Source organism: Stenella coeruleoalba (assembly GCF_951394435.1).
Source record: "Stenella coeruleoalba genome assembly, chromosome: 1".
Lineage (NCBI taxonomy): Eukaryota > Metazoa > Chordata > Mammalia > Artiodactyla > Delphinidae > Stenella > Stenella coeruleoalba.
Window position 1 is genome coordinate 70,910,523 of NC_137169.1, and position 144,179 is coordinate 71,054,701.

The following is a 144,179-nucleotide window of genomic DNA, read 5'->3' on the forward strand; positions in this document are numbered from 1 at the left end:
GTAACTTTCTGAGTCACTGATTTCTCAAAGAGTTTTCATTCTTTCCGCACATTAGTTAGGTGATTGAGGAAGGTGTCATTCTACTGAGACACGGGAAAAAATGATGTGGAGGAATTAAATTCTGCTTTTCTTTTGGCTGAGCGTACAAAACACACAGCATGATTTAGTAGTCCTTCCCCTGTGTGTATTAACCTCTGTCTGCTGTGGGCAGTGTTGAGAAGACATTATCACCGTCATTCAAACGAGATACGTACTTTGTTTAAAATAAATTATGAAAAAAATAAATAAATAAATTATGTACTGATTTAATAAAATCAATGCTAAGAACTGGTGAAATGGTAAGGACCAAGAAATCTGGGGAAAGAGTTGCTGGTTCATTGTGATTAAGTTGTATGTTGAGATAGGAGGTAGGAAGAAATGTTATTGGAGGAACATTATGAATATAAGATGTCAGTTCAAGAGAGCTTCATCACCGTTCAGTAAGGGCATGTGCAGAGGTTGCTTAAGTGGTAGAAGGAGTGGCCAGTAGCATATGTCAAGGAGGAATAGAATCCTAGGATTGTCCTGTGATGTATATCTTCAAAAATTATAGGTGTATGTAGTTTAAGCTGTACTTATTGCCAGTTTTTATATTTACTTGTTTGCTGACTTTTTAAGGGAAAAAAGAACAAAAACTTAACATTTGAAATGATTTAAGCCAGTGAACTAATATGTAATTATGTTAAAATAGATAAAATCTATATTTTACCTCTTAATTGATAGAGAGCTATCTTTATCATATAAAAGAATGATAAAGCTAACTCTGGTTTGGTTTGTATCCATTTTCCAGTCCAATATACAAACCTTATTCTTATTCAACAAGAAGTCTATGGCTCATTTCTAGTAATTTATTTACATTCAAAGGTTCAGTAGAAATTGAAGTACAATAAAAGTTTGGCTTTCTAATACCAACAGAAAAAAAATCTGGAAATAAATTTAACCAAAAAAGTGAACAAACACTATATGAAGAAATCTGAAAAGCTACTATAGAACAGAAATAACTTGAATAGATAGAAACAATGTTCATGAACAAGAAGACACACGTCATAAAGTTGTCCGTTATCCTAAGTTCACCTATAAAAATTGTGTGATCCTATGTAAAATATCAATCCAAGTATATTTGGAAACAGATAAGCTGATGCTAAAATTCATACGAAAAAATAAACAATCAAATAGAGCCATGAAAATCTTAGTGAGAAAAGTCATGAGGGGTAAACTAGACCTTCCAGTTATTAAAACGTCTTATAAAGCTTCAGTATTTAAAACCATATAATATCGGCATGCATGCATGTACATACATACACACAAACATGCACAAACATAAACAGAATAGTTTTAAAAGTCCAGAAATTCCAAAAGCATAGGAGAATTTAGTATGTGAAGACGACATAGCAAATATGTAGAAAAGACATTAATTAGTTAATAAAAAACATTGAAAAAGTAAGATGATCATGTGGAAAAAAATAATTTGGATCCATAAACTATCCACAACATATATCAAGATAAAAAATTATCCAATAAAACACGGGTGAAGGAAATCTACAAAAATCTCAAAGAAAAGCAAATACTTTTAAATAAACAAAAGGTGGTCAGTCTCACTCATAATCTGGGAAATATAAATCAGTATCATCTAGAGATTTTTGTTTTCATGTGTATGATTGACAAAGATCTGAAAGGTGATAATACACTGCATTGATGAAAGTGTGAAGAAACTGAATCTCTCCACTTCGTTGGAAGGCAATTTGGCAAAAGCAAAAGCAAAGCAAAGCAAAGAAAAGAAAGCATACAAACATAAAAAACTTTTGAAAAAGAAATTACACTTCTAGGACTATACATATACATGTGCAAAACCACACCTACATGTAATGCCATAATAGGAGCTTTGTGTGTGTCTGTGTATGTAAAAGCAAAAGACAGAAAATAACCTAAATAGATCCACATCAACACTATAAAACATTTGTCAATATATTTTAAGACAAACAAAAAACAAGACGTAAAACAGTTCGTAAAGTATGCTACCATTTATGTTTTTAAAAGGAGGGGATGGGATATACACATTTGCATAGAATATTTTTGTATGTATACACAGGAAACTGACAAAGTTGTTTATCTCCAGGGAAGAAAACTTGGTGGCTAGGATACAGGGGTGATAGAAACTTCTCACACCTTTTGTATCTTTTAAATTAGAATATTTTGAGTGTATTAATATTCAAAGAATAAATTGAAATACAACAAACTTTAAGCATCTTAGTTTGTAAATAACAGTGGTATCCTATAAGCATGATTAGTTTCAGACACCTATTTTCTAATTAAAGGGAGAGTGGCTCAGTGGCATGTTGAAACCAGCTCCCTTTAAACAAGCAGGCTTGAAATCTAAATACAAATCAGAGAGGCAGGGTGAAAAAAACCACCCAAGAAGAGCCTAACATTCTGCACATGTAAAAATGTCAAAATGGACAACCTGAATGTACTTTCTGATAGTTTGTAAAATATCTTCCCAACTCGACATTCAGTGACATTGCATTGGTAGCTTGAAATACTGGTGGGAGTATTTACCCCAAGGAAATTTGCAAATACTACAAATCAGGGTTTAATTAGAGTTGGGGAGGAGGAGAGCCAGTGGTTAGACATTCCGCAGCACAGCACTGGCTCAAATATTCTCTTACCATGATTTTCTTTGAGACTTTCAAAGTACTTGACATTTTTTTCCTAAAACATGGGTTGACATTAAATGACAGTGAAGTTGATGAGAGGTGCACGGTAAAGGAGGATAAGCATAATGCATGTGGAGTGCTAACAATTAAAAATATATCCTCATCTTGATGCACAATCAGTGGCACCTATTGAAAGGAAGGAGAACATGGAGATGCCACTCACTGTTATCTTCCCAGTTTAAAAGTACAGAGAATTTTCTGTCTCATTTTTAGACAGTTACAGAAAAGCTGGATAAATAGAATTAAGCAGATTTGCAAGCTTATTTTGTTTCTTTGTATCATTTAGTGCATCTCATTTAATATTTGCTTGTTTTATTAATAATTGAGAACAACTTTGCAACACACAGGAATGCAGAATAACTTTTGACCCTATGGGAATTAATGTCTAGTGACAGTGGTCAAGTTATGATAATAAAAACCCTGGTCAGTTATTTTGCACTTTAACTATGTTCTGTAGATTGTTTCCTTATAGGTGTACCCCCCTTCACATGGAAGTTGCACAACAAGTTCATCTAGGTATAATAGCTTTATAAGTAGCAAACTGCTTATATATACATGTATGGCCATTATATAAATTTAACCTTTTATTAATAAATATGATGAAAGAAAACACAGAATGTTATATGCATCTTCAAAGGAAAATTACTTTGAATGCGCAAAAAAATGTAATTTTTAACATCATTCTGCGTTAAACTTTTATAAGCCCCAGTTAGGCTCCCTTCTATAGAGGATTTTCTCTAAAGTGAGTATATGTTCAAGATTTTTTTTTTTCAGGAGTGTTTGTATTTTCCCTCCTTCAAAAACAGCTCCTGCTTATGTAAATACACTCTGCTTGACATTACCTGTGTCAGTATTGCCCAAAGGGAAGTCTATTTCAGATATACAAACTCTCCATATTTGGGAAATAAAAATTAAATCAGATATTTTTGTCTATTTATTATTAAAATGCTAGCTTAAGTTTGCCCAAGGACAGAGCTAACACAGGCACACCTACTTGTATCACTGTAATGCACATATTTACTTTATTTGAAAGTGTTGTATTGACCATTTTGAGACACCTCTGGCTTCGACATTTCTCTGGCTAGCAGGTTAATGGATATATTTTGGTGGTATTAAAAATCAAAGGCCAGGCTTCCCTGGTGGCACAGTGGTTGAGAGTCCGCCTGCCGATGCAGGGAACACGGGTTCGTGCCCCGGTCCAGGAACATCCCACATGCCGCGGAGGGGCTGGGCCAGTGAGCCATGGCCGCTGAGCCTGCGCGTCCGGAGCCTGTGCTCCGCAACGGGAGAGGCCACAACAGTGAGAGGCCCGCATACCAGAAAAAAAAAAAAAAAAATCAAAAGCCAATGACCTTTTTAAATTACCTCTAGCTATAAAAATTGCAAAAGGAAAACATAAAATCAATATATGAAAATCAGAATATCTTTATTCAGTAAATTCAGATTGAGCATTTAATCTGTTGGGTACTGTTGACATCACCAAAAAATAAATAAATAAATAAAAAGTGCCTACGTGAATCTATCTCCATTTAGCAACTTCAGAAACAGTGCAGATCATTTATCAGCTGTATGAACTTGAGTATGTCATATTAGCTTCCCTAAATCTCAGTTTCCTCATCTCAAAGTGGTGTCAGTTGGATATGATAAGCAATATGTGTTGGGTGCCACAATAAGTGATCCGATGAATGCTATAGGAATTAGAAAGGGGACAAATTAAATTCTTTGGAATAGAAAACAACCCTTATTCATACTGGTAATCTAAACACCTAGTATAGTGCCTGGTATAAAGTGAGCACTCAGTCAATGTCTGTTGCAGAATTAGAGGCTCAGTAGTTTATCGTTAGCTGATATAGAAGGAAAACCTTATGAATAAAATAGAATTTTAACAACATCTTGAAGAATGGGCAGGATTTTTATTGATAAGTAGAATAGGAAAAGATATAGTAAGTGGAAAAAATAGCAGAAGCCCAACTCTGGAGAGGAAATGAGAAGAGTGTTTTAAGAGGACAATGAATAAGGTTTCCAGACCAAAACTAAGAGCACATAAAGCCAAAAGTAAAATCTAAATGTTACCAGGAAAGGTGAAAAGAGATTTATGATGAGCCTTAAAAACCAAGTGGAGGAGTGTGGACTTTATTAGGTAAGTAAATGAGCAGTGGAGGAAAGGCATGATGAAAAATGCTGTATCAGGTAGTTAACCTGGCAGTGCAGTGGGGGGATACATTCCAAGGAAGGAAGTTTGAGCTGCAGCCCCACAAGGGGAGGTCAATATGCAGCAAAGCAGCTGGTGTAGAGGTGAAAGGCAGTGGAAACAAGGGAGGAACAGATTTGGGAGAGATGCTAAATTAAGAATCCAGAGCATTTAGTGACTTTTAATATGAAGAATGAAGATGAGGGGTCAGGAGAATGGGATAAAGTTGGTGCTAATAATGGATTGTCACAAGAATAAACAGCATGTTTCAGATGGGCCTTGTGGCATTCTTCTGAGAATAATTGCATTGTTTGTTACAATGAACTGTCCAATATATATTGGGCACAATTAAGTATGCATTGAATCCTTACCTTTGTCCAGTCTGTGCTAAGTGCTATGGGAAATAGAGAGGAAGTAAGTCAATAACATAGATACCCTCAAGATACTGATTAAGATGAATATTAAGAATATTAAGAGCAATGTGTATTGAGCACACAGAATGTCCCAGGTACATTAAATAGACTGTCTTATTTAATCCTCACAACAAATTTATGAGGCCAGTACTACAGTTTGTGTCCAATTTACTTACACAGAAACTTTGGTGTTATGTTGGTTAACTAACTGACCCAGTGTAACAAGGCCAGTGAATAGATTCAGGAATAAAATCCCACCAGTCTGATCCCCAAGCCTGCAGTTTCACCACTAGACCATACAGGACTTACATATATGTAAGTCATTAATGGATGACATAAGACTAAATGTTATTGAGGAACAACACCTGTGGTATCATGAATTTTGTTTTAGAGCAGGAAGAAGAGAGATAGGGCTTACAAGAGAAGTTGTATAAGCAACTACACAGAAAGGAATGATATAATGTGCCCGGGACATCAGAGAGGTCAGCCTGACTATTGCATGAGAGTGAGTGATGAAGGGGAAAGCATTGAAGGTGTAATCTGGGCCTGATGATGGCTACAGGGCTGAACGCCTGAAACAGGGTTGTGACTCAATACATACTAGAATCAATCAGTTAATAAATATTTATTGATCACCAATCATTTTCCAGTAGGGGCAAGCCCTGGAATTCAGGATGAATGAACCCTCCTCTCCCATTTACCAGGTGTCAGCTCAGTCCTCATACCAGTACAGACCTAGAATGCAGTCTATCCAGGCAAGCACCTCATTTTTTTTTTTAATTTTTATTGGAGTACAGTCGATTTACAATGTTGTGTTAGTTTCAGTTGTACAGCAAAGTGAATCAGTTATACATATAGTCACTCTTTTTTAGATTCTTTTCCCATAGAGGCCAATACAGAGTATTGAGTAGAGTTCCCTGAAGCACCTTATTCCAGAGCAATTCAAACTGCTCTTTTCTCAGGAGGGCACCGACTCAAAACGTATCTGTGATCTTCTTCATCACACTCAGTTTCATCGTGTTCCATCTTATTACTCTGGCACAAAACCCCTAGAGGCTCTGTGTGACATGAGGAAAGTAATATTTTTAGTACACGTGATAGACTGGAGAGGAAAAAGAACAGAGTTTAGAAAGATAAGTACCTAGCACTCTATCTGATGTATACCTGTTATGCAATAAATATTTGTTGAAAGAAGAAAGAAACTTTAAAGAAGGTATCCTAATAATTCAAGTTTGAGGCAGAAAGGACTCATGTTAATAGAAAAGGGGAATTATAAATGAATCAAAAGATATGTCACAGGAAAACATCAACATAATAGATTGGATATGTGGAGAAGGAGAGAAAAAAGTCATGGCCTACACCAAGTTTTTGAAGCTGTGCATTTGACAGAGGTGACGTAACTGATAGAAATTCCAAGAATTAGAAGCTTCGTTACGCTAGGAATTACTTCTCTGGTTCTCTGCTGTACTCCAGAAACTAGCAGCATACTAAACAAATAGTAGGCAGGCAATAAATAATTAGAGCGTTGAATAACTAATATGTTCATTTTAAGAAGAAAATCAAACTCTCATATCCTGAAGCTATGGGTCTCAGCTCAGAGCAATGACATTTACCGCTAGGAATCCATGTCTTAATGAACAATTTTTATGGAAGGGATTTTGTAATATCTTTTAATAAGTTAGAGCAGGAAACACGCACGTACTAGCACAAATGCCTAGTGGTATTCTTGATTTAAGGTTAGGGCTAGAATCATGTTTACAATGGAGGACCTGGGATAGGTATTGGCTGGATTCCTGAAACCACATCCAAGATGGATTTATTTACCCAGAAGGTCAATGGACCCCTCACCTGCATGGGCCTTATTATCAATTTTTTTTTTAATTTCTTAAATTTTTATGTTTCAGACCCCACAAAACCTGGACACACCTCTGAACCACTAGCCGTACATTAGCTCCAGCTGGAACAAAAAAAATATTTGAATTTTCCTGTTGCCATTTCATCATGCCAGATAACTGAAGTTTGTATCCTAGACTTCGGGTTGAGTTAGAACTGAATTCCAGTTATGACGCTTACAAGCTCCATGGCTTTAGTCCACTATTTTCAATTTCCTCATCTATGAATGGAAATAATAATAACTACACTTCAGGATTATTAAAAGCTTAAATGTGCATTATTATCACTAATTAGTCCAGTGATTCTGGTACTCATTTTTCCCTTTTTATATTTAAAATATTATATATAACTGATATTTTGTTGTAAGTATTCAGAAGCCCATTAAATAAGGCTATCATAACTTTTCCTTTACTTTTCAAGTTATCATGTTAGAATTCCTGGAGATGCTGATTTGCAAGAGTTACATACCAAATTCAGAACATACCTTTTCTTTTTAAAAATTTCTACAATCTCAGCATCCATTGAGTATAAGTGTAAAACTGAGTACTAAAGTTTTATGAATAACGATTTTTCCTGAAGAGATTACCTTCTCACCAAATTATTCCAAGGAATTTTTTCTGGCTGAACAAAAAACCAAATTCAGAAAATAATTTAGTGGTCATCCTTATTATCTGGAAACCCCCAGAAAGCAATGAAAATCAATAAATAAAAGCATAATTTGTATTGTAACAATCACCAAGTAAAGTGTGATTAGAATTTTATTATTTTCATAATTATCTTTTTTTTTTTTTTTTTTTTTTTTTTTTTGCGGTAAGCGGGCCTCTCACTGTTGTGGCCTCTGCCGTTGCGGAGCACAGGCTCCGGACGCACAGGCTCAGCGGCCATGGCTCACGGGCCCAGCCCCTCCGCGGCATGTGGGATCTTCCCAGACCGGGCACGAGCCCGCGTCCTCTGCATCAGCCGGCGGACTCTCAACCACTGCGCCACCAGGGAAGCCCCATAATTATCTTTTAAAGAAAAGTTAACTCTTACATATTTTTGAGGGGAAAGGGGCTCTTACATATTTTTGCCCTTAAATATGTTATACTGAATTTGTTTCCCACCTTACCTACTCATTATATCACTTCAGAATTGGAAGAAATGGATTAGGCAAAATTTCCCAAATTTTTAAAGTCTGAGAAGTCCTTTTTCTAGTAGTTGTATGTATGCTTAAATATCTTTTCATTTTAAAAATTACAAAATACCAAAAGCAACTCTGAATTCCATAATGCTTTCAGATGGATTTTATCTGAATAATCTTAATAGCAGCTACATACATTGGAAGCAAAGCAATACAAATGTGTATAGAATATTTTAGTACAGAGGTTGGTGTACATTCTTCTGGGAACAACTCCATGTCCAATCCCTCCTCCCACCCTAATTTCATCCTCGGAGTCTAAGGAACACCAGCTGGGAATTATTGTTTCAGGAATTTCACAGTCAGTAGTCAGAATATTACTGCTCATTCGAGTCTTGACTCCTTCCTAGCATAAGAGAAAATCATCACGTGAATTCAGAAAAGAGGGGGTACACATGGGGCCACTTTCAGATTATGCGTGTTTCATGCAAAACCTCACCACGAAAATCTGAAGAGAATCTCCTTTTACAGACTATGGTAAACCAAAGTTCTACTTCTGGTCCTGCTGGCCATTACAATGGGCTTCATTTACCTTATCTGCCCATTAGAACTGTATTAGAAGATAATACTTTTTAGCTGCAGCACGCTTTACCATCATCAAAGCTCTTTCACATACATTATCTCATTTGATCTACACAGCAACTTTGAGCTAAGACAAATAATACTATTCCCATTTTTCAGATAAGGGAACTGAGGCTTAGAGACGAAATACTTTATCCAAATTAAACTTAATTAGTGTTTGAGGCAGATGCTTAGCAAAGTCTTTTCATTCTTGACTTAGTGAGTTTCTGACTATACCCCACTGGCCCCACTTCTGTAAATCTGAGATTCTAAGAATCATGTCCCTCCCATCTTGGAGACACTTTACATGGCTTATGCCTGAGAATCTTCAGTGTCTGGTAAGAGCAGAAAAACACAGCTATTCTTTAAAGTTTTTTCAAAGGTTACAGAAATAAATGCAAGTTATTTTTAAAAAGTCTTTATTAATTCAGATACTGGCTGAAAATTGTGATTTTTTAATTTTGATGACAAAAGCATACATTTATGAAGCTTTCCTTTTCATCTCACCCTTCTTTCTTTATCCCATTGATTGTGGGCTTGCTGGTTCTGTGCTTTTTGGCATTTCTGGATGAATCTCAGTGATTTGAGATGGCTGCTACTGAACTGTTGTTTAGCACTTTAGTCCATGTCTGCTCTAAGTGTGTACAACATAGAAAGGGTTCTTTTCTGAGGACTGAGACTGTAAGCTTCAAGAAGATTTGAAGGGTTTTGTTTTCCAAGAGCTGTCAAGTTTCTTTGAAAGAAGTGAAAGAAATCAACACAGGAATATGTGAGAGTGATTTTAAAATATTTTAAATATCTCTTTTGTTTTCCAATCTTTTTCAGATTACAGTTCTGTTGTTAACCATTCCATAATTGAAAGCCTCTATCTTTGGAATTTCGCTCTGGAATGATATGACCCTTCTTTATTGTGTGTATGTTGAGTGTGTGTGTGAGTTCCTTTCTTTTTTCTTTTCTCTTTCTTTCAGCTTTTTCTCTTTCTTTCAGCATTTTCTCTGAATGGTAAAGGTTTATCAGAGACCAAAAACTTCTTATCTTTTCAAAGAATTGAATTTATAGTAAAAATGGTTTGATCTAAAAATAAATATGAAGGGGATATGGAAATAAAAGTAACATTGGAAGAATAATGAGAGAAGAAACAGACAGGAGACCAAAATTGTACAGTAGACCATGTTTAAGTGATTTACTTGGGGTTATGTGATTTTAAAAGCAACATATAAATGCATAGCAGAATTTTGGCAGATGAAATTGTGTTGTGTTTACTTTCAGGCACTCAATGATGATAAACAGTTATTTAGTACAAGTAGTATGCCCGATGGTGCAGAGAACACTGAATTAGATACGGTTCCTGCAAAGCAGGTTTGAAATCTAAATACAAATTAGAGAGGCAGGGTATAAAACACCCTGAAAAAGCCTAACATTCTACACATGTAAAAATGTCATCGTGCGTATTCTAAGTGTACTTTCAGATATAATTTGTAAAATTTCTGAACTGCACATATATTTACCCAAATTTGATATGTGCACAGATGTAAAAATGTGGATCTCAGACATGCAATTTAAGGGTGATACATTTAGCTGCTAAATACAGGTATCCACCTGAAAATTGCTATCTTTTCTGCTCATCTCCTTTACATTTTAAATTCCTTCCAATTCCTTTTGAAATTACAAGTTTGACTAAACGTACAAACATTTTTTGTTTCTGAATAATGTGTGTCAAATATATATTTGAGTGAAATTTCCTCTAAATAATTTTTAAATTTTGTGTATCCTCTCTGTAGTTGCTGTTTGCTCATATTATGAAAACATTTTACTTTTTTTTTAATTGGCAAAACGAAAAATTGAAGAGCCGTGGAGAAAAACAAACCAAATTCTTCATATGAACAATTGTTTCACATTGATGTCTTGAAACAAGAAAGATTTCTGCTATTTATTTACCAGAGATGAGTACAGATAATTTCATTGTGCATCGATTTTCTCTAAGGAGGGAGGAAGTGTGGTCAGGTAAAACAAAGCATTGAAATGGGGAATCATCAGCCTTAACTTCTATTCTCATCTTTATCTGCAGAATTTTCTCTGACTCTTAGAAACTCACTTGATTACCGTGATCCCAGTTTTTTTCAGTTCTTCCTTTGTTTCTTGTGGTTGTTGCTTTGTTTTTTATAATGGACACAATCAGACTTATAGATAAAATTATTTGAGTTCTTTCATTAGAATATTTTAATTGGTCTGGTCTATAAACACAATATACTGATAAAACGGGAGCCAATACAATCATACACCGTTCAGGAATATAATCATTCACCATTATAGCCAAACGTTTAGTGAGAGCCTACTGTATGCCAGACACTGAGCTAGGCACTGCATAAATATATTTGGTCCTTAAATCAAAACATACTTATGAAACTGTCATTCTGTGAAAACATAAACTTCCCAGCAGGCTAATACTGTATGAATTAAGGATAATTATCCATAAAAAGATCGCTGTGCATTTTAAATAAAAAGAACTCCTTTATTTTTGAAAAATACTTGTTAAACACAAAAAATATCAAGTCTCTTGCACTGTTTTTATTCTGTTTTCAAATTACTGTTTTTAAATTTGTGGAGTATCTCCCTTGAATACATATATCTGTGCCTTAATACATATATTAATTGGAACTCACAGTAACACTATTTCTTTTATTTTTATGTCCTTCGTGTATTTTCTTTTTAACATCTTTATTGGAGTATATATAATTGCTTTACAATGGTGTGTTAGTTTCTGCTTTATAACAAAGTGAATCAGCTGTACGTACACATATATCCCCATATCCCCTCCCTCTTGCGTCTCCCTCCCACCCTCCCCATCCCACCCTTCTAGGTGGTCACAAAGCACGGAGCTGATCTCCCTGTGCTATGCAGCTGCTTCCCACTAGCCATCTATTTTACGTTTGGTAGTGTATATATGTCAGTGCTACTCTCTCACTTTGTCCCAGCTTACCCTTCCCCCTCCCCATGTCCTGAAATCCATTCTCTACGTCTGGGTCTTTATTCCTGTCCTGCCCCTAGGTTCTTCAGAACCATTTTTTTTTTTTTTTTTTTTTTTAGATTCCATATATGTGTGTTAGCATACGGTATTTGCTTTTCTCTTTCTGACTTACTTCACTCTGTATGACAGACTCTAGGTCCATCCACCTCACTACAAATACTTCAGTTTCATTTCTTTTTGTGGCTAATATTCCATTGTATATATGTGCCACGTCTTCTTTATCCATTCATCTGTCGATGGACACTTAGGTTGCTTCCATGTCCTGGCTATTGTAAATAGTGCTGCAATGAACATTTTGGTACATGACTCTTTTTGAATTATGGTTTTCTCAGGGTATATGCCCAGTAGTGGGATTGCTGGGGCATATGGTAGTTCTGTTTTTAGTTTTTTAAGGAACCTCCATACTGTTCTCCATAGTGGCTGTATCAATTTGCATCCACACCAACAGTGCAAGAGGGTTCCCTTTTCTCCACACCCTCTCCAGCATTTATTGTTTGTAGATTTTTTTTAAATTATTTATTTATTTATTTTTGGCTGAATTGGGTCTTTGTTGCTGCGTGCAGGCTTTCTCTAGTTGTGGCGAGCAGGGGCTACTCTTCGTTGCAGTGTGCAGGCTTCTCATTGCAGTGGCTTCTCTTGTTGTGGAGCACGGGCTCTAGGCGCACGGGCTCAATAGTTGTGGCTCACGGGCTCTAGAGCACAGGCTCAGTAGTTGTGGCACACGGGCTTAGTTGCTCCACGGCATGTGGGATCTTCCCCGAACAGGGCTCGAACCTGTGTCCCCTGTATTGACAGGCGGATTCCTAACCACTGCGCCACCAGGGAAGCCCTGTTTGTAGATTTTTTGATGATGGTCATTCTGACCAGTGTGTGGTGGTACCTCATTGTGGTTTTGATTTGCATTTCTCTAATGATTAGTGATGTTGAGCATCCTTTCATGTGTTTGTTGGCCATCTGTATATCTTCTTTGGAGAAATGTCTATTTAGGTCTTCTGCCCATTTTTGGATTGGGTGGTTTGTTTTTTTAATATTGAGCTACATGAGCTGTTTATATATTTTGGAGATTAATCCTTTGTCCATTGATTCGTTTGCAAATATTTTCTCCCATTCTGAGGGTTGTCTTTTTGGCTTGTTTATGGTTTCCTTTGCTGTGCAAAAGCTTTTAAGTCCCATTTGTTTATTTTTGTTTTTATTTCCATTATTCTAGGAGGTGGGTCAATAAAGACCTTGCTGTGATTTATGTCAAAGAGTGTTCTTCCTATGTTTTCCTCTAAGAGTTTTATAGTGTCCAGTCTTACATTTAGGCCTCTAATCCATTTTGAGTTTATTTTTGTGTATGGTGTTAGGGAGTGTTCTAATTTCAATCTTTTACATGTAGCTGTCCAGTTTTCCCAGCACCACTTATTGAAGAGACTGCCTTTTCTCCACTTGGGATAAACCCTGCTTGATCATGGTGTATGATCCTTTTAATATGCTGCTAGATCCTGTTTGCTATTATTTTGTTGAGGATTTTTGCATCTATGTTCATCAGTGATATTGGCCTATAGTTTTCTTTTTTTGTGACGTCTTTGTCTGGTTTTGGTATCAGGGTGATGGTGGCCTTGTAGAATGAGTTTGAGAGTGTTCCTCCCTCTGCTATACTTTGAAAGAGTTTGAGAAAGTTAGGTGTTAGCTCTTCTCTAAATGTTTGATGGAATTCACCTGTGAAGCCATCTGGTCCTGGGCTTTCATTTTTTGGAAGATTTTTAATCACAGTTTCAACTTCAGTGCTTGTGATTGGTCTATTCATATTTTCTATTTCTTCCTCGTTCAGTCTTGGAAGGTTGTACTTTTCTAAGAATTTGTCCATTTCTTCCAGGTTGTCCATTTTATTGGCATAGAGTTGCTTGTAGTAATCTCTCATGATCCTTTGTATTTCTGCAGTGTCAGTTGTTACTTCTCCTTTTTCATTTCTAATTCTATTGATTTGAGTCTTCTCCCTTTTTTTCTTGATGAGTCTGGCTAATGATTTATCAATTTTGTTTATCTTCTCCAAGAACCAGCTTTTAGTTTTATTGATCTTTGCTATCATTTCCTTCATTTTTTTTTCATTTATTTCTGACCTGATCTTTATGATTTCTTTCCTTCTGCTAACTTTGGAGTTCTTTTGTTCTTCTTTTTCTAATTGCTTTAGGTGTAAGGTTAGGTTGTTTATTTGAAATGTTTCCTGTTTCTTGAGGTAGGATTGTATTGCTATAAACTTCCCTCTTAGAACTGCTTTTGCTGTATCCCATAGGTTTTGGTCTTTGAGGAACACTATTTCTAATTAAAATTATTTTATCCCTATTAGGAATGAAGCTACTATTCATTCTATCCTCAAGTTTTTTATGCCAGTTTTATGCCAGTTCAGTCTTGGTTACAGTGAAAGATTTTTTTAAAATACATAAAATGTCATTTTCAAATTGTTGGTTTTGTATTCATGCTGCTTCTTTTTTCATTTATCATTGAAAATGTTTTTTTTAGGATTGGATATTTAACAAGAAGTTCTGAGACTTATGCTAGATTTTATTTATATTTTGCTCTTCACATCTATATTAGATAGGAATCTAACTAAGCTATCATAAAAAAAGAAATTCTGAAACACAGAGACTCAAACTAGATAAAAGTTTACTCTTTCACATAGGGTTTATATGATGGGACCATTGGTATATGGCAGCTGCACAGTGTCAGGGACACAGGTTTCCTCCGTTTAATTGCTCTCCCATCTTCAACTGTGGCTTCCATCCCCTTAACATATCTGCTCCAGCTCCAGCCATCATCTCTGCCTTCAACTAGCAGGAAAAGAGAAAAGGGTAGAGGAATGCATGCTTCTTTCTTTTGAGGGCATAATCTGAAATTTTTGCACATAATTTCTGAAATGATTCATAGTATTTGTTCAGGTACAACCATACCAGAAGACATAATGAAGTAGTGAGATGCTTGCACCTACGCATAGAATTGCTGTGAATATAATAGCCACAAATACAGCTTCATACCAGGATCCTGGTTTATGTTGAGGCAGCGTTATTTTGGGTGATGTTCTAAAATGGTATACATACAACTCTTAGTAAAATTTGGAATAAAACAACATAAAAGCTTCCCTCAATTTATATAGCTTTTGCATTTCTGAAAGAAAGTGTGTTAAAACAGTGCAAAATAAACCAAAAAAACTTTGTGTTGGATGTGAAATAGAATTAGGTTCTAGGCTTGGATAATTATAAGCAAGTTTTTCACCTACAGAAATGTCTAGCAGAATGTTTGAAAGTCATGGGATGTGGATCAATTCTTGTTGTGTGGGACTTTCCTATACTTTATGGTACATTTATCATCCCTGGCCTTGACCATGCAATTCCCTCCTCTAGTTACTGTAACAACCAAAACAGCTCCACAAATTTCCAAAATGTCCCCTAGGGACAGTACAACTCATATAGATAGCTCTAGAGCTACAAGGTATGTTGACACCTGGTCTAACTTCCAACATAACACAGATAACAATTTTAACATATAGTTTGCAATGGTGTAATGAAGGATCATCAGATTTCTAACCATTAATATCTATATCATTGCCACCCATCACCCAGTGCTGATATAATTCAAGGATTCAATGATATAATTCAAGGATTCTTTTAGGACAACATGCCACTTAACCAGTACCAGATCTTGTACTTGTTATGAGTTTAAGCTGCTATATAAAGGAACCCTAAATTGGCCAGACATTTATCTCCTTCTTATGTAAAAGATTTCCTCGGCATTCCAGGACTGATATGTACAGATTGATAATTTGGGGACCTTGGGTACATCTTTCTTTTTGCTCTGCCATTCTCAAATATATTTTCATTTCATGCATCTAACATGGCTGCTCTAGCTCTAGCTACTATATCTGTATTCCAACAGTGAAAAGGGAAAATATATTTTTTAAAGGCATAATCTTTCCCTTTAAAGGAAAATCTCAAGAGCTATACAGACAACTTCTGCTTATATCTCTTTCTCCAGAATTTAATATTTTTATTTTTGAGATTCTAAACCTACAGATTGTTGGTAACTCCAAACATCTATTAGATATTGTTCTACCAGACAAGTGGCATAGTGAAATGAACCCCAAACTAGAAATTCTAATTCTGGCTGTGCTGCTAACGAGCTGCTAGATCCCAGGCAGGTCATTTAACTTCTACGATTCTGTTTCTCCATCTGCAAAATAAGAAAAGGAGAACTTAATAGGTTATTTCAAATTTCCAAAATCCAGATTATACTATAAAGTCAATCTTATGACTAAACTCAATCCTTAAGCCTTTTTTTCCCCTAACAATTACCCAGTCTATTCAGTCTATTCGTTGTGATTGATTTTTATTTTCAGAAGTCCTTCCAGTGTTACAAAGTACATTAAGAACATAGAATTTAATGAAAAAAACTTATGTCTTTGCCATAATTCTTTTAGACAAATACATATTGAGCACTTATCACATGCTAGACACTGAATTAGACACTGGAGATTTAATGGTGAACAAGATAGGCACAATTTCTTCCCTTATACAAATAAATAGACAGAAAATATTTGTAGTTTATAGCAAGTGCTATGAAAGAAATGTATACATATCTAAACGAGAGCCTAACAGAGGTGACCAAGTTTAGATAGGGTGATCACAAAAGCCCAAACAGAGACCTTTAGGGGAGAATGAGCTGGCTATGCAAATCGTGGGGATGGGGAGAACATTCCAGACAGAGGGAACAACCTGTGCAAAGGCTGTACGATGAGGTGGGGGGGGGGGGGTGATGGGGTGGATGGAATGACCAGGGTGGCTGCAGAATAGTGAGGGACGAGGGAGAAGGAAAGTGACCCAAGAAGAGAGTGTAAAAATAAACAGGGACAAGATCATACAGATACTAATAGGCCCTGATAATGAATTTGGATGTATACCAGTTTATTTTCAGGGACAGGTTAAGACACTGAAGTGGGAGACCTCCCTGGCGGTGCAGTAGTTAAGAATCCTCCTGCCAATACAGGGGACACGGGTTCGAGCCCTGGTCCAGGAAGATCCCACATGCTGCAGAGCAACTAAGCCCGTGCGCCACAACTACTGAGCCTGTGCTTTAGAGCCCATGAGCCACAATTACTGAACCCACGTGCTACAGCTACTGAAGCCTGCATGCCTAGAGCCATGCTCTGCAAAAAGAGAAGCCACCGCAATGAGAAGCCCGTGCACTACAACGAAGAGTAGCCCCTGCTCGCCGCAAATAGAGAAAGCCCGCGTGCAGCAACGAAGACCCAATGCAGCCAAAAATAAATAAACTTTTAAAAAGACATTGAAGGGGTTCAAACGGGAATTATGTGAATCAATTGAAAGGGTTCAAGCGGGAATTATGTGAATCAATTTTCAGTTTAGTGTCATATCTGCTTTTGGTGAAAGGAAATAAAAGAGAGAGGAGAAAAAATAATCCAGGGAGAAATGATAGCAATTAAGACAGAGGGGTGGCAATAAAAGAGAGAGAGAGAGAAAAAAAAAAAAGAGAGAGAGAAAAAAATCTACAAAGTGCAGTTTAAAAGGTTTAATTAATTACACGTCATATTGCAGAACCAAGAACCAATCACATTTTGAGGTCCTACCATATGTCCCGTATGGCAGACACATGATTGTCCCTGCCCACTGGGAACTGATAATTTATTAGGGGAACAATTAACAAATAAAAAATCATATCAGTAATCTCATAGAACCTCCGCTGACACCTTATAAAAAGTCATTTTTTTGTGTTAACAGGGAAAATATGTAGAAATATAAAAATATTTTTACGGGGTTTCCCTGGTGGCGCAGTGGTTGAGAGTCTGCCTGCCGATGCAGGGGACACGGGTTCATGCCCCGGTCCGGGAAGATCCCACATGCCGCGGAGCGGCTAGGTCCGTGAGCCATGACCGCTGAGCCTGCGCGTCCGGAGCCTGTGCTCCGCAACGGGAGAGGCCACAGCAGTGAGAGGCCCGTGTACTGCAAAAAAAAAAAAAAAAAAAAAAAAAAAAAAAAAAAAATATATATATATATATATATATATATATATATATATATTTACGTTATATCATTGCTGGTGCTTATTGTATTTATAGCCTGATTTTCCTGTGCCAGTAACCAGAACGTGAGCAACGTTCAAATGGGTATTTCATTCTTTTCCACATACATACTTTTTCTGTAGGAAAATTTTACGCCAGGTCTTAGACATGGGGTAGATACCAGATTGTAGCAGTTGGTGGGAAGGTTAAAAGAACACTCAATTTAGACATTACCAGCATATCTAAGCTCTCACGCACAACTGCCAACAAAGATCCTGAACTCTGGCCTCTTCACAGATCCACTTTTTTTTTTAATTTAACTGTAGTTGATTTACAATATTGTATTAGTTTCAGATGTTTAGCTTCAGATCCTTTTCCATTATAGGTTATTATAAGATATTGAATACAGTTCCCTGTGCTTTACAGTAAATACTTTTATTTATTTTATTTATATGGTGTGTATCTGTTAATCCCATACTCCTAATTTATCCCTCCCCCTCCCCTTTCCCCTTTGGTAACCATAAGTTTGTTTTCTATGTCTGTGAGTCTGTTTTTGTTTTTGTAAATAAGTTGATTTGAATTATTTTTTTTTAGATTCCACATATAAGTGATATTATATAATATTTGTCTTTCTCTTTTTGACTTATTTCACTTAGTATGATAATCTCTATGTCCATCCATGTTGCTGTAAATGACAATATTTCATTATTTTCTATGGCTGAGTAATATTCCATTGTATGTATATACCACATCTTCTTTATTCATTCATCTGTCAATGGACACTTAAGTTGCTTCCATGTCTTGGCTATTTGTAAATTGTGCTGCTGTGAACACTGGGGTGCATGTATCTTTTTGAATTGAGTTCTTGTCTTTTCCAAATATATGCCCAGGAATGGGATTGCAGGATCATATGGTAACTCTATTTTTAATTTTTTAAGGAACTTCCATACTGTTTTCCATAGTGGCTGCACCAATTTACATTGCCACCAACAGTGTAGAAGGGTTCCCTTTTCTCCACACTCTCTTTAGCATATATTGATGATGGCATTTTGATGATGGCCATTCTGACCAGTGTGAGGTGATATCTCATTGTAGTTTTGATTTGCATTTCTCTAATAATTAGCAACATTGAACATCTTTCCACGTGCCTGTTGGCCATCTGTATGCCTTCTTTGGAGAAATGTCTGTTTAGGTCTTCTGCCTATTTTGTGATTGGGTTGTTTGTTTTTTTGATATTGAGTTGTATGAGCTGTCTGTATATTTTGGAAATTAAGCCCTTGTCAGTCACATGGTTTGCAAATACTTTCTCCCAGTTTACAGGTTGCCTTTTCATTTTGTTTATGATTTTCTTTGCTTTGCAAAAGCTTATAAGTTTGATTAGGTCCAGTTTGTTTATTTTTGCTTTTATTTATTTTGCCTTGAGAGACTGATCTAATAAAATATTACTAGGATTTATGTCCAAGAATGTTTTGCTTATGTTCTCTTCTAAGGAGTTTTATGGTTGTACTATATTTAAGCCTTTAAGCCATTCTGAATTTATTTTTGTGTATGGTGTGAGGGAGTGTTCTAACTTCATTGATTTACATGAGACTTTCCAGCTTTCCCAACACCACTTGCCTAAGAGACTGTCTTTTCTCCACTATATATTCTTGCCTCCTTTGTCGAAGATTAATTAACCAGGGGGTGTGGGTTTATTTCTGGGCTCTCTATTCTGTTCCACTGATCCACTTGTCTGTTTTTGTGTCAATACCACACGTTTTGATTACTGTAGCTTTGAAGTACTATCTAAAGTCTGGAAGGATTATGCCTCCAGATTTGTTCTTTTTCCTCAGGATTGCTTTGGCAATTCTAGGTCTTCTGTGGTTCCATATCAATTTTAGGATTATTTGTTCTAGCTCTTCACACATCCGCTTTTGTGAACACTTCTGCCTAAATAATAGACAAACTCATAGATGGCCAACATAGGCTATTTGCTTTCTAGAAATTATAAGAAACTGATTTAATTTCAAATAAGAAAATTAGACCAAATATAGCAAATTGTCTCATTTAAAATAACCAGTGCACTGTATTAGGAATATCTTTTCAAAGAAATATCTTGGAATAAACTAAGAGTAACTTGCCTCAGACTTAAAAGTCCTAGATGAAGAACTACACTTTTGCTACTTAAAGTATACTTTGAGGGGCTTCCCTAGTGGTGCAGTGGTTAAGAATCCACCTGCCAGTGCAGGGGACACGGGTTCGAGCCCTGGTCTGGGAAGATTCCACATGGCACAGAACAACGAAGCCCTCGTACCACAGCTACTGAAGCCCGTGCTCCACAACAAGAGAAGCCACTGCAATGAGAAGCCCACACACTGCAACGAAGAGTAGCCCCCACTCACTACAACTAGAGAAAGCCCACATGCAGCAACAAAGACCCAACGCAGCCAAAAATAAATAAATAAAATAAATATATACTTTGAGGCAAATTTTCAAAACATATTGACATTGGAGAACTTCTTGTGATAGCCTCATGGCATAGGGTTTGCACTCGATACCACGAGTTCAAAAACTACCTGACTTTCACATTCGTAACAATAACCCCAGTTCTTGTGGATGGTAATGTGGATGGCCCTCTGAGTTTGTCAAGAACAACTGGGATAAGGAAAATTTTAAAAAGTCAGAGGCCTAACATTTGTGGCCATTTCCATTCCCATAGTGCCTTTTGCAAGAGTAGGGAATGGTAGTTCTGATATCCTGGACACAATTTAAACTGAGTAATAACACTTTGCCTACTTAAATACCCCCTGTAGTTTCAATTAGCTGGGCATGCTTCTGAACATTCTTTTGCTGTTAGGTGAGGCATTTTACAGCCGGCATGCATTGCTTCCGTGGTGAATAAAAGGGTGCTCTCGTGAGTAAAAGAGTGTTCTCATCTAGCACCAACTTTTCAAACCTGTGCAAGAGTAAGAATATAATTTAAACATTTATAATGTACAGTGTGGTGACCATAGTTACTAACACTGTATTGAATAATTGAAAGTTACTAAGAGAGAAAATCCTAAAAGTACCCAAGAAAAAAAATCTGAAACTTTATATGGGGACAGATGTTAACTAGACTTATTGTGGTGATCATTTTGCAGGTACACAAACATCAAGTCATCATGTTATACACCTGAGATTAATATAATGTATGTCAATTATACAGCAATAATAAAATAAACAGCCCTAATTTGCAATACATTTTCTGAATAGTAGGGTCAATAACACTTGTATAACATTTCTAATCCTAGGAAAGGCATAAAATCCAAGAATACAGTGGTCTACTCTTTTGATTATCAATTCAATAAATAGAGTCATGGCATTATTGCTGTTGGGTACCTAGTTAATAACCACACGATAACACTCAAAGCTCTAAAGAAATATAAAGGATAAAGGATATTCATAATTCAGCAATGGATTATTCAAATTTTACAGTAGATATGTCAGCAAATAATACTGGTTAAAGAAATCATATTCCCCTAATCCAACATTTCTTCCATTGTTTCACAGAAAACTGGTGTCCTTGAAGATCTTAGCAGATGTCCACCAACAGCAGTTTATGTTTTCTAACAAGTTTGGGATATGCTGGGTTGAATAAAGTTAAAAACATTTTATTTTGTTTTCACAATGCCTTAATAATATGCTAATTCTTATTTTGACCTCCAAGAAAAGGATACAGTATGTGGAACTATATTTTCCTATTTCATGTGACTATAGAACCCTGGAACATGTGTTACTGTACATGGTATGTAGTTACACTGATTATCCTCTCTGCTTGCCTTAAGGGTCTCGTTCTCTCACTTCCCTCAAGTCATTTGCTCAAATGGCAACTTCTCGGTGGTGCCTACTCTCACTAACTTGTTTAAAATGCCAACCTCTACCCTTACCCGTTTGGCAATCCTGGTTCGCCTTATCTTGCCTCACCTTTTATCCATTGCATTTATCATCTACATAATTATGTAATTTATTATGTTTATATTCTGACTCCTTCCATTAGAAAGAGAGCTTCAGGAAGGCAGGAACTTTTACTTTTATTTTACTTTGCTGCATCTCCAGTTGTTAGAACAGGGCCTAGCTTATATTAGGTTCTCAGTAAATATTTGTTGAATGAAGAAAAAAAAAGGAATGTTTTTCACATGTTTTTAAAAGTCAAGATGTGTCTTGTAAACGATATGTTTCCTTTTCTCCTGTTAATGATGTATGTTACAGTCAGTTATGTCTTAGAATCTAGGAAATATTATCAGGGGACACTTGCATTCTTTTGGAACTCACTGCTGCCAGAATTAATTTAGCATGTGTTAAGAAAAAAAGAGTTTAATGTCATTTATGACTTTCCTTTCTCTAATTTTTATCACTCCCCTTCCTCCACCTGAAATTAATTTCTTGCCAAGTTGCCAAGCCCTGCCAACTCCATTTCAATAATAACTTCCTCATTAATGTCCTTGCCTCCTTTCCCACTAGGAAGGGCACATGGTAGGGGGGACGGCTGGCAATAATGCAGGGAGGAGGCCAGAACCTTATCAGAGGTGGCCTTCGATACAATTAGACTTTCTGTGAGAAGCAGTAGTGAGCCACTGTATTGGTTTAAGCAAAATTAGAATTTTAAGAAAGTTATCTCTGACAGTGATGTATCAAATGGCCCAGACATCAGTGTGATTCTCATTTCTAATTCTGCACTAACTCTTAATTTCCCTTCTTGTGATGCTCTTTCCATCGATTTCTCATCTATTCTCTCTTTGGTCACCTACTCACATCTCAGACCTACTAGTTCTCCAAGAGTCTGCATATGCAGCAAAGACACAGGCTCAATGATATCCCTGTCCCATCTCCTCTGAGATCTTTTTGGCCTCCATGCATAGACTGACCACAAGAAAAGGGTCAAAGGGAGGAAGAGGAGAAAGAGAGAAGCTTGACATATAATTCTTATTATGATCTCCAAATATTCTGATATAATGTAAATTAATCCCATTTTACAAATGAGGGAACTTCAGTTCAAAAAGATTAAGTATTTGGAAATTCCCTGGCAGTCCAGTGGTTAGAACTCGGCACTTTCACTGCCAGGAGCCCAGGTTCAATCCCTGGTTGGAGAAATAAGATCCTGCAAGCCATGCAGTGCGGCCAAAAAAAAAAAAAAAGCGAGAGAGAGAAAAGATTAAGTATTTTACTGAATTTCACATAGGAAGTGAGGTTCAAGCCTAAAGCTTCCCAAAAGGATAAGAGAATAAAACTGGCTGACTTTCACTGAACCCATTCTAGAGAGTGAGGTGTATGTTTTACACGAATTATCGCATTTAAATTCCAACAGCTTTATGAGAAGCTGCATTTCTTATCCCCATTTTACAGATCAGGAGCCTAAAGTTAGAAAGATTAAGTAATTTGTCTAAGTTCACGCTTCTCAGAAATGGTGATTCTAGGAGTAGAGCCCATTTTATCTAACTGAGAGGTCCCAACCCTCATGTTATCAATTAACTCCATTGTTTTCCACTATGCCATCTTACTTCGTGTGGCATGGACAAGGACACATTTCTGGCCCAGCCCTGACCATCACTACATGCTGGTCTATAGGCCTTGATATAGGTGAGCCCTCTATGCTCCTCTGTCAACATGCTGGCAGCAGCCATTTATCCTGCCAGTGTTTTGTGGGAAGGAGGAACCACTCTGGACAGATCAGTCCCCTGAAAATAGAAGGTCCTTTTTACCATGTCTTTTCCTGTTTCATTTTAACGATTTATATCCCCTCCACCACCACTTCTACCACCTTCCCCTACAACTGTGGGGAAGGGACAAAACTCTCAAGGTTAAGATACAAAATTACAGTTAAATTTCAACTATCTAATCAAAAAAGTCCCATATAAATTTTAAATGTTTACCTTTATTTTTCTGCTCAGGACTGTGGGTTGCATGGGGGCTTGGTAGCATTTCATTTGGAAACCCAGGGACCGGCTTCTCCCTTTTTTCTTTCATATTCATTTGTGGTTGGTTTTCTATAGTTGAGGTTTGGGGTAGAAGCATCTAAATTAGATAGCTGTTAATTTGTATCAAAGGAGTTATTACCCAAAATACTCTATGATACAAAGATTGGCACAAATAAAGGCTTAGAACAATTTAATTCCCATAGATGTGATGATATGACACAATAATAAAGAAAAATCAGAAGCATCACAAATGTATTTACACTATGCTCAGATGTGAAAGAAATGGGGTTACTTTATTTAAGAATTGGGCTTCCTTCACAATCCCATACCCACCAGGTAGTTTAGAAAACATATTTTAGTTAAATTTAAATTGTTGGTTCAATGTTATTTGGTAATTCAGTCCATCTCTTTATGTAACCCAGTTTCTGCCTAGATGAGTCAGGGAAATGCTTGTCAAGAATTCTGCCCTCTCCACCTGGATATACACACGATGAATAAGGCGTATGTAATCTTATAGGAGGTAGACTCCTTGAGTATATGACATATCTTCTAAGCTCTCCTGGTTTGGTCTGTTCCCAGAGCTGGTGACATCCTACAGTGACTTGTCCCTACCCTGGGCAATCTGATGCCCCCATTGCTAGAAACTGCCTTTGGTGATAATCATTCATGTTTACTTAACTCTGACAATGCTCTGGGGCATCATTTACACTTACTGATTGGCCCTCATCTCCACTTTTTTTTTTTTTTTTTTTTTGCGGTAGGCGGGCCTCTCACTGTTGTGTTCTCTCCCGTTTTGGAGCACAGGCTTCAGACGCGCAGCCTCAGCGGCCATGGCTCACGGGCCCAGCCGCTCCACGGCATGTGGGATCTTCCCGGACTGGGGCACGAACCCATGTCCCCTGCATCGGCAGGCGGACTCTCAACCACTGCGCCACCAGGGAAGACCTCATCTCTACTTTTGATGACAAAATGTATTCCGTGGCATGTTACTGTGACCTCAATGGGAATTTAGCCTACAGTGGGTGGCTTCATTCCCCTTAGGCAACCTCCTTTGGCAAAGTTGCTAGGCAGGTCCTTCAACTACTTTCAGTCAAATCTTTCTGGTTCATTCCGAACCAGGATGCTCCAAAACTTCTGGAAAGCTGTCATATCATACACGAGCTGAGGGAGACTCTAAGGGGCTTAAACTCAGACCTCTGTGTGCAAAACCATGTTAAGCCATTAAATTTAATTTGCTGTAACATCCTCCATGTTTAAGCAGAAGTTTCTAAGGCAATAGCTTCCAATATCCTTGTGGAGGGCAAAAGCCACTCTCCTCAGCATTTCCCCCAACCTCTCTAGAACATCTCTTCAATTCTCTTCTCCCACTGAACACCTCCCTACCCCAGGAATTAGTGTAGAGAAGAAAAACTGGAGCAGTGCTCACTTACCTTTCTACCTTCTTCTACCCAGAATCCAATAGGAGCTGAGAAGCCAGGCATGTCCTGCCTTCTTCCTAACCTGTCCCACTCTCCTCTCCTTTAAGACTCTCTAGTATTTTTTTGGCCAGCTTCTCAATATGTTAAAGAAGAAATAAAGGAATTTAGAAAATCCTTTTCTTTCCAACGACCCAAATTTCATGACTACTGTCTCAAAAGAGTCAGTTTGTGAGATCCAAAACTGATCAATGGCTTCTTTGTTCTAACCCTGGGAATGCACACCTTCTTCCCTGGGGCTATATGCTCAAGAGGTAGAAGGAAACTTGATTTGCAAGGGAACTCAATTTAAAGGAGAAGCGTAAGTACTTTCAAATGATTCAAATATGATTTCAAATATGATTTCAAATAATTCTCATTATAACTCCCACTAAGATAACAACATTAGTCTCTGACTACGTCAGATTCTGTGCACCAACATTATTTTATTTTTTTTACTTAACTCTTACAATAACTCTATTATGAAAGTCTTATTACACCTATTTTCAGAGAAGAAAACCAAGGCTCAGAATGGTTCACACAGCTGGTAAGGAGTTCTTGCTCTTATCTACTGCAGGCTAGAATAGTTTTTTTCAGTTTGACTACAACTCACAGAAGAAATACAATTTATGTCGCAATCCAGATATACACATAACAAAGCAAGAGTTTCATATAACAATATTTAATTTCCACTCATTTTCTTATATTTCATGCAATCTATTCCTTTCTTTCTTTCTTTCTTTCTTTTTAATGCTGTCACAACCTACTAAATTGACTTTACAACCTGCTAAAGGGTCATAATTGACAATTGAAAAATGCTTCTCCAGCACCTGCAGTATCAGTATTACTGAATTCTAATAGAAATTACATCAAACTATTTAGCCATTTGGAAATCAGGCTAAGGTAATTTTTTGTGTACAAGCTGTAATTGGGAGAGCTTGAGTATGAAAGACTTGAAGCAAGTAAAATAGTGAGTAAAATGTCAATTAAATACTAAGTAGCTTTAAAATTACTTAGCAAGAAGAAATCCAGATGCTGAATAAACATAGATTTGTAGTTTAAACACTTACCATTTCACAAAGTCATCTTTTAAAATTTGGCCTCTCAGAACTTACATCTAGATATTTTCACCCTCCATTTTGATCTGCGGACTTAATTATATCTCAGGATTTTAATTTTTTTCCCCAAGGATTTAGATTAAAATACAGCATTAGTTCCTTCAAAATTTTATTCCAAATCTCTAAATAGTTTCAAAAGAGAAAGGCTTTCCTGAGCTCAAAATTCTTGGGTGATAAAGGATTTGTCAGTGGACATTCTGCACTTAGAATAAGCAAGATAAACCTAGGATTGATAACGCCAATTAATCATTTTGGAATGAATGAGTGACATTTCAGGAAACAGAAGGTTCAGAAAGTGTTCAAGAATTTCAAGGTCATAATCTTTTTTCTAGATACTAGCGCCATTGAGAAGAAACTAGCACTGGGGGTTTCAGGAGAGGGTTAAAAAAAAAAAGTATAAACAAGGTTGTGGAAGGAGAAACTCATATAACCTGCAGGGGGCACTAAGGTACTTTTAGAGAAAGAATCAGATGAATGGGCATGAAAGGTACCTGTTATCCCAAATGTAAGGAGGCAAATGGGAAGAAAGTAGTAGATGTCTTCATTTATCATTCCTCATATGGTTCTGCTACTTGCTGCTTTCTTTCTCAAGTAGGCAGCCTAGACAGCAATCAGTGATTATAAAAGATAAACTACTAAATGATAGGAGAGGAAAAAAAATTCCAAAAAAGAAGCTTCTTTCTACGGATTTGATAAATGAGCCATTGCCAACTAATAACTCCAGGATTTACCACTTAGTCAGGATTAGGAAATCCAAGGAGAAATGTTCAGAGCTCATGACATATTGATTATTGGCAGAGCAGTGGTAAATTACTGAAAGGAGTCTTAGTTCTTCCTTTATACGGTAGGGTCAAAAGGAGATCACAGATGGAAGACTCAGGTCAATGCCCTATTTTGCAGGATTGCTTCTCAGGAAGGAATGAATTGCATTAAGAATGATACCTAGGGGCTTCCCTGGTGGCGCAGTGGTTGAGAGTACGCCTGCCAATGCAGGAGACGCGGGTTCGTGCCCCAGTCCGGGAAGATCCCACATGCCGCGGAGCGGCTGGGCCCGTGAGCCATGGCCGCTGAGCCTGCGTGTCCGGAGCCTGTTCTCTGCAACGGGAGAGACCACAACAGTGAGAGGCCCGCGTACCGCCAAAAAAAAAAAAAAAGAAGAAGAAGAATGATGCCCAGGAATGCCCTTACGTTTGTATAAACTTAACAGTGTGTAAAGCCCTTTTGTAAAACCCAGTTTGCTCCTCTTGATGACGTTTTTTTTTTTGTTTTTTTTTTTTTCTGGTACGCGGGCCTCTCACTGCTGTGGCCTCCCCCATTGCGGAGCTCAGGCTCCAAACGCGCAGGCTCAGCCTCTCCGCGGCATGTGGATCTTCCCAGACCGGGGTACGAACCTGTGTCTTCTGCATCGGCAGGCAGACTCTCAACCACTGCGCTACCAGGGAAGCCCCTTGATGACCATTTTATATTTGAAGGTTTATGGAGGTTAACTGGTTTGCCTAAGTCACACAGTAAATTTCAGAGAGGGGTCTTTAATTGTGTTTGGAGGGACTTATTCACAATGGGAAAATTCTGTTACCAGTCCAAGAGCTGTCAATTTATATTTTAAAGTGAAAATCAAATGGCAGATAGTCACAAAGCAAAATAAGGAAAATTTCTCATCACACGCTTTGTAGTTCCAAGAAGCTAACAGGAGTTTTCACAACATTGTCGAGCCAACACAAATGGCTAATCTTAACAGTACGCTAAATTGGCAGTCATGCTGTCTGCCCGATCAACAATATTCCATGCTGCTTGCAATTTATCTTGTTACAACTCCTCTGGGTGAAAGTATCATTTCCAACAGGTCCCTGTCAGAAAGTAAATAGAATTCTAATAATAAAAGTTAATAGAAGTAGAGCCATTCATGCCTTCCCTCCACCTGGCCCTCCCCCTTTTAAAAAGTTCATTTATTTCATATATTTCAAAGCCTGAAAGCCAAAGGGAATCTGGAGTCAAAACAGGAAGAACAGGTTTGGGTGTGAATTCCAGAGGGAAGCCTCAGGTCTCATGGTGAGACACAGTGATGTCATGAGCTCGAGAGGGGCTTTGAATTCAGACACAGGGTGGAAACCCAGCCCTGCCCCTTAGAAGTACTTAGACTTATTGAGCCTTATTTTCATATTTGTGAAATAGGGATAAAATACTGATCTTGAAAGTTGATGTAAGGATCAGAAATAATACATGTAAATGTGTGGCACAAAATAAATCCTCAGTAAATGGTAACTAGAATTTGGGGTCCCTGAGGCTTGGTGAGAAATGTGGCCCAGAGCAATGTTGAAAGCCCTGAAGACAAGTTTGCCCTCTTCCCAAGCCTGCCTGCAGCTAGGCCTGACTTCAGGTCTTATTGTGGGTCTGCATATGCAACAGGCCGAAGACTCTGTCAGAAGACATCTTTTGTCTGAGTGTCACTTTAAGTTCCTAAGGATTTATTATACTTTGATTTGTACGAATCCTCCAAGATCAAAGATGGATTCTGAATGTTAGTTGTCAAATGCACGAACAATTGTGGAAATATAAAAGCAAGCAATTCATGTTGCCTTAGGAATAGCTCATTTGCAAAATCTAATATGCTATTACATTGACATATTTCCTCATTTCGTCTATTAAATCCTCCGTGTTAGTAAAACTAGTTTGTCACAACCAAATGCTACAATTATGTACATTTACGTACACATTCTATGTGTATAGTCTGCCTATAGTGTCTAAAGAAAGCTGGGTCTGATTTGAAAAAAATCAGGAAATGAAGGTCCAAATTGAATAACAGCCTCTGCATTTCAAATATCTTTGAGTGTAGCTACATTTTTTTAAAAAAATCTTCTGAAGTTCATACCTTTCTAAAACTTTCATTCTTCTAACACATCAGTGAATTAAAAGTTCTTAGATTAGAGAGCGGGACGTTCGGCTTGCGAGCAGGAACGTCTTAGTCGTACACGGAGAAAGAACGATTTAAAAATGGGTGATGTTGAGAAGGGCAAGAAGATTTTTGTTCAGAAGTGTGCCCAGTGCCATACTGTGGAAAAGGGAGGCAAGCACAAGACTGGGCCAAATCTCCATATTCTGTTTGGACGAAAGACAGGTCAGGCAAGATTCACCTGTGTTTCAAGTTGTGTTCATTCACCTGTTAAGGCAAGGGCTGAAGATACACTGACAATGTCCACTTTGTCTTTTTGGTCTTAAATATGTCAATTTAATTAAAATTCTCCATCTAAAAAAAAGAAAAGAAAGTTCTTAAAAGAAAAATCTCAAGTTGAAAAACCTCTGAACACAGACACCTTGAATTGAAACACCCCCAGGTGAACAGTAGGGTGTAAATGGGACTGCTCATGAGATACTGTACTGGAGGGGGGATTCACTTTCCTGTTCCCTGATCTGTTGTTCTAATCTTCCATCCAGGACTTGGCCTATTTTATTTGAATTTGTCTGCATTCGGCCTGGGAAAAACGTTTATGTAAAGACCAATGTCTCTCGCTTGTGGTATAGATGAATGTGCTAGTTTAAACTCCTCTGTTCACTGTTGACTAAGACCTTGAAGAGTTCTTCAGGCTCTACCAGGCCCTAGAAGAGTCTATTGAGAGTCTCAGCCTTTTTCTTCCTGCCAAGTTCTTTTTATTGTTAGGCTGATAAACTCCTAAATTGTTGAAAAGCAGTTGTTTGAAAAGGATTTAACATTCTCTTGGGGTTTCTGGATGTGAGGGAGATGTATCTGTGCCTGGGATTCGTTGGTCCCTAGCACAGTTAGACCTGGGTGACCTCTCTTTCTAGCTCTAAAAAGGTTTCTGGAATGTGATGGAAACACTGAACTACTTTTCAGAGAAAGCCATAGCCACTCATTTTCCTTTTCCCTCTGTCTCCCCTCTCAATGTGGATATCTCTCTATAAATGTTAGTCTATAAAATTAGGATTTCAGGTAATTTGATGTGCACTAGGTAAATGCTAACCAACCAGATAAGTTAAAAAATAAGAGAAGGAAAGAGAAGGGAAGGGAAGAGAAGGAAAGGGGAGGGGAGGGAAGGGGAGAAGAGGAAAAGAAAGAAGAAACAAAGCCTAGTCACACCATGAGTTCTGACTAAGGCTAAGTCTGGTCAGATGCCTGGAAGGGTTTAAACTGTTAATTTTCATATATTGCTCAAATAAGCAAAACTAAAGGCATTTAATTTTTCTAATAACCTCAGACATGGTTTCCTTGTAATGTACTACACAATCTATATTGATTACTCTGTGGGGGAGATATACATTTAATAAACATGTATTCCAAAGTGAAGAGTAAAATCCAAGTTTAAATTATTATTTTTGAAAGCCACTTTTTCCCCAGTGTGTCAAAACAAAATGTCGACTGGGAGAAAAAAAGACTTACATTTCAATTGCTTCTTGAGAAACTAATTCATAGCAGGCATTAAGATGAACAGGGCAAAAATAGGCAGCAGAGGACCAGAGGAATAAATTCTATACTTTTTCAAACAAGATTGGGTGCATTCAGGGTGGTTTGACCGTAGATTCTATACTTTTTCAAAACAAGTTAGATGCAAGGATGTCTTCCGTGAGAGCATTTGGGGACAGAAAGAAAAAGCTTAGCTGGAAGTCATAAAGGAAAAATACATTTTTATGCTTCTGAAAAACAAACAATTTCCAGTAGTACTTTAAAATTGTTGACTTCATAAAAAGATTTAAATATTAATCCACTAAATATGTCATTTACATGCATATAATAAAGATTAGATTATAAGCTTTTAGCATTATTTACAAAGGACATTATTTACATGTAAGAGCAAATTACTTTGCCAAATTTAAGCAACCAGTTTCTGAACTGTTAGTATTCCCCAAAGCAGTCTATGCAACTATGCAAAAATTTTACACATATTTAATGTTCTTCAAAAGAGGTCTATAAGAAAGGAAATTGTAAATGTGCAAAGTAGTAAATAGGAGGGATGATTAAAAGCAAAAGCAAATTTATATTTGCAGTAGTAGAGGGTACTGTTGTTTTTGATTTGTTATATGCGTTAATCCGGCATGCTATTTCACACTTCGGGACACACGTCAATACCTTCTTTACGTCTGGCTATTACCACTCATTTAAAAATCTATTTTACATGATTCTTTCAGCCAAAAATGGACCATAATGACACAGAATACAGCATGTGCTTCATAAATTCTGTAAGAATCAATACTTTGGCTGGAAATTTGTCAGTCTCTCAAAGTTATGCACCATTAAACTTTACTGTTATTACAGTGGACCCTTCTTCAAAGTTCAGTACCTAGCTCATATTGGAGAAATGTTTTTAGAGCCAGGAAAGGTTGAGAGAAGCAAAAGCTGCTTGCAATGAGATATATACCTTCAGATGATGCTTAATTTGCAAAAATGCAAATAGAACAAAAGCTATTTTGCTTAGGTCTGGGTAGGTCGTTTATAAAATTCAGGTTATATTTATCTTAAGGTCACATAGATGATATCCAAACAAGCTTGGAAAATATGAAAAATACCCACCTACTGACCAGATTCCACCTTTCTTCTAATACTCTGACAATTATAGCAGACAGATTCAGACACTGATGACTCCTGAATTCTTCACCCATTTTACACTGCTCCCTGGATTAACTTGTAATGAGAACACCCTGATGCCTTTTGTTCTGTCCTCTGTGAGAGGCAGTTGGTGATTGTCATAATGACTTGTCTGTGTGGACACCTTTTCAGCCACACCTATAGGAATTCTAGCTGGAATCATGAACTTACCAAGGGCCTCATCAGCATCAAAAACAAATGTTGTCAGAGTTCCCTTTTTGAGCTGTCTCCTGCTGACTTCTCTAGTCTCACCAGTCAAAACCTCACTCTCCTTCTAAACACAAGGAATATGTAAAGTACCCAGAACAGACTGAGCTCTTGCTATTGGGTCCAAGACCTTGATCCTGTGGTTCCCTTTACCTGTCCTGCCCTTTCTCCTCTTAACTATTATTTTCTTTATGATCTCAGAATATTTGTCACCTTCTCTGAGAAGTCCTCGCTTATCACCTTAGTCTGAGTTCAGTACTTCTGTTTTAGTGAACACCCTTATATTGCCCTTCATTGTCTTTATATTTAGTGAAACTGCCTATTTATTGTCTGGCTTCTCTGTACAATGACAATTTCAGTAGGGACTGTGTGTTAGTTGCCATCATACCTCCTTGCCTAACCCAATGCCTGGCACATAGTAGGTGCTCAAAAAAATGGTGCTCAAAAACCATCAGTGAATCATCAACCATAAATGAATGAAATCTTCCATGTGCAAAGTAGAAGGGTAAACGCTAAAAACTCAAAGAGTTATTAATCTTAGCTCTTGTTCTTAAGGCTTACAATAAGGTAGGTAAAACAGTATAGACAGTATTTTTCCTTTTCGTTTTTTAAGAAGAAGGAAAAGAACTATAAAAAGTAAATAAATTAAAAAAATTATTTTCATCAGCTACAAGAAAGTCTTACTTTCTTTGTGATAACACCCCCAATGGATTATTTGTCAAATTAGTCATTTATAGACTACATGAAAAAGTAAAAAATAAATGACCATTTGAATGAAGGAATTATATGAAGTTATAACACCTTTCATCAGTATGGTTTCACTTATTCCTATGACTGAAACATCTCACCCACTGGTTTATTGACAATGCCTTCAGGGTCACATTGCCACATTGGAGAGTTTGAGATGCAAAGATTCCTTTATATTCATTACTTTACCCAGCCTTTCAACTCCAGTATATTTCCAAGTTTGGCCTAGGCTCTTAAAATTTATTCTTAGGGGGAAAAAAAGGACTGATTCTCACTTCCTAAATGAGTTAATATAATAAAGTGCTTATAATAGTACCTGGCACCTGATTAACTACAAATATGTGTTTGTTATTCTTATTTCATACCCCCCTGATATCTTCAAATTACCCTTTCAGAAGCACTATATCTAAGCCTAAAAGCAAGTACAGATGGAGAAGAAGAGTGATATAATGAACCTTGCAGCAAATTCTGGGACCATTCCATGCATTTAAAATTATAGTTCAGCGTTCAGCCATTTGAGTTGGCTGCTAAACAATAGGTGTTGTGCCTAGTCTGGGTAGGCGTAAGCAAGCTGGAATCTGGCTGGGGCGGGATCTTCCCAGGCTGTCATTCTGGCCGTGTGCTCTCTCTTACTTCTATAGTCTTCACCTCAAATTTTTCTATCAGCCTGCAAGAGGTATGGGGGCTTAGTCATCCTCCCACCGTATGCGGAGAGGCAACCTAGCCTGATGGACTTTGGGGTCAGAAATTCCTGCGTTTGAAACTGGCCCCACCATTAGCAGCCGTGAACCTGCTTTTTTTTGTAATTTGTGAAGTTGGAACTAATAACCAGTCATACTTTAAGATCTCTTGAGGATAAGTGCTAATTAATATCAAATTAATGGCATAGGTATGCTCTGATCTTCATGAGAGAAAAAAATTCTCTTAAGTAGATAACTGATTAATGTCAGTCGTGAAGGATATAAATACTATGAAGAATTGGTACCATGTACAATTCAATAGTGCTCTAGTGCATCACAGTCATGTGGTCTGTGCCCAGTAGGCTATGGCCCATGTTTTTTAAATATGCCTATGTCACCGTTTTTCACTTGTTTAGAATTCAACATGTATTTTTTAACTGAACAGAACTGACAAGAATAAGAGACAATCCCAAAAGAATGGCAGAAATACACTCCAAAACTTTAGTGTCTTATTACTGTTCAAATAATTTTCAACATTGCTGAGTTATCGGAGTTCATACAAAAGGATTTTGAAAGAGTCTATCAATAAAGCCCCAAAAGGTCTTGTAGAAAAGAAATGAGTTTCCTGACCTACTATGAGTGGTTAATTTTTCGTCTCTAGGAGCAATGTTTATGTCTTTTATTTGGCTCATATAGGGGCATCATGTACATCACTTCAGGTTGTGCATTTCACAGAGGCATCACATCTCGGGGCATTATTTATATCATAAACACCTTTAATATTTTGGCTTTCATATTTATTCTACCTTTGGACTTATATACAATTTTGTGTATGTATTATGACAACTTTGCAACAATGGCAGTTAAATATCTTGCTCCTAAAAGATCAGAATATTACGGTACTTTTTAGACAGAAGGAAGTCAAGTGCCATGAGGAAGACACAACTTTTTCTAATTCACACAAAGACACTTGTGTGAGGCTTGCAGCTGCCCTATCTCTACAATGCCTAACAAGGCTGAGCAAACAGTAGGATGTTAACAAACACTTGGTGAATGAACAAGTGACTAAACAAAATATTCAAAGAGTATGAGTATTGTAGAGGATTATAGCAAGAGAAGGCAGTATTGTGAATGGTCAAGAACACAGACTCTGGAGTCAAAAATACCTGAGCTCAAGTTTTAGTTCTATTGCTGTCTGTGTATCTTGGATGAGTTATTTAACCTTTCTGTGCATCATTTTCCTTATCTTTAAAATGGAAAAATAATAACATCCATTTTACAGGGCTGCTGGGAGGACCGACTTAGTACATATAAAACACTTAGTATTGTCCTCTTCAATAGAAGTCTAGAGAATCATATTCTACGGTAAGCATCCAATGGACTGCTACAGTCTCTATTTTTTAAAATATGCCTAATACACAATTTTGCACATGTTAGGAATTCAACACATATCTTTGGGTTGAACAGAGTTGATGAGAATAAGGAAACTGTGGAAATATACTCCTAAAGCTTTAGAATCTTATTATCGTTCAAATTAAGATAAGTGTTCAATAAATGCCTTGGACGTGAAGGTGACAATGGTGAAGAAGGAGAGGGAGGAGGTGCTGGCATGGACAAAGGATTGGCCAATCAGGAGTCAGAGTCTTCACAACGGCTTACAAGTCCGTAAATGAACTGCACCACCACCCCACTCCCAAGCCCATTCCCCTGCAACCCACCTCCCTTCACTCCCCTTTGCTACCTCTGCTCCAGCAACATTTACCTGCCTGATGTCCCTTGATTTTACCAGACCCACTGCAACCTTAGGGTTTTCATTGAAGTTATTTCCTATCCTTCAAATGCTTTTTCTTCAGATATTTGTTGGGATAATTTCCTTAGTTTCTTCAAGTGTTTGCTCAAATGTCACTTTCTCAGCAAGACTTACCTACCATTGCTCCCCTATATAATACCACTTGCATCACCCCTTCCCTCACCTGCCTCCACACACTGTCAATTTCCCTTACCCTGCTCTACGTTTTCTCTTATCTTTCACACATATCACCTTCTAACATATTATAGTTTATTTATTATGTTTGTTATTTACTGTGTCTCTCCCTTCACCCAAGTGCCCCTCCCCCCACAAGAAAGTAAGCCTCAAGAGAGCGGAGATTTCTGTTCATTTTTTTCACTAATATAACCCAAGGACCTGGAACAGAACCTGACCCATAATAGGTGCTAAATAAATATTGGTTGTAAGATTTCTCATTTTTTAATCCTTTTCTCGCTTGCCATTGTTTTTTTCTTTCTGTTTAAATCCAATAAAATTTTTCATTTTACATGGATATTACATTAGTTATAGGATTTCCATGAAGCAATTAACATTCTCTATCCTGGCCTAGTTCTAATATGAGCAAAGACCATCCTGAGCTTAGAAAAGCAAGATTTTGCTTTGTTTTGTTTTGTTATGTTCAGCCCAAACTTTATGCCTTTTTGGGCAAATCACAAAATACATAAGTTTGCATTTCTTATGTAAAAACACAACCGATTCAAATCTTTCTCGAAGAAGGTAAAATACTTAAACATCGTAATTTTTAAGGTACAAGAACAAGTGCATAAATGGCTTTCTAAGGAATCTAATCATCATTCACAATCACCAATATGTATTTTTAGCTGTAAAGTACAATTTAATAAATAATAAATAGAAGATGGGGAAATAAGAGTAGAAAGGGGAAACCAAATTGTACAAAAAAGAGGCCATTTAGGAGGGAAGGGCATAGATAAAATATACAGTAGTTAAAACAATTTTTGCAGCTCTTAAGTAGATAGGAAAGGTAATTCAATTAGAAACACTAGCAACTTTGTTCTGTATATAATTTCTCAAGTATGTGTATATAAATATATCTATTCCACCCACACATATTTTCATTTAAAGACTAGGAAACAATTACATCCAGACTCTGTATGTTTAATGTACTGACATGTTTAATGTACATGTTCAGTGTAACTAACAAATATTGAAAAATTAACCCTTCTTTTCTAATGCAAACTTTTATTTATATCCACTTTTAATTTTTCTTATGTCCAATCAATGTAAATACATTTTATTGATTTCCACTTAGCCCTAAATATTAAATTATACATTGTCAGCTGGGAAATATAATTTATATAGAGACTTGGTTTATTTGTTGCTATTTCCTAGTAGATATTTCTATTATTTAAGATTTTAGCAAATTTAATTCTATTTTTTTTGTAAACTCCATGAATTTTTCAGTTTTTATAAAAACATTTGATAATATTCTGTGAATAGTAGGAAATTTTTTTTATATTTACTGTCTGTCCAGTAAAGTCTTTAGAGAATTGCTTTTCCTATTTTGGGTTGATTGTTATTTAATTTCTAAATCCAAGGAGTTTCTAACTTAAATATTATAAAAGAAAAATTGTTTCATTAATAATATTTATATAATATGTCATACAAACCTGTAATTCTGGAAAGCATTTTATTTATTCATTCATTCACTCACTCATTCACTCATTCGCTCATTCAATGAATATTTCTATATTCCTTCATTACCATAGCAAAGCTTGACTTTTTGCCTTTGATTTGCAGAACTCATTGTTAGGTGGATTCCACTGTGATACGTTGTATTTAGCTGTCAATATCTATAAACATTTCTCAATATGACCTGTGAATGTTAAACTGTTTACAGTGTTTCCTGCAATTATCTCTTCATAAATGTGACAGAGGAAATGGGCTCATGTCACCCATAGGATTTGAGAGGCATCTAATGAAAATCATTGTAACTTGGCTTCTGCTTTAAGACGTTACACACCACTTATTATCATGCACTTAGATTATCTTTGTGTCTTGCAAAATATTTTAGAATGGCTTTTATTGCTCTTCCTTGACATTCTCCTTGTATTCAGCTCACTATTATTTCCATTTTTAATGGGAATTCTTTGATTACTTAGGGAATAGAATAATATCATTTGGAGTTAATTACCAGCCTCTTTTTTTTTTTTTTTTTGGAAAGCATTATCTAAAAGAGGAAGAAAGAGAGGAGATAAAGAAAAGAGAAGCTCAAAGAATGGTCAATATACAATTGACTTGTTTTGTTTGTCTTATTAGTGACGTACATGGCATAGATGGCATTATTTTATACATACTTGGGTGACTTCCAATGCAGACAAACTATAACAGAATTTTACAGCTAAAACCCCCCTTTTATTTTTTCCAATGAGGAATCTAGTACCTAAAGAGAAAATAAAATTCAAGTCTTCTAACTCTAATGCTAACATTCCCTCTATTTCATTTAATAAATCTCCGTCCTGCCTATGAGAAGCTTAATCTCAAAAAAGGAACATCACATATAAGTACCAAATTTCTTCTTCCTGTACAAGTATTTGTATATGCAAAAATATTGCAGTTACACCCAAATATGCATAGTTATAACGCAGAACACAGAGTTTAAGCTATGAGAAATAATATAGTTTTTCACCACCACCTAACCTGACCATGTATTGTCAGTAAGCAATATCAAAATAAGGGAAGCAGTCACCCACCCACTTTGTGTGTTCCCTAGGCTCCTGCTCTCCAAAGGGATGGCTTATATTAGTTCATTGATATTTACAAAATGTGACTGATTATTAATTCTTTCCATAAGAATAAGGATGTTAGAAATGTAAAACCAAAATGGGTAGATGTAGTTAATAGATTAAAATTCAAATTAAGGAATAGTTGTCATAAAAATAGCTAACACTCTCTGAGTGCCTACTAGATACTAAACATTTTTGTTTTGTTTTCATGATCTCACTTAAAAGAAAAAAAAAAAACCTATGAGGTAGATCATTTCACAGATGAATAAAGGGAGAATCAGAGACATTAAATAACTTCCTCATTGTATCAGACCTAGTAAATGGCATATCCAGACACAGCCCAGATGTTTCTAACTCCAAAGCAATGGATTTATCCACTGTACAGTTTTCATAGTTACTAATGTCAAATCCTTTTCCAGAATTAATTCTGGAATGTGAGAGGGGTATTGCATACATAAAGAGTAGGAAAAAGGAATTCTGTTAAGTCAATGTATTAGTTATATAATGCAGTGTAACAAATTACTCCCAAAACTTAGCAGTTTAAGGCAACAAATATTTTACCTCACAGTTTCTGTGGGTCAGGAATTGGGGCACAGCTTAACTGGGTCCTCTGGATCAGGTCCTCCCAGGACTGCAGTCAAGGTGACCACCAGAGCCACAGTCACCTCAAGGTTAGACTAGAAGAGGAGCCACTCCCAAGTTCACTCAGATGGCTATTGACAAGATTCAGTTCCTCGTGGGTTGTTGGACTAAAGGCCTCAGTTTCTCACCAGCTGTTGGCTGGAAACTTCCTCTGTTCCTTGCCACGTGGGCCTCTCTACAGGGCAGCCCAGAGAATGGCAGCTGGGCTTCCATCAGGATGAACAAGCAAGAGAGCAACAGAGGGTGGGCAAGACAGAAGCCAGAGGCTTTTTGTAACCTGATCTCGGAAGTGACGCACCATCTCATTGGCCATATTTCATTCATATGAAGCAAGTCACTAGGTTCATCCCATACTCCAGGGGAGGGGACTGTACATGAATACCAGGAGGAGGGGAATCACTAAGAGCCATCTTAGAGGTATCCATCACGGGCTTCCCTGGTGGCGCAGTGGTTGAGAGTCCGCCTGCCGAGGCAGGAGACACGGGTTCGTGCCCCGGTCCGGGAAGATCCCACAGGCCGCGGAGCGGCTGGGCCTGTGAGCCATGGCCGCTGAGCCTGCGCGTCCGGAGCCTGTGCTACACAACGGTAGAGGCCACAACAGTGAGAGGCCCGCGTACCGCAAAAAAAAAAAAAAAAAAAAAAGTATTCTCAGAAGATATTGAGGGCTACAAGCTCAGTTGACTCTAGTCTACGTCTGGTTTCAGCAAAACCCCTGAAGTGAATGTCCTGCAGTAGTCTCCATCCTTATCAGGCAGAGTTTAACATTAGGCAGAGTGTAGCAGGTCAACCTGCAGCATGGCCTGCGAAACAGTGCAATTCTGCCTGGGAGTCATCTAAAACAAAATTCATTACTTTTCAGAATTATATTTTCATTTAAAATATCAGAAAACTTCTGATAAAATGGTAGACCTAAGTAATACTTTTTTTTTTGTATAATATAATGGAAAGAAGGCAGCTTCTGGAATCTTCTGGCCATGTTTAAAGATACATCTCAGAGATGCCAGCTGTTTGAACACAGGCAACATCCTCACCGATCAGAACCTCAGTTTCCTGACTGTGGTTCAAGGACACAGTAACTCTCACAGGGCAGCTATGGAGATGAAATAAGATGACCTGTATTGAGAGTATTTTAACTGCAAAGTGCAACATATAATTACAAATTTTGTCAGTCCTCCCTTTAGCTACAGAACAGGATAGATTGTTAAGAACAGCTGCTTAGCATACTATTTAACTGTCTTATTGGAGGAATAAATATATTTGGATTACGGGTAATAAATGGACTGTGTTTTTATGGCATTCAGAGTACCATTAGTAGCCACACTTGCTGTTGACTTACTAAAGAAAGAGGGAACTAAAAAAAAGATCTGGCAGTTTTATTTCAAAGAGGCACTTGTGATTTCAGAACTTGCTAGCCTGTCCACACTGAAAGGCATAAGCTTTCTGTGGTGTTAAAATCATCTGGCACTGTGCACTTCCTTCAGCCGTTTTCCTTCATTCCACAAAGCTCCCAGTTAAAATGTTCCCATTGTGTGTGTCTGACTTGAGAGAAAACATTTTGCCATTTCATGTAAGAAGTACGTGGAGTTTAGGCCCCCAATGGACCAGAAGAGTACATTAGCCTTTCTTCTTTAGTGGCCCAGATTGAAATCTCATCTAATGTTTTCCCATTAGAAATGAGATGGCGAGATATTTTCTGGGAAGTGATTTAGGTATACTAAAGCAATCTATAAGGATCTATTGATTAGAAGTAGACGAGTCAAACTTGATTTGTGTCCAGTGAAGTACCTTGGAAGGTGATGTGATTGACAGGCAGTGCAGAATAGATTTGGGGCTGGAATAGTTAAGATATTGCAGTTCTTTATAAGGTACATGGGTACAGTTAATCTGTGGAAAACAAAATTTAAGAAAGAAGAATAAGGAATTAGGAGTACTGAAGTACTACATGCTCCATGGTCGTGGTAGCATATATAAATTCAAACAAAACAAAACAAAAAAAGAATTTTACATACAGAGAATTAGAGAGGAAAAGGAATTCCAGGGTGCTTCCATGAAATTTGGAAGTATTCCTATCCCCACAAATAGGTATTGGTTGTCATAAGGTTATCCTAATTAGTTTTGTTCAATCAATAGTTTTAAAATAACTTACAGCAGATAATAATGGCATTACCCATTTAAGTGGAATCAAACAAACAAAAAACCCCAAATCTGAATGGCTTGCCCATAATCTTGTAGTAATCATGGTAGAGCCTAGAAAAGGATAAAATGATGATTTAAGAATTTCACAACTGGACTAATAAAGATAAAATGTATATTAACATAATAAGTCAAACCCCAGCCACTTATGAAAATGCAGGAGTCTATTGAAAATTTTATATGTTTGTTATGCTTTTTCACTCCACAAATTTACTTGAACTCAAGTCACCATGTAAACAACATTTAAAATAATATGATATTAAGTATCTGCAGATATATTTTGCCTGAGGCAAATATTTTACTTTTTCATAAAAGTAGAAAATTATGATCTGATAGCATTTTATTTATTCTAAAAATAGTTCTTGATACTTGTTTGAAGAAATTTCAAACTATTCATGGCGTTGAAACAAAGAAGAAATTCACTTATATTAATAAATCATAAATTTGAAACAACTAAATTTAAATTAAATTTCATCTGAGCAGCTCAACTTTATTCAAAAAAGAGTTAAATAAATCTCATTTTGTCTGTATATGCAAAATACTTCAAAGGGCAGACATTCCCTAGGAAATTTAAGTTTATAGCATTTAAAAATAACCCAAAGATTGATCATTTTAGACATTATCAATGTGGGAATAAGAGTGTCAGGAGCTAAAAATTAGGGTAATTAGTTATTGTAGAATTAGTTGTCCTTTTTTAAAAATCTGGTTATATATTATCCAGTTCTGCACTGTTAATATGATAGCCACTAGCAACATGTGGCTATTTAAATGTAAACAAGTTAAAATAAGTAAAATTAAAAATTCAGTACCTCAGTTGCACTAACTACATTTCAAGTGTTCAATAGCCATATGTAGCCACATGTAGCTGTGCTATGGACAGCACGGGTATAATACATTTTCCATCATCACACAAAGTTCTACTGGACAGCATTGAATTCTACTTCCCATTCGCCATGTCGCTATGTATGGTCTATGTCACCAGTATAATCAGGAAAATATGTAGAGCACTTGATATTCTTTTCAAAATGCTGACAGTTAGATAGCACTTCTCTTCTTCTTTAAAAGTTAGTGAACACAAAATACATCATGGCCCAATGTGTTCCATTAAATTATAGAAGTTATAACAACATGAGGCTTGGAAATACTTAGAATTACATATTGGGTTCAATGAAGCCCTAAGATATGCTTATCAAGTCTCCATTTATCCTCTGTGTTTGGAAAGAAGTTAATGGAAAAGAGCATATTTGTTAAAATGCTCTTTACACTAAACAAAACAATATTATGAAAGGAAGTTCTTAATGTGTGTAAAGATTAGAATGTCATTGAAACAAAATACCTGATAGAGTGGAATGGGCTTCTCTCTGCAGGGAAAAAAGATTTTTCCTCTCCATATTCCAATATTTTGTTCTTGTGAGACTTAAACTGGACATGTTTAAGTGTGCAAAGTCGGGACTTCCCTGGTGGCGCAGTGGTTAAGAATCCACCTGCCAATGCAGGGAACACGGGTTCAAGCCCTGGTCCGGGAAGATCCCACATGCCACGGAGCAACTAAACCCGTGCACCACAACCAGTGAGCCTGCGCTCTAGAGCCCACAAACCACAACTACCGAGGCTGCGAGCTACAACTACTGAAGCCCGTGCGCCAAGAGCCTGTGCCCTGCAACAAGAGAAGCCACCGCAATGAGAAGCCCGCGCACCACAACGAAGAGCAGCCCCCGCTCACCGCAACTAGAGAAAGCCTGCACGCAGCAACGAAGACCCAACGCAGCCAAAAATAAATATCTAAATAACTAAAATTTTTTTAAGAAGTGTGCAAAGTCATCAAATCATAGTATTCTTTTGTACCTGAGAACTTGCTATCTCAAGATCTCAAAGTAATATATTGCCTTGCTGTAAAACATTAAAAGAAATTAAAAAGTCAGCCTGCCCAATTTCTTCCTAGTTTTTGTTGCTGGTTATGGTGTTAAGTGAAATACAAGCCTTCACAAAGAAAATCAAGAATTCTGAAACCTCAGGTTTAACCATTAATATGATGACTTAAATAGAAGGCAGATTTTTCTCTAAGAAAAATATAGTAGTGTATCCCACTGTTAACAAAGAAAAGTTGAAGCAATGGCTTTTCTTCCATGTCATATATTTCTAGAAACAGGGATCATTGTCTCTCAACTTTCTTGACCTTAGCCTGTTCCCTTTTGCTAAAGTCATTAAAATGATTAGAACCTCAAGGAGGGTTATAGTGTTATGATCTTTTTCTCTTTTTAACTTTCTCTGAACTGAATCAACCAGCTTTAAATCCTGCACACATCCTATTAATCCCACCTAGCTCTTCTGTCTGGATGAGTTTCTTCAACAGATTCCCCAAATATGCGTTAAAAAACATAAATCACTGGATTAAACTTGTAGAGAATGATGAAAGCTAAATTCGTGTATATACATGTGGTGGGACAAATGGACCCTTTTATTATTTAACCTGAATGAAAGCAATAAATTTGAAACAGGTTTAACTGATGATATTGGTAATCCACAACAGATTTTGTAAGTGTTTTTGAATGAACATTGGTTTTGTTCAATAATCCCTTGGATTAAAGAAGGGTTAGATAACTCAAACAATCTGCAAAGAATAGTATTATTTTGCTATTTATCTTTTACTTTTACCAAAAAAATGATGTGTATAGTTTTGGCTTTAGCAAATTAGGCCAAAAATTGCATTTGTCATTTCGTTTTTTAAAATTTGTGGCTTGTATTGTTTTACTCATGTTTTGGGCTAGCAGCCTGGTCTTTATCCTCTACTGTTTGTATGTAATATTATGCAGTAGTAACGTATTTTGTTTTCAGGTGTCTTAACAATAGCCTCTTCTCTTAATTGCTTGCTGTACTGATCTACCACATTTACTTTAGGTGTTCTAAATTATATAAACTCTAGGACATGGGATAAAAGTTTTCTGTTTTTTCTTTTTAATTCTACTATGTATCCACTTAATTGTCCAAAGAAAGGAGGTCTGAAATAATTCTTAGGTGGATACTTGGAGTTAGTTCTCATAATAATTAAAAGCAAATAGTTGTTAACCTTTACTTAGCAATTACTACATGCCAGGAAGTCTTCATTCATTATCTCATTGAATTCCTCACAACAGTTCTATGAGATTGGAGCAATTATATCCCCATTTTTGCAGATGAGAAAATTAAATAACATAGTTAAGTAATCTCCCCAAGGTCACACATCTAGCAAGTGGTAGATACAAGTTTAAACACAAGTTGTATGACATCAGATCCCATGCTCTCATACACCAGATCAATTATTTATTGTTGCATAACAAATAACCCTAAAATTAGTGGCTTAAAACAGTAAACATTTATAATCTCATAGATTCTGAGGCTCAGGAATTCAAAAGTGACTTAGCCGGGTGGTTCTAGATCCATGTCTCTTAGGAGGTTGTAGTCAGGATGTCAGCAAGAGCTGCAGTCATCTCAAGGCTTGACTGGGGCTTGAGGGTATGCTTCTAAGATGGCTCACTCACATAAGTGTTGGTGGGATGCCTCAGTTCCTCTTCAGCTGTTGACAGATGGCTCAGTTCCTTGCTACTTGGACCTCTCCAAAGAGCTGCTTGAGTGTTCTCTTGATATAGTAGCTGGTTCTTTCAAAATAAAACAGAAATCACAATGTCTTTTGTGGCCTAGACTCAGAAGTCACACTGCATAATTTCTGCAATATCCTATAGAAGTCACACTGCATAATTTCTGCTATATCCTAAGTCAACCCTATTCTGCATAGGATGGAATTACACAAGGAAGTGAATATCAGGAAATAGACCATCTTGGAGCCTGTCTATGATATCTGCTAAAGTACACTACCGCCCAAGACAAGCTCTATATTCCCAGCGTGTGTTAACTACACGTTAGTGTGTGTTAACTACTAGAGTGTGTTAACTACAAAACTTAGGCATTCCAGCTTTTCAGGTCTATACTTACAGATATTGAACAAAAGAACAGCACTGAAACTGAATACCTTCTGCTACTGATTTAGACCTTTAATGAAGAGGATATTGTTTGTACTGCATAAGAATTTCCAGAATAATACTCATATCATATTGGAACAAAATTATATGCAAAAGGGGATGCTGAATGGTTTTTTAGTAATCCATCATTTTGTCTCACCCAAATTACCATTTTGCTCTAATCCAAATTACTAAAGGTTATCTATGCTACTTCTATAAAGAGCCAGATAGTAAATATATTTTCAGCTTTGCAGGCCATACAGTCCCCGTTGCAACTGTTCAACTTTGCTGTTGGAGCATGAAAGCAGTCACAGACAATATGTGAGTGAATAGACATATCTGTCTTACAATAAAACTTTATTTACAGAAACATGTGATAGATCAGATTTGGCCCACAGGGCATAGTTTATCAACCCTTGGTCAAAACCATTCTTTGGGTGGACTTTTGAACAGTTATCACTTTGATTTAAGGTAACTAAAATTACTTTAAATATTATGTGACAGAATCACATTAAGTGGTTTTTGTCCTGGCTTATAAAATATTGTTCAATTTTGGGAAAGTTGGCAGCACTGTCAAGATAGAAAAGATGAACCTTGGTAAAAACAGAGCATAATAGATAAGACAAACAATTTACCCATCAAATCATTGCTCTAAAAATATCAAGTCATTCTAGAGTATAAACTGATTTAAGGGGGATGAAATTTTGAGAATTCTTAATTCTGTTGATATCTGTCTGATGAATATTTCATATTTTCAGCTGACCTTGAATTATCTAGACTTTATGTACTTAGGCCAGCATAGAATAGGTTCTCAATAAATATTTGTTGAATGAATTAAACATCTTACCTCTTCTGTATCACACTCTTCTCACCCCCAGGACTTCACTGCCTTTTCTTGTCTCTTCAATAAGTTTGTCAGAACATATTGTGATATATGAAGTTCACTGTTAGTTTTGCTTTTAAGAAGTCATTCTACAAAAAGTAAAGGGCATGTAAGAAATATCTACTGGAAGATAATTGAAGATATAAAGACTTAAAAACAAATTGGAAAATTATAGAATAGAATGAACATTGACTTTAAATAGAGCAGAAAACAAGAGCAATGACACATCAGACAACAGAGTAATCGATGAGGAATTTATTGGCCTCTGACAAAGGTATTAAAGACCAGTTCAATTTAGTCTTTCTTACCTTCATTTCTGTTATTTTTACTTTGAGGTCAAAAGTTGTTTTTTTGAAACCCACGTTATAATGTGGCTATATCTATATCTTAAAAAGGTATCTACTAAAGTGTTCATTCATTCATTCAAACAAATATTTATCGAGTGCTTACCATGTGCCATGCACTATGCAAGCTCTCAGAGGTACAATGAAAAACAAAGCATGGATCCTGCCCTTAATCTGCTTAGAGGCTGATGGGGAATACAAAAAAAAATAAACAGGCATGGTAAAAATGAACAGTGTCATAAGGTATAACGTTCATATCCAACTTAATAAACTGCACATTAATCAGTTGTAGTAAACTTTAATATTCTGGTCCCAAAGACAATACCTACTGTACATTTCAGCTATTTCTACTTTTCAAAACAAAAGCAACAACAGCAAAATCACAAATACTAATACTGGAATACACTGCTTTATAACTGTGTCCCAGAAAATGAAAATTATTAATAGTGTTTTAAAGGGAAAAATTTCATAGCCAAATTTTTTGTAAAATGCTAGGTTCAACATAAACAGCTTTTTTTTTTTTTCATTGCAGGACTTCTCAGTGCCTGTAATATAGTAATAAGCATTGCAACTCACCCAGAGGGCAAATATGATTTAGTGTCTTGAAATGTATTTGATGAGGGTATGCTTTTTTTAAGGAAACAGGACATGGATGTTTCTTGGAACATATTTTGGGAAACACTACCACATACAATTTTACACTTTTTAATCAAATCATATGAATTATATTATAGGAGAGCTAATGCTTTAAGTGAAATATTAAATAATTTTTCTTAGGCAACAGTATTTTTGCAAAGCTCTCCAATTTTGCGTCTTTCAAATCCAGAATTTGGTTGCTTTGCTCTTTTTAAAATAAACATTTGCTCATGGTCCCATTAAAGACTACCAGGTTTTGTTAATCCTCAGCTGATTATGCAGCAGTATTCCAGGGAGTCCAGCTAGGTAACAGAGTCATCTGTGGTCAGAGAGCAGCAAAAGGCTGAAGGGATTAAGCCAATTGATGGTAGCGCTCAATTGGGTCCCCAACTTAAGCACCCCTTTTTCTTTCCATCCCTCCAACACTTCCCTTTCCAATGACTTAGGTCTGTCTATGACCAAAGGTTTAAATTTAACCATACTTGTGACCATCACAACAACAGTATTTCAACAGTATTTTATATAATTCATGTGTGGGAATGGCAAAAGTGAAGTAGACAGCTCATCCACAGTGACGGAAGTGATAAAGAAGCTGTCGTCATCAGCACAGACTGACATTTCCTTTCCCAGTCTCTTCCTACTGGCTCATCTGGTAATGGCTCAGTCTTGCACAAAGTAGTTTTCGAAGATAAAACCCCACCATCTTAGTGCATGTGTACGGAAGGGAACTTCTTTTTAGGTAGGATTTGACTTATACAATATTCGTCTCCAAATCAGGCACCTTGTATTTGAGCTTTTCAAATGTGCCCTCTCAAATACTTATTTTAAAAAACAAAGTACTGTTTGGAGAAGACACATAGCCTTAAAGAAATTCAAACAACAATATATATTTTTTCATTGTTAGAGAAGTCTTCCATTGAATTGATGAAAATAGGAGACAAAGTTAATACAGACAATAATTATTTCTGGGGAGTCTCCCTTCATAACTGCAAGTGTTACATAATGTAAACAAGCCTTTATTCAGATTACTTTAAAAAGCAATGTAGAGCTTCCCTGGTGGCACAGTGGTTGAGAGGCCACCTGCCGATGCAGGGGACACAGGTTCGTGCCCCGGTCCGGGAAGATCCCACATGCCGCGGAGCGGCTGGGCCCGTGAGCCATGGCCGCTGAGCCTCTGCGTCCGGAGGCTGTGCTCTGCAACGGGAGAGGCCACAACAGTGAGAGGCCCGCGTACCGCAAAAAAAAAAAAAAGTGCTATCCCGGACCGGGACACAAACCCGTGTCTCCTGCATCGGCAGGCGGACCCTCAACCACTGTGCCACCAGGGAAGCCCTATAAGCACTTTTAAAAGAAAACTTATACAGGCTTAAGTACGAAAATCATCTAACATGCAGTGAATACTTGCAGAAGCGGGATGGGGGGAGGGAGAGGTATGAAAATAAAAATGAAAATGGTTTAAGCAAAAGAAGGAAGGAAAATCAGAGATTGGTGACTTACCAAAGGAAGCACCTGCTTTCTGGAAATTAAAATCATGTATTAGGCAGCTCTGACTTAATTGCCAAATGGGGTGAAGCCCAGTCTGTAATGTAAAAGGGTCCCAAATTATAATTGGGCATCATGGATTAAAATTCAATACCTGAAAATTTCCTCAGAAATGAATAGACAACCAGGACAGACTGCAGAGCCCAATACAATATGCTTCCCACAGCTGACATTGGCAGGTCACTTTATTTGGCACCAAATAAAGTTCCCAAGCGGTCTTTAAGGGCATTCAGCAGCTGAGTGCTTATTTCATACATCCCTTATTGTGCTGCCAGTAGCAGATCCAAAGAAGTAGCATGAATCAGCTCTGCGGATGGAATTTTCTCAGACCGAGTGATGGAGATGCAACTGAACTTGCTTTACCACTTTAGTGGGACCTCGGCTAGCAGCAATACCCTGAATGCTAATGACTCTCATACAGTGTCATTCAACAGGAAATTTGGGGAAAGGTTGGATAAAAATATGATCACTAGGATACTTCCAAAACAGATAGAATTTCGTGAGAAAAAAAAATATTTTAAACGAAAGTCATTATATACTTTTTTCATTACTATATAACTCAGAAAATTATGAAACAAGGATGTGGTCCCCCTTTGTGTGTACCTCCAGACACAAAGTAGAGGCTGACCCTTAAATTCCCTACATTAAAGTTAAAACCACCGTGTTATATTTAGCTCTCCTTAGTTACTTCTTTTTAAGGTACCTAGAGGAATAAAAGTCAATTCATTCTATATCTTTAGTTTTATATGTGCTAATTTCAGAGCCTATACTTAATATCAGAGTGTTTCCTTGTTTCTGTCAATTCTAGTAAAATTTTCTAATCATAAAATAATATTTTGTGTCCTCCCCCTTGCCGGCTTAAGAACTGCAGGAGCTAGAGCAATTCTACCGAGGTCATGAACCTGTCTGATGAACTACAGATGAATGTAAAATATTCTTCCAAGCTTAACAGGCTTTATTAATGTGCAGTTCCAGTACACATTTTTAATTTAAATTCAAGGAAAGGTTAAAAGGCAGTAGTTTTTATTGTTTTGGCTTTGGTTTAGGACAAATTCTGCATGTATCTACAACAGAAAGTCTTCTAATTATTTCATATAAATCACTGTTAGCAGCAGTATCTAATAGTGCTACTATCACCGAATAGTGAGGAGTCTTACATTTCCATTAGAATTAGAATGGAGGGCTAATTATTTTAGTTAAATCTAAATTTGATCTAAACGGAAAGCATATTTGGCATTCAGTATAGAAAGATGGGGCTGTTATAAAAACACTGCTTGTGGGGGCTTCTCTGGTGGCGCAGTGGTTGAGAGTCCGCCTGCCGATGCAGGAGACGCGGGTTCGTGCCCCAGTCCGGGAAGATCCCACATGCCGCGGAGCAGCTGGGCCCTTGAGCCATGGCCGCTGAGCCTACGCGTCTGGAGCCTGTGCTCCGCAACGGGAGAGGCCACAACAGTGAGAGACCCGCGTACCGGAAAAAAAAAAAAAAAAAAAAAAAAAAAAACACTGCTTGTGAAGGCAGAGACTAGAAAAATATATACAGATTTTTCAGTTTTCCATTTTTAGGAGAAGTTGGTATAGTTACAGTGGGATTATTCACATAAGTATAGTAACATAATGTGATTAATGTAAGATGTTCCATTCTCCTGTTTATGGCCCAATTGTGCAGTATAAAACGAATTAACTTGCCCAAATAAATTTGTACAAGTATCTAAATACTTCTCTAAATTGAATTTCTTTTAACTTCTTGTTATGGAAAATTCTGAATTTACACTAAAATAAACAATAGTATAAGAAACCCCCATGAACTCACTATCCAAATTCAATGATGATCAACCCATTATCTATCCTGCTTCATCTATACCTGAACCCCTAACCTCATCACACTTTTCCTCTTGGGCAGACTAAATGTAGAAGACAAATAGTGTGAAATTATACTTTTATTTTATTTTTATTAAAATAGTGTGAATTTTAATTTTATTTTTATTTATTTTTTTAAACATATTTATTGGAGTATAATTGCTTTACAATGGTGTGTTAGTTTCTGCTTTATAACAAAGTGAATCAGTTATACATATACTTATATCCCCATATACCCTCCCTCTTGCTTCTCACTCCCACCCTCCCTATCCCACCCCTCTAGGTGGTTACACAGCACCGGGCTGATCTCCCTGTGCTATGTGGCTGCTTCCCACTAGCTGTCTGGTTTACATTTGGTAGTGTATATTTGTCCATGCCACTCTCTCACTTTGTCCCAGCTTACCCTTCCACCTCCCCATATCCTCAAGTCCATTCTCTAGTAGGTCTGTGTCTTTATTCCCGTCTTGCCCCTAGGTTCTCCATGACCATTTTTTTCCCCCTTAGATTCCATATATATGTGTTAGCATACGGTATTTGTTTTTCTCCTTCTGACTTACTTCACTCTGTATGACAGTCTCTAGGTCCATCCAACCTCACTACAAATAACCCAGTTTTGTTCCTTTTTATGGCTGAGTAATATTCCATTGTATATATGTGCCAAATCTTCTTTATCCATTCATCAGTTGATGGACACTTAGGTTGCTTCCATGTCCTGGCTATTGTAAATAGAGCTGCAATGAATATTTTGGTACATGACTCTTTCTGAATTATTGTTTTCTCAGGGTATATGCCCAGTAGTGGGATTGCTGGGTGGTTGTATGGTAGTTCTATTTGTAGTTTTTTAAGGAAACTTCATACTGTTCTCCGTAGTGGCTGTATCAGTTTACATTCCCACCAACAGGGCAAGAGGGTTCCCTTTTCTCCATACCCTCTCCAGCATTTATTGTTTGTAGACTTCTGATGATGGTCATTCTGACCAGTGTGTGGTGATACCTCACTGTGGTTTTGATATGCATTTCTCTAATGATTAGTGATGTTGAGCATCCTTTCATGTGTTCATTGGCAATCTGTATATCTTCCTTGGAGAAATGTCTATTTAGGTCTTCCACCCATTTTTGGATTGGGTGGTTTTTTTTTTTTTTTTTTTAATATTGAGCTGCATAAGCTGTTTATATATTTTGGAGATTAATCCTCTGTCCATTGATTCGTTTGCAAATATTTTCTCCCATTCTGAAGGTTGTCTTTTTGTCTTGTTTATGGTTTCCTTTGCTATGCAAAAGCTTTGAAGTTTCATTAGGTCCCATTTGTTTATTTTTATTTCCATTTCTCTAGGAGGTGGGTCAAAAAGGATCTTGCTGTGATTTATCTCACAGAGTGTTCTGCCTATGTTTTCCTCTAAGAGTTTGATAGTTCTGGCCTTACATTTAGGTCTTTAATCCATTTTGAGCTTATTTTTGTGTATGGTGTTAGGGAGTGTTCTAATTTTATTCTTTCACATTTAGCTGTCCAGTTTTCTCAGCCCCACTTACTGAAGAGCCTCTCTTTTCTCCACTGTATATTCTTGCCTCCTTTATCAAAGATAAGGTGACCATATGTGCGTGGGTTTATCTCTGGGCTTTCTATCCTGTTCCATTGATCTATATTTCTATTTTTGTGCCAGTACCATACTGTCTTGATTACTGTAGCTTTGTAGTATAGTCTGAAGTCAGGGAGCCTGATTCCTGCAGCTCCATTTTTTGTTCTCAATATTGCTTTGGCTATTCGGGGTCTTTTGTGTTTCCATACAAATTGTGAATTTTTTTTGTTCTAGTTCTGTGAAAAATGCCAGTGGTAGTTTGATAGGGATTGCATTGAGTCTGTAGATTGCTTTGGGTAGTACAGTCACTTTCACAATGTTGATTCTTCCAATCTAAGAACATGGTATATCTCTCCATCTATTTGTATCATCTTTAATTTCTTTCATCAGTGTCTTATAATTTTCTGCATACAGGTCTTTTGTCTCCTTAGGTAGGTTTATTCCTAGGTATTTTATTCTTTTTGTTGCAATGGTAAATGGGAATTGTCTTAATTTCTCTTTCAGATTTTTCATCATTAGTGTACAGGAATGCAAGAGATTTCTGTGCATTAATTTTGTATCCTGCTACTTTGCCAAATTCATTGATTAGCTGTAGTAGTTTTCTGGTAGCTTCTTTAGGATTCTCTATGTATTGTATCATGTCCTGTGCAAACAGTGACAGCTTTACTTCTTCCATTCTGATTTGGATTCCTTTTATTTCTTTTTATTCTCTGACTGCTGTGGCTAAAACTTCCAAAACTATGTTGAATAATAGTGGTGAGAGTGGGCAACCTTGTCTTGTTCCTGATCTTAGTGAAAATGCTTTCAGTTTTTCACCATTGAGGACAATGTTGGCTGTGGGTTTGTCATATATGGTCTTTATTATGTTGAGGAAAGTTCCCTCTATGCCTACTTTCTGGAAAGTTTTTATCATAAATGGGTGTTGAATTTTGTCGAAAGCTTTCTCTGCATCTATTGAGATGATTATATGTGTTTTCTCCTTCAGTTGGTTAATATGGTGTATCACATTGATTGATTTGCGTATATTGAAGAATCATTTCATTCCTGGGATAAACCCCACTTGAGCATGGTGTATGATCCTTTTAATGTGCTGTTGGATTCTGTTTGCTAGTATTTTGTTGAGGATTTTTGCATCTATGTTCATCAGTGATATTGGCCTGTAGTTTTCTTTCTTTGTGACATCCTTGTCTGCTTTTGGTATCAGGGTGATGGTGGCCTCGTAGAATGAGTTTGGGAGTGTTCCTCCCTCTGCTATATTTTAGAACAGTTTGAGAAGGATAGGTGTTAACTCTTCTCTAAATGTTTGACAGAAATCGCCTGTGAAGCCACCTGGTCCTGGGCTTTTGTTTGTTGGAAGATTTTTAATCACAGTTTCAATTTCAGTGTTTGTGATTGGTCTGTTCATATTATCTTTTTCTTCCTGGTTCAGTCTCAGAAGGTTGTGCATTTCTAAGAATTTGTCCATTTCTTCCAGGTTGTCCATTTTATTGGCACAGAGTTGCTTATAGTAATATCTCATGATCCTTTGTATTTCTCCAGTGTCAGTTGTTACTTCTCCTTTTTCGTTTCTAATTCTATTGATTTGAGTCTTCTCCCTTTTTTTCTTGATGAGTCTGGCTAATGGTTTGTCAATTTTGTTTATCTTCTCAAAGAAGTAGCTTTTAGTTTTATTGATCTTTGCTATCGTTTCCTTCATTTCTTTTTCATTTATTTCTGATCTGATCTTTATGATTTCTTTCCTTCTGCTAACTTTTTTTTTTCTTCTTTCTCTAATTGCTTTAGGTGTAAGGTTAGGTTGTTTACTTGAGATGTTTCTTGTTTCTTAAGGTAGAATTTTTTGCTATAAACTTCCCTCTTAGAACTGCTTTTGCTGCATCTCATAGGTTTTGGGTCATCGTGTTTTCATTGTCATTTGCTTCTAGGTATTTTTTGATTTCTTCTTTGGTTTCCTCAGTTATCTCTTGATTATTAAGTAGTGTGTTGTTTAGCCTCCATGTGTTTGTATTTTTTACAGACCTTTTCCTGTAATTGATATCTAGTCTCACAGCATTATGGTTGGAAAAGATACTTGATACGATTTCAATTTTCTTAAATTTACCAAGGCTTGATTTGTGAACCAAGATATGATCTATCCTGGAGAATGTTCCAGGAGCACTTGAGAAGAATGTGTATTCTGTTGTTTTTGGATGGAATGTCCTATAAATATCAATTAAGTCCATCTTGTTTAATGTATCATTTAAAGCTTGTGTTCCCTTATTTATTTTCATTTTGGATGATCTGTCCATTGGTGAAAGTGGGGTGTTATAGTCCCCTACTATGATTGTGTTACTGTTGATTTCTCCTTTTATGGCTGTTAGTATTTGCCTTATGTATTGAGGTGCTCCTATGTTGGGGGCATAAATATTTACAATTGTTATATCTTCTTCTTGGATCAATCCCTTAATCATTTTGTAGTGTCCTTCTTTATCTCTTGTAATAGTATTTCTTTTAAAGTCTATTTTGTCTGATATGAGAATTGCTACTCCAGCATTCTTTTGATTTCCATTTGCATGGAATATCTTTTTCCATCCCCTCACTTTCAGTCTGTATGTGTCCCTAGGTCTGAAGTGGGTCTCTTGTAGACAGCATATATACGGGTCTTGTTTTTGTATCCATTCAGTCAGTCAATGTGTTTTGGTTGGAGTATTTAATCCATTTACATTTAAGGTAATTATCAATATGTATGTTTCCATTACCATTTTTTAAATTGTTTTGGGTTTGTTATTGTAGGTCTTTTCCTTCTCTTGTGTTTCCTGCCTAGAGAAGTTCCTTTAGCACTTGTTGTAGAGCTGGTTTGGTGGTGCTGAATTCTCTTAGCTTTTGCTTGTCTGTAAAGGCTTTAATTTCTCCATCAAAGCTGAATGAGATCCTTGTTGGGTAGAGTAATCTTGGTTGTATGTTTTTCTCCTTCATCATGTTAAATATGTCCTGCCACTCCTTCTGGCTTGCAGAGTTTCTGCTGAAAGATCAGCTTTTGACCTTATGGGGATTCCCTTTTGTGTTATTTGTTGTTTTTCCCTTGCTGCTTTTAATATTTTTTCTTGTATTTCATTTTTGGTATTTTGACTAATATGTGTCTTGGTGTGTTTCTCCTTGGATTTATCCTGTATGGGACTCTCTGTGCTTCCTGGACTTGATTAACTATTTCCTTTCCCGTATTAGGGAAGTTTTCAACTATAATCTCTTCAAATATTTTCTCAGTCCCTTTCTTTTCCTCTTCTTCTTCTGAGATCCCTATAATTTGAATGTTGGTGCGTTTAATGTTGTCCCAGATGTCTCTGAGACTGTCCTCTATTCTTTTCATTCTTTTATCTTTATTCTGCTCTGTGGTAGTTATTTCCACTATTTTATCTTCCAGGTCACTTATCCGTTCTTCTGCCTCAGTTATTCTGCTATTGATCCCTTCTAGAGAATTTTTAATTTCATTTATTGTGTTGTTCATCACTGTTTGTTTGCTCTTTATTCTTCTAGGTCCTTGTTAAATGTGTCTTGTATTTTCTCCATTCTATTTCCAAGATTGTGAATCATCTTTACTATAATTATTCTGAATTCTTTTCCAGGAAGACTGTCTATTTCCTCTTCATTTGTTAGGTCTGGTGGGTTTTTGCCTTTCTCCTTCATCTGCTGTGTGTTTCTCTGTCTTCTCATTTTGCTTAACTTACTGTGTTTGGGGTCTCCTTTTCACAGGCTGCAGGTTCGTAGTTCCTGTTGTTTTTGGTGTCTGTCCCCAGTGGCTAAGGTTGGTTCAGTGGGTTGTGTAGGCTTCCTGGTGGAGGGGACCAGTGCCTGTGTTCTGGTGGATGAGGCTGGATCTTGTCTTTCTGGAGAGAAGGTCCACGTCCGGTGGTGTGTTTTGGGGTGTCTGTGGCCCTATTATGATTTTAGGCAGCCTCTCTGCTAATGCATGGGGTTGTGTTCCTGTCTTGCTAGTTGTTTGGCATAGGGTGTCCAGCACTGTAGCTTGCTGGTCGTTGAGTGGAGCTGGGTCTTTGTGTTGAGATGGAGATCTCTGGAAGAGTTTTTTTTTTTTTTTTTTTTGCGGTATGCGGGCCCTCACTGTTGTGGCATCTCCCGTTGCAGAGCACAGGCTCCGTATGCACAGGCCCAGTGGCCATGCCTCATGGGCCCAGCCGCTCCACGGCATGTGGGATGTTCCCGGATCAGGGCACGAACCCGTGTCCCGTGCATCAGCAGGCAGACTCTCAACCACTGCGCCACCAGGGAAGCCCTCTCTGGGAGATTTTTGCCGTTTGATATTACGTGGAGCTGGGAGGTCTCTTGTGGACCAGTGTCCTGAAGTTGGCTCTCCCACCTCAGTGGCACAGCCCTGATGCCTGGCTGGAGCACCAAGAGCCTGTCATCCACACAGCTCAGAATACAAGAGAGAAAAAATATAAGGAAAGAAAGAAGAAGATAAAATTAAATTAAAGTAAATTAAAAAGTTATTAAAATTAATTATGAAACATTTTTAAGTAATAAAAAAAAGAAAGAAAGAAGAGAGCAACCAAACCAAAATCACAAATCCACCAATGATAACAAGTGCTAAAAACTATACTAAAAAACCCCCCAAAAAACGGACACACAGAACCCTAGGATATGGTAAAAGCAAAGCTATACAGACAAAATCACACACAGAAGCATACACACACACACTCACAAAAAGAGAAAAAGGGGGAAAAAATATATATATATCATTGCTCCCAAAGTCCACCTCCTCAATTTGGGATGATTCGTTGTCTATTCAGGTATTCCTCAGATGCAGGGTACATCAAGTTGATTGTGGAGCTTTAATCCGCTGCTTCTGAGGCTGCTGGGAGAGATTTCCCTTCCTCTTCTTTGTTCGCACAGCTCCCGGGGTTCAGCTTTGGATTTGGCTCCGCCTCTGTGTGTAGGTCGCCGGAGGGCGTGTGTTCTTCGCTCAGACAGGACGGGGTTAAAGGAGCAGCTGCTTCAGGGACTCCGGCTCACTCAGGCCGGGGGCGGGGAGGGTGGGGCACGGAGTGTGGGGCGGGCCTGCGGCGGCAGAGGCCGGCGTGACGTTGCACCAGCCTGAGGCGCGCCATGTGTTCTCCCGGGTAAGTTGTCCCTGGATGACAGGACTGTGGCAGTGGCGGGCTGCAGAGGCTCCCGGGAGGGGAGGTGTGGAGAGTGACCTGTGCTCGCACACAGGCTTCTTGGTGGTGGCAGCGGCAGCCTTAGCGTCTCATGCCCGTCTCTGGGGTCCGCGCTGATAGCCGCGGCTCACGCCCATCCTGCAGCTCCTTTAAGTGGCGCTCTGAATCCCACACCAGGAAATAAAGAGGCAAGAAAAAGTCTCTTGTATCTTCAGCCGCTCCAGACTTTCTCCCGGACTCCCTCCCGGCTAGCCGTGGCGCACTAACACCTTCAGGCTATGTTCGCGCCACCAACCCCAGTCCTCTCCCTGGGATCCGACCTAAGCCCGAGCCTGAGCTCCCAGCCCCTACCTGTCCCGGAGGGTGAGCAGACAAGCCTCTCAGGCTGGTGAGTGCCGGTCGGCCCCGATCCTCTTTGCGGGAATCTCTCCGCTTTGCCCCCCGCACCCCTGTGGCTGCGCTCTCCTCCATAGCTTCGAAGCTTCCCGCCTCCGCCATCCGCAGTCTCCGCCGGCGAAGGGGCTTCCTAGTGGTGGAATCCTTTCCTCCTTCACAGCTCCCTCCCACTGGTGCAGCTCCCGTCCCTATTCTTTTGTCTCTGTTTTTTCATTTTTCTTTTACCCTACCCAGGTACGTGGGGATTTTCTTGCCTTTTGGGAGGTCTGAGGTCTTTTGCCAGCATTCAGTAGGTGTTCTGTAGGAGTTATTCCACATGTAGTTGTATATCTCATGTATTTGGGGGGAGGAAGGTGATCTCCTCGTCTTACTCTTCCGCCATCTTGAAGCTCCTCCAGTATGAGATTTTTAAATTGAAAGAATTTATTTTTTTTAATTAATTTATCTATTTTTGGCTGCATTGGGTGTTAACTGTTGTGCACGGGCTTTCTCTTGTTGCAGAGCACGGGCTCTAGGCGCATGGGCTTCAGTAGCTGTGGCTCGCGGGCTCTAGAGTGCAGGCTCAGTAGTTGTGGCGCATGGGCTTAGTTGCTCCACGGCCTGTGGGATCTTCCCGGACCAGGGCTTGAACCCGTGTTCCCTGCATTAGCAGGCGGATTCTTAACCACTGCACCACCAGGGAAGTCCCGAAAGAATTTATATTTAAAACTAGTGCCTTTTCAAGGTCAAGCATTTTACTTAGGAGGCATTTTTCCCACTTTACTCAGGAAAAGAGTGGTATACTCTACCCACAACATGAAATGATGGATGTGGTGGATATTTAGTAAAATCATACTTAACACCCTAGAAAGTCAGTGATATGGGTTTTCATTTTCTACAAGTTTTCTAGGTAAGCGATACAGCCCTCTCTTTCGCCAGTGTAATCTCTAGTCTTCCAAATCTATCGTTGTTCTAAAGCTCTCAGCCTTTCTTTCTCTCTTTCTCTTATTTATTTTTGCCTGTCTGTAGATCATAGGTAATAATAGTTCCCACATTATAGCTTGTAACATTTTAATGACAGCCTCCAAGGACAGGTGTCAGTTAAATGAAACATATAATTAAAATTTGTGCTATTCTAAAATTGGGTTACTTGGCAATACGCCAATCAGAGACTAACCCCATTCAGATGACAGGCATGTAGTACTCATCCGGGTTACAGATGTACAGCAGATTCAGTTGAGGCCATTCTTTGCCGGGTGCCAAAAATATGATGGAATGCTCAGTTTGACACACCCACATTTCAAGTGTTTCTACTTGGCACCTGATGGCGCTGTACACCTTGGGACTTTGGCAACTAGAGTTTTTGTTCCTAACGATTTGGGTGAAGGCAATATATGTTCTACCAAGGAATTAATTGAGGTATATACATGTAAGTATATGTATACATATGCAATTATCATTCCTTGTAATAAGTATGATACTATAAAGTACTTTAACCTCCTCACTAAGAAATAGTGATCTCAGTCTCAGTCCCAGCCTTGGACATACACATCATCTTGTTGGATCCCATGCTTTTCCTTTCTGCCATGGTTATCATTTCCCGACAAGGAATGTCTCTTGAAGTATCCTAGCATGCAAAAGCTCCTAAGACTCACTTGGCATTTACTCAAGAGAAAGCTCTCTGACTTTTTTATTGGCCCTGTTAATTCTACTCTTGTAAGTCCAACTTTTCATTGATTTCTATATCTTCCGATTTGCAATTTCTGTTCTGCACCCCTCTACCAAGGGAGAGACACATAATCTCTGTTGAGTTGGGAAAGTCATGATGTTTTCATCTGTAGCTATTAGCGCCCTGCATAAATTCGTGCCAGGCTCTAGTTCTCTTGGCGCCACTAACCACTGAAATGCAGTGTCTTCTAGTCTTGGACTCCCAGGTCTTCAATCTGGATGTTCCACGTGGTCCTCTAATAAGGGTCTCCTTAGCCCATACAGTGTCTCCCATACAATATAACTTTATTGGCAAGTCTTCTCTATGTTCTCGCCGGGCTCCCTGGGGATACACTGGCTGAGTCTTGAGTCTCAGTGATGTCTCTGGCCTGCGTTAACTCTTAAGCCTGGGCCTCTGGGAATCATCAGTCAGACTAAGACAACTTCACTTCCCCAGCCAGTTGTCACTTGCAAGATTATCCTGTTAGGAAAATAGCCTGTTCTCTATGCTCATTCACCCAGTTTCCTGTTTCAAATCTTTCCCTTCTCACATAGTTTCAAAGCACAGGGGAAAAAAATCCAAGTTGCTACTATTCAACCAAAAACACCTTTATTTTTAAATTATGTTTAAATTATTTAGGTGTTCAATCTTTCCTGCCTCACTGTGTGTGGGTTTCTCTAACAAATGCACTATAGAAAGATTTGAATGTATGTTTTCTTTGATTTTCTTTTGAATAAATCCGGATTAAAAAAAAATCAGTAAGAAAAGGCACAAACCATTAGGAAAACATTCAGGGTAGATTAATTGCTTATCAAGTTTTCTTTCTCTCTTCAAAACATATTGAACCACTTGTTTCACATGAATTCCAAAGGCTGGCACCAGCTTTCACTTCAGGAAATAAATGACACAGGGTATTATATTTTAAGGAAGGACCATTAAAACCTTGAAATTGCACAGTGACTTAAAAAACAAGTTATTTAGCATGGATAGCTTTGTAATGGTTATACCATGGGGAAATTCATTGTTAAATGACTCTCCCACTCTAACTTCACATATAATGCTTGGCAGGAAGAGGAAGGAGAAGCAACACGAGCATCTGGGCACACAAGGTGTAATGTACATGATGTAGGATCATTAGGCGTCTACGTGCCAAGTGGATTGGAAAGAATGCACCAAATCTTCCTAGGAATCTTGTGCTCCTTGACCCACAGCTGGTGATGAGAAACCACTTTTGCCTGTGCTAACAAGGCTAGTTCACTGCTGTTGTCATAATTCCAAACTTACACATTCTATTACAGAAGTTGCTCTTATCTATATGTTAATATGTTTGCAATAAACAACAGAAAGTAGCTGTAGTAATGTTAATGAAACTATTCTAATATAAATAATTTGGGAATTATGTTAAGTGGCATTTGAATCTGATGCTTGTGTTGTCTAATTTATCACCTTTCTAACCTTTTCTTTTACACCTTCATTAGAACATCTAGGAAGGTAATGAAACCTAGCTATCAGATTAGAGGCAGAACATAGCAAGTTCTAAAATAACAAGAATGATAACATAAAGAATTCTTTTAAGCAAAATTACAAACCAACAACAACAATAAACAAAAAAGCAAACCCCACCTGTTTTTGTGATGAAAACCAAACAGCGTTTGAGTCTATAAAGAAGCAATAATTGCTTAATTAACCAAAGTGATACAGTTCATTATTTTTCTATCACACGTTTATGTAGTTTTTCCCCCTGAAGCGCACACATAATTTGGGTTTTCTAAAAATATGATTTACATATGGCACTTGAGGAGAGATGTTTTAGAAAACCATAAAGTGTTCCTCCTTGTAAAAACAATGTCCTTTCTTCTTAATGCCATAGCTGCTTTTCCCTAAGCACTCATTCCCTGCTCAAGATAGTGTAGCCACTAATGAGGAAAACACGGCAAATACCTCAGCTGAATGTTTTCTTTGTTTATCTTCAGGGAGTTCATCCTGCAATGGGAAGAATCCCTTAGGATCAATGAGTCTAAAAGTGCTCAAGTTCTGCCAAGAGGAAAGTTATAAAGCTTTGTGTACCGAAGGTTTAAATTAATCTAAAGCAACGCAAAAGGAGCTCTATCATCTCAGAGAACATCAGCCACACTGCTTCCATTGTCTTCATTTATGAAATGCATTCCATTTACATGGGTCCCATTTCCAGTTATAGGGTCGCTGGTTGGCAATAGTAGAAGATGAGCATTTAAATGACAAACTGATAGAGGCACTTGCCACTTATTAAAGGTATATGATGTTTTTCAGCCTACTTGGGGTTTTCAGAGTACTTCCAGTTACTAGCAATCAGTTTTTGAAAAGACTCTATGTCCAATAATAATGAGCACCTTCAGATGGATTTTTTTAAAAGATGACATTAATTCAGAATATACATTAAGACAATACGTTTAATGGTAAAAAATACAAACGTACCCATACATTTTGGTTTCATATATGAAATATAAATAGCATATGAACTCACCCTTGTGTCCTCAGAGAGAGCTGCAGCTTTTTTCTTTCTGAAGGGTGTTCAAAATATGATATTTTAAACATAATAGTCCATAAATAAAATATAGTGCTTGCCAAAGTTATGTTTTCACCCATTTATATGTGGCCTTTAGATGCTGTTCTGAACTCTGATTTTCTCCTAAGATACAATTTAAGAGCTTTAAAAAAATGTCTTTTAAAAAATTCCTATGAAATATAGAGGTTTTTTTTTTTGTAATTTGTGTTTCTATATGGCCAAATTGTTCTGTTGTTATAAATACTGTATGTAAAATTACCAAATTGCCTGGCATTCCATTTTTACAGGGGATACTGCATCATTAAGCATTGAAAGAATATAATATAACCATTCAAACTGCTTAAAATATTTTGTAACCATAAATTATTATCCAAAAATATTTTTCAAGTAGATAAAAAGAGTTGTCAATTCTGCATAGTGAATGCCTCATAAGGGGCTCGTTTGTGGTTGAAAACTGAATAAAAGCAGTAAATTAAGACCAGACTTAACCATAGAGAAGCTGTAATCCACTGCAGATTTCTTTGGTGAATGAAGTATTGTTATGTGGATTTATCCTCCTTGCTTGTACAGTTAACCAGTCACATCTGTGGCCAAAGTGTTGTCTGTGCTCACAGACAACGTGGGTTCACTAACCCCAAGGAGGTAAGCCCATGCTGGTTTACATTGTATTGATAAGTGCAAAGTAAACTTCACAACTGTTTCATGGGGGCTGCCTGTGAAAGGGCAGAAAGGATATTGAAACTGAACTATTGTTAAGAACGGAAATGGGTATCACAAGATGAGCGGGCACTTGAGAAACTGCAAGTGACACTAGGTGTTCAGTTTTCTAATAGGCACTATGTCAGCAGAGAGGGTTGTGATGAAGCCAAGTGAAAGGTGGGTGTGAAAAAAGGACAGGAGCATCTGGGGTTTTTGAATGCAGTCAGAGATGAGAACGGGCAGAAATATGGTATACATTAAAGGAGCATCACTCATCATAAATATTCAATTTCAAGAATTTAAATAGTTTACAGACATAGAAGCCCTTGGTAATTATTTTATCTAGCATTGTTGATTTTCTTCTGTTGTTTGTGGGCAGCCACCATAATTAATGAATAAGACCCTGGAAGTCTTGACAATGGGTCAGTTTAGTCTTAAGTCTGTGTATTTTTCTTTGTGATTACATGCCAATAAAATAGCTGATTTACCTTTGTGTAAAGTAAACTAAAGGAAGCCAAATCAGTCATATCTCTGCTATTCTTTTCTTTTAGAGTCCAATATTTCCAAAGGACATTCATTTTGGTTTCTCTGGTGAAGGCTTATGGCTGCCTCTCATCTTTACAAAATATTACCAAGTCAGAGCCGAAAAGAAAACAGTAAGTGAACATTATTTCGAAACAGTTATTTTTCATTGTTTAGGGAAAATTTCTCAGATTTCTCTGTAATTCATTCTAATATGTTCACTTTATAAGAGATGTGGGAATAGAGGAAAGAGAACACACAAGTGAAAAATGCCTTTTTATTCTGTGGAGAGTTGATATTTTACAACATTAAGAGTTCAACACTTTTCCAAAACAGTATTTTACAAATAAGGTCAAATTGGCAAGAAAAAAGTTTATTCGCAAACATGAGCAGTACCTGTATCTTATTGTTACAGTAAAACATATGTAACTATGAACATACTACCTTGCTCCAGTGCTTGAATCCTTCAGATCAAGAAATTTTTCTTGAACATTTTCAAAATTGGAATATTGCTTTTCTGTAAAAGGAAAAACATTTAACTAATGAAACCTTCATCAGATTCAGCAGCTCTCTTAAGGTGTAAATAGTTTATCTGCTCAAGAAAAGGTCATTGGGACTTGGAACATGGATCTCCTTGCACTAATAAAGAGATCCCAGAGAACATTAGCTCTTGCAGATTTGTGGAGATTTGATTTGATTCCTGAAGAATAAATTTATAATTACCATCTTCAGTTAAAGAAAACCATGACTTGATTATACCCATTACATCTTTACAAATGTGTCTGTTTCTGAGGAAAGCAGAATCTTAGAATCTCTAACATGACAGGATATATGTACATATTCCATCAATACTTCTGGAGTATCAAAAGCCTTCCTTCCAGTTAGTGAAAAGGGGTAACGTGCTAGTTGCATGTAGGTTTAATTCAAATTGCCTACAAATATTGTATAAGTGCCTGAACCTAAAGACAATGTTTTTCTAATCAAATACAGTTGTTTAAGTGATGCCCACCCCACACACACACACATACACCCCTTGGAAGCTGAGGGGAGAAAACTTCAGGAGAAACTGTCCTTAGCAGTAAATTACTCTCTGGTACTTTGGAGGTATATTTTCTAAAATGGTTGCAGATTGATCAAAATAATGATTTATTGTTATACTTTTCCATGGCTTCTGTGTACTGCGACAATTTAATAAAGTAATAGGACTTCCCCTTAAAAGAAAGAGTATTCATTAGCGTTTGTAATTCCATGTTGTGCAGCATGTTAAGTGTTGTGAAAAGGTTATGGATCTACTCACTGTAGCATCAAAAGTGTAAAGGTGACAGGTGAGATTCTCTTTGTTGCAGTTGCTGAGAAATAATCATTTAAAGGTCAGTTGCACTCAAAAAAAGAACATTTGTTTAATAAGTAACTCATTTTGGGATATGCTGCACTTTTAAAGGTTACAGAGTAGACCAATTTGCCAGTGATGTCAGCAAGAAGTACTGTTAAAGTCATTGGTCCTAGTAAAACAATCCTTCATAAAATTCGGATTGCATGCCTTCTCACATAAGCCCAGCACACATCAAAAAGTGCCCAGACCATTTATAGTGTGGTTAAGTATTCAGCTCCTCCTAAAAGCAACAGTCGAGCTTTAGGGAGGAAAATACGTTAGTATACACATGCATACCATCCCACATCTGATTCATTCTACTTTGCTTCATTCTTTCAGTTTTATTCATTTCTAAGAACATGCCCACGTGTCATAGGTTATAAGATTTCTCACTGGATCATATACCAAAACTATCTTTCTAGAAACACTTATAGGAATGAAATAACTATTGATTCAGCTATGTAAGTGAAAAACTATTTCTAACCTTTCTTATTCCAAGACCAACTTCCCTCCACTGCTTTTCCCCCCAAAAGCCAAAAAGAATTTGGTTTATCAGTCAAATGGAATATTAATCTGATATGTGAACAAAAGAGAATTGTAATATGGGCAGATTTTTTTTTAATAGAGAAAGGTTTTCTCCGAAGATCTGAATAAAGGTGGTGGTTTATTAAATATAATTTTTAGTGTGAAAATTTTGCCTTTAGGGAATTGATGCACAACAAATAAAAGTTAGTTTGTTGTTTTTATATTTAGCATTTTTGAAGCGGTGTTTTAAACTAGCAGTAATTTTCTCTAGAAGATTAGATTTTGACTTGAGATGGTTATATGAATAAAATAATTTCAAGAAAAATCCCTACAGAAAGCAATCCCTCTGCACACACTTGCTTAAGATTTACATTAACTTCTTTACATATGTTGCAAAGCTTCTCAGTTGTGACATTTTATTTGTGGTAAACAATAGTTCTTTGATTTTTATAAGGAGTTGATTTTTAACATAAGCTAAATAAATTTAATTATAGTTTAAAACAATACATTTTCATGCAAACTTCTAAGATTCTTTATTTAGATTAAAGGAGTCAGAAGGCGTATAACTCTTACCCTAGTGTAAAGTAAGAACTGTCTTTATGTACGTACGGCATTTGCAACTGGAAGAAAATGTGACGCTCTCATTTCAAGCAACTAAGCTAAGAATCAAGTTATTCTCTTAATTTGCCTTGCTTTTCATTTGAAAGAGGACAAAATCTATTTCCTGGGCAATTTTGCAGAGCAAAGATATTAATACTTTGGGATTTAATTGTATCCTGTGTTTAAATACGCTGTGGGTGAAACCCCAGACCTCTGCTTAATTGCTGTGAAAAAATAGCCTGATTTCTCTGAGATTAGGCACACGCTTATGTATACTTTGACCCAAGAGTGCCTCCTTCAGAATTAATCTTCTAAGGTAGAGGGATTTGCTTTTATATGTGCTGCAGGGCCGTTCGTGACAAACAGGGCCTAATAAACTAACTTCACCCTTCAGGCCTCGCTTTTGCTGTCAACGTTTTTCTTCATCTATTCATTTCGCACATCTCTTGTCCAGTGGCTTATTAGCAAACCCTAAACTGAGCAGGAGGAATAATTTTAATGGTGTCTTTAAATTAGGGGACTTTGAAATTTAAATACTTTAGAAATAAAACGGAAAAAAAACCACTTTGTTTTTCTAATGAAACATAAAGTGTTCTAAAATAACTCCATTTAAGTAAATACTGTAGCCCTGTGAAAAGACAAACAATTCATATTTACTTAAAATTTTGTTCTGCAGCTGCATTTTGTTGGATTTGTCTAATGTATGAAAGCACTTTTACTTTCCCATCAGCTACATCAGAACTGTTTTTGTAAGTTGTAACGGAATGTTCTGTTTTTTAAATATTTATATTAATCAAAGTTAGAGCTGTTTATATTTTTTGGCAATAGAGCTTTTCTTTAAAAATGATGCACTTCCATCTAACTAAACAAAAGTGTTGAAATGGCCTGTCATGTAAACTTCAACATAGTACAGTTGGTAACAGAAATTTTGAAGACAGGAAGAGAGGGGAGCTAGTCTCTAGGCTTCACGTTAAACATAGGTTAATAAAATGTGCAACATTGGTCATTTCCAAGATTTTCCTGAGGAAATGTCATTCATTGCCACTTATAAACTGTGGAGTTACCTGGCTGAAAGGTTTGCGTTCAAGTTTCTTGCTTTGTTTTGTTGGGGCAGTGGTAAGTCATGCCTAAAAGCTGGGTAAAAAGTGACAAACCACTAAAGCTAGGGGCTTACTACATCATTCAATTCATAAAAATCTTTTTTACATTTTTATATATTTCTAAACTATTTTTAGTAATAACAAAACTACGTTCATGTTATTTATCTACAATCTTCTATATTTGTGTGCAGAAACAGCTCAAACCAAAGCATTTTTGAAGTCAAATCTCCAGCTATTGTTATTGCTATCAGCTTTGGTTGGCTAATACAGACTCTCACAAGGGAAATGGAGTCTTCATTAAAGACATTTAAACAGCAAGCCAGGGAATTCCCTGGAGATCCAGTGGTTAGGACTCAGCACTTTCACTGCGGTGGGCCTGGGTTCAATCCCTGGTCAGGGAACTAAAATTCCATAAGCTGCACAACACGGCCAAAAGAAAAAAGAAAAAAAGAGCAAGCCAACCCTTGCTAAGATTCATCCATAGTTGACATAATTCTTTTGTAGTTTAGACAGTCCCAAATACTCTGGAAGCTTGGTAAGACACAACTTTAAGTAGATTGGTCCACTGGGGATTATTGTTTGTTGTTGTTATTTTCACTTGGTAGTTCAAATTGTATTAACTTCTGTAGAAAATAATCCTGAACAGGAAGAGTGGGACCAGAGCACTTAGTCCTTAGCATGTAAGTCATAAATGCTTTTGCTTTCAGGGAATGGTAAGCACCTATCATACAAACAGGAGGTATTATTATGCATTGCAGGCAGAAGGGCTAAAGGTCTCCTGTTTGAACTTTTGGCCCTTCCAGATTCCCTGATCCTTCATTGTTTTGTTTAACTTGATGTAAGTCTTGACCAGTAGCTGACTCTGAGAACACATTTCCTGATATCATTTTCAGAGGTGATGCGGGATTATTATGCTTGCCTTTTCATTTTGGGTTGAGAATGAAAAGTCTAACAGTGGTTCCTGGTTAATACTTCATGTATGTTCTTTTAATTACCAAGTCAGACTAATTCATTCCTTTGGCCTTTAGCATTCCAACTTTATTTTCAAACATTGGTTAAAATAAACAATGCACACTCACATACACATTCACAAACACACAAACACATTTAAAGGGGTAAACGTGCAATAGTAGAACAGGGAAGAAGTAGACTCCTTTTAATTACCTCATTCATAATATAAAGTGGTGAGGGAAGAGCAAGAAAGGTCAGGGTATAGTAAATATAAAATTTAAATTGCTAAACTAATTTACTTTTTCTGTGGTACCAGCTAAAGCCAATGAAAATAAACATGTATTCCATTATGTCACACCATTATGGATTATTATTAATATCTTGTTTCCAATTTTATGCAATTTTGGTATAATCCAAATCTATGCATTAGCCTGGGTAGGGGGTTTCGCTTCAGGTAATTGACATTATACATCCAAAGCACAGAAAGAAGAAAACATGTCTATAATCTTTACTCATTTCCAAACAGAGGGGGATAATCGGACAAGTTCTTCTATTGTATGCCCTCCCTCTTCATGCAGAGTTTCCTTTGAAGTTAGAGGGTGCTGGAGGATCTGAGGCCGAGAATGTGGCTGGAGGAAAAGAATGACTATTATCAGGTCAGATTCTCATAACCAGGCTTTATGCCACATTAACCACTGAGTTTCCTAGAATGAAGAGTCTTTTATTATCATTTTTACCTTCAGATTTATTCCAAGATCTAATACAAGTTCTAATAATATACTGGGGATTTTTTAAAGTGTATTTATTTGAAATTCTTAAGGCTATATCCACAACCCAGCCTCTCAAAAATATAAAGAAATATTTTTTTTAGAAAAACTGAAAACTTAGCATTACTTTCTGCTTATATGGATGTCTAGATGAATCAGAAACAGAGACCAATTAAACTGGCCTCCAGAGTGACTACAATGCAGAGTAGTTATGAAGGAGGTGCAAGCTGGCTACTTTTAAAGCAGTTCTCTCTCAGTTCTCCCTGGCTTACTTTCACTTTCAAGGAGAGACAGAATGTAGGCTTGCATTTAGGTCTCCTAGCTAAATTTCAGGCTTGCTATTGCCACTTGGATGTTTATTTCTTTGCCCCTATTTGTTACAAATCACAGGGAGCGTGCACTGGTGTGATGAATAGGAAGTAAAGTTATATAGACTCATGCAATGATGGAATGAAGGTGTGGACAGTCAATTGATTTAGGTGAGCAGACAGCTATCCAAAGACTGTCTTCCGTTTCCAAGTCTCCAACAAGAGGAAAAGGATTGAAGGCAGGAACTAGAATAGAACAGGCCAACATGTCAGGCTGAGAAGCTCTCTAAGAACAAGCCAAGTTCTTCACTCAATTATATATATATATATATACATGTGACAATAATTATCACATGGCCTAGCATAGTATTCTTTTTAAAAATGTGTATATATGTTTACTATATATATATATATATATATATATATATATACATTTTTTAAGAATACTATGCTAAGCCATGTGATAATTATTATGGATACAAAAACAAATCTCAGGACCCTTGAAAAATTCAAATTTGTGTGAGAGAGAAAGACATGTTAATAAACAATTACCAAAAAAAAAAAATGACAGTCATCATAACACAGGTGTAGAAGAGCACAGAGAAGGAAGTTATTAATTCTTCCTGGAGTTTGGAAAGAAGTGCTGGGTTGGTCAATAACAGTTTCACAGAAAAGTTGATAAATAAGCTGTGTCTTAAAGTATAAGCGGGTATTTACAAGCGAAATAGAGGAAGAGCAATCCCAGGCAGAAGGAATAGCGTGGATTCAAAGCAGAGCATGTCTTATTCAGGGAATAAGTCGTTGAGTCTGGCTGTAGCACATGGTGTGCAGGCTGTATGTAAGGGGAGAAGTCTTCTAGAATTCAGTTCCAAATTGCAGGCCAATAAACAAAGCCTTGTATGTTATGCTAATTAGTTGAGACTTCATCCAGGAAACAGTGGAAAGTCACCAAAATGTTTAAAGCAGGGGAGTAACATGATCAGAATTGTTTTAAAAGATAGTTGACATCAGTAGAGAAGAAGGTTTGGAGAATAACAAGAATACAATAATGGTCATCAGTTATAGTAAAGTTAAGAACCGAAAATGAATGAGAGCCTTTGCCATAGTAATAAATTGAGGAGAAATTTTAGGACTTTCTTTTTTTAATTGCAAACCTCTATCTATGCAACTTTTCATGTGCATACTATCAAGTTGGGGTCAGAGTGGTACGGGTAGATAAAAGATTTTTCCAGTATAGTTAATAGTAGAAAATTGTATCTTAAATCGTAATTCCTGGAAGCAGGGCCCAGGATTGCAATTCTTCTGAAAATGATTTATTAAGGGAATGCTCTTAGGAGAAGGAGAGCAAGAAAAGCATAGTAGGCAGAAGAAGACAGCCAAGAAGGATGTAGTCTTGGATGAAAACTAGCTTTAGCTTAGCCCGGTGCCTTGGGGAAATCTTGAACATAAATTGACCGTAGGATTAACATCTCTTATTTCCAGGGACAGAAATTTTCTGCTGAGTTGGTGCTATTCAACTGAGGGCAAATCTTTGAGAAGGGTGTAGCCATGAGCTGTTAGCAGCCAAACATTCACAGCAACCAGTGGATGGGAGAAACACAGCAGTTCACCCCTTACACTGCTCAGACCCACTTGCTTCTCACATTAAGTTTTCTCTTTCCAGACACAGCTGCTTCAGGATTCTGGTTAGTATAGTATTTTGGTATAGTATAGTGTTTTCTGGACTAATGCATAAGAGAAAGGATAGCAGAACAAACTACAGCTTCTCCTGCAGCGGTTTGTCCCTAGGCCATAACATAGTCACCGACTCTTTCCTTCAGCATCCTCCTAGATGCTCCTCCTTATGGGCTAGTACTTCGGCAGGTCTAAATAGATTGCCTGGGGTCGGGGAGGGGTAAATGAAATTAACCTCTCTAAGGTGTCTGAGCACCGGGTTACCATGCCCTAATCAGGGTGTGGTTGCTGTACTTGCCCATTACAGTTAAACAAGCCATGGTAATACCAAAATATGTCCCAAAGATCACCTGAATGGCAAACACACTGCTCCCTCCCTCTGATATGTAGCATCACTGCTGCCCCTTCATCAATAATAAGGTCAACTTCCCTGCCAATAGAATAATTTTTTGGTGTGTGCCAGCTAGTCTACTGGCACAAGGAGCCCAAAGTAATCTGGCAATAGCTTTTAAGTTTACTGAGACCCTTACTATCTCCCCTGGTGGAAGTTTCCCTTCATTGGAGCTAGGACCTCTAGACTCACAAAACCTAAAGTTACAAGGATGGATCACTGGAAGTGATGGTGAGTGGAGTCTGTCTTATGTCCACCACTTAATTCCTAAACTCATGTATTCTACCTGTTGGGGACAGAGCACCATGTATCTGTGGTTGAGAGTGAATACAGTGCCCTGAAAGATGGTACCCATCCTCACAGACTATCATCTCTAAGCTGGTGCCTTAGTTGTGTCAGTGTGTTTGGACCAGTAAACTCTATGGTCATGTGCCCACTGACATACTTCCTTTGCCATAAAGTGAGTTCCTTGGTCCAATTAACATGATGTTACTCATAGACTATATAAGTGTGATGCTCTGCAGAATGTCCAGACAGTCTCAGTCCCTTCAGACTGTATTTTGCCTGAGCTGGAGAATTAACATAACACTGAGAAAAGAACATGACCACTGTTGTTCATCCATATGAATATAAACTGCTTCTGAACCTCCTTCTCAATGGGTATTAAAAATAACACGTTTGCCAGAATAATAACCAAAACCTTGTATCCAGGTCACTTGCCTAGTGCATATATCGAATACAGCACAGCAGCCGCTATTCAAACTACAACGTGGTTAAACTGTAGTCCATTGTCATCCACGTCGATTCATCTAGTTTGTGTATCATCTAGACTGGTGAATTTACATGGGGATATGATGGAGATCGTCACCCCTGCATCCTTTAAATCTCTGAGAGTGCATCCACTCTGTGCAGTTTTTCTCAGAATGTGATCATTGATTTTGATGTACTAACTTGGCAGAGGAGACAGTTTCAAGGACTTCCACTTGGCTTTTGCTAATACGATAGCCAATCAAGAAAACAATGATAGAAGTCTACCAACTTCTAATAGGTCCAATCAATTATACATTCAAGGACTAGGTAAATGACCACTGGGTGAGCCATTTACTACATTACTACAGGACTGGGATCTCTACTCCATTTCATGTGGGCCATCACCTTTTCCAAGCAACCAAGAGCTATGCCAGTCTTATGTTAGACCTATCACCCAGGGCTTTGCTAGGGCGTTAACTTCTGTCACAACGGAGTAACCCCATATTGGTAAACAGTTCATAGAGCTTTACATTCTGCCACCTTGGTCCAGGACCCTCAGGGTCCACTCCCAGTCATACTCTTTGGACATACGTATCAGCCAGCACCTGGCACTCATTAGTATATAAACTCATCTCCTCTCTGGAAAGGCCATTACTTTCCTAGTTAGGATATGCGGAGATACAGCACAATTATCCGTCTGACTCCCATAATGGAAAGTACAGACAGATCCTGAGGATTGTCTTGTAATGAACCTGCCTCATCTGAGACTTCTTTATAGTTTTCAAGGAGGCTCTCCTTTTCAATAAGAGGGAAGGGGCTTACTAGCCACCGTTGCAAGCCAAAAGTGTTGGGGAGAAGATACAGATTTCAGGTTCTCAGCTACCCAGATATTCCTATCTATCTATATTCCTATCCTCAGGATCCTCCTCTTTTTCTTCTAGGGCCCTGACTTTGGCCTAGGAGACTTGCCTAGGCTGAGAATTTAGCCTTCTTTAAAGTTCTGCTACTTCTATGATGATGATGGGAGACGGATCTTCAAATCTGTTTGCCTTCTAGCTAAAAGAGATGAGTGTCTCTTTAAATGCTGCTAATGAGTCTTTCTGACTCCCACAGTTTGCTTTAAATGCTGAGTAATAGACCTGAGCCTGTGTGGCAGATAGGCTCTTAGAAGGCTCCCAGTAAGCCCTGCCTCCTAGCATTTATACCATTGTATCATCCACTTTCTTGAGTATGAGCCAGCCTTTTGACTCGCTTTTAACCAACAGAAGATGGCAAAAGTGATGGGATGTCATTCTGTGATTAAGCTACATAACGTTTTCACTTCATTCTTGATAGCAGAATCCCTCTCTTGCTAGTTTGGATGAATTAGTCTGCCATATTGGAGAGGCCTGTGTGGCAAGGAGCTGAGGATGGCCTGCAGCCAACTGGTCACAAGGAACTGAATCCTATTAACAATCACATGAACTTGAAAGTGGATACTTTCCCAGTCAAGCCTTTGGGTGAGACTCCAGCCCTGGATGACATCTTGATTACAGCCTTTTAAAAGACCCTATAGCAGAGGACCCAGTAAGCCATCCCTGAACTCCTGACCCATAGAAATAGGGAGATAATGTGTCTTGTTTTAAGATGCTAAATGTGTGATCATTTGTTACACAGAAGTAGTAACTAATAGAGCATCTCTTTTTCTCTCTTCAATGCATCAATGATACTTAGTAACAGTCACCCAAATCCATAGTTCTTATTGTTCCAATTTCTCCATACCTCTCAAAGCTGGAGACATTGCACTAACTATGGCATTGCCTCCTACCAATATGTCAAGCCAGTTTACCACCATGGATGAAAATTTTAGCCTAGAGTTGGCAAACATTTACTGGAGAGGACCTAAGAGTAAATATTTTAGGCTTTGCAGGTCATGCCGTGTCTGTCTCAAATACTCAGCTCTGTCTCATAATGCATAAATGAACGTGCTCCAATGAAATTTTATTTACAAAAAGCAATGAGCTGGATTTGACCCACAGGTCATCCTTTGTTGAACTCTGATCATAATGATCACGCTGCTACAGAATGCCAGGGGCTGGAAATACACCAATACCATATCTACCACCAGTGACACAGGGACCTCATTGCCATCTACCTCCAGAGTCTCATCTTAGACTCTGCTTCCTAGGACCACGTCCAGGACCATGCATCTTGGCCTGAGTTTCCTAAAAACAGAACCTAAGAAGAAGATTCTTATAAACGTGATTTATTGAGGGAATGCTCTTAGAAGAAGTAGAAGTAAGGAGACTGAAAAGGGCAAGGGAAGAAGTTAAGCAAAGATGTATGTTCAGCTGAAAACTATGAGAGCCTGTCCCAAGGGAAGCTCTGGAGCACCATAGTTCAATCCACCCTTGGAACAAGGGTGGGCTGGAAGCACAACCTTTTATTCTCCTTATGTATCAGTTAACCATTGGCTGCTGGCTGCCCTGGTGGGGGAACATTCCAAGCAAAGCATCTTCTCTTCTCAGAAGAAGAGCGCAGCTGTGAGCTGTGAGTGACCACCCCTCACAGCAGCTGGGGTAGGGGTACTTCCTTATTCCTCCCTTAGGGCAGCCCTTTTACCCCAATTAAACCTTTATTAGTAGCCTGGAAGCATTTTCATTCATTTCTAAGGGGTGGAAATGGGGTCATTAAAATACAAAGAATATTAATGATGTCTAAAAGGATGCAAAATAATTTGTTAGTTTTTGTTATGTACTTTATAGGTGTTGCTGATTATCACTTTCCTTAGCCCATTTGTCATAACTAGAACCAACATGGTCAAAGTGGATGAAACTGGATGTCAGTTTGGGAAAACATGGGGAAACATGGGCAGTACCAAGAGGAAAAACAAATAGCTCTAAGTCCTCATATCTGGTGCTCACTATTACATAGTATAATAACAATCATCACAGAGCCCGACTGCTTCAGATTCTATCCCACTCTATCCCATATTAGCTGTGTGAACTTCAGCAGGTCACCTGAAATTTTGTGTCTTAGTTTCCTATCTGTAAAATGGAGCTAATACCACCATCTACCTCATAAGGTCACTGTGGGGAAAGAAAAAGAACTAATACATAGAAGTATTTACAACAGGACTTGGTACATAACATACACTTAGTAAATGTTAGCTTTATTATTATTATTGTTGCTGTTGCATTTATCTACTGGTACATTTAAATGCACCTTTTTAAATATACACTTAATTGTATTGTGTGTTATGAATTCTATTTCCTCTTAGTCCTGCATCTCAGAATGCTAGAAACTAGAATTAGGTTAGTCTGCTTTCAAGTAAAAATGCAAGCCTCTTTCCTAGACCTCAAGGGAAATTCCGCAAAGAGCCATATTCTTGAGTACCGTCTGTAGAAAAAGAGTTGGAAGTGTACCTATGCTTATAAGCAAAGCCGTGAAAAAAATTTTTTTCTCTATCCACATCTGAGATAATTATCTTTTAGTAATAAAACTTCAAGAGCCTCCAATCTTTGGTAAGTAAAATTGTGCCTTAATTTTGTGAATGTTGTTGGCTTGGCCGACTATAAACAAGAACCTTTAGAGAGTTCAAAAATATTGTACAGGGCTCCCCTGGTGGCGCAGTGGTTGAGAGTCCGCCTGCCGATGCAGGGGACACGGGTTCGTGCCCCGGTCTAGGAAGATCGCACGTGCCACGGAGCGGCTGGGCCCGTGAGCCATGGCCGCTGAGTCTGCGCGTCCGGAACCTGTGCTCCGCAGCGGGAGAGGCCACAGCAGTGAGAGACCCGCGTACTGCAAAAAAATAATAATAATAACATTGTACATATTTCCATACATAGATTTGCAACTATGTCTATAGACACACATAAAGAATATTGTTTATTGTATATTTATGCACAGTGCTCCAGGAAATTACAAGTTTCCAACTTTTAGATTTATAAAAATACTTTTGAATTTATAATAATGCTCAGAGAATAAGAATTTGTACCTTGGACCCACATGAAATATAGCTGATCCGCATAGTCTGCTTCTTCTCTTCACCTTTATAACTCACTGCTCAATAAACAAGGAAACAGGAACCAAGCAACTAGGGAGATTTGGAAGAAAGAGCACAATTATTTTATGAGTAAAACATCTGGAAAGGGATCATGGCCTCATTATCTTTCAAAAATAGTTAATGAAACTCTTCTTTAGTTCATAGAAGAATTGTAAGTGGAAGTGCTTCATCAAACATTAACTAAGAAAATGTATGCCACTGCTTTGGATAAGTCAAGTTGTCATTCTGCTCCATAAATATTTATTCTGCAGATGGTTTTTAAACCTACCAGTTTCCTTTTTATAAGGAAAAGCTAAGTTGGTATATTTATTTTAGATTATATTATAGAAATTTTCAACAGTTGGGATTTTTTAAAACATGTATTCAATTCCTTTTACTACTTAAAATCAGTGGCTTGAATTGAACAAATCACAAAGTAGTAGGAATTTTCACACTTACCTGGTAAAAGATTTGTCTTACCTGTTATGGCTTTTCCTTGACAATGTAAAAATCTGTTTAAAAAAAAAAAAGGAAATCTTTTGAAATCCTGCTCTTCAGAGAGAAAATATTTAAAATCAATAAGGCATTGAACAACAAACAGTTTTTGAATGATAAATCGGAGAACTAAATTATTTTCAACCCAAATATGATTATGCCTTTCTGGTTTAAAAACTCATTCTAAAACAAACAAACAAACAAATAAATCAACTCATTCTTTTAATAGGACTTAAGTAGAATATAGTAAGGAACAACTGGTGTCCTGTGAACCAGCAAACACATTAAATATCAACACTGCACTGTGTCTATTTGATTCAATCACCAAACACTTTTTGAGCACCGACTAAATGCCAAGGACAGTGACAGGTGCTAAGATTGCAAAAATGAAATGGTGGCTACTGCCTTCAGGGAACTCATAGTCTAATGCAGGGGACAGCCACTTCAGCGACTATCTATAATCCAGGATGACAAGTGCTGTACTAGCAGCATCAGCTACATTGTGAGAGCAGGAAAAAAAAACAACAAAAAAGTGATTGCCCAAATGTGGTTTAAAAGTGAGAAATGTAATAAGAACTTTTTAAGAACCAAGGATCGCAAAGAGAGTCAGTCAGTATATGAATGAAGATTAGCAACAGCTTCTGTGGGGACAAATACAGAGAAAAATTCTTAACTGTAATCTCCCAGGAAAAATGGGAGTAAAAGCATTTGGATAGCCATAAGATTTCAAAAAATATCCCTTTTTTAACATCTCAAGAATATTTTGATAGGGCCTAATGACAGACTCTAATGACAGACCTCAGTCTGTGCAGTCGTACCCCTCTAACTGCTATAAGTGTGATAAATTTCACAAAAATTAGCACAAACGTATGGACACCAAGCGGGGAAAACCGCGGTGGGCTGGGGATGGTGGTGTGCTGAATTGGGTGATTGGGATTGACATTTATACACTGATGTGTATAAAATTGATGACTATAAGAACCTGCAGTATAAAAAACAAACAAAAAAATAGAAAAAAAATTCACAAAAATTGTTAACAATTACAAAAGATCATAATTTCAACATGGCAATCAACCACATGCTAAAACTAAATATGCACTGTGGTATATTCAGTTCTGGGGCAAATGCGGTCACAATTGATTAATATCTAAGAAAATTGCAGTGTGACAAAAACTGAAGTGAAGTGCTCAGCTATTCATTCAGTTAATAAAACTCGTTGAGTTGGCAATATAAAATTACATGAACCTGAGATATGAATGTATTGCTTTGGCACTTGCTTTCATATCTCTTTAGACCATTAAATATATCACCAACCACAGTTCTTTATCTGAGTTTTCATCTTCTCCCCCATTTTGCTTCCAGAATGCGTAGATTTTTACTTTTCTTTTTTTTTTTTTAGACAGTTTTCTGAGTAAGGTGGTAAAAGTATATTAAACAACAAAAACCTCTGGCTTGACAATTTTTTTTTTTTCCTGAAAAATTTCACACACATCTGCTTTTATTTAGGGGGTAAGAGACAGGTTTAATTCTCTGCCTCAATATGCAACTTGCATTTTAGATGGTGAGCAGACACTATATGTAAAACTGCTGCTATTTAAATTCTTCCTTCTGTCTGTGACCCACCTGGCTGTTTCTGGTCAGTAAGATAGTTTTGCCTTATCTTTCTGAATATTTGAATAACATGATTAATGTTTTAAAGCACTCCACAAAACAATCATTTAAATTCAGTCCCTTTCCTGTGAATTTAATATAATGAAAAGGCACCTTCCAAACAAAGAAAAGATGGACAGATATTTTTCCCTAGAAATGTAAATGACAATAGAGAAAGCCAGTTGTCTCTTTTCTAATCCTTTGTCTTTGACGTGTGTCATTTTGGGGAGAGGGTTATGTGGGTGTTGGGTGGTATTACAATAGTAGTTGAAAAGTTCTCTTCATCCTGTGGTGCTAATTCTCTACCCTTTGTCGGTAACTTCCTATCTTACATTCTAACTTTCAGATATATTTCTCCTTAGCTCACAGGTAAGAATTATATTTGCAGATATTTTGTACACATAAATTAAAGTTTGAAAAACACAATAGCGGGCTTCCCTGGTGGTGCAGTGGTTGAGAGTCCGCCTGCCGATGCAGGGGACACGGGTTCGTGCCCCGGTCTGGGAAGATCCCACATGCCGCAGAGCGGCTGGGCCTGTGAGCTATGGCCACTGAGCCTGCGCGTCCGGAGCCTGTGCTCCGCAACGGGAGAGGCCACAATAGTGAGAGGCGCACGTACCGCAAAAAAAAAAAAAAAAAATAGCAACAGCAGTAACAATAGTTAAAACCTGTGAATATATTTAGTGTTTCACAATTTTCAAAGCATTTGTACATACATTATCTCCTCTGATCCTTACAGCAGCCATGTGGAGAGGTAGGCAGGTATTATCACTTCCATTTTACACATGAGAAACTTAACTACTTTGATTGGGTTCCCCCAGAAGTTTACTCTAAGACAAGGATTCAAGTGCAAGTAATTTATTTGGGAGCTGATCCCAGGAAACACTGTCAGGGAGTGAGGAATGAGACAGGGAATGGAAGAAAGCCAATAAAAAGTGCATTTTCAAGACAGTTTCCAGTTTGGCAAGAGGAACTCAGTCCTGCTGGGGAACTCTGAAGGATGGTGTAGAACACAACTTAGTATTAGCCCAACCAAGGGGCAAAAAAAAGAGTGTTCATCTACCAACTCCCCATCCATCTTTGGTTAAAGTTGGCCTCTAGAGATAACAACTCTAGGATATTTCCACCTTGCTTTATCTGTAAACTGAGCATATTATCGGAGCCAGAATAAAAGTTCTAAGTCCCAGAGTCACAGGTGTTCACCATCGGTGGTGTTCAGGGTGCAGGGGTGAATGCTATGGGAACGTGGGTGGGGCAGGACAGCTCAGCAAGGTTAGCGATTTATCAGTCCAATGCCATACAGCTAGTCTAGGCAAGACCAGGAAGGGAACTGGGCCCCTGAGGGTTCCATAGATTGCCTGATACAGTAAAATCGATGGCATTACTTGTGCTCAAAGTATAGGTTAGGAGGGAGAGGAGAGAATGTACTAAAACACGAAAAAGTATTCTTTGAAAAGGTCTTAGCGGCAACTGAAGATTTATTCACCCTATACATATAATAAAATTATTCAAAACCTGAAGCTTTTATAGAATGCAAAGACATATCAACACATGATCCTTTATGTAGCAAACATACTAATAGCCTGCCAAGATACATTGCCAAGGTTTTCAGTCCAATTGGAGGCATTTTGGCAAGGACACCGGAACAAATTTTAGTATTTACGAGTGCCGTAATACATTTAAAGGACATGTATATTGCAGAAAATTATGATACACAAGTGGTTAAGCAAAGATTATGTGGAAAAGTCACAGCCAACGTGTATGTATCACCACTTCACAGCCTCTTCACATCAGCGTCACTCACTCATCAGTAGTAGTGGGTTTTCACAGTTGTGAAATATTTGCATACAGATGTGAAGGTATTCTTTTGGCTTACTCAATAAATGAGAATGGGGCTTTATGCACCCCTGAGTTTTCAATTAATGCTGTGGACAGAATGAATGGCTATTTATGCCAATCAGCCTTTCATGTTCATTCATGGTACACAATACCTAAGTCTTAAAGATCTCATCTAAATGCCTCCCCTCTTAGGAGGGTGCTTATGGATTCCATTGTATATATTGGGTAGCATAAGGTTCAATGATTCTATCTAATCAGCAGAGTGGACCTTCCATTTTAGCAAAGCCTGCTGAAGCCTTTGTTCCACAATGGGGTATTATCCTGCAACTCTACAATAAGTCAAATGTCTGATTGTACAAAAATCTCAGGCACCAAATGCTTGAACTTAACTTTCCCAAGTATACCCCATCCTTACCACATCCCAACACTCAAAAACTTGGGGGAAGAGATACCTACACAGGAAAATCATTTCCTATGTGTAGTAAATCCTTAGTACCCTTATCCATCTGACTGTATGAACAAGGGCCTGGCACATAGTAGGAGCCCAATAAATGCTTGCAGAATTTAATCAGAAAGCAAGTTGTAAAACTATCAGCCTTGGCCACTCTGTGTTGTAAGATTTCTGGAACATCGTATAGTTTCTGGAAGGTAGAAAGTAAAAGTTATACCCCGCATCCCGCCCCCCACCCCCAACTCCATAATCTCTTCAAACAGGGAGAGGAAAGTGTAAATGTTATCTCAGAAAGGTGTTTATAGCAGATGAGTGAAACTCCACATTTATACTTAGATTAGAAATGGACAGTTCCATTGGGTTTAGTCATTATTCAGATTAGTTAAAATCAAAACAATAACTTCTTTTCCTATACAGATTGTTTAAAAATGAACTTTCACAAATACATTATCTCTTTTTAGTCACACATCAGCCCTATGAAATGACTAAGGATTTCTGTCTCCATTTTTCAGATGAGAAAACTGAGTGATTAAGCTTAAGTGATGTCCTTAAAGTTTTATATCAGTGAAAGAAAAAACAGAATTCCATCCAGGTGACATCAGAGACTGGGATACTGATGCAAATTTATCAAATGTGATCTAGAATAATACATTTTAAAAGTTCAAACTACATTTCCCAAGTTTTGTGACTTCATATAAAACATGCAGGCATGTTTGTTTACTTCTGCAAAGCAAATTGAATGTGTAGTCCAGGCATTATTGATGTCTATTATTTTAATTCCTAAGAAGTATGAGTATCAAATGCCTTTACAAGAGAAACTGTATTAAAACAACTTGTATTTACATGCCAGTTTAGTTTACTTTTGAGTGTTTATTTTACCACTAACTTTAGGACAGTGATATAATGTGAAACTGTTTTCAAAATCTGACATGCTGGTGACTGTTCCAGAGCACAGATCAGTGTTTGTACTCCAGGGAACTCCAGTCTGGGGTGGGAATGTACCAAAACTAGAGGCTTCTCATTAAGGTTCATGGATAAACAAGCAAAGAAGTCAGACCAAATCGTCACCAGAGACCATGAGTTACAAACTAAACCCAGAAGATATTTTTAGAATTTTAACAACATTCGCCCATCATTTCTAAAAGACTCTCAGTGGTTCTAACCCATCTCTAACTTCTTATTCTTTCCAAGAGTAGCTAATTTCCTCTTGAAATCTTTCTCCTTCTCTATGGCCAGCACAAACAGAAAGGGGCAGAAAGGCCCAGCAACCCCAGGCCTCTTAGAACTAATTTAAGGCAAAGGCAGAGAGATGCCCTAGGCAAATATTCACAGGGTTCTCAAGAACTCCACCAGCAGTGGAAATCACTGCTGATTTGCAATTATATGCTATGACTACCAGAATTTAAATCTGGAAGATAATTTAGAGATTATTTAATACAGTATACTCATTGAATAGATTAGGAAACAGTCTCTCTGAATTTGAATGACCTGCCCAAGTCATTCAAAGCTAGAGATAAAAGTCAGTGCTAAAGTGAACTGTCTCATCTAGTCCCCAGGAGCCTCTGACTGAACTGTCAAAATACAGTTGTGCACCAGCGGTATTGCTGTCCTGTAGAAGAAACACTTCAGCACACACCTGACATCACAAGCAAATTAAAAGACTCATTAAGTTAATATTCTCATATTATAACAACATCTCCTATAAATTATTAAAGCCCACACAATTGCAAAGCTAGAGATAAAACATACCACTCGGAGTAGAATAAAATATTTAAACAAATACATATGTTTATTTGTTTACAAATAAATGTTTAAAAACATGAAATATAATCAAGATAGACTAGTGGTGAGCTTGGTGGACTGACTTTACAGCCCAAGATTTCTAAGTAAATCTTGATTTTCTTAGAAGCCTTGAGACAGAAGACAAGTCAGTTTGGTCTCCCTGCTTAAATAATGAGGTTAATATTTATTTCTGAAAAGGCTTAGATCTGTCATCTAACGCCTTAAATCATAACCATTCAATGCCGTGCTTAAGCATTATAGTAATGAAAAGAACAGCCAGTCTGAAACACAGAGGCTGCTGATAGATGCTAAAATAATGAGTATGCTTCCACCTTGTGCGTAAGTGATCATTGGTGAGAGAAGGGCATGACTAACAACTGCTTTTTTCCTTGGTGCAGTGTAGAGTTGAGCAGGATGATTTATAAACCTCAAAACATTGAAGACCAAAAAAAATAAATCATTAAGTAGCATGGCTTATGATTCAACTTGCTTTTTTTCTCCCCCCTAACGTGGGTAATAAATTGTGTGGGCTTTAATAATTTATAGGAGATGTTGTTATAATACGAGAATATTAACTTTAGCGAGTCTTTTAATTTGCTTATGGTGTCAATAGTGTGCTGAAGTGTTTCTTCTACGGGACAGCAATACCGCTGGTGCACAATTGTATTTTGACACTTCAGTCAGAGGCTCCTGGGGACTAGATGAGACAGTTCACTTTAGCACTGAGCTTATCAATTTGGTGCATGTCCCTCAGGAATTACATGCCACAGAAAGAATTAAGCAGAACGGTTTGAAAGCACTTAGAATCATATTAGCACATTCACATACAACCCTTTTTCCCCATGTCCTCGTGGGAAGCGTAACCTGACAAAGGCCGTTTTATTTCTGTCCAGGACAACTCCTCAGGTTTGCTAGGGGAAAAAAGAAGAAAAAAAAAAAATAGATGAAAGAGAAAATTTAAGAACTAACAGAATGCAGCACCAGGAAAGGCACCGAAATATTCCAGTTTCATCTGGGAATGTGGCCAATCTCTGCCAGTTAATAATGTCCTTCACAGATTCCCTCAGATGTGTCTCATCATTCCACAAATGTGTATGACAGTAGTGACCCTCTCATATATTAGAAATTATTTCTCACTGTCCTGTTTATGTTTCCACTCTGGAAGGAAAAAGCCGTATAACACTTTAGTGAGCATCAGAGCCATATTTATATTTAGGTTAAAAAAAAAAGAGGAAGAATGAGAGAAAAGGGAAGAGGAAACAGTTGAAGAGATGATGCTATGAGAAAAGAGAGTGCCTGGGTGACAGGACTGAAGAGGCTGAGAGCATCAGCAAGGCATTTTTCCTAAATTTTAACTTGAATGTAGAATCCACACATATAAATAAGACCTACCTTTTTTTGTGTGCTTCAAACCAATAGCTCTCAATATATAGTTTTTGAATTTTTTTAGTTAAAAAAACAGTAAATTTGAGAGATTAAAAATAAAATGACCAACACACAGAAACCAGCAGAATGAGAGAGTGCAGGAATAGTTGGTGGTAAAGTGAGGAAGGCTGATATTAGCACATGATGGTTGGAGGTTAATAAATGAGTAGAAAAATAAATAGAATCAAAGACTTAACCCTAGATCACTCTTGCTCTTTCATGTTGCAAATGACTATTCCTACTTCTTTGAATTTTCATTAAAACAATTTTCCTATTACCTGAAATATTTATGTCCTCTCTCCAAACCTCACCTAAATTTAGGCCTCTCATAACCCAAACCCAAGAAATTCTCATCAATTTCAATTGGCCATGTTCTTTAACCTCAGCACTTTGTCCTGCTTCCCTTACAGGTTCTAGCTCAAGGTTTGGTCCTTTCCAAAGACAATGTGTGTGTGATGATATGTGCATTATAATACATAATAACTTGTTTTCGAAAAACTGTGGCTACAACCTGTAATAGCACCAGGTCTATATGCGAATGCCCAGGCCAACCCACAGGATACCATACATGTCCGACATACTGAAAAAAATTTGAAACTGCATGCTTTTTCAATTGTTTGCTTGTATTTCACAATCCCATCCATTAATTAACCTCCAGCATTCTGAGTAATGCTCACATGTGGACATATGGTAATTTGTGCTAACAGAGAATGGGAAAGATGCTCAGGAAGAAAGGATAGTTGGGGAAAATATTTTATATTTATCAGTATTCGACTACTAGTCAGTAGTCTACTACTACAAGCAGTAGTTTTTATCCCCAACAGAAGAAAAGGAAAAAGCAAAAGCTATTCTATCAAAGGCAATTCCTACTCCTCCCCTTTTCTTAAATGCAGTATGACATTTCCTGAAGTCTAAATAAAGTTAGTTACTTGGTAGGGCTATGGCTCATCTTTTTAGTGGTCAGTCTTACATAGAACCCAGTATTTAAACAGAATGTGGAGGAGCTACTTTGGTTGTAATGGTGGGAAGAGAACTGAAGCTCTCTGCTCAACTTCCCATGCAGGACTATTTGTGGAGTTCAGTGAGATACAGCTTGAAAACTCCTGGTTTAGAGCATAGCACAAAGGTAAGAACAAGGTGCATCCCAACAGAATTAAATAAATAGCTAAGGTCAAAGCAAATTGTCAGAGCAACAGGTAACAGTGCCAACTGTGAGCAACCATCTCACATAGTTGAGTTTTCCCGAGTGAGTACGAAGAACTGAAAAGAATGAAGCCCAGGACTAAGGGAGTTGGGGATGGAAATTTTTGCACTAAAACTGGGACAGTCCTGGGCAAATCAAGACAGTGGATCACCCTATTGATGGGATCCTCTATAAGGGTCCAGGTGACGAGTCAAATCACATCTTTCAATGCTGAGAGAGTGGCCGCAGCAACATCTTCAGGTAGAGAACATAGCTTATTAGGAGTCAGCTGAGCCATGTGTGGTGGGCATTGGAGAGCTCCAGGTTCTTTGATAGGAGAAAGAGGGAGAAACAATGAAAAAGTACCCCTGTTATAATCCACAACACAGAGGGCAAGTACATAAACGCACACCCACATACCTTGAAGAAGACTTAAAATGTTTTCTTTTTTTTTTTTTTTTAATATTTACTTGTTTATTTATTTGGTTGCACCGGGTCTTAGTTGCGGCAGGCAGGCTGGCTCCTTAGTTGCAGCAGGTGGGATCCTTAGTCGGAGCAGGCGAACTCTTAGTTGAGGCATGCATGTGGGATCTAGATTGAACCCAGGCCCCCTGTATTGGGAGTGCGGAGTTTTAACCACTGTGCTACCAGGGAAGTCCCTAAAGTGTATTCATTTTTATCACCAATTGGTTCTTCCTTAAAGTAGATAACAAAGCACTTGCATATAACCTCATTTCAACCGCCAAGATAGGAAATTTTACAGATAAAACTGAGCCTCAGGTCTTTTCACTCCAAATTTAGTGCCCAGTGTCCTACTAACCACATAAACCTTGTGTATGATTTAGGGTCACAGATGAGGACAGCGTAGGGGCAGCAATTCCCTCAGATGCTATAATGCCTGCCATCCAAGGTCAACACAAAGAGCTCTTCCCCCAGGCTGCAAATCCTTTTGTATCAGCCTTGCCTGTGGAGATTGGGCCCTGCTTAATTACAAGGCTGAATTCTAAATGTGCTTGTTGTTTGTCAAGTCAGGAAGAGGGAAAACCATCCTGTCTGTGATTTATGTGTGCCCATTGACAAACTCTATTATTCAAGTGAGAAGAGCAGTTGGCCCCAAAACAAGACAGTTATGGCCCACAATTATAATAATTATAGTACCCAGTGGATCTCCAGGTTATCAAGAGAGCAAGGAATCTAACAGTCACCCCAAAGACACTTAAAGGAAAAGGAGTTTAAACTAAGCCCCAAGTAATAAAACAAGTTGAGACTCTTCTTCATCAAGATGAAAAGGTTTATTTCCTCACTGTGGAAGGACAGCAACATAGGGAGAGTGCGTGATGCGTGGACCATGGCCCCAGGCAGGACTTGGAGTTTCTCTAGCTACTTCTGTGAACATCAACTTTGTGAGCACGGGCATTGCACTGATTTGGGTTACCTTGGGAGAAACCTAACTTCTCAAGGGCTGATTTACATCAGTCATTTTTGTCCCTTATTTCCATTGCCAACAATCTGGTTCTATTGTCTGTGACGATTAGATTTTGCAGTCTTGAAAATAGCCATGCAAATTACCAAAATGTTTTCCATTTGAGACCTTATACATATCTGAATAACATCAGCTCTAAGCTGTTAAGTGGAATTAAATGAAATAGGCTAAATCTGATGAGTGAAATTTTGGAAATTCTGCAAGAGGCTCCCTTCTTCCAACTCCTTTATTAATGGCCAATTGTAAATGACTTTCACAAATGGAAACACCATTTGTCACTTTTTTTTTTAACAAGTTCTGTACTGTACTGTCTCAACTCCCCCCACTCAATTTAAGCATCAAGATTTATAGCTTGTCGTGAGCTCCTCTATCTATTCCTTCTTTTGTACCTCTCCACATGCTCAAGCAGCTTTATTTAGAATAAAGTGAAGATAGTTTGTACTGAAATCAAACTGAGCATTCGGAGACTTGACTTTCAAAAATTTGTATTCTCCTCTATTCCCTTGATTCTGTTCTCTCCCACATATAGTTTTGCTCCTCTCCTGTCCCAGTGTCATCCATATTCTATATGAGACTACTCCTCTTTCAAAATTCTTACCCTGTGCATCCTTGGTTTTGATTTTTGTGTTTTTTGCTATGTCGAAACCTTTCTGTATAATTATGATTGGCCAGTAAAGATTTATTTGCCACATTGCAACCAATTAGACTCAAAATTCCAAATTATTTCATTTCATTTTATCTTTCTGTAATGTGTGACCAAGTATTGGTCATCAGCAAATTGCTTTAGTGTTATTTTATTTGTTGAGAGGAGATTATAGACACCTGATGTAACATATAAAGGCCAATGAACACAGTAGACTACCAGGAAATGACCCCTACATAAGCACATGCAAAGACACACACACGTAAGCACATACACACACACAGGCTTCAATTTAGCTTATATCAATCCAAGGTCTGTTTGTTTCTGTTTCATCAATTTATTTATACCAGGAACACAAGAATTTGGCTATGAACTTGATTCTTTGCTCTCATCCTATGTCTTTATTTTCTTCCTTCCTTCCTTTCTTTTTTCTTTTTCTTTCTTTCTTTCTTTCTTTTCTTTCTTTGTATTTCCTTCTCTCTCTCTTTCTTTCTTTTTATCCCTGTCCCTCACACACATATACACTAATATAGCCGTGCAAACACACATCCAAATGAAAGTCTAAAGAAACACAACTTCAGAGGGGAAGGGGGACAGGGGGTATGTGTGTTTTTGTGTGTGTATAACCTATCTTTCATCTACTTGCTTATTCATCTGTGGCTTTCACATAAGTACTTGACCTCTACAATCGTGTGTAGAAAATTTCAGAGCAAACTCTGGTACATTTTGATGAATCAGACATCTTAGACAATGAAATGTCTCTCAATCATCTAATTTTGACTTAATAACCAAAAGCAATCCTTTCGTGAAGTGAATCATTTCTATGAACTTCCAAAACTCAAAATTACTTCAGAAACTTCATCTCTTGAATCTTTAATTTCTAATGTCCATAATTCTTAAGCTGAGCTTCTCTTTGTATTCTGGCTGAATTACTCTAGAGCCAATCCCAGGAATATATCTTTCTCTGAGTGACTATGATTGCTAATATATATGAACATGGAGTTAATATTTATGCTGATGTAGGTTTCCCTGAATGCAATTTTGCATATCAAAATGTAGGTTATATTCTAGTTAAACAAAAACTATATTAACTGGGGAATTCCCCAGCTGTCCATTTGTTAGGAATCTGGGCTTTCACTGTCAAGAGCCTGGGTTCAATCCCTGGTCAGGGAACTAAGACCCCACAAGCCACACAGCCAAAAAAAAAAAAAAAAGAAGAAAAAAAGAAAAAGAAAAGGAAACTATATTAACCAACCAATTATTAAGCATCTGTTTCCTTCCAGACAATTCATTAAACTCTAACCAATGAACAAAATGAGATACATGTGACCCCTGTCATCTTAGAGTTTATAATCTAGCGGTAAATGGGCAATTAAATACATGACCAAGGGTGATAAAGGAAGTTGCAATGAGAACACCTGATCAGGTTCTTTTAGACTAGTAGGTGGCTCAGGGAACACTTTCCAAAGTAAATGTCATCTAAACTGAAGACTGAAGGATAAATGGCAAAACTGAGATCAAAGAATTCTGAGTTGAAAGAAAGCACATGTGAAGTTCAAGGGGTAAAAAAGAGCATGCTCCCTTTGTTATTTTTTACCTTTGCAAAGGTTCATATATCCCTTTTGTTAGTCAAACAATTAACAATGTAGTTGTATGCGTTTTGGAGTGTTTATATTTTAGGAATCTCTCCCAAAATGTATTTGCCTAACTCTCTGACATGATTTGATTTTTAGTTAACTAAAGATAATAAAAGGAAAATAGTCATCTCTCTCTGGCAGTTACTGAGTTTAGAAAATTTAACTAATTCAGATGTTTTAGTTGCAGTATTATGGAAAAGAGAGACAAAATCCATTAAATGCAGTTTTCCTTTCTCTCAGTCCCTAGAGTTTATTCTCAAGGGCATTCTCAAGGCCATAAACTCATGAACCTTACTAAAGTGAAACACCTTCTTAATATTCCTCCTAGGGCCAAAGAAAGGAAGCATTGAGCATGTGTGAGCATTAGGCTGATCTTTAAAAGGTTGTAGTAAGTGGGTTTCACTGTACTGGCAACTCTCATGGGTACATTTTTTTCTGCTACACTGGGTAGCTCGTTCATATCCGATTTTCAGTGCATGATTGCTCCTAGTTATCTCTCAATATTCCTGCTCCAGGAAGGTTCAGCCATTCAGTCCACCTTCCTTCTCTAGGTGAAGGGTGAGTCAGAAGGTAGAAGTAGATGGAATATTGTTTCCCTGGTTGCTTCGGAACCCAGTTGCAGATGCTTGCCATGCATGAGGTGCACAGGAAGGGAAGGTTAGACTCTTGCCCCAGAACTAGCTTCACGGGATAACGAAAGCACTGGTATTTTCTTTGTCAGTTTCCTTACCATCCCTTATGCTTTTCTAAAGCCTTTTTCAAAGCTTGTTAATAAATGTCACAGAGAAAAAAGGGCCCCATGCTCAAATAAGTTTGGGAAATACTGGGTAAAACAAAATTAACAAGGCATTTTGGGGTGTGTGTGTGTTCCCTAAAATGCCTCTCAGAGCCTTTAATATGCTCATGTGCATTGTGGGTATGTGAGGGAGAGGTTTCTGTAGTCCTTACCAATCTTACTTAACCACTAAATATGTTTTTCTTCATAGCATCTCACAGGGCCAGTATTCCAAGAAAGAGCATAACTCTACTACTTTTTGCCATTGCCTGTTTAAGACTAAGGACTCCTCTGTTGACTTCCTCTCCATATACCTATTCTTCATTCTTCTCTCCAAATTCCCTTATTCCTGTTTCTCTGTTCTATTCCTTTTACCTTTTTTTCTTCCCCTCCCTTTATTCTCTTTTCAGAAAAATAAAATAGCTATTGAATGACTGAAATAGTGCCTCCTTGGGCCCAGGCTCTGCTCAAGGCTCTGGGAAGAGATCACCTAAGAGCCCTGTTCTTGGGAGATTTACATGGGATGGGGGGTAGGGGGATGGGTACTAAACAGGTAAACAAATAAATATGCAAGTGAATTATATCTACTAATTCTTCTAAACCAAATTTCATTTGGTATGCACAGGTCCTGGGTTGTTTTTTGTAAATAAGTTACTATAACAAGCTTTGAGATATGTGAGGGTGAGCTATTCCCTCTCCAACTCTGCTGTTAAGTTATAAATGAAAGCAAGTCTCGTACTTAATTCCACACATAAAGGCTTTACTAAATAAAATTTATTAGCAAACAGGCATACCACAGTTAATAAAACCTGTTCTGTGGCTTGATGGCATGCCACCTCTCTTTCCTGTTACATATTCCCACCAACATCTTACATGATGGTTCCCTCAAGACGGATATGACAGTATTCCAGAGTCAGGATTCTGCTGCCCTCATGGTCAGCATTAGGTAATCAGAAGTCTTCAAAACCAGTGGCTAAAGCAATCTTGAGAATGAAAAACGGAGCTGGAGGAATCAGGCTCCCTGACTTCAGACTATACTACAAAGCTACAGTAATCAAGACAGTATGGTACTGGCACAAAAATAGAAATATAGATCAATGGAACAGGATAGAAAGCCCAGAGATAAACCCACACACATATGGTCACCTTATCTTTGATAAAGGAGGCAGGAATGTACAGCAGAGAAAGGACAGCCTCTTCAATAAGTGGTGCTGGGAAAACTGGACACATACATGTAAAGGTATGAGATTAGATCACTCCCTAACACCATACACAAAAATAAGCTCAAAATAGATTAAAGACCTAAATGTAAGGCCAGAACTATCAAACTCTTAGAGGAAAACATAGGCAGAACACTCTATGACATAAATCACAGCAAGATCCTTTTTGACCCACCTCCTAGAGAAATGGAAATAAAAACAAAAATAAACAAATGGGACCTAATGAAACTTCAAAGCTTTTGCACAGCAAAGGAAACCATAAACAAGACCAAAAGACAACCCTCAGAATGGGAGAAAATATTTGCAAATGAAGCAACTGACAAAACTTACAAGCAGCTCCTGCAGCTCAATAACAAAAAAACAAATAACCCAATCCAAAAATGGGCAGAAGACCTAAATAGACATTTCTCCAAAGAAGATATGCAGACTGCCAACAAACACATGAAAGAATGCTCAACATCATTAATCATTAGGGAAATGCAACTCAAAACTACAATGAGATATCATCTCACACCAGTCAGAATGGCCATCATCAAAAAATCTAGAAATAATAAATGCTGGAGAGGGTGTAGAGAAAAGCGAACACTCTTGCACTGCTGGTGGGAATGTGAATTGGTACAGCCACTATGGAGAACAGTATGGAGGTTCCTTAAAAAACTACAAATAGAACTACCATATGACCCAGCAATCCCACTACTGGGCATATACCCTGAGAAAACCATAATTCAAAAAGAGTCATGTACCAAAATGTTCATTGCAGCTTTATTTACAATAGCCCGGAGATGGAAACAACCTAAGTGTCCATCATCGGATGAATGGATAAAGTGGCACATATTTACAATGGAATATTACTCAGCCATAAAAAGAAATGAAATTGAGCTATTTGTAATGAGGTGGATGGACCTAGAGTCTGTCATACAGAGTGAAGTAAGTCAGAAAGAGAAAGACAAATACCGTATGCTAACACATATATATGGAATTTAAGAAAAAAAAATGTCATGAAGAACCTAGGGGTAAGACAGGAATAAAGACACAGACGTACTAGAGAATGGACTTGAGGATATGGGGAGGGGGATGGGTGAGCTGTGACAAAGCGAGAGAGAGGCATGGACATATATACACTACCAAACGTAAAATAGCTAGCTAGTGGGAAGCAGCCGCATAGCACAGGGAGATCAGCTCGATGCTTTGTGACCACCTAGAGGGGTGGGATAGGGAGGGTGGGAGGGAGGGAGATGCAAGAGGGAAGAGATATGGGAACATATATATATGTATAACTGATTCACTTTGTTATAAAGCAGAAACTAACACATCATTGTAAAGCAATTATACTCCAAAAAAGATGTTAAAAAAAAAAAATCAGTGGCTAGACCTGGGAGATTTCAAGATCAAGCTTTGTATTTCGATCCTAAGAAGAAAGTGTTTTCTAGTTTTCTAAACCTTATTCATGCCAAGATTGGGGGACACAACCAAAATGTTTTTGACATATTCATCTTTAATTTTACCAGTGAGAGTCCATTTCTAGCATTAATTGTGCTAATTACTGAGGTGCTAATTTCACCGATAAAAATCCACTTTTGACACTTACAATGCTAATTAGCACAACATCTTTATCAGAGATAAAGATAGCTGAAGTAGTAGCCCCCTCTGGAGTGCGGCCTTTCTGTGCAACAGCCTCCCACCCTCCTCAGGGAGAGTGAATTCTTGATTAGAATGCTATCTGCACCTGGGGTGCAACTTCAGCTAACTTATCCTTGGATCTCAAAATCTACTCTAATACATTTTATGTAAATTACAGTGTAGTCCCTCTGAGTTCTACAAAGAAAACAAACAGGTTAGTGACTTGGAGTTTATTTGAGAAGGTCTCTAGGAGGAAGACAGGTAATATCTAAAGATATTCAAACTAATATCTGAGTGAAGAGAGCAGCTAGACTTAAGAACATGGTGGGGACTTCCCTGGTGACACAGTGGTTAAGAATCTGCCTGCCAATGCAGAGACGTGGGTTCTATCCCTGGTCCGGGAAAACCCCACATGCCATGTAGCAACTAAGCCCGTACACCACAACTACTGAGCCTGTGCTCTAGAGCCCGCGTGCCACAACTACTGAAGCCCGTGCGCCTAGTGCCTGCGTTCTGCAACAAGAGAAGCCACTGCAATGAGAAGCTGGCGCACCGCAACAAAGAGTAGACCCTGCTCGCCGCAACTAGGGAAAGCCCATGTGCAGCAACGAAGACCCAACACAGCCAAAAATAAATTTATTTATTTATTTATTTATTTTTAAAAGAGAACATGTTGGGGCAGTGCGTTCCCTGCAGAGGTAAAAAGAAGTCGCAAAGGTTCTGATGCATAAGTAAGTTTAAGTTTCAAGGAGCCAACACAAGTCCAGTGTGGCTAGTGTGGTGAGACATCGTTCAGAATGAGAGGAGATGAGGTGAGAGAGACAAGGAGAAACTCGATCGCCAAAGGCCTTACGGAGTTTGGATTTTATTCCAAATGAAATGGGAATTCATTGCAGAGCTTTAAGTAGGAGAGTGACATGGGATTTACATTTTAAAACAGATCTCTCTGCTGAGTGAGGAGAAAGGATTACAGGGGGAGAGGGGGGCAAGAGAAGAATCTGAGACCACTTAGGAGGCTATTGCAGTTTATAAAAGAGATTATAGGGGGTCTAATTTAAGGTGGATTAGGGAAGATGGAGAGAGGAAGCAGGAGAAAAATGGAAAATTTTAGGCTATATTTGGACATAGAGCCAATTGGACCTAGTGATGAATAAGAATTAAGAAGCAGACTGAGGGTAAAAGGAATCAAATCCTTAGCTTGGGGCTAGTGCAACTAGGTTGCTTGTGATACCATTTATTAACATAGGGAGGACTCAGGGGGAAATATGATCTTTGGGGGAGTGCATGGGGAAGTGGAATCAATATCATAGAATGAGATCCTCAACATGTAGATCAGGATCTACCTGTAAGGCCACAAATTTTAAACCAGTGATTTTCAAGTCAGTTTCTTCCACCAAGCCTAGCACATTATTTTAAAGTTTGTGTAAATTGCTAGAGGTGTACTAAAGTCTTCAGCAGCATTATCCTATCCATTCCTTCCAACTGTCTTACAGTAGAAAATCCTGTCCTTCTTATCTTAAGAATCAAAAAGCTTTGTGGAAAAAAAATGTAGTTCCGTTTCATATAAAGACTAGAAGCCCTACTGTACCAGTCATAGGCTACAAGATAGTTGTTGAGGAATTGAATATATCATGGCCTTCAGATTTAGAAGATATAAGAACAAATTCTGGCTATGCCCCTGGCTATGACTTTGGACAATCTGGAAGCCTCAGTTCTCTCATTTGTAAAAGTGGATACTGAATACAATATGTGAAAAAAATTTAAGCTTAGTAAAACTACTATGAGGTGTTAGCCATTCCTTTCATTACTATTAAAAAAAAACTCATTCCAAATAACACAGGCCTCATTTGTAAATGTAATAAACATGAAGCCAACTCACTGAGCCTGCTACATGCAAGGCCCTCATTTTAAAAGACTTTGGTATGTAAAAATTACCAATTTTAACAAAAATATTTTTTCCTGAGCCTCCAAGAAGTGAACCTGGATAATAAATGGCATTATCTCTTAGCTACAAATCATTTAGTCCAGTGCTATACAAAGATTCACTGCAGCAAAATCACCTGGGGAACTTTCACAAACACTTGCCCAAAACCTACAGAATCTGAATCCCTGTGAATGGGACCCAGAAATCAATATTTATCAGATACTTCCCTGGTGATGCAGCTGGCCCACAGTCTAATACTTGGGAATCTGGTTTACATAAGAAAACTGAAATGCAGAGGAATAGAGTGACTGACCCTGGATTGAGAGTTTTCTTTTCCAATCTAGATCAACATGCCTTCTTCCTTTGTATCTCATGGGCATCATCCAGGGCCTGGGTCTTGCTTATTCTTCTAAATAAGAAGACCTTGAGAGGTAACAATAGTAAAAGCCGAGTCTCTTTGATGCCAAAAATAGTACATGGATCTATACGTTCAATTTAACCACAAAAATAAAGTACTCATGAGACTACAGCTTAAAGTGAATCGGAGTGGGCTCAAGCAGAGATCAACAGGCCTAACAAAAATAAACAGAGAGCTTACATTTATGCATATACTTGGTGTCTCTTCTGTATTTGGGTGGGGCTTCATTGGCAATTGTTTGCTGTGGAATCCTATACATACTTTATGCATATATTCTGTCAGATGGGATGAGACTGGTGTCACAAAAAAACGAGGATTTGGAGACAGATCTACATAATCTTGAAAATGTTTCTCAACTCTTGAACTAAAAGTGATTTTATAAATTAAAAGTGATTTTATCCACTCTGTAATGTTTTGTGAGTAACGCATACAAAAATACATGTAAATTGCCTAGCACGTAATCAGCACTCATTAAAAATTAATTATACTTATTATTATTCAGTTGTGTGTACCATGTGAGGTACTGTCAATGCTAGGTGATGAAGACATGGTCCCTGTCCTCAAGAAATTTATATAAGTAAGGGAGATAGGGAAACACATTACTATAATAGTGTCATTTTAAAAGTATGGACTCTGGGAGCAGTTTGAATCCAGCTCTGCCACTTACTGACTGTGTACTCTTGGGCAAGTTACTTAACCTAATACGAAATTTCCTTATATATAGAACTGAGATCATTATACTTGCCTCCTAAGGTTGTTGTGATAATTATAAAGGCATTGCATGAAAACACATAGCACAGAGTCTGGAACATAATTAAGTGCTCAATAAATCTAGTTCTTATCTTTGTCAACTTGTTATGTTAGAAGTGGGTAGTGGGTGGCTGGCAGTACCAAGGAAGGCACCAAACCAAACTCTGGGGTGGGGATGGTTTCTGTGCACGGAAGCTTGTGATGGAGGCAAGGCCCGAACTGAATCTTGAAGGTCATATGGAGATAACCCAGAGGAGAGAAAGGACTGGAGCCCTGAGCAGATGGTACAGTTAGTAGTAAGGTGAGATGCAATCAGGGAGCTACGAATAATTCTGCCTGGATGCCATGAGGAGCGCAGAGCAGACAGACGTGTGAAAGGGGCTGGGAAGATGGACAAAAATAGTGAAGGAAGGGTCTTCTATATAGGGCTAAGGAGCTTAGACTGCATCCTGTAGGAAACTCAGAACCTTTTAGATTTTAAGCAGAGATGTGACTTGACCAGATTTGTAGTTTTAAAAGATAAGAATAAACAGTATAATCTAGGAATAAAACCAGCTAGGAGTGGGGAGGGGTTAGCACTTATAAATGTGAGCAATGTCTATGAACACTTTCTGAGCTAAGTGACTTTTAAAACAATTTCCATCGCTGATCTAAGATACTTTGCACAGATGTGAAAGCGCATTTTTTTCCTGACGGAATCTCATTTCTGTGCTAAATTCTTTATATCCTTTTGTTTGCCCTCATTTGTGTTTACACCACCTGCCAATTTAGTATAATCTGTGATTTTAATGTGTTTTCTCCCTCTTCTAGATCATTATTAAATGCGCTAAATAAAACCAGACCCCTCACTGCCTCTGGCACTTCCCTCCCCGAACACGTGTACCTAGTTCAATATGCTGTTTGTTACTGGCATAGCACCTCTAAACTCCTTGAAACTTACTTAGTATACTCTAGTCCATATCTGTGAACAAGATAAATAGAAAAATATTTTCTTTTGAACTAGGCAAGGCAGGGCCCCTCTAGCTTGTGCCTGTGAGCTTTGCCCATCTTGATTTAATTCCAAACAAGAGCATATATATGGAGTCCGAAAAAGATGTTACTTGATGAGGTACATGTAAATCAATGGGTTCTTTCTCAGTGTGCTCTTCAATGCAAATGTTCTAATGGTTAGACCTAATGAATCTCTTCATTCTATAGTATAGTGATGGGGGAGTGTGTGTGTGTGTGTGTGTGTGTGTGTGTGTGTGTGTGTGTGTGTGAGAGAGAGTATGGCAGGGTGATGGGCTTCTGAAGCCAGATTTCATGGCATCAAAATCTTCTCTTCTTTACAGAGAAGCCAGATCTCTCCCCAGTAGTCCAGAGATTTTCCATGTAAATCTGGGAATGCATAAATTAGTCACAGATGTTTTCTTAAGAATTCAGATTACCCCTGCCATTCCACCTCCAGTTCTACTCCTACATTCCAGTTCTTCAGGAACTCAAGCTTGGTTCCTGGGCACACTGGAATGGCATGTGTAAGAAAAGAGGAGAGGCTGTTCCCATTGCAGGAAGCAACTCTAAAAGCAGATACCAGTAAATCAAAAAACAGTAAACATAAACATAAAATCTTATCTTGGTTCTTAGGTTTTGCCTTTCCATTCATCCCTTCAACAGACATTTTTTTAGGCCCCATCTAAGTGTTTGGCTCTCTAGGGATTGTAAAAAAAAATTGAAAAATCAATATTGAAAAATAAATGGTCCCTCTTTTTTATTTATTTATTTATTTTTTGCGGTACGCGGGCCTCTCACTGCTGTGGCCTCTCCCGTTGCGGAGCACAGGCTCCGGACGCGCAGGCCCAGCGGCCATGGCTCATGGACCCAGCCGCTCCGCGGCACGTGGGATCCTCCCGGACCGGGGCACGAACCCGTGTCCTCTGCATCGGCAGGCGGACTCTCAACCACTGCGTCACCAGGGAAGCCCCGGTCCCTCTCTTTACGAAGCTAAAATCCAGTTGGAACGAATGACTAGGGGGGAGTAATCCAGAGCTTATGTTTCTTTGCACCTTAATTTTTTCCCCATATCCAAAAAGGCACCTCGGAGAGTGGTTCTATTATAAACATGCCTTCACCTGATGAAGTTGAGAGTTTCAAAGCAGACAGCTTCAGATTGCATATGCAGATCATCTCACTTCATACCCATAGCTCACACTTCCCCACTTCCGCCCAAGGTCAAGGCCTAAAACAGAGTCAGCATTATTTACTGGTGCCATGCCTGCAGAGGCCTCCCTAGAAGCGTTTGGAGCCGGGGCCTTCTACCCGCTGCAGGCGTATCCCAAACCACCAAACATGAGGAAGCCACACTGTTGACAACTTCTACAGGCTCTCTGCCAGAAACTTTTGGAACTGAGTTTTAATGAACTTTGGAAAAGAAGAATAAAGCATGATGCTCCCCTGCCCTCTCCTTTCCATCAGACAGCAAACACAGGACCCAGGGAAGCTGCCTCAATTGCCCAAAACAAGAGTCAGGTCCAGTCATCTGAGTTCATCTACTGTATTTGGAATTTTGCAAAGTCTGACTATTTCTGGTTACTGGTTACCTATTTGGGCTCAATTTCTCATTTCAGGTCCTGTCCCTTCACGTTCAGCTCTGTGAGGATAGAGTTTTCAGACAAATTATTCTTTTCTGGTTATTCACTCTGTAAGGCCAATTTGCCTCAAGTGCTCTATTTTATAACGCTACTAATTCCAAGTCTTCGGCACTGTGGGCTCTTTCACTTTCATCTGAGGCCATGTACTCAGTATCCAATTTGAGTTTTCAAAGAGGTCAGGCACTGTCTTCTGTGGGCAAGTTCATTGAACATCCGTCTATGTGACTATTAGAAAGAGCAGGCAGCACCACTCACAGACATCCTCCACTTGCGCTATCTACTGCAAATACCCCAAATTGCCAGCAGAGCAGCTTTTCTTTCTTGGCTTTTGGTAACAGTCGTAGGTTTTCACTTCCTGTTTTGCTTTTGAGTACTTGATCTCCAGCTGGGAACAACCATGGAGGACACACAAATCACACCAAGAACCTTTTCTTTTTCAAGAAAAGAAAACTTGGCTTCTTAGTTGTACAAGGAAGGTAACCGATCTCAGATGCTTTGTCAATGTTTCTTTAAGTGGCATTTTTCACTACAAGCCCCATTCCTGTAGCATAAGCTAAAAAATTCCCCATGGAGTTACCTCCACAAACAAACACACTTCAGTACGTAGCCCTTTGCCAGGGTCATTGGAACTAAAATGAACAACAAAAAAATTCTACCCACTCTTATTTCTGATGGTGACCTAATGTTACCCTTGAAATGTGGAAGGAGCAAAACCCCAGGGCATAACCTTAGTTGGTTATGGACCTTCCCCTTGGTTAGAGTCCTCTTTTATTTTCAATTGCTGAATTTTTACAGCTATGTAACAAAAAGCTTTATTGTTAAAGGCCATGTTGATTGTGTTCACTTTTAATTATAACGGGTATACCTTTGTCTTTGCAGCATAGGGAAGGGGAGAGTAAAAGAGCATTAAATAGGTATATTAAGTGTTTTATTTTTATTATCAGTGTTTTGGATTATGGCACTTGACATACAGAAATTTGACTATATTAGAGCATCCAGAAACAAAGCATAAATAGTGAAGTTTTAGTAGAAAAAAATCAGATCTTGGTCACTATATAACAGATTTGTGCATCCCTTGCCCCTGAATCCCTTGCCATCACTCCTAATACACTGTTCCCAGTCCACTCAGAGGCTACTGTCTAAACAAGATTGACTATTACAAAGGGAAGAACAGAAAGTGTCCCCTGTAATGTCACCAATTTTTTTTTTTCATTCTGAGAATCCTTCCCCAGGCACAAGTACAGTTTTAGAGGCAAAAAGGTGACCATATTTTTATGACAGTTTTTTTTTTTTTCCTTTGGTCTGAGGTTGGAGCACAAGAACAAAATAACTCTTTTTGTTCATTGTACCAAGAAATTCCCTCCTGGATCTATCAAGTGTGACTGTTCACCTAGCAAATAGCTTGGACATATCCAGACATAAACACCATATGAATAAAACATGTTGCAATTGTTGGATATAGTTATGTTTTTACAAAGACAAGGTGTTCTGCTCTACGCTATCTGCAGAAGTTCACAGTATTCATTCTCAACTGACACTTTATCTTATTAACTGAATAAAAATACTTTAATTATCTCAGTTAACTCTGTTTACTGTGACAGTATATACATCATTAATTTGGAGAATTTTTTTTAATGATTACTGTAACGTAATGGCATGTCTAAGTTGAGTTCTGAATTAGTTTTTTAAAAAGGTTGAATATTTGGTTTCCACATTTCAACTTAGACATTTATTTATATATTTTCCTTTCTGTTAACTTTAAATGAAGATCTTTAAAATGAAGACTGCGGAAAAGGATTATTAATTAGTTATATCTTGATGTTTTACTGAAAATCAAAAGTCCCACAAAATAAGCAATTCTGTCTAATCTTTTTTTTTTCTTTTTGCTGTACCATGTCTAAAGAAACAATTATCCCTAAAATAAAATTAATCTAGACCACACGGTGATGTGTAGGCTGAGATCAGCACCTTGATTTTCTTCTACAGGCTAAAGAAGCTGCCCGAGCACATCACCATTTATGAGTGGACCGCCAAAGCCCAGCACAGTTGTGGATTTTTTTTTTTTTAATGTCTGCCTTCAAACCACCTGCAGTGCCTTTAGTACCTCATTGCCCTGGGCACTGACCCAGTGGAGATTTCCCTATTCACCAAGAATCTAAAGCAATTTGCACTTATTGACACCATAGCAACTAATTGGTCTTCATGACCTGCAAACTTTCAGGAAGGTCAATTTAAACCACCTTTGTTGTGTCAGGGATCAATGTAAAATTCCTCAAATCAGATGCACTTCTGCTCTCTAATCCCACTGAAAAGTTGTCTGAAGTTTTATTAGTTGCCTCAATGAGAAAGCTTCATACTTATCCAGTCTGAGGTTTAAAGACTGATATAACACCATTTTGTGACCCCTATGAAAAGATTAAATAAAATATACCAATATATCTTATAGAAAGATCATTAAATTATATTGAATTCTTTCTATAAATTAGGTCTGGTGCTAGGTGAGGGGTGGGTGTGTGTGTGTTGTGGCTTTTTGGTTGTTGCTGTTTTTGCATTTAATCTTCACCGTACAAGATTAAACCACAGTAGCAGTGTATGAAGTAGTTAAGGAAACTGACTTTAAAGTCAGACTCTCTGGGTTCGCATCCCTGCTCCTCAGTTAACCAGGTGTATGACCTTAAGCAAGTTACATAGCTTCTCTATGCCTTAGCTTCTTTGTCTGAAAAAAAGGAGATAATAACATAGGGTTGTTTTGGAGATTTAATTAATGAATATGTATAAAATGCTTAGAACTTTACCAGGTAGATAGTACTTAACAATAAACATTAGCTGTTACTATTCTTACCCTTGTCCTGTACTCTAAGATTCAGAAGCCAAAGTCTGAAAGAGGTAGAGCCAGCTTCTGAGACTAGAAATGTTTTGCACTATGGAAGTAATTCCCAACAAGTTGTATAAGCACCATTTTGGTAGTACAGGAAATAATTGTGGGTGGTACATGGACAGTACTTAATTTTATTATAATGTATTTTCATGCAAAAGTGAAAAATGTAAAATGTATAACTACCATATGAAATACATAGTTTCATTGATATTATTGCTTAGGTTGAAGTCAAGTAAGATTCAATTAAAAGAAAAATATCATGTAAATTTTAGTACAAAAAATACACAAACATGGCCCAAAAAATTAAGTAGTTTGTACGTGAATATCTAAAGTTTGGGCACATCCTACTATAATATATTGCCTCCTTAGTCTGTGTTCCTTGGAAACAATAGTTTTCTGAATCCAAGTTAAGTACTGCTATGAAAATGAAGTACCTGTGCCCCATCTCTATTTTCTGAGTTTAACCAATTAATGAAACTAAAATTATATACCTATGATATACCCAGAAATCTGCTTTATATTAATATGAGACAAGAACTCTGTCTTTGAAGTAGAAATAATTTCATTGCAGAGAAAAATCCAAAAGATATGAAAGAGAACTCAAAAACTCACTAATCTCTGTGGAACTTTATAAGCAGATATTCAAGTATATAAGTTCAGGGTAAGAAGAAATTAGTGTGCACTGGGGTAATTGGAAAAGGTTTCATGTGAACATGGAAGCATAGCAGGGCTTAGATAGGCTTTAAAATCTGTGAACGGAAAGGGAGAAGCCTTCTACATGTTTGGAAGTACTGAGAAGTTCATCAGAATCCACAATGGAAGTTTGAAAAAATAAAAATATCAAGGTTGTACTGCAGACTTTTACATCAGATTCTCCAAAGAAGTGGGGCAGGGCGCTATGTCTTTTTACCCTATGTCCTGTAGATTTTGTTGTATACATAGATAGATGTGTCCTTTGTGGGTATCCCTGCTTTCTGAAGGCTAGAGAGCTTTCCTCTCTTTCCCCATCTAGTAGAGTAGCTGCTACCTACAAGGCCTGAAGAGGAAGGGGACACTGGACTTTAGGGTAAAGTCCATGTTTCTTGCTCTTTGTCTGACTGTTTCTTGGAGAATTCTCAGTGTGCTCTGATTTGTGTGGTAAGCAGAATCCCAAGATGGTTCTAGGTTCTCCATGCCCTGATTTGATGAACTGTCTCTGCCCTTGAGTGTGCACAGGATTCTGAAAAGCAACTAGCAAATAGAATATGTAACCTTGATGTCATGCCACTCCTACCAAAGATTCTGTTTTAGCAGACTAGAAAAAGATTTTCCTGCTAATATGGAAGAAGCTAACAGCCATGGTATAAACTCCCTATGGAAAAAGCCATGTGGCAGGGAACTGCAGGTGGTATCTAAGGTCTGAGGGTACCACACTAACAGCTAGTGAGAGGCCAGGGCCCTTAGTCTTATAGCTGCAAGGAAATGAATGTTTCCAATAACCTAAATGAGGTTGGAAGGAGATTCTTCTTTAGTTGAGCCCCCAGATGAGAACACAGCCTAGCAAACACTCAGATTACAGCCTTGTGAGACACTAAGAAGAGGACCCCAGTAAGCCATACCTGGACACTTAATCAACAGATAATCTACAGACATGGGAGATAATCGATGTCAGTGCTGTTTTAAGCCTCAAAGTTTACAATAATTTGTTATGCAGCAATAGGAAATTAATAATCTGACTTTAGCCTAAATAAATGAAGGGACAAAATTACACTGGTATCTGGATCAAAGACACAGCTTGACTCCCTCACTTCTTCCTCTGCAGCTAATTGTAATTTACTGTGCATTTACATTTTTTTGCTGGTGAGTTCCAAGAATGAGTAGTTCTACCATAAGTCAAAAGCCTCTCCCTCTTCAAGTACCACTTTAAATCTCATTCCCTTCCCAATATGCAAATGAATCTTAAAAAGTAGAGGGACACAAATTTAGATAGATAAAAATTTTTTATGATAACTTTTTATTATTATTACAGAACTAGTAACATGTTCATCACAAGAAGTAAATAATAACTGGAGAAGAGTCATCGAAAACAACAGCATGAAAAATGACCACTGTTAATACTGTCCAGCATCCCACTGATCTTTTTATATACATACATACTCAAAATATGGCACCATGTATCTTTTAGAACCAGCATTTTTTTTTTTTTTTGGCTGTTCCACGTAGCATGTGGGATCTTAGTCCCCCGACTAGGGATCGAACCTGTGGCCCTTGCAATGGAAGCATGGAATCTTAACCCCTGGACTGCCAGGGAAGTCCCAGAACCAGCGTTTTTGAATTAATATACCAAGTGTTTTTCCCAAGCGATTTAATGATATTGGATATCATTATTAGTTTTATAATGTCTCTGATATAATATCCCATTGTACATATTTGATTTAATTTATTTAATTGGTCTGGATAAAGCTAGAATTGGAAGGGATTTAAAATTTTTTCCAACAAGTTAGGCTTTGGGATACCTTAAAAGGGCATCCGTTTTGCTCTGAACCACCTCAGGGTTGTCAGACTTTAATGGGTATCACTTGGTGATCATGTTAAAATGCAGATTCTAATTCAGAATCACAATCAGGTCTGGGATGGGGCCAAAATTCTTATTTCTACCAAGCTTGTAGCTGATACTGATGCTCCTGTTCCTTGGACTACATTTTGAGAAGTAAGGGACTATATAAGAGCGAGACTGGAATCAACAGAACTAACTTGGGAATTAAAGGCCTGGCCCAGGGCAGACACAGAGGCAATGGACAATAAAGAAAGCTGATGAAAAAAAAAAAAAAAAAGAAAGCTGATGGATACTTCAAAAGAACAAACTGTAGAACCTCATGGCAGATTGAATCTAGAGCATAAGTGTGATAGAAGAATTAAAATGATCTGTTTCCTAAACACTTCCAGATTAGTGATACTATTGACAGAAATGAAGTCAATTTCCAAAGACTCCAATGAGGTTGATTTTAGCCATCTTGATTTGTTGTGAGAGTAGGTCATTGTTGTGGGTTGTTTTGTGGCCTTTAAAAAGATATGTTGAGGTTCTAACCCCAGGTACCTGTGAAAGAGATCTGTCTTATTTGGAAATAGGGTCTTTGCAGATTGATTAATCAAGTTGAGAGGACGTCATACTGGATTAGGGTGGGCCTAACTCCAGTGACTGGTATCTTTCTAAGGAGAGGGAGATTTGAAGACATGGAAATATACAGAGAGAGTAGACCATGTGATGACAGAATCAAAGATTGGAGTGACAGAGCTGCAAGCCAAGGAATGCCAAAGATTGCCAGCAGCAACCAGACTCTATTAAGCGGAAGAGAAAGATTATTTCCCAGAGACTTCAGAGTAAGGCCCTATTGACATCTTGATTTCAGACTTCTCACACAGGACCATGAGAGAATAAATGTCTGTTGTTTTAAGCACTTGATCATGCAATTTGTGATATTTGTTAGGCAGCTCTGGGAAACTAGTACAGTTATCTAATTGTTCAAGTTGTAAAAACAAATAAATGTATGAGATTGAAGAACATGCCTGCCAAACATAGAGGTGCCAATTTTAGAAATTTTAGAGTAGAGACTGTAGTTCAAGCTTAAATAGTTCAAGCTGCTAAGAAAATAAGCATATAAAGAGAAGAGTTGACAACATAGTCTTGAAAATCATTCATAGTTGAGGAAACTGAGCAGGGAATTATGGTAACCTTAAAAAGTCATTTAATGTCTCTAAGCCCCACTATCCAATTCTGTATAAAAGAAAAGAAGGTTGAATTCAACAATCTTGAGTTCTTTTGCAGCTCTATTATTTTATATCCATCATTAAGCTACTACTTTGGCTAGATGTTGGGAAGCTAAGAAGCAATAAGAAGAAAGTGCAGAGTATTTTTTGATGATAATGACGACAATAGGAATGTCTTCTGGGGAGTTCAAAACATTTTTATCTATAATATACTATTAATCCTAACACCTTCACTATGAAACAGAACAAACATTATCATCATTTAAAGGATAAAGAAATCGAGACAGGGGAGAGTTAAATGAAAAAGATTCTTCAGTGTAATATATTGCCTGAATGAGGCAGGATACTTATCAGGAGAAAAACTAATGACAATATAAAGAGCCTAGAAATACTGGTGGGAGACCCATCACATTCTTGCAGTCTCCCTCCCTTCCTTCCTCCTTTTTTCCCTCCTCCCTCTCTCTCCTCCTCCCTCCCTCTCCTCTAAATTATCTTGCCCCTATTTGTAAAAATAGATCTTGGTTACAGAATATTTGACAAAACAGAAATAATTGACATGTTGGGTGATGAGGAAAATAGGTATTTTTCTTCCTGGTTATTTCAAGTGTTTTCCTTCTTAGAGTTAATGAATAAAGAATGGCTGTGTTAGATACTCTGTCATTTCTGTAAAGCTGTCTGTTTTCTCCAGTCTTTAAGAACTGGAAGAGCTATCAATGGTATTTTATTTATGGAAAGAAACTACAGAGCTGCCAATTCTATGTCATGAAAGATGAGCCTCATTTTATTCTTTACAAAAAGCCAATTCTTAAGCTGTCTTACCCCTTCATAAGAGACATTCCCAATGTGCTTCAGCAAAGTCTTAAAATTTGGCCCTTTTTTATGTTATAGTTGCGTTCTTTGGGGTGATGTTACCTAAAAGTTGAAAAACAGCAACCAACATAAATAGTGTGTATTAAAACACAGACTTCACCAGCAACCATAACTTCCAACTGGCAGTAACCGTCTTAAGAGCAAATCGTACTTGAAAACATTGGCATGCCTTGCGTGAGTTGAACCGTGGACTATATATAGTTAAAAGTTCTTTGTTTAAAAAGGTGTCAGAGAGTAGTTTTCGTTCTTTCATTTGCCTTTGAAGAGTGCCTAGCCTGCAGCAATCTCAGCTATATTTTTTCCACTATGACACAATAACAATCCCAAGTGACATACCCCCTGAATGATTGGAAATTGGGTTAGGCTACAGGAACTCAAAAACACAGTGACTTAAACATTCTGTCACAAAGCCCCATCTGTGATGATGAGTGGCTTTCTTGTATGGTTTTCTAGTGGTATTCTCCTAGAAGTGTTCCACTCTTTGTTACCTCTTGACTGGTAAATACCAAAGACCAACTAACACCACCAAAGACCAAGGCATTGCTTTAATGACCTACTACACTTTCATATAAGCTATAAAGTAGGACAAATGTTATCATCATTTAAAACATGTAAAAACTGGGCTTCCCTGGTGGCGCAGTGGTTGAGAGTCCGCCTGCCGATGCAGGGGACACAGGTTCGTGCCCCAGTCCGGGACGATCCCACATGCCACGGAGCGGCTGGGCCCGTGAGCCATGGCCGCTGAGCCTGCGCGTCCGGAGCCTGTGCTCCGCAACGGGAGAGGCCACAACAGTGAGAGGCCCGCGTACAGCAAAAAAAAAAAAAAAAAAAAAAAATGTAAAAACTGACACATGGAAAATTTAGTTAAAAAGATTCTTCAACTGTAACAGAATGAACTGGTCAGGGGAGTGGACCTGTGAGACATTACAAGGCCTCTGGACTAGCGGGTCTCTGAAGGTTTGTTCTACTTCAGTCCTTTGACCAGTGCTTCAGAGCAAGCATTTAATAAATATTTGCCGAGGTGCAAGTGAAAGCATTCATACCTATACTTTACCAGTAGGAAGAGAAAATTGGCAGTTATACAGTTTAACGATGCCTTAAACACTCCTGAATACCAGAATGAAGGGCTTGGGCGGGTGGGTATGTGGGGAGAGCTGAGTTAAAGATGGGGGGAGAGGATAGCTCTGCTCTTTCTGCTTTGATACTTTATTCATTATAGTGATGTCAAATCAGATACACAGCCCACATCAAAGGGTTTTTGTAGCACCCTTAATAATTTTCAGTAAATGTTAGTTGTGCTTATTACTATTATTATTATAGAAATGGGCAATGGTTTCAGAAGTCATGAAAACTGAATCCATATATCCATAGCAAATGTGACTATAAAGGCACATGACCATTAACAAAAATAACATACTTGAATGTTAATCAAATGTATCTAACCAGCACAGAGCCGTCAGTGGCTTTCTCTTCTCCCATAATCTGAACTTTAGACACCCTGTAAAAGGTTCCCTATCCCAGTAATAGTTGTCTAGCATCCCATTTTAAGTATACCCAAGAGAGATAGGCTTTAATTCAGCTGGGTTTCCTAGCCATTGAGCTGGGCACAGAGGTAGACTGCACTATATTCAGATATTATGAATAATAATAATAAATTATTATTATTACTGAGAGTTTACTTTGTGCCAAGTGCCCCATTAAATACTTTATTTTCATTATCTTATATAATCTCACAACAACCTTACTGGAATGTACTTTTATTACTTCCATTTTCCATATGAGGAATCTGAGGATCAGAAAGGTTAAATAACTTTTCCTGTGATCATTGTGGAGCTGTCTCATTCTGAGTAAAAGCAGACACTGGGAAGTAATGGCATATTCTAATTATTTAGTTATAGTTTAAAAAAATATTTTTTTACTTTTTTGGCTGCGTCGGGTCTTAGTTGCGGGACGCACGGTCTTCATTGAGTCGTGCAGGATTTTTCGTTGCGGCACGGGCTCCTCTCTAGTTGTGGCGTGCGGGTTTTCTCTCTCCATTTGTGGTGCGAGGGCTCCAGAGCGCATGGGCTCTGTAGTTTGTGGCACGCGGGCTCTGTCATTGGGGTGAGCGAGCTCAGTGGTTGTGGCGCTCGGGCTTAGCTGTCCCATGGCACGTGGGATCTTAGTTCCCCAACCAGGGATTGAACCCACGTCCCCTGCATTGGAAGGTGGATTTCTTACCACTGGACCACCAAGGAAGTCCCGTAACAGCATACTTAAAACAGTAAGACAGAAACATTGAACCAGATCAGAACTATAAGATCAGCTATATCTTAGCTAAGGAACGGAGCCTTGGGAGATCCCCTGAAGCTCTAGATTTTCACAAGCTCCCAATCCTCAAACTCTAAGCTCTCAGTCTCAGTGCACCACAAGATTCCACAGTCCTGGCTCTGGCCCACAGCTGTGGTTTGATCCTGAGCAACTGGAAGCTATCCTTGGCTAGTCAGTGAGAATCACCGTCAGTAGTTTGTATCTTATTGGCTTCTTGGCAAGTCAGGCCAGTAGTTTAACAATCATGTTAGTTGCGGTGAATCACAGCATTTTGGGAGTTTTTCTTTCAATGTTGCTTTCAAGTCCTGCATCATGTTTTTTAAATAGCTTAACCTTTCAAAGTCGAATTGGACTTTTAAAACCACTACATTATGGAGGTGCAAGCCTGATGAGAAAGTTAGAGATCCAGCTGAGTAAATACTGAATAATCTCAATCATAAAATGTGACTATAAGGTAAGATATATTCTGAGGGCAATTCCAAAGTGGAGTTTTGAAGATGCTGGGAGTAAGGACATCATCACTGGCCTCTACATGTAGCCTCTCAGAGCTCTTGTTTGAACGTGTAAGTCCCAATGGGTGTATTAAACAATCAGACAATTTTCTCATGGACTTCTCTCACCAGGCTAGCTAAATGTTCCCTCCTGATGAATCTTAACTGAAATAAATGAGCATTTATTAAGTGTCTACTGAGTGATAATAAGCAAGATATTCAGTGTATTATGACTTTTTTTCTCACAACAAGTTTGAGAAGTTAGGATTACTATCCCATTTTACAGAAAGTAAGTTGCAATTCATAAGCAAGCCCTATGCCACCTTCCTTCAGTAGAATTAGTATTTAAATCCAGGTCACGCTTGGGGGAATGCTTTCCTTCCACCATTTGCAACTGCTTCAGCCCTGACCTTTCTAAGCTTCTCTCCAGAAAGAATATATTTGTAGATAATACAGTATTTCCTCACTTCTAAATCAATCAAATGGCAAACATATGTCATAACCCTTTCTCAAGAAGAAAATGAAGTTTTTTAGGCTCAAAAACTAAAGTTGTTTTACTTCACAAATATTTATAACTTGTTTTTTTTTACATCTTTATTGGAGTATAATTGTATTAGATATCTTTACTTCTCTAAGAAATAACAAGAAATAATGTGATTTATTTTAGATAAGGTTTTAAGATTGTTTAAAAGCTCTTACATTTAGAGTATAGTACCTGAATCACAGATTGTATATTATTCCCAAGTCTCATTAGAGTTTTCAAGGAGAAAGTCATCCTTTTATCTAGTAGAGTATCTGCCAATAGAATTTATAGTGCAAGAGTGACCATTAACTCCTACTTCTTTAAAGCACATTTTCTCTTAGAGACCTTGACAGTTTAGACATAGGGCAAAAGCTTCATCTACTGACTTCTAGTTGAAGAAGATGAAAAGGGTATTTTGAAAAGAAATATTAATAAAAAATAAAGGTTGAATCATATAAGCCTTCAAGGAATAAGATAATATTACCATGCATATGCCAGTTATATATTTTTCCTTGATATTAAATATTGTATCATATTAAATGCCTGAAGGTATTAACAAAAAATCCCTATACCTTATAAAATGAGATCTGACACTATCTAAGGCACTATTTTCAAACTGATGGTTACAACTCTCAAGCAGATTGTTAAATCAATTTAGTGAGTCATGAACAGCATTTTTTTTTAAAGAAATAGACTACAATAGATTGTAAAAGAAAATATTAGAATAGAATACCATGTATCAGACTGCACAGCTCTTGGTAAAGTTAAGTTTTGTATTATGAACGTAAGCTCTATATTCACTGCTGTTTCCCCATCCAATACAACAGAGAACAGTGCTTGGCACATAATAGGCAATAGACAGACACTTGTTGTTAAATGAATAAATATGTGTATGTGTGTAAGTATATATATTTTTATTAACATTTTATACTAGATCAAAATGTAAAATGTACTTCTTAATATAGGACAGGATAAAAATTTTTGAAATTTTTGTGTGTATATACACGTGTATATACATACATACATACACATGTATATACATACACATGTACGTATATATAATATTTAACAATTATACATACAAATATAACATCTTAGGTAAGATTTCCTAGGAGTAGAGTCTGAGACAGGAGTTCTTGTGCAAATTACATATTGAAAGTGCTTTAGGGAGATACCTATAAGGGAGGGAGATGAGCAGGATAAAGCAGTGCAGAGAAAGCAAGGCAAAGCTGCGATTCCAGAAGCCTAACCACCCAGCTTTCTCCAGGAAAGGCAGCTCCTATCAGATAAGGGCAACCCCCTCCAGAGAAAGGGGCAGTGACAAGCCAGATTCCTCCCAGACTAAAAGTTGATGATCGTCCATTCAAAACATACTTATTGAGCACCCACTCCATGCCAGGAACAGTGTCTGGGATTTCACCTTACCTCATAGAGATTGTAGTTTAGTAGGTCAAAGGCCAGTTGCAATTTTTAAAAACATAAAATACATATGATAGGATACTACATAATAGGTAAGAGAGCCATTTCCACCATAAATCAGATTCCTTGGATGGTCCTCAAATTTCTTTCACTTCTTAGTTTTCCTACATTTCCCTAACTCTTCACAAGGAAACCAGCTCATGCATTTAAAATGAGGTGACATAAATGTGAAGGCCTATAGTGGCCTTGATTAGCAGCCTAGAGAAATTTTCGTATATACTTTCTTACAATACATAAAATGTATTACAATTTTAAAGTTTGCAATTGTAAGAATAATTATAAGAAATGGCAAAAAATAAAATGTCAGCTATGCTATTGATGTGGAAATAAAAAGTTACATTTCTGAAGAAAAGAATTTAGCAGGATCTTCACAAAGCTAACCAAGCAAAGCAATTTCTAATCTACTGTTGGATTCTACATGTTCTCCTAATTTTAGGTGATTTTTTTAATGTCTGGATGATTAAAATAATAAGCTATACAACCTAATTTTGACTTGTGGACATACATTAATATTGAAGAACAGTGAAAAAAACTCCACTTATTCTCATTCTTGTACTATTCTCAACTCATTATTGTTTTACTCAGGAGTGCATCAAGAATTTCTACCTGGTCAATCTGCATCCAAAATATAGATTTTATTATGTTATTCACCTGCTCCAACACCATCACTATTTGTGGCTCATTTACAGTCTGAAACCAACCTACCATTCCAATCCTATCTCCTACCAGTTGTCATAAACTGGATTTAAACCCTGTCTGGTTCCCTATTCCATTAAATGACCTCTCCCAAGAGGTAAGGCCATCTGTACTTCATTTCAATGCACTCTACACCCACCCCTGCTCCCAGGCTCTGATCTAACTCTGACCCAAATCAGAAAGTATAGTGAACATAGGGGGATTTATGGTTCTCTAATTCACTTCAGGGAATTAAGGATTAATGACTTTATTTCCTGCCTAGCTCTTACCTTGCAGTCTACATTAGTGCTTCTCAAATTTCAGTGTGTGTACATATCACCCAGATCTCGTTAAAATGCAGATTCTGATTGGTAAGTAGTCATGGAGCCTGTAATTCTGCATTTCTAACAAGTTTTGGGTAATGCCAGAGCTGCCAGTCTGGGGACCACTCTTTGAAGAGCAATGTCTGGTACACTGAGTCTCAAATTTGTCTGTACCTTGGAGTCACTTTATTGGTATAGGGTAAAACCTCATCACAGAGAGTTTTTAAAAGCACCCCCACCCCCAGTTAATTCTAATGTACAAAAAGTTTGAGAAACACTAGTCTAATATATACTCTAGTTCTGTCACTATGTCCTTGATTGTTCAACATTACCTCAGATCCAGTCTCAGTAGTTTACACAATATGATTATTGTCATTCTAACTTCCTCCTTCCCAACCCCGAGCCCTGAATTAGACACTGGAGCTCTTTCCCTGAATGACTGGGAAATGTCTCTTTCCCAGTATTTCTGGGGACATGCTAAATTTTGAGAGATTTCCTTGATGCTGATTGTAGGGCCTGTTGGCCTAGATTTTTTTTTTTTTTTTACATCTTTATTAGAGTATAATTGCTTTACAATGGTGTGTTAGTTTCTGCTTTATAACAAAGTGAATCAGTTATACATATACATATGTTCCCATATCTCTTCCCTCTTGTGTCTCCCTCCCTCCCACCCTCCCTATCCCACCCCTCCAGGTGGTCACAAAGCACCGAGCTGATCTCCCTGTGCTATGCAGCTGCTTCCCACTAGCTACCTATTTTACGTTTGGTAGTGTATATATGTCCATGCCTCTCTCTCGCTTTGTCACAGCTCACCCTTCCCCCTCCCCATATCCTCAAGTCCATTCTCTAGTAGGTCTGTGTCTTTATTCCTGTCTTACCCCTAGGTTTTCATGACATTTTTTTTCTTTTCTTAAATTCCACATATATGTGTTAGCATACGGTATTTGTCTTTCTCTTTCTGACTTACTTCACTCTGAATGACAGACTCTAGGTCTATCCACCTCAGTACAAATAGCTCAATTTTGTTTCTTTTTATGGCTGAGTAATATTCCATTGTATATATGTGCCACATCTTCTTTATCCATTCATCCGATGATGGACACTTAGGTTGTTTCCATCTCCTGGCTATTGTAAATAGAGCTACAATGAACATTTTGGTACATGACTCTTTTTGAATTATGGTTTTCTTACGGTATATGCCCAGTAGTGGGATTGCTGGGTCGTATGGTAGTTCTATTTGTAGTTTTTTAAGGAACCTCCATACTGTTCTCCATAGTGGCTGTACCAATTCACATTCCCACCAGCAGTGTTCGCTTTTCTCCACACCCTCTCCAGCATTTATTGTTTCTAGATTTTTTGATGATGGCCATTCTGACTGGTGTGAGATGATATCTCATTGTAGTTTTGATTTGCATTTCTCTAATGAGGCCTAGATTTTTAAATCTAGGCTCTGAGACTGTTCCCTCTGAGATATCCTATCACAGAAGGTTTCTCCTGCCTATCAGATATTTCTTACCTGGCATTCTATCACATTCAATTTCCACATAAGAAACATTTGATGATATACATTTTAAAAAGAATGATTTGGTCATTTATTCAGTTACATTCTTACCAAGCACGTCTTATATGTCAGGTAATGTTCTAGGATCTAGGGATATAGCATTAAATAAAACAGACCAAGTAAAGCTCCTGGCCTATTGACACCTACATGCTAATAAGAGAGACAGATAATAAGCAAATAAACTAAGCTGAAGTAGTGATAAAAACTGTGAAGAAGTATAAACAGAATAAAGGGATAAACAAGAACAGAGTCTGGTATTCCACATAAGATGGTCTAAGGAGGGTCTCTTGTGTAGGAAACATTTGAGCAAGGTCAGAATGAGGCTAGAAAAGAAGCCTAACACATAGCTGGGAGGAAGGAAGCTCCAGGCAGAGGGAAGGAACAAGGGCAAAGGCTACCAGTGGACAGTTGGGAGTGTTTAAGGTAGAGAAAAGAGGCCACTGTGGGCGGGGCTGAGTGTGCAAGTGTGATGTGTTAGGGGAAGAGGAGGGTAGGTGGGCAGGGGCCTAGAGATTAAAGACAACCAGGTCAGACATAGTCAGGACGTTTATTCTAAGTGAAATGGAAGTCTCTGGAGGGATTTGAGCAGAGAATTTTAAAAGGACTGACTTGGCTATAATAGTTTCGGTTTTTTATATCCAAATCTATTTGATAATGATTGCCTAACGTTTTCAGCTGCTAACCTGCCTGTGAATATTTTAGGATCCACTGCAGAGGTATGTTTTTCAGTCCATATCCTCATCTACTCTTTCCTAAGTGTAATGGTTAGACACTGTTCTTCAACTCTGTAGTCCCAATATGCAGAGAGAAACAGAGAGCTTTTATTTGGGCTACATCTATGTAAAATCCTCATTTTCAATATGATGCGAGTGAGGGAATCTCTGCTTTAGATGGAGTGCTCAGTTACCTCACATATCCTATTTGAATGCCTAACACACGTATCAAACTTAATATAGTCAGAGCAGAACCGCTGATTTTCTCTGTCAAATCTACACCTTCCGTTTCAGTATATATCACTATCACCTTTCCAGTTATTCAGGTCAAAACTAACTTGCCATCTTAGGTTCCTACTCATCCTCACATCTAATGCATCATTAAGACTTGTTGGCTGTACCTCCCAAATGTTTCATGAACCAATCACTTTCATCACCTCCACTGCTACCCTTTTAATCCCCACCACCATTTGCAGAGGTCAGGGGAACCAAGGGTTCAGTTTTTGACATCTTAGTTTTGAGAGGTCAATCAGACCCCCAAAAGACAATGAAGCTTGTAGTGACATAAATGACTCTGGAGTTCAAGAGAAAGGTCTGGGCTACAGATACACATCTGAAAGACTAATGGGTGCCTATTTAAAGCCGTAAGACTACATGAGATCACCTAAGAAGTATGTAAAGAGAGGAAAATGTTCCAGAACTGAGCTCTGGAGCACTCCAAGAACAGAGACTAAGAGTCCCAAAGAGGTAATAGGAGCATCAAGAGAAAGTGGTCTTCTGAAAGCCAAGCCAAGAAAGTGTTTCAAAAAGAAGTGATCAGGGGCTTCCCTGGTGGCGCAGTGGTTGAGAGTCCACCTGCCAATGCAGGGGATACGGGTTTGTGTCCCGGTCTGGGAAGATCCCACATGCCGCGGAGCGGCTGGGCCCGTGAGCCATGGCCGCTGAGCCTGCGCGTCCGGAGCCTGTGCTCCGCAACGGGAGAGGCCACAACAGTGAGAGGTCCGCGTAACGCAAAAAAAAAAAAAAAAAAAGTGATCAGTTTTCTCAAATACTGCTTATAGATTAAGATGAAGACTAATAATCTACCACTAAACTTAATTGACTATGATCTCTTTATTATTATGCAATAGCCTTTTTATCCCTCTTTCTGCCTCTTGTCTTCTTGCAGGCAGTTGTCCACAAAACAAAAAAAAAAAAAGCAAACAAACAAAACCCCAAAATAACAACAACCAAAAAAAAAAAAGAAAAGAAAATCCACATAGCTATCTTTCTAAAGCTTGATCAGATCAGATCATTTTCCCACTTAAAACCCTCCAGTGGCTACTCACTGCAAATGGACTTAAAATAGGCAAAGTTACACATCATCTGGCTTCTGCCAACCTCCCTGAACTCATCTTTTCATTTTTCCCCTATTATGCTTCAACCAAGTTAGCTTTGAGTTCTATTCTATGGAAGACAGGCACTGTTGATACCCTGCCATTATCCTCCCTGCCCCTGAAGAGTTTTCAGCATACTGACATTTTCCTGTCTTTAGCATCTGGGTTTCTCTTCTTATTTGCCTGAGGATTTTCTTTAGTTCTTCAGGAATTTGCTTGACCTCCACAAGTACAACCTGAAAGTGCAGGAACATTAATACCCTGAGGATAATAGCCAGTGAGCTGTGGGAGAAGGCAGCTACATGGCCCCCTCCCAGCCCTCTGTTTAGGATGACTGTGAGGTGAGATCCAGGTGGTTTCTTTCAGCAGCTCCACCCCAGGGGAAATAAGTCCCTCTTATCTATAGCAGTTGCCCTCTCATAACACACCCTTTCTTGGTTTTTCTCTCTCCTTGTCCACTTCCTCCATTTCCTCTCTGGTGTTTCCTGAGATGACCTCCCAAATAAACTACCTGTACCTGTCCTTATCTCAGGGTCTATTGTGAAATACCCATCCTAAGAAACATGCCAAGCCATTTCCCATCCCTGGGCTTTTGTAAGTGTTCTGCCTTCAACTTAGAAAGTTCTTCGCACAACCCTTTGTATGGCATCCTTCTTAGGAGTGGGCTTCAGCCAGAATTTTCATCCTCAAAGAACCTCCCTGACCCTCTAGTTCAAGTAGCTTCCACCAGTCACTCTATCACTATTGCAGCTTCTTCAGAGCATCAATTAATGCTAAAAGTGACCTTATTTATCATTGCATGAGTTTACTGGCTGTCTCACTGCTTCCCTCCTCATGGTCAGCACTCTGACCCCCACGCACTTTCATGGGACACAGACTGTAAGAATTTCTCATGAGGCTTCCCTGGTGGCGCAGTGGTTGGGAGTCCGCCTGCCGATGCAGGGGACGCGGTTTCGTGCCCCGGTCAGGGAGGGTCCCACGTGCCGCGGAGCGGCTGGGCCCGTGAGCTATGACCGCTAAGCCTGCGCGTCCGGAGCCTGTGCTCCGCAGCAGGGGAGGCCGCGGCAGTGAGAGGCCCTCGTACCGCAAAAGATAATAATAATAATAATTTCTCATTCATGGGACACCACTTATAAGAATTCCTTAAAAGCAGAAAACCTCTCTGCCTCCTTGCTGAGCCCCTAAAGCAGTTCCCATTCTAGAGAACACAGTCAATATTTGTAGACTGGCTGACTCAGGCCCTGCCTCTCATACTGGAGTATATGTACTCCTCCCATGCCTGCTCAGTATTCTACCAGGGAGTTTGCATTTGTATACCAAATAAGCATGAAATTTGATACCTCTTACAAGAACATAAAATTGATCAGAGAACGTGTGTGTGTGTGTGTGTGTGTGTGTGTGTGTGAGAAATTATTGTCATTTACTTCTCAGTAATTAAAATTTTTATTTTTAAACAAACAGGTATCTTATGGTGTAACATGGGAGACTCTCATGGGATTTCATGATAAAATAAGTGCTCAGTGTCCCTTGCTTTAGGGGTACTTTGATGGGAAAGTCTGAAAGCCTTCCTCTAAGGGACCCATACTCTAATTGGAAAAAGGGAGGAAACTCTAATGGGAATGGACAGCTACACAAGCTGTCCCTGTTTTTTCCTTCGAAACTTTTTCCCTGTTCTCAGGAGCCTTAAAGCCATTACCCATACTTCCCCATTTTCTGGCCCAATTTTCCCCAAACTGTGTTCCCTAGAACCATTAATTTATGTTCTTTAGAGACTAAAGAATCTGTGCTCAAATAAAGTTGAAAAACATCAGATTATGCCTCCTTAGAACCTTTAATATGCAAATGTGCATTCTCTTAGACCAAAGAGAGGGACTACTTATGTAGCTCCCCCAAACTTACTTGACCTTGAAATCCTTTTGGGAGTTTTTAAAAACAGATTGGGAAGCACCGTGCAGACTCACGAGGAAGAGGGTGGTATTCCAAAACCTGAGCACATTCCAAGTCAGGCATCATGCTAAGTGCTTTTCATACGGGTTTGTATACCTATATGGTAAAGGAGTGATTGTTTCCTTTAACCTTCAAAAAAACCTTCAAGGTAGGAATTATAATTTTCAATTTCTGAAGAGAAAGTTGAGAAGTAAAATAATTTGACCCGGGTTCCACAGCTAGTAAGCTAGAAAGTAGTGGAGAAAGAATTGGAAACCAAATTGGTCTGGTTCCATGGACCCTTTCTTCTACTTAACACAGCTGGGAAAAAAAAAAACTGGAAAGAGCTTCTACTGATGTTAAAAAATAAAATTCCAGAGGTACTCCTCAAAAATAGGGGACTTGGCAAAGGGGATTGGGAATAAAGATTTAATATTTAAAAATGATTGCTTATATCATCTGGTATTTTGTATTTATTGGTTGTGAAATGTTGATTTATTTTATATCCTTCTTAGAAACAATTCTTTTTAAACAATTGCTTGGAATTTTGAAGAAAACAAAATTTTAGTTTGAATTCGTTTTATATAGTCAGTCCACACATAATTCAACATATTGACAATTGAAAATATTTTCTATGGCAGCATTTAAGAGAGGAATCACGCACATTTCTGAAGTAATTATAAAAATATTAATTTAAAATTCAACATACAGTATAACTAGTGAATATCTAGTTTGTTGGCTGAGGAAGCATAGCAATGCTCTATCTTTAGTTCAAATTTTTATAAAGTCTAAATAATTTTTTAAACCTTTACTTGCTCTCTCTCTATTTAATTCTTTATTTTACCAGAGATCTAAAATATAGGACTGCATCATTCCAGTTACAGAACATCTGGCAACCCTACTGAGAAAAATTGGAAAATGTTTTCTTTTAGCTAAACAGCAGTTTTCTGTTGGTAGAATAAGCTAGGTGACATCACTTAACCAGCCCAAAGTCCTATTTCCTAGTTTTTTACTTTTCTTCTTCCATATTTTGCACCAGGAGACTTTGAGGCAGGTACACACCCCTCTCCCAAACTTGGTATCAATAGCAGCAGGTCAATTTGATGACCAAACAAATGGTTGAGAGGTTGGTAGCATATAGTTGAGGTAAACAATACAGTTCTCTCACTCACTGAGCTTCCCTTTACATAGTGTTCCACAGTTGATTGTTTTCTGGCATCCTTTAGGGAAGCAGATAGAATGGCTGTGTTCTTCCCTTCAAAAGAAACCATCACTGAACTTTCTGAAAAATAAAGTTAACTGAGTGAAACTGTGAAGACCTGACTCTATCCTACTGAGTGATTTTAGACAAGTCATTTAACCTCTCAGGTTCTCAATTTCCTTATTTATAAAATGAGACTGTTGGGATAACTAAAAATATATCTAAGCTCCTACAAGTTCCAAAATTCTATGATCAGTTCTCCAAAGTATGCTACATCTTCTCTGTTACCCTCTCTGCATCTTATCTTCCTCTTTGCTTTTAATTTGCAAAAGTTCTGAAATAAGAGTACTGAAGAATAGTACAATAGAGTTCAGTTCAACAAGAATTTATTGTGCACTTTTATCAGTGCAGCAGCTATTGTCAAACATTTTATCATATTTATTTTTACCAGCAACCTAGGTAAGAAGTTATCATTCTATCCATAATATATTCAGATTTTCCACACATCTTTCATGGGGCAGACTGGGATAGAACCCAGATCTCCTAATCTGGAATGCATTTTCCAATTAACTACAATTGAATGTCCTTTAGTTGTATAATTAAAGAAAATTTAATACATTTTGTTTGCAAAGCCATTTTCCTTTTATCACTATCAGAGCTTCAGTTGGTATTATTATAAGTGTAAAAATCATAAAAAGCACATTTGAGAGCCATTCTCTTGGCTTATTCTCCCATACTTCCCAGTAGTTCCAACACTTCTAGTTGAAAATTTAAAAGGAAGATATAAAATAGACTCTTCTAACCAGAACCAAAGTAGGATATGAACCAGGTAAAGTCAGTCTTTCGTCCTTTTGAATCAGGTAAAGTCAACCAGTTGTCCCTGCCCTAACCCTTTATCCCACATTCATCAGAGTACTATCACCTTATTTTTGCATAGCAAGGATTTTTAGCACTGCTGCTAAAGATGCACTGGTGTCCTGAGACTAAGCTCAAAATTGTGGAAGGGGTGCTAGAGCTGAAGTCAGGAAGTCAAAGATGGCAGTCCTTTGAAACTCTACTGAGCAATATGACCTTCAGGAAATTCTTCATGCTTAAGAAGAAAGGGGTAGGGGCTTCCCTGGTGGTGCAGTGGTTAAGAATCCGCCTGCCAATGCAGGGGACAGGGGTTCGAGCCCTGGTCTGGGAAGATCCCACGTGCCGTGGAGCAACTAAGCCCGTGCTCCGCAATGAGAAGCCCGTGCACCGCAATGAAGAGTAGCCCCGGCTCACCGCTATTAAAGAAAGCCCGCGGAAGGTAAGGAAGACCCAACACAGCCAAAAATAATGAATAAATAAAATAAATTAATTTGAAAAAAAAGAAGAAAGGGGCAGCTTATGTTTAAAACATTTTACAATAGTTCTCACATTCAATAATTCACTTTTGATTTTCAGAGTATTTGTCAGTTAGGTATTAATACATGTGCAGTGCATTCTTTCTCCTTTGAAATACATTCATACATCCAATGAAAAAAATTCCAACATTACAGTTCTAAAATCTCTTTCATCTACTACCTCACAATCTCAGGCCATCACTATTATCCATTTTGAGTATGTCTTCCAGAATTTTTCGATGCACTTCCATACATATATGAAGATATATAAATACATAGTAAGGGAAAGAGGTATAATTTTTTTTAACTTCACATCACATATTAACTATCTTTCCATATGGGTATACATTGATTGTTTTCATTTTCTACAGCTTCTACCTAGTATGTCATGATATGAATGTACTCTAGCCTATGAAATTATTCTTTCTTTGCTGGGCATTTAGACAGTTTTTCCCCCTTTAATAAAGAATGATGTTTTGTACAACCTAACATGTGTTTCTTTGGTCATATGTACGATGTCCCATTGATTAGATATTGAGTTTTAATATACTGCCAACATATTTTTCCAAAGACACAGTACCAATTTATCCTTCCTACCAGCAGAGCATGAAAAAACCTCATACCTAGCTAATATTTGATGTTACCAAACAACTTAAATCAATCTAAGGGGTGAAAATGTTATGTCATCCTTGACTTCACTTATTCTTTTCTGTGCTAGGCCTTCTCATCACAGTTTCTGGTCTCTATCCCACCCAACACCCTGATGGTGGTTTGGCCAGTGTCCTTCCTTTTCAGTAAATGTTACCTTAGAAAAGAATCTGGTATCGCTTGCCTTAGTACAAAAGTAAGTCAATTAACTACTATTTTTATGGATATTTGCACTTCAAGCCTCATCTCTAACTGCAGAATAAAAGACTGCAGAGAAATTTAAAGAGTTATATAGGAGGAGAATTATGTCTCGGCCTAGGGGCCTTTCATAGCTCCAGAAATCACATTATTAAAGACTCTGGCCACGATCCACTAAGAATGACTTACAGTATTGATGTGTGGAAAATCATGATATTCTGGTTAGAAAACCCTTGTTTATGCTGACTGCTTCTCAGATCATCTCAGCATCAGAGAATTCTTCAAGTAGCAAATTGATAAACTCTTTTGAAAGATAGTGTGGTTGGCTGAGGAGGGAAGATGAGATACTAGAAATCTGCAATGAAATTCACTTGTATTACAGGCACCCCATCTAGGCATGGTTGTATATTTACAAATCAGAAATATTTTCCTCCCCGCTTATGAAAGGAGACAGATTTATCGAGCATTTAGCAGGGCCTTTCTTGGATGGATAGAACTCTTCTTTTATTTATTTATTGGTTAGTAAATATGCTTCCTCTGAGGAAGGGCTTTGGGTCTAGGAATCAGTTTGAAGAAATATCTGCGTCCAACCACTCTGGACTTCAGCTTTCTTATCTCCTAAACGAAGGTAAAATGTCATACCAGCCTCAGAGGGTGGTATGAGATTAAAATGCTGTGCTATATGTGAAAGCACTTTCATCAGTTCTAAAGTGGGGGCTGTAATTATTATTAAGTAACTAGACTAATAAAACGATATTTTTGAATACCCACACATACCTGAGACTCATACTCACAAAGATCTTCTGAGATACATTGTTATTCCCAAGAGAAAGTAGAAGCACAGAGAAGTTGAATATCACGTTCAAAGTAAACTTAGTACCAGCAGCTAAATTCAGACAAAATCTTTCTGAGTCTAAAATTCAGATTCCTTCCAGCAAGTAATCTGCTTTGATCATTTTACAGTATACCACACCCAGCAGGTACTTACTAACTGCATCTTAAGTGAATATATAAATGAAAGTTTACATTGTGTTTAAATGCAGAATTCTGAGTATCATGAGGTTTCACTTCATTTAAATATACAGGTATCTAAGCCATAATATCAATCATATCGATATCAGTCATAATGGATTACAGTTCAAGGTTCACTCCCAACAAGACAGCATCTATGCCTGGGTAACACACTGGAATCTGGACTCACAAAATGGAGAGTAGGACTGACAAAGCAACTAGGAAGTTGCTATTCCATGCCGTTTCCGCAGGTTGGTGCCAGTACACATTCTGCGGAGATGTGATAACAGCACATTTTACATCTTCATGTGTTGAAACCAATAAATCTTAGTCCTTCCAGAAGCACAGCCCTGCTTTGGGGTAAAATTGCAGCAATTGATCTTCAGCTCAGCTCTGACTTAACTTGCTGCCTTTTTTCTTTTTATGCAACCTCCCCCTATCTAGATGTGGGTCACTGGATGGCGAAATGCAAAGGAAACCTAATGTAGAGATGATAGGAGCAATCAGTAAGTTAGTATTTTGGGATTTCTGCTGCTAAATAGAGACTGAAAGGGAAAGATTTCACAGCAAATGTTTGTTATATCCTAGAGCCAGCAGTGAGATAAGAACGAAGGGGCTGTGGCTGCTAAATTAGAGCTGAACTAAAAACCACCTTTATATCAAGAATGACTAATAAGAACCTGCTGTATATAAAAAACTAAATAAAATTCAAAAAATTAAAAAAAAAGAATGACTGAATCATGCCAACTCAGGGGATGACAATCACAGACCAACAAATCTGACTCCTCCATTTTATAGATCAGGAAACTGAAATCCAGACAGGAGACACAGCTGGGATTCAAACCCAGAACTCTGGACTCAGTTCAGGGATCTCTGCCCCAGTATGCTTCTGGGGAAGAGGCATTCCTGATTTCCCTAGCTGGAAATATTTCAGGGAAGACCTTTAAAGGTACAATTTAAATAATGAATGCAAGCAGGTTCCAGAGAGAAAACAAGCTGGGCCCTCCCAGGGATTCTGACTCAGCCTACTGGACAAGTATCTGCCTGAACAACCCTTTGGACACTTGGAAACAGATTGCTGTGCTACACTGCAGGGTTTGCTCCAACCAAGTATACCAGTTCAGGCCTCAGAGCCATGCCAGCAGTGCCAAAGGCAAGCTGGGAGATGATTTTTATTGACATCAGGCAGTTATCAATTCCAACCAACATCACAAAATAAAGGAAGGGGATTTTGGAATTTTCCCACATTTTCCAGACTCTTCTTCTTTTAGAATGCTCTTCCTCTCCTCACCCAAGCACCCTCAGGCTTCCACCATTCTGGCCAAAGGCATTCTGCTTCTCACCTAATCCTATCTCTTCTAGACCCACCCTACCCTAAAGTGCACCAAAATCCCCTTCCTCCTTCTGGCTGTGCAGAAGATCTCAAATAAGATATTACTTGAGGAAAAGAATTTATAACAGGTTATCACAGAAAGCTATCACTTTGTTCCTCCTACCCCCAAAGATTTGCATTTTAAAACATCTGTTGACTTATCCTAAAGGAATCTTATTATGTCAAAACAAGTGTTTTTGAGCTGAGGACCTAGATTTCCTTTGACACTCCCTAATCACAGCACTAGCCCTGACAGTAATTTGCACTAAGGTTTAATTTCCATTCTATTCTCCCAGAACATCTTTTTTTTTACTCACCAACTGGAACTTCTTTGTTTTTAAAGAGTTCCATTAGAAAACTAACAGGGGTTTCTGATCCTGCTTGAAAAATGGGTTAATCTATCCTACTTAACCCTTTCTGTGTCTGGACTTTGTGCTAAGCACAAGTCTTATAATATTTATACCTTCCCACAACCCTTGGAGGGAGGTTTTATCATGATTTCCATTTTAGATAAAACAGGCTTAGAACACAACTTGCCTAAGGTCACGGTAAGGAGCAGACTGTGAGTCAAACCCAAATTGTTTGGATTCCAGAGCTAGCATTCCCAAACTTTGCACCATAATGAGAAAAGTACTAATTCCCAGTCAGAAGGCCCAACTCTGAGTCATAGCTCTGCAACCGAAAGGTGATGAGCACCAATTTCCTTAACCTTTCTGAAACTCCTTCCTCATGCATAAGATAGGGAGATAGTAATACTTGTCATGCCAGGCTAAAGTGAGAACTAAATGTGAAAGTGATTTATAAAATGGTACCGAATTTATATGGCTATTTCTCGCTTATATAAATATGGTGCCTATTCTTTTTTTTTTTTTTAAATCACCTCTTCCCAAGGGAATTTCATTTCTGTGTATATGTGAATTCTACAAAAGATGGAGTTGTAACATAGATGATAGTAAGCTGTCTTGTTCTTCACTCTGGCTCCCAATAAATACTTGTTAAATAAATGAATGATTGATCTTTGCTTGGAAAACAAAAGAAGAGCATGGCAGGTGAAGGAAGAGGGCTTCGTTAACTGAGAAATTGTCACTGGTATGAAGAAACATTATTGACTTTTCCACATGACTATCAAGCCATAAGTAGCTAAATAGTAATAAGAGGTACTCTGATATCCTATTAAAATGAATGAATTCTTGTGTTAGTTTTTAACAAATCAAACGAGTTTTTAAAGTTTGACTTGTAGCCCTATTCTGACCTCTGTTTAGCCCCATTTAAGCTTGCTAAAGCTACCTTAATCCTACTTGAACTTCTGTACCCTATTTCCCAGTGATTTGCAAGTCTTTAAAAACATGGCTGCATGAAGAGTGTGTTTGTTTAGTCCAGTTCCTTTCCCCGCCCCCACCTCCATTTTCTATTTTCAGCTTTCACCCTCCCCTCTTGTACCTGGCAAGTTTCCCAAGAAGTGCTTCAGTTGCAAAGAAGGAAATACTGACGGTGCATAATTTAAATGAGAGAGATGTGCCATGCCACATTTTCATTAAAATTACAGAAAAATCCAAGCTGTGTGGAGTTTAAGGGAGATCAGAATAGAGTCCAAAGTGCTATCATTACATTTTGTAGTATTTTTTTAGCTCAATAAAGCAGCTGTCCTATATTTGCAAAATAGATTGGAAATTGTTGGTAGTGGAAAAAGAAAGATGTACACTGGGTTTTCTTTCTTCATTTCAGTTTAGAGTTCTCTACTAGTTACAAGAATTAGAAGGAAAAAAGTACACAATTCCTATAATCTCTATTAGCATCTAAATATGAAACCAAGAATATGTTGAAAAGAGCTTCTAAAAGTGGATTGGGACAGAGCCTTGATAATAGATTCACAAATTCTTACCCACACATCAAATAATCTTCAGGCAGATAAGCTTAATAAAACAATGGCTCTTGTTTATAATGGTGTTTCAGTAGAAAAATTTTCTGCAAACTTACACAAAGCAACCAAATAAAGATGTGATTCTGTGGGGAAAAAAAAAGATCTGAAGCAAATATGGAGGATAAGTAATACAAAAACAGTACTAATTTTTCCCTTAATTGTAAGTTTCCACCACTCTTGAGCTCAATCATCTTTTAGAGCTGGATGTCCATTATATTTTGGCATCAGTTTGTCATATTTTGGCATCAGTCTGAATAACAGAATGCTCCTACCATCAATCAGAAGATTTTCACCTCAGTGGTTAATAACTTTCCTGTACATGTCTAATACCCATTTTCTTAAAGTATCTTAAGATGTAGGCCCAAAGATCAGAGATATCAATTAACAAAAGACTACTTTTTCTATTTGAGAATCCAACAGAAAAAAAGGCAAGACTGTTTAGCAGTCTTAGAGAAAACACATTTAGGGTCTTCCCTGGTGGTCTAGTGATAAAGAATCCACCTTCCAATGCAGGGCACAGGGGTTCGATCCCTGGTTGGGGAACTAAGATCCCACATGCCGTGGGGCAACTAAGCCCACGCACCACAACTACTGAGCCTACATGCCCCAAACTACAGAGCCTGTGTTAGACCTGCGCGGTCTCCTAGGAGTTTCGACTCGCCCAGGAAACAACAAGAGTCGGAAGTCGATGCAAAACGCAAGAGGTTTATTGAAGGCCGGTGCACCGGGGTTCCTTGGTCCTCACGCAGGAGGTCGAAGAAGGAACCCCTTTTGGGCGCGAATATGTCAGTTTTATAGGTTCCCACTTCCCCGCATGTAAATTATAGATTTGGTTGTGTTCTCCTGCTGATTGGCCCCGGCTTAGGCTCGGACCAGAGAGGGAACTTATCCCCAGCTGTCTGATTGGTCTTTGACAGACACCTATTTTGTTTATCTCCCTCCTTCTCCCCAGCTGCCTGATTGGTCTTTGACAGACACCTTTTTTACATTTTGTTATCTCCCTCCTTCTCGGAAGGGGGCCGGACATCCTGGAAATTCACCCATTGTCTAAGAAGCCCCTATTGTCTGGAGAGTTCTTAATCATTAGCTGGAACAATGTCCCTCGAGTCCCACATTCCCCCCTTTTTCTTGTGACTATTGATTCCAATCATGGAATCTCAACCTTCTGTTCGTAAACTTTGGTACTGTTGTCTTAACATTAGAACTTGTACAGTACTGATACGTTCTCTAATAAGTGCTATCAAGCGATTTAGAACACATGGTCCAAAAGTTAAAATCAACAATAAAACAATAAGAGGTCCCAACAGAGTAGAGATTAAGGTGGTAAACCAGGGGGACTTATCAAACCATGATTGAAACCATCCTTTTTCGTTCTCTCTCTCCCTTTGCCTTTTATCTAAGCGTTCCCTTAGTTTATCCATGGTTTTGGTAATGGTTCCTGAATGATCAATATAAAAGCAACATTCTTCTTTTAGAGCGGCGCATAATCCCCCTTCCTTAAGAAACAGCAAATCTAGGCTGCAACACCATTTCTGAAAGTGAGGTGAGTGATTCCTTTAGTTGAGTTATGGAACTTTCTAATGCTCGAAGGTCGATGTCTACAGCCTGTCTTAAACTTGCATAATACTGGGGTTGTTGTATGAGGGCTGTGGTTCCTGTTCCTATCCCGGCAGATATTCCTAGTCAGTCAGTAAAGGCAGTAAAACCAAAATTATAAGTCTTAGGTTCGTAGAAGCTTGAGTTTGAGCGGGTTGTCGGTTCTTTGGGCCCGCCATCCTGATGATGCCGTCGCTGGTGCAGCCTTCACATGTGAAGCATGGATCCAGGCAGCGATGCCATCCACTTTTATGGCCGTTGGGGTGGTGAGGAGGACGGTGTATGGTCCTTTCCATCGAGGTTTCAACATCTGGGTTCGATGCCGATGGACGTATACGGAGTCTCCGACTTGGAAAGGATGAGTTTCTCCCGGTGTTCCCGGTTGGTAGGCCTTGGCGAGTTGGGACCGTATTTCTTTCTGGACCAATTGGAGTCCCAGTAGCCTAGCATATAAGTCAGTGTTATTTTGACAATCAGGTTTTATTTCTTTTCCTAAAGTGAGGAGGGGAGGCGGGGCACCATATAATATTTCAAAAGGAGTAAGATGGTATCGGGAAGGTGTATTTCTAACCCGGAATAGGGCCAAAGGAAGGAGCACCGTCCAATCGGTACCGCCAGTCTCCAAGGACAATTTAGTTAGGGTCTCTTTTAGAGTCCTATTCATTCTTTCTACCTGACCTAAACTTTGGGGTCTATAGGCACAATGTAATTTCCAATCAGTCCCCAAATATCTGGCCACATCCTGACTTACCTGGGCGACGAAGGCTGGACCATTATCAGACCCTATTACCTTTGATGCTCCAAATCGAGGAAAAATTTCTTCTAAAATCTTCTTGGCTACTACAGCAGCTGTTTCTTTTTTTTTGTTGGGAAAGCCTCTATCCATCCTGAAAAAGTGTCTACAAAAACTAAAAGGTATTTATTACCGTTCCTTCCAGGACGCACTTCGGTAAAGTCCACTTCCCAGTAAGTTCCTGGGCGGTCCCCCCTGAGTCTCTTTCCAGTTTCAAGTTTCCCTTTGTGAGCATTTACCTGTTGACATGGGACGCATTCCTGCACAATTTGTTCAGCTAATTTTGTCATTCCAGGGGTTTCGTACCTGGCTTTTTGTAACAAGGCTACCATCTTTTTAGTCCCCAAATGTGTCCATCTGTGCATCTGTTTTAACATGGGTTCTGCTTGCTGAGGGGACAAAGTTCCTTTTGTTGTGGCCGGGATGATTTCTTCATCGCGGCCTGGTTTTTCAGGAACTTTATCTGACAGTCCTAAAATGACTTCTCCCGATGCTATTTCTCGGGCCACTTGGTCAGCCATATTATTTCCCCTAATTATTGGGGCATTTCCTTTTTGATGTCCAGGGCAGTGGATGATACTGACTTTAGTAGGAAGCATAAGTGCAGTCAACAAAGCCACGATTTCGTCTTTGTTTTTAATTTCTTTGCCACCTGAAGTTAGTAGCCCTCTCTGTTGGTAAATGGCACCGTGGATATGAGCGGTAGCAAACGCATATCTACTGTCTGTGTAGATGTTTACTTTTTTATTCTCTGCCATCTCTAATGCCCTCATCAGGGCAATTAATTCAGCTCGTTGGGCTGAGGTCCCTTGTGGTAGTGCCGCTGCCCATATGACTTGTTTTCCGTCTACCACGGCTGCCCCAGTTCGACGCTTACCTTCCTCCAGGAAACTGCTCCCATCCGTGAACCAGGTGAAATCAGCATCAGGGAGGGGCAGGTCCATCAGATCCGGCCTACTGCCGTGTGCTGCGGCTAGTACTTCCTGACAATCATGTATGATGGTGGAGCCTTCCAAGTCAGGATCAGGTAGCAAGGTGGCTGGATTGAGTCCTGTGGCTGGAGCAAACTTGATGCGATCTGAGTTTAGCAACAGGGTTTGGTAATGGGTCATCCTGGCATTAGTTAGCCACCTATCCGGTGGTTGACGGACTACATTTTCCAGGGCATGAGGAGCTGTTATTGTTAGATTTTGTCCTAAAGTTAGTTTGTCAGCATCTTTGACTAGAACGGCCACTGCAGCGATTATCTTTAAACAGGTGGGCCATCCTGATGCCACAGGGTCCAATTTTTTTGACAAATAAGCAACTGGGCGATTCCAGGGACCCAATTTCTGAGTCAATACTCCTTTTCCAATGCCCTTATTTTCGGCCACATATAAATGAAAAGGTTTGGTTACATCTGGCAGTCCTAGGGCTGGAGCTGAAAGTAAAGCTCGTTTGATTTGGTCAAAAGCCCGTTGTTCCTTATCGCCCCAAACGAAAGGAGTGCTGTTTTTGGTTAGGCGGTACAATGGGGCTGCCAGCTCAGCAAACCCTGGAATCCATAGTCTACAGAATCCGGCCGTCCCCCAAAATTCTCTAACCTGCCTGGCGTTTTTGGGAGCCGGAATTTGGGCCACCGTATCCTTTCTGCTCTCCGTGAGCCATCTTTGCCCCCCTTTTAATAGATACCCCAGGTAACTGACCTGTTGTTGGCATATTTGTGCTTTCTTGGCTGAGGCTCTATATCCCAGGGTTCCAAGTTCCGTTAACAGTTTTTCAGTACCCTTGATACAATCTTCTTGGGCCTCAGCAGCTAATAAAATATCATCAACGTATTGGAGTAATGTTACCTGGGGATTTGATTCTCTATATAATGCCAAATCCTGATGGAGGGCTTCATCAAAGATGGTCGGGGAGTTCTTAAACCCCTGAGGTAGCCGTGTCCATGTCAGCTGACCAGACATTCCCGATGTTGGATCTTTCCATTCGAAGGCAAAGTAGGGTTGGCTCAGGGGAGACAGTCTTAAACAGAAAAAAACATCTTTAAGGTCCAAAACAGTATACCATGTATGTTGAGGTGGAAGAGTGCTCAGGAGGTTGTAAGGGTTTGGAACTGTGGGGTGGAGGTCTGCCACCCGTTTGTTTACCTCTCGTAGATCCTGCACCGGCCGATAATCATTTGTTCCTGGTTTCTTTACCGGCAGGAGAGGGGTGTTCCATGCTGATTGACATCTTATTAAGATGCCCAAGTCTAGTAGCCTCTGTATATGGGGACAGATACCGTCTTTGGCTTCTCTACTCATGGGGTATTGACGGACCGTTATTGGGGTGGCAGTTGCCTTGAGTTCCACTAGCACCGGGGGCCGATTTTTGGCCATCCCCATTCCGGCAGTTTCTGCCCAGGCTTGAGGGAACCGAGTTACCCAATCAGTAACATTAACTCGTGAGGATGAAGGCTGCTCGTATAATTTATATTCATCTTCTAATTTCATAGTCAATATTTGAAGTAACCTTCCCTTATTATCAGTTATGGTGGGACCTTCTGGCTGAAAGTGGATTTGAGCCCCCCTACTTTGGAGAGTAAATCTCTTCCCAGCAAAGGATAGGGGCATTCCGGAATAATCAAAAATGAATGGGTTACTCCTCCAATCCCAAGATCTACTGTCCTTCGTGTGGTCCATGAATATTGTTTATTCCCAGTGGCTCCTTGTACCCATGACCTTTTAGCTGAGATAGGACCTTTTGAGTGGAGAAGGACGGAGTGCTGGGCTCCGGTATCTACCAAAAATTGAACAGGTTCCCCCTCCACTTTAAGAGTTACCCGGGGCTCGGGGAGAGGGTTCGAGCCCTGACTTTCCTAGTCTTCTTCTTCCAATGTTAAGATTTTGTTTTTGGTTGGCCTTCCTCCATTCTTTTTCTTAGGGCATTCTCTCGCCCAATGTCCTTTTTCTTTACAGTAGGCACATTGGTCCTTGTCTAATGGCCGCCTTCTGTCTGCCGTTCGCCCTTCCTGCCTATTTCTATCCCCTATATTTCTTCCTCCAACCACAGTGGCCAGTATCTTACTTAAATTCCTCTCCTGTCTCTTATCCCGTCTTATTTCACGGGCTTCCTGCTCTTTCTGCTTTCTTTCTTCCTTCTCTTCCTCTGTTTCTCTTTTGTTACATACTTTATCTGCCTCTTTTACTAACTCCTGAAGCGAAAATCCCTGCAAGCCATCTAGCCTCTGTAATTTCTTCTTAATATCAGGGGCCGCTTGATCTATGAAAGCCATTGCTATAGTAGCCCTATGTCCCTCTGAAGTTGGATCATAAGGGGTAAAGCGTCTAAAGGCTTCCATTAAACGTTCCAGGAACACAGTTGGCGATTCCTGGGGCCCCTGAGTTACTTCCCTTACCTTAGCCAAATTAGTGGGCCGTCTGGCCGCTCCATGGAGACCCGCCACCAGAGCCTGGCGATACATTTTCAGGCGCTCCCTACCTTCCGGGGCATTGAAATCCCAGTTTGGCCTGACGAGTGGGAAACCAGCATCAATCTCGTTAGGCAGCTGGGTAGGTTGCCCATTGGCGCCTAATACATTTTTTTCTGGCTTCTAAAAGAACCCGTTGCCTCTCCTCAGTCGTTAGGAGAGTCTGGAGCAGCTGCTGACAATCATCCCATGTGGGCTGGTGGGAGAAAACAAGAGATTCTATTAAAGCGGTAAGGGCCTGTGGATTTTCGGAAAAAGTTGGGTTATGCATTTTCCAATTATAAAGATCTGCAGAGGAAAAGGGCCAATATTGGAGAGGTCTATTCCCTTGGCCATCGGGGGGGCCATATTCTCTAAGAGGTAGGGCAGTGGAGTCCGGGGAGATAGCCCTCCGGCTCCTAGTGCCCACTGAGGGACCCCTTTCTTCTTCCATCATGGATGGTTCCCTTGGTGCCGAGGGCAGTGGAGCTGGGGGTCCTCTAGGTGGTAGGGGATTCGGGGCCGGAGGATTAAGGGGGTGGGGAATCCAAAAGAAGCAAATCGGACTGCGGGTCAGGATAAATCGCCTTCGGTAGATCCGGGGCGTCGGGTAGCTTCTCCGTGTTGGGGTTTTTCTTTAAGGCTAATATCTCCGACGCTGCTGATGTATGCGCGGACGTACCTGTTGAGGAAACAAAGGGCCGGACCCACGGAGGTGGGGAGAGAATTAAATCTTCCCAGACCAAGACATATGGTACTTGGTCTGGATGTCCGTGGGGATCTATATTAAATATCTTAGACTTCAGCAGCTTAATCTTGTCTAATAAAAAGGATCCTTCGGGGGGCCATCCTATCTGAAATGTTGGCCATTCAGAGGCACACAAAGTCTGCCACTTTCCTTTCTTTACCTCTACCGAAAAATTATGGGCTCTGGCCCGAACTTCGGTCCAATAGCTTAGGGTAAGGGAAAGAGGAGTCGTCATAGTTTGTCCCATTGTCGTCCGTCAGAGAAGAAGAATAGACCACAATACAGAAACAGTTAAAACTCCACGAAACACATATACGTATGGGCCACCGCGAGCTCGCTTCAAAACCGAAACTTCTTCAGATGGCAGTTACCACCAAGGGAACTGCCGAAACCGAGTGAAGGGGAGACAGAGTTTGCCTCTCCTTCCAGATGAGCCACTAGGGCGTCCCCTAGGGCTCATGGACGCCGGCTATTAGCACGTCTGCCTAGCCAGAGGTCCGATACAGATTCCATAATAAGCCGATTCTTACGGCTTTCCTCCGATAATGGCCCACAAAGAACAAGGGACAGACAGACAATCAAGCTCGAGCTTACCTGGTACCTCCAACTCCCGATGTTCTTGTGGTCCGGGGCGAGTGGAATCCCGGACGAGCCCCCAAATGTTAGACCTGCGCGGTCTCCTAGGAGTTTCGACTCGCCCAGGAAACAACAAGAGTCGGAAGTCGATGCAAAACGCAAGAGGTTTATTGAAGGCCGGTGCACCGGGGTTCCTTGGTCCTCACGCAGGAGGTCGAAGAAGGAACCCCTTTTGGGCGCGAATATGTCAGTTTTATAGGTTCCCACTTCCCCGCATGTAAATTATAGATTTGGTTGTGTTCTCCTGCTGATTGGCCCCGGCTTAGGCTCGGACCAGAGAGGGAACTTATCCCCAGCTGTCTGATTGGTCTTTGACAGACACCTATTTTGTTTATCTCCCTCCTTCTCCCCAGCTGCCTGATTGGTCTTTGACAGACACCTTTTTTACATTTTGTTATCTCCCTCCTTCTCGGAAGGGGGCCGGACATCCTGGAAATTCACCCATTGTCTAAGAAGCCCCTATTGTCTGGAGAGTTCTTAATCATTAGCTGGAACAATGTCCCTCGAGTCCCACACCTGCATGCCCCAAACTACAGAGCCCATGTGCTCTGGAGCCTGTGTGCCACAACTACAGAGCCCATGCGCTCTGGAGCCTGTGCACTACAACCAGAGAGAGAAAACCCACATGCCACAACTAGAGAGAAGCCCATGCACTGCAACAGAGATCATGTGTGCTGCAACTAAGACCCAATGCAGCCAAAAATAATAAATAAATAAAATTAAATTAAATTAAAAAAAGAAAATGCAGTTAAAGGCTAACTCATTTTATTCATTCTGCAAATAAACTACATTTGTATAGTTTCCTAGTTGAAGATATATAATTATATATCTCTGAACATAATATCCTTATAAATGTAAGTCCATCTTTAGCTTTGTTAGTAAATGGGATTCTCATTCTAACATACACCTAGAATTTCCATTCCAACAAATCACACTATATATAGTTTCTGTTTTTTCTCTTTAATGTTATATTTAATGACACAAATGAACACATCACTATAGAAAGAATAAACAATACAGAGGGCATAATTTGTTACTCAAGTGGACATCCTTAAATAGCTTAGTTTTGCCAGTTTTGAAATTTTTGTCTCTTTAATCATAGTTCCCTTCCAGCTCTTTCTCACTTTTTAAATTATTTTCATTTGTTGAATAAAGTGAATCACTTAGTCATTTGTCCTAAATAAAACCCCTCAGTTTGGATTTTATTGATTGCATTCCCTTGGTGTTATCCAGCATATTCCTTAGTTCTCTGTAATTCCTATAAAGTAGTGCTTGATCTATAGCTTCTTCAGGTTCAGTGTCATTCAATGAAAAGAAAAAGAAATATATATATATATGTTTATTCAAACTACTTCATAGGTCGTGGGGAATCCCTCATAAGACATTGTCTCTACTGCAACTTATATTTTGACTTGACAATATGTTTTGGAGGTCCCTCCCCTCCTCAGTACGTGTACGTTTAACTGAATTCTTTATTTCATAAAATGATGTATCATAATTTGTGTTATTTTCTCTTTTCTTATGGACTTTTAGGTTATTTTCACCTTTATTAACAATGCTACATTGAACATCCTTATACACAGACTTTTATGCACACATGTGAGAACTTGTAGGACAATGAAGTGTTTAGTCCTTTTCCTCCTGTGCACACTGTTAAGAAATCCCGAAAAGGGGAGATTTTCATTCATAGGAAAAGAGGCAATAGAAGGTCATTTTGTTCAGTGCAAATGCATTTAGGTTCCTTCCCAACACTGGAGAAGGAAATATCTAAGATATTTCAGTGGTCTCCAAAATAGGGTACATGCCTACCAGAGGGTACTCAAAAGTATCCATGGGGGCATAGGAAAAAACCGGAATCTCTATTTCTATTATTATTTTCTATGTACATCTTTTTTTTTTTTTTTTTTTCGGTACGTGGGCCTCTCACTGCTGTGGCCTCTCCCGTTGCGGAGCACAGGCTCCGGACGCGCAGGCTCAGCGGCCATGGCTCACGGGCCCAGCCGCTCCGCGGCGTGTGGGATCTTCCCGGACCGGAGCACAAACCCGTGTCCCCTGAATCGGCAGGCGGACTCTCAACCACTGCGCCACCAGGGAAGCCCCTATGTGCATCTTTTATACTGTACAGACATGTGTGCAATTTCTAAATAAACACATATATATATTTACTTTTATATACAAAATGAGAATGTGCTGAAAATGTCTAATCAAAAAGGATGTCCTAAGAATAAAAGTTTAGATGCTACTGTTTGTTATATGGAGCTGAGCTCCTGCAAAGCTGATTGTCTACTGTGTATCTCCACCTAAATGATGTGACATCACTTCAAACTCAATCTGTAAAGAATGCAATCATCATTTTTTTCCCTCAAAGTCCAGCTTCTCTCCCTGCTTTCTGTGTTTCTATTAATGGCATCAGCAGCGTTCTCCCAGTCACCCAGCCTCCGAAACCTTGAGTCATCTTTTGCTTGCTCCACCCTCCATCTCAGTGTCTGTAATAGCTTTTACCTCTATGTTTCCTCCTTTCCATCTCCACTGCCACCACCTTTTGGGGGCCCATTTAATGACTATTAAAATAAAAATCTAATCGGTCCACAGTTCTCTCTTTATAAGCTGGTATATCCTAAAAGCTGAAGCTTTCTAAATCACATTTCTGATCACACCACAAGCCTATTGCAACCCCACATATAATTAAAAATTGCCAACTAGGAAACATCAAAAACTACTCCAAAGTATGGTATTCAAGAACCTTCATGGGTCTGGGCTTCAAACTCTTTCTCTCCTTTTCCAGGCTAAGATTTATTCAGTTATACTCTTACTCTGTGCCTGACACTTCATGAGTGTAGCAGAGGTAGAAATTTTCCTCGACCTTCTTGAGGTTCCTGGCTGGGTCTGAATATTAACCTGACAGATGCAGAAGAAAAGCATACAGGTTTATTTAATATAAGTTTTATATGACATGGGAGCCTTCATAAAGAAATGAAGACCCGAAGAAACAGTTAGACCTGAGTATATTTATCCTAAGTTTGATGAAGAGTGAGTAGTCCTGTAAAAATGTGATAGTTTAATGAGACTAAGATAAGTGTAGTAAACTAGGGGAAGCCTAGCAAAACCTAAATGCAGGGTTCTTCTTGGTGTCCCTTTGTCTTCTGTGATAAAGATGAGCCTTTCCTCTAGGCATAGGGAGGACACCTCTCACATGAAGGTTTTCGACCTATTCAAAGGAACAGGACATGGGGGAGGGGACTCTGACCTCTCTGCTTCTGCCATTTTTTCAAGCTCCTTTAGCTTAATCCATTCAATATGCCAAGGTGTCACATTTCGGGGTAGCATGTCCTAAACCCCATCACAGGCATATTATGAGAGTTATCTCATTTAATTCTTACCATACTCTGTGAGGTGGATGGCTAAACTTCTAATAATGAGATAGATTCCAGAACAAGAATGCCTGGATTCCAATCTCCTTCTTCTTAACTGTGTGACAAGTGACTTGCTAGACAGGTTTGTTACCCTCTCTTGCCTCAACCTCCTCATATGCAAAATTGTGACAACGACTGGATCTACATCACAGGGTTGTTGGGAAGACTGTGTTAACACCTTTAAAGTGCTTAGAACCATGCTTGGCACAGAGTGAATGCTCAGTAAGAGTTACTATTCTCCTTTATTATTATTATTAGTATTTTTTTTAAGATCTTTTTTGATGTGGACCATTTTTAAAGTCTTTATTGAATTTGTTACAATATTGCTTCTGTTTTCTGTTTTGGCTTTCTGGCCTTGAGGCATGTGGGATCTTAGGTCCCTGACTAGGGATCGAACCCACACCCCCCTGCATTGGAAGGCAAAGTCTTAACCACTGGACCGCCAGAGAAGTCCCAGTAGTAGTAGTAGCATTAATAGCTCCATTTTCCAGAATAGGACGCTGAGGTTGTAGAAGTTAAGTCAGTTTCCCCTGTTCACACAACTAGTGTTTGTCAGAACAGGAACTCAGACCCGCATCTGTCTGACTCCAAAAGCCATGTCTTAGCACGGTCTTTTATTGCCTCCAGTTTCCAGTCTCACCTCCCCTACTTCCTACACATCTGTACTTGAAGCTCCAGTTAAGTCAGAATGACTCACAAGTCTCAAAGATGCTCTGTATTTTTTTTTTCTTTTCTTTTGTCTTATCGTATTTTGCCTTTCCTCCTGATACATACCCATTAAAATGCATGTCATTCCTCTCCTTCCTCTTCAGTGGTGATCTCAGCCTCTTAAAATCTTACCCATTCTGTGAAAGGCCACCTTTTTGTGATACCACCATTACTGACCCTCTCCTTTCCTCTTCCATGAAAAAAGCAACTGTGATCTCTCTCTGTATGAATGGACGTATATATTATGGTTGTCATCATATTTGTACCTTTTATTACAGATATTTGTGTACCTACAGTAGAAACTAGGTTTTTAGTTTGAAAGTCCCCCAGAGACCATCTCACCTAATGACTGTTTTCAGGGCCCCAGGGTCAAAGGAGCCGGTCTAGGACCCCCAGGGGCAGCTGGGAAAGGCTGAGTGGGTGGATCAGTTCCCTCTTTACAAACACCCACACCCGTCAAACAGAGTATCCCCTTTTTATTTGTTTCACATATTGAGGTAAATGTCTAAAACCATCCTATAATAAGTTATTGTCTTCTGTCTCCCACTATATCTCCAACATTGGGGGAGGAGGGAGTCTTATGGACTCAGGCCCTTAACAGAGTGCTTATCTCAAGGCAGATCACAGAGGGAAGACTCCCTGTGCTCAGGACTTTAACATATCTTGTCTCAATTATTTAATCTTTGGACAATCCTGGGAGGTAGGCATTCTCTCCATTTTAAAGATATGTGAATGGAGACCTACCTCACTGAAGTTAAGAAATCTGTCCAAGTTTACACAGCTAATGAGTGATAGGAGAGTTCTAACCTAGATCTCTCTGGCTCAGACTCTGGATTTGGATGGACTGAGATTCAAATCCCTCTCCATCTCTAACTAGTTCTGTGATCTTCGCAAGATATTTAATCTTTCTGAATCTCATCTTTATAATGGGCATAGCCATATCTCTAAACAGTGTTCCTAGGATTCTTTCGATTCTGTGCGCCAGATGTCTGACTTTCAACTAAAATTGGCTGCTCTTATTTTGACTACACTCTCTACGACAACATTTCCTGAGGAAACTCTAGGTATATTAACCTCTGAATCTTCTTTGGAAACAGGTACTAAAGAGCAGCATTCTGGGACATTTTGCCACATATCCTATGTGATTTTAAAATGTTCAGAGAGCCATGCTGTTTCTATCCGGGAAAGACAGAAATTCAAGACTCCAATATGAACCAGCGATATAGCAAGTTCTGTTTTATAGTACAGCATTAGGTCTCTTTGACCTGGTCTGCTAAAGGAATCACCTCATGGCTAAAATATCCTAAGAGAAGTAGCACTTCTGCTCCCTTCCCACTAAGCCCCTAAGTCTAACTCTGCATTCTCCTGCGGGAGAAGCAGAGTCAATCGTGAGAGGGGTGTGTGTGTGTGTGTGTATCCATGTACTTATTTCACTGTTATGAGGACAGGTAAGTTATTTATAAAGCATAAAAATAGAATGGCAAGTCAACAAGCCTATCTGTACCTGGAAGAATGTTCTTGATAGACTCACTGAGTTTTACAACATAGAGTATATTCATTGATGTTTAATCATGTCACTATTTAGTTGAATACATAAACATTTTGTTTTTGAATGCTGGCTTCTAATATGAAACTTGCTTTATTGAATGCCTGCTAGTTCCATTTATGAGAAGGCCGTGATAAATATTTGTTGCACCTGTCCCCAAAATAACATACCAATGATGAAAGAAGTAAACCTGAACCCAGAAGGGAACTATTCTGTAAAGGAGTTTAGTATAAAGTTTTTTTCCTGTCTAGGTTTTCTCTTTCTAAGATCTGTAGTCCATTCTTCTATGAGACCACAGTCAAAATAATTGGCTTCTTTTATCAACCTACCCAGAGTACATTCATTTAAAAAATGGGTTTACCACAAGATGTGCAACATCTATGACATTAGAACATTGCCATGTGTGGAAGCGTTCTTAATAATGATCATTTCATGATTGCCAAATGACTTGTAGATGGTCATTACATATCATCATTACCTTCTTCATTACATTTTCTTTCAGTGCATTTGACTGTTTTACAACATTCTAATCAAATGTCTCATAACTGAATCTAACAGAATGTATCAAAAATATTTCTAAATTACTTTCTTTTTCTGGCATTAATTTATGTAGTGAGCCATGAATCAATGTTTATTGGAAAAGCAGAGCTCCACATACAATAAAATGCTGTTTGTGCGTGGGAAATCACGCTTCTGCAAAGAAAACCATTATTTCAATACACAAATGTTTTCAGAATCCATCACTCCACAAAGCCTCATGTGATCACTACCGATGATTTTCAGATTGATTTTTGCCCTTTTGACAATCTATTACCAATACCACCTGGCCATACTCTCTTCCTCCCACTCAGAGATTCCAGTAATGAATTGGATATATTCTAAGAATTTGCATTTAAGCTTCCTCCCCTAAGTATGGCCATTTTAGAATTGTGGTCTAAAGGGACAGATGACAAAAGTACACTTCCTAAGTTTCCAGTTGTTTGATGGGTTCAATTCGTTTTAGCGCTCTGCAAAGTAATAATGTGCTGTCTTTTGTATATTAGATCTACCATCAGCTGCTTGTTTTCCAAACTGTTAATAAGTTGCAGTGAGTAATCTGCACTCTGTGACCCAAGAGAACTCTCTGAGCTTGGAGGTACCATCTGTGACTCTGGGGCAGTTTTCCTCTGTGTAGAGCTAATAAAACCTGCACCCTTACCCTTATTAGTGCTGTCTTCTCACCAACTGAGCTAACACCTCTGAAAGTAAATAGGTGCTTTACACAGAGCCACATCCACATTCAATTTCCAAACCAGTTCTTCCTGTGTCACAGTGGAGAGGCATCCTGTGGTGAACATTTATAGAACTTTTAGTTCTTATAAACTTCTTTTTCCAGGTTTTAGTGGAAAAGGGATCTTTGAAAATAGACAAACATAAGACTCAAAAGAAAAGAGAATCTGGCAAAGACCTAATAGAGAGTGTTAATATTCAAATAGAGAAGTTTTATTCTGTTTCTCTAAGTTTGTCATCAATATTAATAAGTTTGGTAAAAAATATTTATTGAATATCTACTTTGGGTCAGAAACTGTGAAGTTTAATGATGGATAAAACAAAATTGGGTCTTTCAAGGCACACAGTCTAGTAAAAATACAGATAAACAATAACAATTAAGTTTATAGGGGAGTTCAGAGTAAAGTTACAGGATTCTTGGGAGACTATCTGAAAATGTTAGCAAATCATCAAGGGATGAAAGTTTTCCAGTCAGAAAGATTCATTTTTCTTTTATTTTACTTAAATGTACTTTTCTTTGTACTATTTTAAACACTATGTTTAATTCTATGAGTTCTAAGACTCTTCACGCCCCTTCTTTTACCTTCTTTATTGTTACAAAGATTTTGAAAGTAAAATATTTAAACTTAAATATTTTAAGTACTTAAAGCATTTGCATAAGCCCTCCCTAGGAAATTACAACAACTAACTTTTCTGATCTGTCTTAACTCATTTTAAATTGTCTAGTTATGTCTGAATAGTCATAGGTTGATCATACATCTCAGCTTGCCTGGATAGTCCCAGTTTATACCAATTGTCTGGTATAATTAAAAATAGCATCCTGTTTTACTCAAAAAGCACCAAGTTTTCAAAATAAATTATATGGTCACTCTAGATATTCACCATACTCTGGTCCAATGGATTGAAAACAACAGGATTGTGCCTCTCTACCCATCCCCACTCCCCACTGCATATGTTCTCATCCTCTGGATATAATATTGAATACCTACCAGATAAGTATTACTTAAACGTGATGAAGTATAGGAGAAAAAAAAGAATTACAGTCTGCTTAAACATTCTTCAAGTATTGATGGCAAAAATTACCTCCATGTCATTTGGTAATCGTACACTGGTCCAATTCTTCTTAACTAATCACGGATCACTGTATTTGTTCATTTTGTTAGGTTAGGCTTGATTGATTGCAAGAGGGCATGAGCAGGTGGTGAGCATTTGGCCATTTGGTCTTGCTGTTTAAACGTTCCATTTGTGGGGTTCAGGTATTTACTGGCCATACTAATTGTTAAAAGGCAAGTTTAGAAGCATGATAATGGAAAAGAATATGATCTTTAAGAATTGGCTCTCTATTCTCATGGTACTTTCTGTATATATACTTTCTGATTTACAGATATTTTTCAAGTATGGCAAATAAATTTGATGCATAAATGTTGTTTAATCTGGTCTTGCTTTTTGAAGAGGGAAAGAAGGATGTCCAACTTTGATTTAAGTTATCATATGTTCACAAAGCTAAAAGGATCATTGATAAACTGTATACCCTGCCTTAAGCATGACTACAGATTATAAAATATCTCAGTTGCCAAAGGAGAATACTGTATCATAGGAATCTTTTTTCTTTTTACTTACCATTTTACTTTATTTGTATTTCTAAGTTGTGTATATCTAGGAAATCTTTGTATTTTCCACAGTACCCAACACAATGTCTTATAGTTAACTCAAAGAAATATTTATCGAGTGAACAAATGAAAGGATGACTGTTCTTCATATTTTAACATATATTTGTAAAATTTGTAAAATATATGACATAGTAAGGTAAACTATACCCCAGATTTATAATTAAGATATTTTCTCATGTTCTTATAGATCAAGAATATGTTAAGATCTGCATATGTATGTGCACCCCTCTCAGAAAAGCAATAAAAAAACTTCCAAGCAGAGAAACCCATAATTCCACTCTAATTTCACTATCATAATGTCGATGTGCTTTTTTCTGAAATAATCAGTGCCCTTTTTTTTGTTTTAAAACAGCAGGTAGTGATTAGAATATGCGTTCCATGCATGGTACCAAATCTTTTTGTGAATCAAATTCTTTCAGTTCTCAAGAGCTTCCCTAACCAGTCATAGATTCAAGAAATTTCTCAGTGATTGCCTTGCTTACTAGAGAGTGATTGAAAAAGAACATACACTAAGTCTCCAAATTCTGAAAAGCTTTCTGAGGGCACAAATAATTGAGACAATTTAAGAAACTATTTTAGTCTATGAATAAAGTATTATCATTTTCTTCTCTCTATACCTCTACAGTCCTAGGGTATCTATAAATGTTCTGTCTCTGCCTAAATTCATTTAATTTGTCTATTATGTTTATCTGGGTAGAATTTGAGACTGAAACTGATTTAATATGTGTGGTGTTTAGGCCATATTCATTAGTTTTCTATGTATTTATTGAGTCACCATAATGTACAAGGTACTCAGCTTGATGCTGAGAATACAATAAAAAATGAATCTGACATTGTCCCTCCCACAAGGATATCATAGTCAGAGAGGGGAGGAACATAAAGAAATAATTAAAATAAATACTCTGTGGCTCAGACAATAAGAAAGTGTTGATCAAGGCACAGTGATGACACAGAGAAGAAAGTGATTCATAATGACTGCATGGGATTGTAAGAAAAAAAAAAAAAACTTCAGAGATAGATAGGTAAACTGAATCTTTAATAATTAATAGATATCACCAAGTAAACATGGTTCATTGTTCATGAAGAGCATTCCAGGTAGAGGACATGCAAAGATGCATTGTATGAAAACCACAAGTACCTGGAAATCACAGGGGAAGTGTCTAACTGTATAAATACAATTTTCTTGAAAAATTGATTACTTATATGTTTTCTATGTATATGATAAAACATTTGATTTATTTTTGACAATTCTCTTTAAATAAATTAATATCTAATCTGAGATGCACTTCATTTCTTATTCAGCAACATTGACAATACCTTCTCATGAAGGCATTACTGGTCCCAACTTCAGTTTTAAAATGTCATTCTTCATACAGTTGTGTTTGTCATTGGAATGAGTAGGCAGAGTCAATATTGGGTCTTTTACTTGTATGGGTCTTGGTCTAGGAAATGGAGGTTGATATTCCTTTTGAGAAGTATGCTAAATAAATGTCATAATATAGATGTTATACATCATAAATCTCTGAATGAGAGACCATATCTAGAAACTCCCAGTTTAACAACAATGCAGGTAGTCCTCTACATGGAGATATTTAAGGTAACTTCCATTTCTAGGATACCATGACTGTTTCCCTTACGAACCTGCAGAGAATTTAGTTTACATCAGTAACCTCCAGGATACCCTGTGATACTCTGAGTGGTTCATTGTAACTCTCCTTATGACACATAATAAAGTCAGCTGAACTGAAAGAAAAGAATTCCTGTGAATAATGATCTCACATGTTAACTCATGTTTTTCTTTCCAGCTAGAAAATAAAGTTTCCTTCCTAAAGCTGAATGGCTGGGCTAAGTAAGGCAAGGTTGTGGAAAAAATCCTTAAACCAACAAACAAATAAGCAAGCACAACCTAGTAAAGCTACTGCCCTGCCAAAAGGTAATGTGTCCTTTTAAACCAATTTGAAATGAGGCTCTTAAGAAAAGAAAATGCCACTGCATGTCACAACATCTGCTAAAGTGCATTTATTTCCAGCAGAAACAATAGGACGACTCCATGTGGCACTGAGCTTACTGAAAAAGACCAAATTGCTATAAAAATGCGATACAACAAATAGACATTTGCAAAGGTTTGTTAACTCGAGTGAAGTGATTTCTCTGGACTCTTCACTTTTCCATGCCCTTCTGCATCTCCTCTCTCTTACAATAAATAAATAAATAAATGAATAAATGAATAAATAAATAAATCTGCCAAAATGATGAAACCTTAATATAACCTTTTCGACAAGAGATAAAAATATATTGATTGGTGACTGCTGAAGGACATAATGAAACTCTTAATGTTTGATTTCATTTCTTCTTCTCTTATTTTATTTATTTATTTATTATTTAGTCGCCCACAGGCATCTCTGTACTGACTGACCCTGCTAGCTCAACTATTAAAGAATTTCTCTCTCCAAGGAGGTCTGATGTAAACATGATAATCTGTTTGGCGGCTCCTATGATGGCCCATGAATAATACATACGATAACCCCGTTGGAGTTGAAATTCATTACTTGTGACCAAAAAGAATATTTGGAAGCTCCTGGAAAGCTTCACCATGCTTAATCCCAGAAACCTGGAATCCATTCTTGATTCAGACTAACCCACAAGGGTTGTGGCTAACTATTGGCCTTATAGTCAACCGCCCTATAATATCTTATTAAACTGGACTTAATGCTAGGGATTGGATTTGAATGCTCCTCTAATTGTGGCAGAAAGCAAGTCTCTGCTTGTAGAAAGTATATACTGAATCGTTGAAAACAAAAGAAAATGTTTACTAGGTGAGAATTGGAAAGAGAAGTCTAAAAACCAAAATGAAAGAACTAGTATTTTTGCATTTCTAGTACACCTTAAAGTAAGCATAATTTTGAGGTTATATGTGAGTGTGTGTTTTTTTGTATAATTCAGCATTCTGTAAAGAACACTGTCAAAATACAGGCACATAATTAATGTAAAATTACAAGTTAATGTCCAAGACACATCTACTTTTTAAATATTATAAATAATAAAATTTGCATCTACTACATATTTATAAGATCTATTCTATATTATTTATGCACCTCCTCTGTAAGATTTAGGTAACTTAATTTAAATATAATGTCTAACTCTCAGTAAATCATTATTGAAAAAAGTTTTGGATTTTAAAATTTTTGAAGTCGTAATTAAATCTCTTTCCAACAATTTTCAGAAAAAATTTAACATCTAAATACTTCTTATAATCTTCAGTGAGAAAATTACAGTAGTGCCTAATTCATCAACTTTACCGTAGAATGAGGTGTTCCACATAAGCAAATTTTCCTGACAATTGTGGCTTGTCCCCTCCTGTATTTTATGAAAATGAAATGAGATAAAGTACAGAAAAGTACTTTATAAACTTAAAAACACATTATAATGGATGCTATTATTTTTATTATACTATAAACTCTTATCTCTTTTAGATAATTTATTCCTAAAAATCTTTCCAAAATGTATACTCTCTCACCTCCTTAAGCGGCATGTCTGGAATATTGTTTGTTTGTTTTTGGGTTTTTTTGCGGTACGCGGGCCTCTCACTGTTGTGGCCTCTCCCGTTGTGGAGCACAGGCTCCGGACGCGCAGGCTCAGCGGCCATGGCTCACGGGCCCAGCCGCTCCGCGGCATGTGGGATCCTCCCGGACCGGGGCACGAACCCACGTCCCCTGCATCGGCAGGTGGACTCTCAACCACTGCGCCACCAGGGAAGCCCAATGGAATATAGTTTTTTTTATTTTTATAAATTTATTTATTGTATTTATTTATTTTTATTTTTGGCTGTGTTGGGTCTTTGTTGCTGCACGCGGGCTTTATCTACTTGTGGCGAGCGGGGGCTACTCTTCGTTGCCGTGTGCAGGCTTCTCATTGCAGTGACTTCTGTTGTTGTGGAGCACTGGCTCTAGGCACGCGGGCTCAACAGTTGTGGCTCGCAGGCTCTAGCACGCAGGCTCAGTAGTTGTGGCACACGGGCTTTGTTGCTCTGCGGCATGTGGGATCTTCCCGGACGAGGGCTCGAACCCGTGTACCCTGCATTGGCAGGCGGATTGTTAACCATTCATTGCGCCACCAGGGAAGCCCTGGAATTTAGTTTTACTTGTATTTTTAAACTGAGATTTATGATTATCAACATTAACTATGGGATTCCGGAGTTCTACCAAAGTACCATCTGCAATATCTTGCCCCTTGATAATAGCTCCCCATTGTTAGGTTCTTTTTTTTTTTTTTTAATTTATTTATTTTTGAAGTATAGTTGATTTACATAGCCACTGCTTTATTTATTTATTTATTCATTCATTCA